Source organism: Thermobia domestica, chromosome 15, assembly GCF_964235325.1.
Source record: "Thermobia domestica chromosome 15, izTheDome1.hap1.1, whole genome shotgun sequence".
NCBI classification, from domain to species: domain Eukaryota; kingdom Metazoa; phylum Arthropoda; class Insecta; order Zygentoma; family Lepismatidae; genus Thermobia; species Thermobia domestica.
Window position 1 is genome coordinate 90834931 of NC_137468.1, and position 119438 is coordinate 90954368.

Consider the following 119438-nt stretch of genomic DNA (forward strand, 5'->3'; position numbering starts at 1 on the left):
CATAGGTTCAAACAGAAACATTCTTCACGGTTGGAGGACGCAAGGCTACTGTACCATACGCGTACAACCCTTATGGGACTAGGTAGTGAGCTGCGCAGTTTGAGTAGCACACACGAATAAACCACGCTTACATTTATTATATATAATTAATAAAATCTCATAATAGGACTTACTCTGCACGTCAAACTTTTAACATATGTGACTTTTTAGATTCTGTTCTTCTTCTGCTTTATTATTATTATTATTATTATTATTATTATTATTATTATTATTATTATTATTATTATTATTATTATTGTTATTATTATATGAAGCAATTATCTCGGCAAACTTGGTTAATACACACCATTCAGCAACCGGTAGTTGTAGAAATCTGGCTTTTCCAACAGTAGTTGTTAGCTCAATCGGTAGAGCGCTGAGCCATGGATTCAACGGTTGCGAGTTCGAATCTAGTCTAAGTCAAAAGATTTTTTCCTGATATAATTCTTGAAATGGAAATGTTTCTCTCTTCACCTTTATCTCGTAATCTATATATATAAAAGAGAACGTACAAATCCTTTGTCCGCTCATCACGCTAATACGGCTGAACCAATTTCTTTTATTTTTGGGGGGTTATTAGGATTTGGACCCTAGATGGTTTTTATCATATCACTTTAATTTTCAATTACCAGTGTCTTGAGATAATTGACCATTCAGGTGTCCATTACGTACAAATCCTTTGTTAGTTCATCATAGGTATAAAAATAAACGTATGTATATGCAACCCGCATGACCGTGTCACTCGGCGGGTTAACATAAATGACAGGCGTTATAATGGTTTTTATCATATCACTTGAAAGCGAAAAAGTAAAAATTATCTAAGTAACAAAGTTTATTGCGTTCGGGGGTGACCGCAGCGAAGCGGGGCGGGTTAACATAAATGACAGGCGATATAATGTTAACATTTACTGCAATCTTCTATGGTTTTTATCATATCACTTGAAAGCGAAAAAGTAAAAATTATCTAAGTAACAAAGTTTATTGCGTTCCGGGGTGACCGCAGCGAAGCGGGGTGAACGCTGCTACTCTTATATATAAAAGAGAACGTACAAATCCTTTGTTCCCTCATCACGCTAATACGGCTGAACCAATTTCTTTCATTTTTGGGGGGTTATTAGGATTTGGACCCTAGATGGTTTTTATCATATCACTTTAATTTTTAATTACCAGTGTCTTGAGATAATTGACCATTCAAGTGTCCATAACGTACAAATCCTTTGTTAGTTCATCATAGGTAAAAATAAACGTATTTATATGCAACCCGCATGACCGTGTCACTCGGCGGGTTAACATAAATGACAGGCGATATAATGTTAACATTTACTGCAATCTACTATGGTTTTTATCATATCACTTGAAAGCGAAAAAGTAAAAATTATCTAAGTAACAAAGTTTATTGCGTTCCGGGGTGACCGCAGCGAAGCGGGGCGGGTTAACATAAATGACAGGCGATATAATGTTAACATTTACTGCAATCTTCTATGGTTTTTATCATATCACTTGAAAGCGAAAAAGTAAAAATTATCTAAGTAACAAAGTTTATTGCGTTCCGGGGTGACCGCAGCGAAGCGGGGTGAACGCTGCTAGTTCTGAATAGAGATGTTTGGATGTGAAAGAAAAAGTATACTAGAACATAAGAAAAGAGAGGTAATTTACATGATACCTTTTGCAATTTTTAACTATATTTTCACCTATCTAGGACGTTTCTAAAAAGTTCACTTCTAGAGCTCCTTTTCGCTCTCTTATGTGTCCTTTAACTAATTTCTACAGTTACTTAGTGAATCACATATACATATATTACAGGTGTCGTTTCTCTTTCTCTTCTCTCTACATCATGTCTGGAGATGAATGTTTTGACAATAGGTTACAAACACGATTTTAAAAAATAATACGATCTGCGATATCAGTGATACATATTGTGGTGTTTAACTTAACATATAAAACAATAAATAGAAAAACTGAGAATACGAATCTTTTCGTGCACTGATGCTTCAATAACAGTGAACTGATGCTTCAAATCTGTGTCTTTACTCCCTTCACCTATGTTAATTCCCTAGTCAAAATAAAAACTCTTCAAAATTAATCACAAATTCTCATACAACCATCCCTTCCTTGGAGTACTGCGCGGTCACATACCCGTCACTGCGATGTAAAGGCACTTATGGCGACGAGGATACAATGCTTACTTTGACAGCACCTTGCAATTGTTTTTCTAGTTGGCACTCAAGAACAACTTTTGTGGTCAGGCTACCCGGTCGACCCCTTAGTGGATCTTCAAAGTCAAAGATCGAGAATATGAGGTACCATTGCTCCGTCTTCTCGGATCACCAAGACTTCTTCGAAAGAGGGGGAGAACACGCCTCATTAAAATCACAGATTGTTCTCACTCTTTCTCTCTCCACCTCATTCACTACGCCAGTCTTAGGAAGTAACGTTACGGAAGTAACGCGTTACTTGAAACGCGTTACTTTTGAAGTAATATTTCCTAGTCACGCGTTACATTTTTTCCAAAGTAACTGTAACGGTAGCGCGTTACAAATTTTTAAGTAATGTACCTAGTTTGCGTTACTTTTTTCGCGTTACATTTCTGATGAGTAACTACAATATATGTATATTTTTCGGAAACGAATATTTCTTTCCTGTGAGTGAATTTCTCAGAATGGATTAATGAAGCATGAACTACGTATGTCAGTGACCGACAGTCACCGACACACAGAGAAACAGATAAGATCGTAATGCAACTTGCTGTTTTTGGAAGCTGAGAACAGCCTTAGGAAAATTACATGTACTAATTGCAGACACCTGGAAGATTTTGTCATAGATTTTGACAGCTCCAAATCAATACATTCAGTGAGTGAACTACGAGTTAAATGGTACTGGTAGTCTATTTCACTTTGATTGGTATTGTTTTCATAAAAATGGAGAACGAAAATATTTTACCATTCGAACATTCGAAAGAAGACTTTTTCTTAAAAGCTGAGGGTGATGGTGGACAGAATTTAAAAGTAAATTGCCTGAAGTGCCCCGGTGGGAAATATTTATCAACAACTAGAGTGCCATAATTAACGATATATAGTAAGAGATTAATATGAATAAACTGTGACTGATGAGTAGTCCTATTTTATTACTGAAAAATAGTTTGTTGATGGGATGTAATATTGGAATTCTTTCATATCAGTTTGCGTATCATAGAGTTTCGTTGATTATAGAGTTTGGAACAACTAGCTTTAAAAAGCATGTATCGATTTTAGAGTTACTGGCAAATTTTGATTCACCCCTCAGTTCATGTATTCTCATTTTATTAGTTGTAGTATAATTCTTCTCTATATTCTGTATTTTTAATTTTACGTTACAATATTGTTATTATAATATAATTAGTTTAGCAGAATAATAATAAGCAGCCATTATTTCTAATGCATAGGGATGGGCACGTCTCGAGCTAAAACTCGACTCGACGTGATTTTCTCGAGTCGAGTCACTGTTTCTGACATCGAGTTTCGAGTCGAGTCAGTTTGATAAATGGCTCGCTCGTTCAGCTCGTTTAATTCGTTTTGAAATCATGGCCTGATTGAGTGATTAGACTGGAAACCGAAAGCTATGAGAAATGTAAGCAGTAATATGGAATACTTTCAGTGTTGCTCACGAGAGGGGACACTGCTCGCATCTCGTCTCGTCTCGATAAACGAGACTACAAGAGATTTTTATAACGAGCTCAGTTCAGCTCGGCTCAATTTAGCCAATGGGTCGAGCTGGTTCGTTTGGGGTGAACCATCGGCTTGAACCAGCTTCATTGGGATGAGCCATCTGCTCGGTTCGGCTCAACTGAGCGAGGGCTCTTGCCGGCTTGGTTGGTGAGCTGTTGGCTCGTCTCATTTCTCGGTTCGGCTCGATAGTGAATGAACTGTGAGCCGAGCTGTTTGAGTCTTTGACAATTTTAAACCCTGGCCGGGCAGTTTTGAACATATTTGGCCAGCTCCTTTTAACTTTTAACGATGTTTGCCTAGAGCCTGAATACTCTAGACCCCTGAACCTAGACCCTCAACCCAAATTGAGAAGTTCGTGAACGATGTCCTTGACTGCTAGACTGCACGACTACCGAGGTTGGTAATCAAGTAGTTCTTTAGTATTCAGATACAAACCGCCTATCTTTCATGTTTATAAACAGTGTTGTTATAATAAATAATAAATAAATCAATTAATTAATTTAATAATAATAATAATAATAATAATAATAATAATAATAATAATAATAATAATAATAATAATAATAATAATAATAGTGGTAGTACTAGTAGTACGAAAAATTGAAGTAAGATTTTTTCACATATTTCGGACCTAAAAGTAAAGCGTTACTTTCAAAATAGGGTATCAGTTACTTTTGGGGGAAGTAACGCGTTAGGCAAAGTAAAGTAACTTGTAACGCGTTACATTTCTACAAGTAACTTACACAACACTGCTCTACGTTGCTTATATCAAATCCCTACAAACACGTGTATCGGGTTGAGTCCTCTGCACAATTAAAAATAAATATTTGTCTTTAGCGGGTGGTTCCCTTTATAAATGGAAAAAAGGCTCTTTTGTGTGTGTATCTTTCTCATCCTTTGGGGGAGCAATGGAGAAACATGCAAAATGTAACACCTTTGAAAACAAAAGGAGGAAGTTCGCTGGCTTTAGTATGCTGCAGGCCGAGAAACTCAAGTTCCCTGGCTCGTCCTTCTTTCTTTCTTGAAGAAAAGAAAGATGTAACGGTTATGGGTTTAATCCCATACATCCCTGTGAAGATCAAGACGTTTATGAGAGTACCGGAGTTTGAATCCATGATTCGGTTTCGAGCGTAGTTCTGGAAAACTCAATTTGTTGTTTAGAACGTGACAAGCTTAGAATGATTTAATGAGTACTACATGTAGTCTCATATGTGAACTCTAAGCGGATATTTAAGCTTTATCTCAGTAGCCCCACTTCTAAGATATATCGTAGTTTTTACTACGAAATGATAGTGTCTTCAAAATTCGATTAAAAGAGAACTAAGAAAGCTATTAATTCCGTTTTTTTTTTTTTTTTTTTAAATATTTTACAAGAGAGGAGGCATTGAAGAAAGTCCTGGAAGGTTCTATACGCTTCCGAGCATCGGAACATAGGGGTGTATGACGTCATCACTTTACAAATTTCTTTTTCTTTTCTTTTTTTTTTAAAGTGAGGTCTAACTTCAATATTTTTTGGTGAACTTCTCTTTAACCCTAGATTTCTGAAGTTTTACAAAAACAATCAGTGGACCCTTTAGTTTTTATCTGAATTTTTCGGATCTCTTCGTCAACACAGAAATAGGGTTCAGAGGGGCTAAAGGGTAAAAAAATGGATATTTCTTGACCAAAAATCCCACTTTCGCGATTATTGGCCCGCTCCGGTACATGATAGAGACATCTGAAAGCCTACTCAATTCTAAACAAAACGACGTATGAATCATCATTCTACGATAATTAGGGACGTGCCAGGGAATTTTTTAAGTTTCTATAGGATCTTTCGCAAATTCTGGGGGTAGACGCTATTCGCAGAAGACGGAAATAAATTTTCCCGCCCTTAGTGTTGAAGATAGGAGATTGGTACTTGTCACAAGTAATTAGTACCACAAATACTACTTTTGCAAGTCATTTTCAGACCTGTATGTTTACTCAGGGCCACGCCAAGGGCCTCAAAATGGGAAAAAGGGATTTTTTTTACAAAAGATCCCCATTTTCCTCAACTTTGCCCTCCTTAGGGACGTCCGAGGGACATGTGATTGGAACTGTCTGAAAGCCTACTATATTTTGAAGAGAACGGCGTATGAATCGTATTCCTATAATAATTAGGGACGTATCAAGAAATTTTAAAATTTTGTAGGGTGTATTTTAGGGAAATTTTGGGCGTTTTTTGATACTCTCCCAACATGGGTAAAATTTTTTCCCGCCCTTACTATTGAAGACAGGAAATTCTAATTTGTCACAAGTAATTAGTACACTACGTAGTATTTTTCAAGATTTTTAAAGATTTGTGTGCAGACCAGGGGGGGGGGGCTCAGAGGCCCTACACTTTGAACAAGTTTTTTTTGTCAAAAAAGCCGATTTCCCGTCAAAAAATCCCCGCAGGTACATGATAGGGACATTGAGTGATACTGTCTGAAAACCTACTCTATTCTGAACAAAAGACATATGAACCATAATGAAGACATTGAATATTTTGTACTTCAAAATATTGGGGACATGCGTCCCCCTACCCCCTTCCGCCAGAGACACCCGTAGTAGTAGTGGCCCCCGTATGCGCGAATGACTCATCCTCACTCTCTTTTATGACCGGGGTGAAAGGTCAATGACCTGGCCCGGGGTCAATGACCTAGGGGTACCTAGGACCACCCCCTCTAAATTTTGGCAGGGGTACCATGGCCCACCCCCTAAATTTTGGCAGGGGTACATAGGACCACCCCCCTTAAATTTTGGAAATTGCCAAATCTAAAAATTTGGTATGGTAGCCTAGGACCATAGTATGTACCTCTATTAGTATTGGGTGTCTATGTCGTTCCCTTTTATGAGTAAAAAATTGCCAAAAAGTCAAATTTTGGGGGTTTTTGACCTAATTTATCCCCTTTGATGAGGTATTATTACCATATATAGTTATATGGGCGTATACAGGGGTTCATTCCCTTTCATAAGACATGGGTATATTGGTGCACCCCTTGAAAAATTTGGGAGGGGTACCTTGGCCCACCCCTTAAATTTTGGAAATTGCCCAATTTCAACATTGGGTATTATAGTACAGGACCCTAATATCTATTATGATAAATTTCGGTGGTCCACCTCGTTCCCTTTTAGGGGTACAAAATTGCCAAAAAATATAAACGTAAGCAATACGTTATACCACGTGTTTGGTTTTTGGTCGATTTTATCCCCTTTGATGAGGTGTTATTACCCTATATGGTTATATGGGCGTATACAGGGGTCCATTACCTTTCATAAGACATGGGTATATTGGTGCACCCCTTGAAAAATTTGGGAGGGGTACCTTGGCCCACCACTTAAATTTTGGAAATTGACCAATTTAAACATTGGGTATTATAGTACAGGACCCTAATATGTATCGTGATAAATTTGGGTGGTCCACCTCATTCCCTTCTAGGGGTACAAAATTGCCAAAAATTCAAATTTTGGGGGGTTTTGACCTAATTTATCCCCTTGGATGAGGTGTTATTACCCTATATAGTTATATGGGCGTATAGAGGGGTCCATTACCTTTCATAAGACATGGGTATATTTGTGCACCCCTTGAAAAATTTGGGAGGGGTACCATGGCCCCCCCTTAAATTTTGGAAATTGACCAATTTAAACATTTGGTATTATAGTACAGGACCCTAATATGTATCGTGATAAATTTGGGCGGTCCACCTCGTTTCCTTCTAGGGGTACAAAATTGCCAAAATATAAACGTAATCAATACGTTATACCACGTGTTTGGTTTTTGATCGATTTTATCCCCTTTGATGAGGTGTTATTATCCTATATAGTTATATGGTCATGTATAGGGGTCCATTACCTTTCGTAAGATATGGGTATATTTGTGCACTCCTTTAAAAATTTGGGAGGGGTACTTTGGCCCACCCCTTAAATTTTGGAAATTGCTCATTTTATATATTTGGTATTATAGTACTGGACCCTAACATGTATTATGATAAATTTGGATGGTCCACCTCGTTTCCTTCTAGGGGTACAAATTGTCAAAATATAAACGTAAGCAATACGTTGTACCACGTGTTTGGTCTTTTGGCCCAATTTAACCTCTTGGATGAGGTTCTATTACCTTATATGGTTATATGGTTATGTATAGGGGTCTATTCCCTATCATAAGACATAGGTACATTTGTGCACTCCTTTAAAAATTTGGGAGGGGTACTTTGGCCCACCCCTTAAATTTTAGAAATTGCTCATTTTATATATTTGGTATTATAGTACTGGACCCTAACATGTATTATGATAAATTTGGATGGTCCACCTCGTTCCCTTTTAGGGGTACAAATTGTCAAAATATAAACGTAAGCAATACGTTGTACCACGTGTTTGGTCTTTTGGCCCAATTTAACCTCTTGGATGAGGTTCTATTACCTTATATGGTTATATGGTTATGTATAGGGGTCTATTCCCTATCATAAGACATAGGTACATTTGTGCACTCCTTTAAAAATTTGGGAGGGGTACTTTGGCCCACCCCTTAAATTTTAGAAATTGCTCATTTTATATATTTGGTATTATAGTACTGGACCCTAACATGTATTATGATAAATTTGGGTGGTCCACCTCGTTCCCTTTTAGGGGTACAAATTGCCAAAATATAAACGTAAGCAATACGTTGTACCACGTGTTTGGTTTGACCTAAGTTATCCCCTTGGATGAGGTTCTATTACCTTATATGGTTATATGGTTATGTATAGGGGTCTATTCCCTATCATAAGACATAGGTACATTTGTGCACTCCTTTAAAAATTTGGGAGGGGTACTTTGGCCCACCCTTTCAAAATTCGGTAAACGTTTTCTAGGACCCATTGGTGTTCCTCTTATGGCCAAATATTCAAAATTTAAATGTTATTGACCGGTTTTATTATTGAATAAGTACAGGATTTATTACTTTTTTTCATAAGACACAGGTGTATTTGTGTACCAATCTTAAATTTTGGGAGGGGTACATTTCTTATTGTCGTATCAATAATTGGTAATTGTTCTTTGGGTAAATCATTGTCAAATATGAGTATGATCACGTGATCAGTTATTAACCTATGATGGGATTAGGAGTCCAGGACATTGGTACATTAAAACTTTGTAGTATAATTTAAGAATTGTCAAATGAAATTACGTCATTGGTTTTGATTATTCACGCCAAATATAAACGTAAGCAAGACGTTGTACCACGTGATTGTCCTTGATGAGGTAGTGTACAGGGATTCATTTCCTTTGTTGTGGTACTTCTTAAGTTTGAGTACACACACTTCTAGAAAACAGTTGGTTCTACTCAGGTAAACAATTGACGGACATTATTGACCTTATTGAACATATAATAATATGATTAACTCTAAGACTTAGGTATATCAGGAGAAGTATTCTTTAAATTTGGGAATGGTGATAAGCAGAATTTTAACATAAGGCGCGAAATTAGAAACAATACATTGAACTTTAGTCACAGCTCATAGTCTAAGATCATTGGTGGTGATTGATTTGAAATCTGATAGCTATCCTTATTGAATCTTATGACTCATAGACGAAAGGCAATACATGCTACAACACTGGCAAAGTTATTGTTAATGCAATTTGATTGGTTGATCACTATCTTTCCTGCAATCTGATTGGTTGATCACTATCTTTCATGTAATCTGATTGGCTGATGATTTTCAAATCTTTGCTGTATTCAGTTTTAAGTTTTGTTTAACATTTAAAAATCTTGGTTTCGTTCAACATTTTGCACTCACTGATAAATATGATCAAAACCGTTTAATTGTTAATCGAATAGTTAAAAACCGGATAAAGTTTGACGGTTAACCGTGAAACGTAAATTTTTTTAGTTTGAAATTTTTTTGCTTGAAATTTTTTTGTTTGAAAATTTTTTCGTTTCCAAATTTTTTTTGTTTCAAAATTTTGTTTGAGATTTTTTCGTATGAAATTTTTTGTTTGAAAATTTTTTCGTTTGAAATTTTTTGTTTGAAAATTTTTGTTCGAAAATTTTGTTTAAAATTTTTTGTTTAAAATTTTTCGTTTCCAAATTTTTTGTTTGAAATTTTTTGTTTCAAAATTTTGTTTGGAAAATTTTGTTTGAAATTTTTTGTTTGAATTTTTTTTCGTTTCAAAATTTTGTTTCAAAGATTTTTGTTTGAAATTTTTGTTTCAAAGTTTGAGTTGACATTTTTAAAAGTTTGTGCACTTATTAGTAACGAACCGGAACTGTTTAGAACAAAAACCTTTGACAACATTGTGGTGCAATAGTACACGTCAGAACCTGGGGTTGTACTTGAAATGAAAAAACACAATTCATTGAAATGGATCATTTTATTACACTCCACATACATCCATACCAGATAGTGGTTCTGGATATTGTCGATACAATGTATTTTGAACTTCTTGCACTAGTTTGTCTTTAGCATATAATTTTAAGTCCAATTGAAGTCTTTTAAGGTCTAATGCAATATCAATTGGTGGAAACTCAATGTCCATTTGATCACAAATAAACTGTTTATCAATACAGGTATGCACCCACGAACGCTGTTGACAACCATCACAATATCTAGATACATGTTGTACAATATGCATAACACATTTTTCAAAATAGTACTTTTTCAGGAATATACTTGTTTTGTTGCACACTTCCACTGCATGTTTCACACACTGAAATACGTTGATGAATTTGTTCCATTCCGTTTGTGTTAGATACACCATATTGCGAGGGACATGGAATGTACTCTTTTTACGTAACAACACCATCTTCTCTTCGAGGACTGTACGCAGCACCACTTCATGATTTGAGCCTAATGATTTGACTATGGTCACATTTAGCTCATCATGAAAATAATCGTTCATTTGGTCGATTCGTGAACATAATATTTGCCATTCTTCACAGGTCAGTTGTACACCAAATTGTTCTGCTTTGCCCAATCGAATCACAGGTTCAAATGTTCTAGCACTGATACCAATCATCACATGTTTTGTTTGAAATATATTGATTGGATAATAGCTTGCGAAGATGAACTCTTTATCGTTAGAAGTACACATCTTTCCTCCTGAAAAGCACTTGCTCAAATGATTTCATGGGATGACACTGTATTGGCTGGTTTATAGTTATTGCTGACGTCATTGGTAAGGAATGTGCTGATTCATGATTTCATCACAGTTGCTGACGTCATGCCGACCAACCACATTCATACAACTACAGCTGACGTCATTGGAAAGAAATGTGCTGATTCATGATTTTGCTGACGAATCCGGCTGTGTACTAAATTCAAGTTGATGACTTCGACCCAAGAATCCTTTGTAACATAAAGATACAGATCCAGTATTTAAGAAACGCAGCAGTTCTTCTTGTTTTGACGGTTCCATGGGTAAATATCTTGCTGGTAAAATTATATTCTTATCATTTTCAAGCTTCACTACGATTCTTAATCCAAACTTTGTAGGGATCATTTGGCTAGCTAAGATTCTATAAGGTACATTCTGTTGTAAATCAGTAATCTTGGTAAATGATTTCATCACATCACGTGTGTTTAGAAACTGCAGACAAGTAGCCATGATGACGTTATCATGAATACTAACTCGAACGATACTTATATATGATGCAAAACTGATGACGTTGCATTATCATGTTCTGACGTGTACAATTGCACCATGATAAACAACGTTGCCAGATGTTTTTGTTCTAAACAGTTCCGGCTAGTGCATACCTGTATTGATAAACAGTTTATTTGTGATCAAATGGACATTGAGTTTCCACCAATTGATATTGCATTAGACCTTAAAAGACTTCAATTGGAATTAAAATTATATGCTAAAGACAAACTAGTGCAAGAAGTTCAAAATACATTGTATCGACAATATCCAGAACCACTATCTGGTATGGATGTATGTGGAGTGTAATAAAATGATCCATTTCAATGAATTGTGTTTTTTCATTTCAAGTACAACCCCAGGTTCTGACGTGTACTATTGCACCACAATGTTGTCAAAGGTTTTTGTTCTAAACAGTTCCGGTTCGTTACTAATAAGTGCACAAACTTTTAAAAATGTCAACTCAAACTTTGAAACAAAAATTTCAAACAAAAATCTTTGAAACAAAATTTTGAAACGAAAAAAATTTGGAAACGAAAAAATTTTCAAACAAAAAAATTTCAAGCAAAAAAATTTCAAACTAAAAAAATTTACGTTTCACGGTTAACCGTCAAACTTTATCCGGTTTTTAACTATTCGATTAACAATTAAACGGTTTTGATCATATTTATCAGTGAGTGCAAAATGTTGAACGAAACCAAGATTTTTAAATGTTAAACAAAACTTAAAACTGAATACAGCAAAGATTTGAAAATCATCAGCCAATCAGATTACATGAAAGATAGTGATCAACCAATCAGATTGCAGGAAAGATAGTGATCAACCAATCAAATTGCATTAACAATAACTTTGCCAGTGTTGTAGCATGTATTGCCTTTCGTCTATGAGTCATAAGATTCAATAAGGATAGCTATCAGATTTCAAATCAATCACCACCAATGATCTTAGACTATGAGCTGTGACTAAAGTTCAATGTATTGTTTCTAATTTCGCGCCTTATGTTAAAATTCTGCTTATCACCATTCCCAAATTACGACAATAAGAAATGTACCCCTCCCAAAATTTAAGATTGGTACACAAATACACCTGTGTCTTATGAAAAAAAGTAATAAATCCTGTACTTATTCAATAATAAAACCGGTCAATAACATTTAAATTTTGAATATTTGGCCATAAGAGGAACACCAATGGGTCCTAGAAAACGTTTACCGAATTTTGAAAGGGGTGGGCCAAAGTACCCCTCCCAAATTTTTAAAGGAGTGCACAAATGTACCTATGTCTTATGATAGGGAATAGACCCCTATACATAACCATATAACCATATAAGGTAATAGAACCTCATCCAAGGGGATAACTTAGGTCAAACCAAACACGTGGTACAACGTATTGCTTACGTTTATATTTTGGCAATTTGTACCCCTAAAAGGGAACGAGGTGGACCACCCAAATTTATCATAATACATGTTAGGGTCCAGTACTATAATACCAAATATATAAAATGAGCAATTTCTAAAATTTAAGGGGTGGGCCAAAGTACCCCTCCCAAATTTTTAAAGGAGTGCACAAATGTACCTATGTCTTATGATAGGGAATAGACCCCTATACATAACCATATAACCATATAAGGTAATAGAACCTCATCCAAGAGGTTAAATTGGGCCAAAAGACCAAACACGTGGTACAACGTATTGCTTACGTTTATATTTTGACAATTTGTACCCCTAAAAGGGAACGAGGTGGACCATCCAAATTTATCATAATACATGTTAGGGTCCAGTACTATAATACCAAATATATAAAATGAGCAATTTCTAAAATTTAAGGGGTGGGCCAAAGTACCCCTCCCAAATTTTTAAAGGAGTGCACAAATGTACCTATGTCTTATGATAGGGAATAGACCCCTATACATAACCATATAACCATATAAGGTAATAGAACCTCATCCAAGAGGTTAAATTGGGCCAAAAGACCAAACACGTGGTACAACGTATTGCTTACGTTTATATTTTGACAATTTGTACCCCTAGAAGGAAACGAGGTGGACCATCCAAATTTATCATAATACATGTTAGGGTCCAGTACTATAATACCAAATATATAAAATGAGCAATTTCCAAAATTTAAGGGGTGGGCCAAAGTACCCCTCCCAAATTTTTAAAGGAGTGCACAAATATACCCATATCTTACGAAAGGTAATGGACCCCTATACATGACCATATAACTATATAGGATAATAACACCTCATCAAAGGGGATAAAATCGATCAAAAACCAAACACGTGGTATAACGTATTGATTACGTTTATATTTTGGCAATTTTGTACCCCTAGAAGGAAACGAGGTGGACCGCCCAAATTTATCACGATACATATTAGGGTCCTGTACTATAATACCAAATGTTTAAATTGGTCAATTTCCAAAATTTAAGGGGGGGCCATGGTACCCCTCCCAAATTTTTCAAGGGGTGCACAAATATACCCATGTCTTATGAAAGGTAATGGACCCCTCTATACGCCCATATAACTATATAGGGTAATAACACCTCATCCAAGGGGATAAATTAGGTCAAAACCCCCCAAAATTTGAATTTTTGGCAATTTTGTACCCCTAGAAGGGAATGAGGTGGACCACCCAAATTTATCACGATACATATTAGGGTCCTGTACTATAATACCCAATGTTTAAATTGGCCAATTTCCAAAATTTAAGTGGTGGGCCAAGGTACCCCTCCCAAATTTTTCAAGGGGTGCACCAATATACCCATGTCTTATGAAAGGTAATGGACCCCTGTATACGCCCATATAACCATATAGGGTAATAACACCTCATCAAAGGGGATAAAATCGACCAAAAACCAAACACGTGGTATAACGTATTGCTTACGTTTATATTTTTTGGCAATTTTGTACCCCTAAAAGGGAACGAGGTGGACCACCGAAATTTATCATAATAGATATTAGGGTCCTGTACTATAATACCCAATGTTGAAATTGGGCAATTTCCAAAATTTAAGGGGTGGGCCAAGGTACCCCTCCCAAATTTTTCAAGGGGTGCACCAATATACCCATGTCTTATGAAAGGGAATGAACCCCTGTATACGCCCATATAACTATATATGGTAATAATACCTCATCAAAGGGGATAAATTAGGTCAAAAACCCCCAAAATTTGACTTTTTGGCAATTTTTTACTCATAAAAGGGAACGACATAGACACCCAATACTAATAGAGGTACATACTATGGTCCTAGGCTACCATACCAAATTTTTAGATTTGGCAATTTCCAAAATTTAAGGGGGGTGGTCCTATGTACCCCTGCCAAAATTTAGGGGGTGGGCCATGGTACCCCTGCCAAAATTTAGAGGGGGTGGTCCTAGGTACCCCTAGGTCATTGACCCCGGGCCAGGTCATTGACCTTTCACCCCGGTCATAAAAGAGAGTGAGGATGAGTCATTCGCGCATACGGGGGCCACTACTACTCCCGTGTACCTAGTTATCCTCCTATCTGCTGTTCCGCGATGTTGCAAAATTTAGGCCATAATTTAAACAGCTTTTAAATTGAAGAAAATTAATTTTTAATTAGAGCGCTCTAATATTACCCTAACAAGAAAAAAGTACAACTGAACATGCAATATTAATACTAACAAAAATTTGGACGAATTTGGAAATGTATAAAATAAATAGTTTTCATAATATTTTGGAAAGAAATATGCCATGTTATTATATAGAGATTATTATTATATATTATATAGGGATTATTATTATTATATATCATAATTTCATTTGCTGTTGTTATTGTAATAATTGAAAGGTTGGAGCAGGGACCTACTCAATGTACATGGATCTCTTTACAGTTTGTGTCAACGCACCTGCGTTCAGAGCCACACTTACGCTTCTTTCACATTATCCGGCGATTTGCCGGATCCGTTTCCGACAGTTTGCCGGATGAGAAGTGTACCCTTTTATATTATCCGGCGTTTTGCCGTGGATGAAAAATATCCGAGCAGAGTTGCTGTGCAACTGAAAAAACAAAACCTTGTGACTCTTGTCGTATTGTGGTGGTTGCAATTGACAGATGCAAAAAGTGTCTTCTACTCGCCTTGTTAAGATAGACAGAAAAAAAAAAAATGTCAGACACACATATGGATTCACCCTTTTTTTTTTTTTAGCGAAGTGGTAACTTGAAGGAGATTTTTCTATACTGTTTCCACAATCGATAGACTTGAGCAAAATAGCGACCAGGTTCTAGATGTTTAAAATACGATCCCGGTACTCACCTGTTGAGACTGGGTAAACCAGGATTAGTCCTTTCAGGATAGTCGGTGGTTGAGATCTATCCCAGAATTCAGTGGCCGATCTAGAAGGTAAAAACTGGGAAGCTGCAAGACTATGAGAAGTATATCATGAGTTTACTATAAAGTTTCAAAAATATATAAATAATAGCTTAAATAATTTTTATCGCCCTGAAAACGGGGGGGCCTAGTCCCCCGGCCCCGGGCTAGATCCGCCACTGCCAGAATCCCAAGTCAACACAACCACTGAGCCTAAGGCCAATCTGTAGGCATTCTTCTTCTTCTTCTTCTTCTTCTTGTTATTATTATTATTATTATTATTATTATTATTATTATTATTATTATTATTATTATTATTATTATAGTATATCGAGTTTATTCTTTTATTTTAAGCGTTCCGACTATTAACTCAAGTCTCTTTAAAGCACTGCTCTAGTCCCTGTATTCAAAGGACTATTCAAGAAATTACAACCATAGAAGTGTTAAAGATAATTATAAAATATGTAAGGTATGGTATATTTATCAAATATCACATCATGAATTCTCTCTTGCTTTGCGAAAGTACATAAAGGTATTATTAGTAAATATATAATATTGCTGAAATATTTGATAATGTATATTTCAATTTTGGGGCACCAGAAATTTATAGAATTACAAGCTCATTTGTCCAGTGCTACCCGGACATTTATTTCTCCCAATGTTCTATTACATAGAAAAAAATAATTTATATTGATTTGGACTCTTTAATCAACGACCTATGGATCCGTCACTCCGGTAATGTCGGTCGTATTCGATTATTTTCACATGTCATCTTTTTCCATATATTGTATGTAACAAGTTTGGTTAAAATTACTCCAGATGTACTGGGCTAGAACATAAACACATACACAAACACCCCCCCACACACACAGATACTGTACATACGTAAAACACACGCATCCATATTATCGCAGCTACTCTCTATTCTTTGCTGGCAACACTTGCTTCCTCCCCCAACACCCATTCTGCAGTTTGCCGCATATATGTGAAGAACTGCATTGCTTGTAATGTCCCGCTTGGCTATATACGCCGATCTCCTGCCCTGGATCTGCTGTTTTTTGCTCGCCGCACATATGTGAGAGCCTCATTGCTTGCAAAGTCTTACTACCTTGTCCGGCAATTCGCCGGAAACGGATCCGGCAAATCACCGGATAATGTGAAAGGACGGTTACAGATCGTATTCTGTATAAGGTTATCTAATAATTCTAGAGACTATCGCAATGCAAAACATGCAAAAATTATTTATAACTGCTATGTTTCTTATCACAAACTGAAATTCTGGTTCTGTGAGCGTGCTCGCAAACCGTTGCGGAATGATACCCAAGGATGACATATAATTCAATGTCAAATTTCAAGTTTATCAATTGTTCTTTTTTCACAGGTATAGTTACACTAGTTATATCAAAAGAATGTTTTACATTTGTACTAACATATTTAATTATATGTGAGATAAGGTATATTTAGAGTGTGCCTTTACTTATGGTATGCGTCAGAGACATGCAGAAAATGCTTTTAATTTGCGATATTCAATAACGCTAAACAATTTTCAATAACGCTAAACAATTCAACACGCTAAACAATTTACGTTTTGCAAAATGTTGCGATGACTGGTAAGGAATGACCCCACAGATTGGTTTGTGTAAAACTTATTGAGCAAGACACTCGTTGACCAGAATAAAATCTTATCCCAATTGGTGGAGTGAATGTCGTAACCACAGTGCTTAGCAGGATAATATGAATGAGCGTTGTGTGAAGAGGTCAGTTAAATTGTCTACATTAAATGTTACATGTTATTTTGGTTATTGAAATTCTGTAAAATAGTTATTACAATATATGTAATGATGTCATAAGGAGGCTATTCTAAAATTTAATTTTATATCAGTGCATAATAATTATCATAGCTGTTGGATCATGGAATTTTTTAAATGTCAATATTGGTGCTGAATGTGTGCAGCATATTGTTAGCATAATTGTTTAACGTCGCGGTTTATGGCATATAAATTTCAGTAAGGATCATTTTATTTTTTTGCTATTAATGTGTAACATCCAAATAGTAATGACTTTTAAAAAAATGAAGTTGGATGTCATGTTCAAAAAGAGTGTAGAAAGTTTGGTAAATGTTTAGCAAGCAGAAGAGGTCCAGAAGTACGTAAAAAATACAAAATTTACGGGAGAAACGGAAAGTACTTAGACCTAATATAACCTAACCAAATCTAAACTAACTTAAAAGGAACCTGAACTAACCTAATATTACTAGAAATAAGCGAAATTCTCTTATTTTTTTTCCGAAAATTATGCTGGATACCTACATGAATATAACCTAACCTAGCCTAAACTATGACAGGCTTGTGTATAGCCCGCTCCCCCCAGTTCATTGTCACCGGAACTGGAAGAGTCAGTACTACTACTACTTATATCGAGAACAGAACCCAACCAACCCCTGCGGGGCTTCTAACCCGTTCCTACTACTATTGCTACTAACTACCACTACTACTATTGCTACTAACTACTACTACTACTGCTACTATTACTACTACCGCTACTAAAGCTACTACTACTACTTATACTAAAGCTTCCTTACCGCAAGATTTACATCTTAAATCTTTATAACATGCGATTCCGATTGATTATGAACTAGTATGAATCGTTAGAATCACTATGATTCGCTAAAAATCACTGGGGGGAGCAGGCTATACTCGATCCCTATGACAAATTAATCTAATATGAACAGAAACTAATATGAAATTGTAACATTTTTTTAGAGAAAAATAGCTGGACCCATTCTGTTAAACATTGTCCGAAAGGTTTTCAAAGGTCAATTTTATAACTATCTAAGAGAGCGTAGTAGTGTAAATAAAGTGCACGGTACAAAATTATTGCAAAATTTACAGATAGAATTCAATACTCCGTGCAGTTTTACTATACGAATCCATAGTATAAGTAGTAGTAGTAGAAATGGGTTAGAAGCCCCGCAGAGGTTAGTTGGGTTCTGTTCTCGGCAAATTTTTACTTTGACTCCAACTGTGATTTCAACCGATTCATGTGATCCGGTTCCCGCAGCAGTTTAGGAATCATTCCTAAACTGCTCCCGGAACCGGATCACATGAATCGATTACAATTACTAACACAGTGAAAGTAATGTACGATGTTAAGAATTATACTATAAGTACAAGGGCCACAATGTTACTATACGATGTTAAGAATTATACTATAAGTACAAGGGCCACAATGTTACTATACGAAGTTAATTACACTATAAGTACAAGGGCCACAATGTTACTAAACATCAATTCAGGTGAAGCGGTGACTATGAATTTTGAGATCTAATGGGGGCTACCGCCCCCCAACCCCCCCGCTCAAGTACCATAAAAACATCCAAAATAATAATAAATAATCACACCACTACTATAAAGCTAAGATAAGAAGGGAAAAATTTAAAAAAAAAACACTCGTCTCTAATCATAAATCAGTGCATGACAAAGAAAAAAAAATTACATCTCAACAAGACAATAGGACAAGCAGCAGCAAACCAAATAATTTGCCTAATACTCAAATGCAAAACAAATCAAGAATAAAAATAATATGAATTAAAAAAAGAAAACACTCACCATTTCGCCATAGGAGAAATCTCATGAATAATGAACTCATAACTGCTGATTCCACACACGAAAAAATAAGATACCAAGAACACATGCACAGTACTCAACATTACTGAAAAATGTTCCTTTCCGCACACACGTCGTTTTATTAAACCGAGCACACTTGCTATTATTACAAACAAGAAACCAATAAACGTCCACTTTTAGAATACGTCGAAAATATCTTCAGTTTAGACCACAACTATGATAGGTTTTCTCTAACTCAATTCAACCAATTCAATTACGCGCTTCTCGCATGCCACAAACAACAGAACACACATACATGTGACTACTAACCAACTACCATATGACTACACAGACACCTAGTGGGAAAAATATGAACTAAGACGTCACACCACAGGCACGAACAGTTCTAACAAGTGACTCACGCACAAACAGTTCCAGGAAGTAACTGAACCTATAAGAACCGATTAAAGTCACAGTTGGAGTCAAAGTAAAGACTTACCCTGTTCTCTACATGTAATGGGCAAATTAAAGATTTACCCAATTTTTTCTGTACGTTTGACAGTCTATGGATCCGTAGAGTAAAACTGCACCAAATACTCTGCATGAGAAGACGTGTTTATAAAGAACAAGTTTCTTCAGGCTGCAGACTTAAATATTAAGTAATGCAGCAATATTTAAGGTTTACAAGTGTATCGTTATTATTATGAAACCATTACAAATGCTAGTTAAAAACCATCATTGCAAAACCCGCGTTTTTTCACTGTCCCGCTTACATACACTCGCGCTAACGCTCTGGGCCCCAGCTTCACCCTTCCCTGACTCGGTTAGATTGCATTTGTTCTTTTTAGTGGCCACAGCACAGGTTTGTTTTTGTTATTCTCTAATTGTGAAAGAATTTTTATTTTAACAATTGAAGGGTAAGGGGAAAAAACAAGGAATGTCACAAAACTGCATTTTCGAGAAAACAGCGTTGTAATACTGAAAACCGCGTACAAAGAATAGGGTTATGAAATGTTTTGCCACTTTTTACATGAACATTTCTACATCTACGCATGCATTTCATAGACAGTCAAATAGTGCCAAGATTCACCAACAGATAGAACAAAGCACCCGAAAAACCACATATATGGACATTCCTTGTTTTTCCCCGTACCCTTCAATTAATTCTGGTGGACCCCTTGAATTTAATATATGCTAAGTGGGAGTGGGATAATGTCATGTTGCCGGGAAGGTTCTAGAACACAGATCCCCGTTAAAAACCTAATATAATATATTTTACGTACCTTGTTTTGGTTTCTTTTCGTTCCTTATTCTTTTTTTGTGTTCCTTATTCAAAGTGTCACCTTGCATTTTGAGTTACCTAGTTCTGCTGAAAAGTAGTAGCAAGATTTACCGTAACTTCGCACATTGAATGTTATGATCGACGAAATAAAAAGGTAATGCTAAATTTATCATTATTAATTTATTAACAGTGTGTGTTAATTTGTCTCATTGAACAACCTTTTCGTGGTAAACAAGCCTGACAAATATCGCTGAGCCTCTCTTCATAATTAGCTTAAAATGACTTAAAGGGGAAAAAAAGTTAGTGTTCCTAATAAAAACCAGCAGCTTAGCTGTACTGGATTACTGCTTCTTTTTGAGATCAGCAAAGTTAAGCAGTGACGGATCTGTTTCAGAGGAAATATGGGTGACCATTCGTACTCATCAAATGGTGTTGGCATTGCGCGGTATACATAGTATCGCCGAGAATAACTGCGGAGCTACTTGAAAGAAGCAGCCAAGTCCAGCCGAGAAAACCAACTTTTAACGTTGGGAGGCAGACTTTGTGTTGAGCATACCTAAAGTCGACTGTGAGACCCGGCATGCTACGTGCTGTTGTACCATAAGCTTTTTAGTTTCTAGTGAAAAGTGCAATGCTGCCAATCGTAGAGAAGTGCAGGGATTCTAGATTGTAAGTTTTATTTGTCTTGTTTTCATAACTTTCATTTATTTAATTTAAATATCGTTGAGTGGACAGCTTTTATTTTGTGTTCCATTATGTTATTCTCCTGTATTACGAGGCGTATAATATAGTGAACTAATATTTTTCATTTCAGGTGTGAAGAATGACAGCGATGGCGTGTTCAAAGGTAATTTTATTTTAAAAATCCATTCTCGGTTATATATGAATAAAATTTTGTGTTGGTTATTTATACATTTTTCAGAGAGGAAAAGGTTAGTCATGTCAGATCGACATTATCTACCTGTGTTCTAATTTTTCTTTCAGCATTGCTTTGTCCACTTTATTCCATGTAGACTTTTAAGCGTAGGGTTGTAAGTAAATTGAAGACTGACTTTATCAGAAACATTTTTGTAAAACAAAGATTGACAGTCAGAGAAATTCTGTTTTTGCTAGGTTTGTTAACTTTGACGTACGTTCATTAGTTTACTCAGAACTCGATGTTACCAGGGGCCTATTTCTTAAAATTAGTAGTGTAATACAGAAGTTTGTGCCATTTCTGTTTTTCAAAAGTTTTACAAAAACGTGTGAACAGGACAGAGTTTTCACTACAAATCTACGAGTTAGCTTACAAATACGTAGAAAACCAAGTATTATATTTGGTCTAGGAATTAATTCGTGCGGTTGGTACGCACACATTGAAGCTGTAGTACAAACACAAAATACATAAATACCTTAAGAAAAATATTGTCCATCGCTAGCCACCACTTTCGCCCATCTGTCAGGCAATGTACGGATTCCGTGGCGAAAGAAGTCCTCATCCTTGGAAGCGATCCAGTCAGAGACCCATGTTTCGATATCTTCTGAAGAAGTAAACCGCTGTCCAATCAAATCGTTGTTCATGCAATCGAACAAGTAGTAGTCCGAAGGAGCAACGTCTGGTGAATACGGCGGGTGGGGTAAAACTTCCCATCCGACATTTTCTAAATAGGTTTTGACCGGTTTTGCGACATGTGGGCGAGCGTTATCATGTTGAACAATAAGTTTATCATGTCTGTTCTCCCATTCTGGTCGTGTTCTGGCCAGAGCTTGCTTCAAACGCATTAATTGTCGTCGATAACGTTCTCCATTCATAGTTTCACCCGGTTGCAGCAGCTCATAGTACACCACACCTTTCATATCCCACCATATGCACAGCATAACCTTTGCACAGTGAATATCTCGTTTTGGTTGTGATGGACCTGGTTCACCTGGTTTCACCCAGGCCTTTTTTCGTTTAGGGTTCTCGTAATTGATCCACTTCTCATCACCCGTAATAATTCGATGCAGAAACCCCTTTCTGCTCTGTCGTTGAAGCAGCAATTCGCAAATGGTTTTTCGTCTTTCAACGTCTCTGTCTTTCAATTCATGTGGAACCCAATGTGACATCTTTTGAATCATTCCCATGGCTTTCAAGCGTTTGGAGACTGTTGTTTGATCAACGCCTAATGCTGCTGCAAGTTGTTCCTGCGTTTGACACGAATCCTGCTCGAGCAATGCTGTCAATTCTTCGTCTTGAAATTTTTTTGGCTGTCCAGCTCGCTCTTGGTCTGCCAAGCCGAAATCACCACTTCTAAACCGTGCAAACCACTTCTGACACGTTCGCTCAGCTAGAGCATGGTCACCATACACTTCCACCAAAATACGATGACTTTCAGTCGCACTTTTCTGCATGTTAAAGTAATGCAGCAGGACACCCCGCAAAAACACTTTATCAGGCACAAATTGCGCCATGTTCACTTAACTACAAACTGGTGTTGTTGACGCTTTAATCCACTGCCCTATACTACGAACGATACGCGATGACAGGGGTTTGCAACACATGTGTGGATACACGGAACTGTGGGACGCTCCGTTCGTTGCGCCATCTCTTGTCCACCCGCACGAATTAATTCCTAGACCAAATATGAAATTCTGTCGGTTTGGCTATTTTCTATAGTACTAATTAATTCATTCGAAAATAACAGAATTGAAATGCAATATTTTGAATGCGATAAGATTAAAAAGATATTTAATTTGGTACTATTTGAAACAGAAAGATAAAGTGACTGAATGGAATATTGGTGTGCTAGCCTCATGGACTCATTGGAACTCAAAAATTATCGGAACAGATAATAGCCTAACATAAATAAACCTACATTAAGAAAGAATAATACTATTATTTGATACCCATTATGTACAGTAATTTATTATAGCATACAAATAAGGAATATATAGCAATTTAACTGATCTTCTAAGATTGAGTTTCATTTACTTCGCCACGTCAAAGAGCATGTACAAAACTCACTCAAACACACGTAGGCGCAATGGAAAGAAGTTCAAATGCAAATTAAAAGTTCAAAAATTAAAATACTGGATTGCTTGAGCGCTTTTTTTTTTTTTTTTGATCAACTTCTTTTTTTCCTTCATTGATAGTATTAGATAAATCAATAAACTTTTTTCTCTGTACAGTCATTTGGCCACAGTTTTCACTTGGTTTCGGGCTTTTTTTCTCAATTATTTTAAAAGGAGAACACCGAGCTATTTATACTTGAGATATTACACAAACGCACAAGTCTTATGTCTTGTGGATATTTACTAATAAATTATAAGCTAACTGCGCCACACTAATGTTGTGTGAAACAAAATCACTGATAAAGAAAGTCAAGTACTCGTGTAACGTTAGTCCACAGACTTGTAGCTAGTATTTTACTCTTGTAGATTCGACACACACACTCGTATATTTACACTAGTATCACAGATGTATGAACAAGTATCATTAGTCTAGTAGCTTTGAGAAATAGGCCCCTGGTCTGGCCATTTTACTAATCATATTTTGTGTATCAACTAGTTTCTGAAAAGGAGATGGACCTCGGTAAATATTTTCTGATACACAAAATATAGTAATACATAAGTATTGTAAGTGAACTGCTGATTATCAAAGATAGACAAAAGGTGCCGTGTGATTCGAAAGGCTTCAGTAGTTTACTTTACTAAAATTGATTATACAAAGGAAGAATATTAATGTAATTCACGAAGTATTTATATTGAAATTGTTGTTGTTATATAGAAAGATCTATATAGTCTTTATTTATTCTACATAGCAAGGACAAAAACTGCGAAAGGACAGGGGTTTAAGAACTTGTCAGATTAAATTGGGATCTTGTCGTCTTTTTTAAAATTCATCTGCATTTACAATATGATTTGGAAGCATCCATATTTGGAAATAATCATGTTTATAAGTTTTTTTTTTTTTTTTTTCGTAAAAGGTGTTATCATTTAAGTGCTGGTCTTCCATGTATTTCTGTTGTGCAATGAGTGTGCGTAATATCTTTCTAAAAACATCATTGGTCCATTCTTGGTTCCCACAAATCTTGGTAGTAGTTTCGCCTTCGACCTTTAGCTGCTTCCTTAGTATGAGGAGGTTATTTGAAGAATCCAGATAAGAATGTGCATTCGGTTTTCGTGTTTGTGTAAAATATTGGAATTTGTGAAGCGTATTCAGGGTGTCTATCGGTCACGAAAGTCATGAGAAAGTCACGAAATCAGAAAACGGTCATGAAAGTCAAGAAATTTAGCTTTTGGGTCACGATTTTTTTAAATCTGTATAAATATAAGTATAGACTGGAAAATTTTGTTCTATGAAACGTCAAAATTCACCACCAAAAATGTCTATGGTCGGCTTGAGACGCTACTAAATCGCAAGCAAAGCATGCTTCTATCGCATGAATGAAAATTCGGCCCAATTCGCTCTTGAGAATGTTACCAAGTTGTATGGCTTAGGAAAGAAAAAGTCACGAAATTTCATTTTGGTAGACACCCTGGTATTGATTAAGGAATAAGGAATTAACGTGTTATCTTTGTCCTTATGTGAAGAAGAAATGGGAAATGCTGTAAAGTACCGTTGATAACAGTTTCACCTATAAAATATTGAAATGATGCTTATTAAACACTCACTAATATACTCATCCGTCGTTTTAACGGACTGAAAGGGGGCAGTAGTGGTTGTCGGTTGTCCGTTGGATGTTGCCGGTTGTCCGTAATTTACTATACTTGTAAATCTGAGTCTGAGTGGCTAATACCCGCAATTACATTACGAAAGAAAAAAGAAAAATACGGTACTGTACTTTTAATCAAGCACACTATTCAATCTGCCAGTGTAAAATACCTGATACACTGTAAATATACATTGTAACATAGCAGATTAACATGCTTAGTTAAAATGAAGTCTTCTAGACTGAATTTAGTGCAGTATATTTTATTAATTACTCCCGAAGTCAGTTAAATCAAGGTGCGTAAAAACGAGGTATGAGTGTAGTTTCATTACCTATATATTTTTTTTACGCCAATAACAGCTGATTTAATGTACAATTTTCAACTCAGAGCATCCGATGTAATGTAAGGAAAGCAACGCTCTACGTCCTACGACTATATCCTTTGGAACAAAGGTCTTAAAAATACATTTGAACTTTATTATAGCGGCATCGGTTTCTGTGACACTTCGTCTATTGCGTCAAATATCCTACGGGACCACCTAATTCCTCATGTCTTGTCCGACTTTCATAAATGCGCCTAACTTGTATATAACGTCATTGCCACAAGTGAGTGCTGGTGGTGTTTTTAACAGCAAACTCCACGCTTGCTTAGCATTTAGCGAATTAGAAGTCAGTACACGTCTGTATGGTTGTTGAAGAGGAATGTTATCCTGTTGAACTATATTTCTCCTGAATTGTTATTCTTAAATTCGAAAGGATCTGTCTGGTACTGCAGTGGATGCCATGGGAAGTTCGAGTATCCGTCTATCCCCTAACTTTCCATAAACCATACTGAACTAATGGTATGTTTGCTACCTTACAATGCGTAGTTATTGTTTTCTGACCACACCTAGAGTAATAATTGTAAGAAAATTTGACCAAAGTTAGTGTGATTCGAGAAATAGAAAATGGGAGTTGATGTATGCCTCGAATTTTGTTTGATGAACTTATATATATCAGTAATGTTGAAATAAAATGCGGCAAATTAAGTGACAGTATAAAAAGGAGTAATATCCGTAATATAGGCTTGATTGAGTGGTCAAGTACGTAGTCATTTTAAATTAACAAATAATTGGCTAATTACCAATGAATCCCCTCTTAGGAAGCCTAAGTATTTTTCAGACGTTTCGAAACGCTCAGCTGGTTCCGTCTTCAGTGGCAATGTAACAAGGTTAAAAGTGGATAGGAAATACCAGTAAAAGGTGTAAAACCAGTAAGTAAGTATAATGTAAAGGATGAATCCTGAAATGTCACGAGCAGAGCAAAGCGAAAAAAGAGTGAACTGATTCAAAGGGAGCGCGATATCTATGTTACGTCACTATTGCCAGATTCAAAGTATGAATCAAAAGTAGGTAACCAAATTCTATCAATGTTGCCTGTGTCAAGGTTTAAAACAGGTTTAATTTCCCGTTTTTCTTTGTTTTTGCTGAGCATATTACATTAACCTGTTTTATATTGTGTGTATGTTGTGAATCACCAATCCCGACATGCCCTCTTGTAACTTTTTTGATTTTCTGACATGTTCTTTAATTCGCCTATTAATATTGCGTTTCGTTTGGCCTATATATGAGGAGTCACATTCGCATTGAACGCGGTAAATGCCAGAAATCCAGTTAAATGTTTTTGTACTTTTAGGGGGATACTAGAAGCAGATATGTTATGCTTTGCAAGAATACGTTGAATTCTTGTCGATAATTGTGGAAAATATGGAATTCCTATGCAAGTTTTTGCCTCTTTGGGCATAACTGTTTTAGTGCTTCCACCGATCTGTGTGTTTGATTTAAACCACCTTCGCAAAATACACAACTTGTAGTCATTTTTTTAAAGTTTAAAGTGATATTTTCATATCATTTTTCTTTGTGGCAATCGGACACAAATCATCACATTTCTCCCCAAAACACACATTTCAAATCGGATTATTGGAGAGGACAGTCCCCCAGTTCCAAGACTGGAGGAGGCATGTCCCCCTCTTCCCTCCGGGATTTGCGCCAGTGGTCACATGGACAGTGCTAAAGCAAATGTTCAAACATCCCAGCATGAATTGCTTGTTCAAATACAAGAACTCAATTCTCGAACAGTAGCGAACACCTGCTCCATTTAGTTAGTTTTCAGTATTGATATGAAAATTAGTCTTGTTTTTGTCACAAACAAGTTTCTTATTATTGAAGGTGGAAACAAGTTTATTATTAATTTTTTAATTTTTAAAAGATGTAGTAGGAAAACAAGAAATAAAGATAAAAGAGCAAGTTACAGTGAAATTGCAAACTGATTTATTGAGATTGAAGCTCGATATTAAATTCTTTAAAAAGGATTACCATCTTCCCTCTGCAGGTATGTTTGCTTTATCTTTCACTAACATAATAGCTTATCATTATAGGAAAACAGACACAACGAGATTATATTTTTAGTGTTTAGACCTTTCTGAGTGAGAGTGCCTTTCCCTCCCTTTCGTTGTTCATGATGGGTAGCTTACTTAAAATAATGGCTTTTAAGATTTGTTCTTTATAGAGAAAGAAGGCGGCAAATGATCCCATTGCACGGAGCGGCAAATTGCCTAGGGCTGGTCCTGGTCCCGACGAATTCATAACAATTCTTTCCGATTTGAGTTTAAACGAGTCTCCTGAATACACTACCTTTTGTTTGGATTGCACCCATAATGCATTTCTTTGTCGTGTGACCCTTACCTGCAACCAACACTACGAGTTCCTGTATAGGAGCAAAGGGTGAACTTCTTTGTAGACACCTCATTTTAAAAACAAAAGGTTGGTGTTGGCAACTTAGAAATTATTTCTACATAAGAAATAAAATCTTTGTCGTGCAAACCTATTTGTCAATTACTTGCATAAAAATGGGTTTATTAAAGGTGTGAGTATATTAGCATCCACTTTCCAGTGAGGGTATGTTTCGGTCACCGAAAAATCAGAGAGAGTACGTCTTCATCGCTAAAAAACCAGAGGTGGTATGGCATACCACCGCATACCGTCTCACTTCGACCACTGGGTATGGTGGAAGGAAATAGAGGGAGGGGGTGAAGAGACTGTAGTTGAAGGAAGGTATTAAAACAGTACATTGCTACGTCAAGACGAAGAGACTAGCTGATGACCACCGTATATCGAAGCTTCTCAGTTGCAGCAAGGATGATACAAAGCAGTGTATGAATGTGACAGTACATTTGTATGTCTAAAAGGAATTTAGGGTCAGAACCAGGAAACACATCAGAGATGTTAAAGGAGAATCAATGGCCACATTATCGTCTAAACATGCTCATCTCTATAACCAATTCTTGGCTCTAAGATAATTTTTACCACGAGTGTACATGATACTTTAGTGAACATTTTTGAGTATAATTTCTCTTCATTATATAAAGACTAAAACACAAGAAGGTTAAAAAAACTGAATTTTCTGTTTTTACAAACTGCACGGTTTTTCTTTAGGAACGATGCAGGTGTTCCGTAGATTTACAGATGCCAGCCGAACTTGATAAGAGAACAATAACGCTTTGCTATATATATTGTAAGGATCTCCACGTTGCCGTACCAGGTAATAACCACGTGTGAACTACATGTATTGATAATAAACACAAACAAACAGACGACGTTCCCGAAGAGGAGTCGATCACCATCGCCAACAGTCAGAAGGACGAGTACCCACGATGGAAGTCGACAAGACAGAATAAAAAGGACCTGCACACCTCGACCAACATTAATCTTCACGGATTGATCACAACACCTAAAACCCCTCTCACGACGCTTGGTCACCGAGAGGTACCTATCCTTATACCCACGACGCTTGGTCACCGGGTTCCTTTCCTCTTTCTCACGACGCACGGTCACCGAGAGAGAGAGATACCTAATCTACACCCCTCTCACGACGCTTGGTCACCGAGAGTACCTCACCTCAAAGCCCACGACGCTTGGTCACCGGGCTCCCATCTAATCTTACCTGATATTAGTGGAATTTCTTATTATTTGTGTACATAAAACTTTTGTAATAAAAAGGTGAAGGGAAAAGTCCAAATCCCGAGTACATTTATTGCTCTACCCGAGAAATCTTTACATGGTAGATGCGTCGGCGTCTATTTGCAGACACTAAAAGGACTTTCCTACGGGGCGCTCTTTTTATTAACGAAAGCACGGACTTAAAGACTTTTAACATACAGTGTAAGTGTTACTAAAAGCAGGATCATATAAAAGATAGTATCCGTATTCTCATAAATACTCTCATTACTCTTAACGGTAGATTGATTCGTTACAGGCTGGCAGGTATTTATGCCGACAACTAGATCTGGGAAAAATACATATAAAGAAGGCGATAACAATATGGCAGAATCAGGCTCCCGCATACCTCTTAATATTCCTCACTTAACTAGATATTCTGGTCACAGTACTGACGATCCCGATCGATTTTTCATGCTGTTTGATCATTTGGCTTTACTTCAGGCTTGGACCCCCGAAAAGAAGAAAGAAATTCTTTCTATGTATCTACAGGACGTAGCTCTTGACTTTGTCTTACAATTGCAAAATCTGAATCAATACGACACACTAAATTACGAACAGCTGAAAACCAAATTAGTTTCTCTGTCCCGCCCAAATATACCAGCGTATAAGGCGGAATTAGAAATTTTTCAAATTCAACAAAACGAAAATGAATCAGTCGATTCATATTTCTTAAGGAAATTGAGGGCTATCAGACAGCTGATGCCAGAGGCTTCAGAGGAACAGAAAATTCATTTTCTTTCGTTAGGACTACAACGAAATTTGCTGCAAAAGATAGCGTTAGAATCCTTTCCAACAATCCAGCGGCTGCAGGAACGACTCCACGAACTGGAAAAAGCTCAAGATCTCATGCAGAAGAGGAATTATGTAGAATTGTCACAGGCAATTCATTCTTTGATCGGCCAACCTAACCGCCCCTCACCACTCCCTTTGTACGACCATTATAGCCAAACGAATTCTTATTCATACATGCCAACCTATGCACAACAGCCAACTTCTACTGTGCATCACACCCAACCTGCTCCTAGTTATTCGCAATCGTTACCTTCTGCACCTCCATCGCAGAATATCTTCCCTCCTCAGTCAACTTCCTCTGCACCTGAGGTTTCGAATCCGCATCCCCACCAAAGTCAAAACCCGCCCTCACAACCTCCTCACACGGACCTTACCAAATTAGCAAATCAAATGGCCGAGTTATCGTTAATGGTAGCACAGAACGCCATGAAGTCTAATTATAGGCGTAACAATGGACGAAAAGCGGATGCGAAGAATAGCAATAAAGGAAATAACGGTGGTAGAAGAAAGAACAATTTTGTAAAGGGCGACAAAATATCAGTCTGCTCAGTTTGTTACAAGAAGAACCACGGAGCATCCACGTGTTGGAATAATCCAAAAAATTCCAACCAGGGAAACGCGTAGATGGGCTCGCAGGCCAAAGTCAAGCCTCGCGGGCCATTTCCGAAAAGTCGGCGCGGGCCACACAGACACCACCACAATTAAAATGTGTTGGCACTCAAGAAGAGCAGGCAACAGCGGAAACTCTTAAGGACACGGACGCCAATTTTTTCACCCAGACGACCAATAATGAACATCGTGAACATGTTAAATTGGGAATAAACTGTTACTCAATATTAATATAAATACAAACAGTCTACCAGCTATAATAGACACTGGTTCTAGTCTTAGTCTATGGTCAAGACGGGACGTACCCCCAAAATGTACGCTAATACCATTTCAAACTCGTATCAAGGGCATTGCCAACAAAGTTCTAACTTTAAAAGAAATAGCTTTAATTAAATTTAAAATTGGCAACACTACTTTCTCACATTACTTCCGCATCATAGATGCTGACTTTAATCCAATTTTTGGAAATGATATTCTCACAAGGCTTTTCTCTCAAATAGACTTGGAGAATAAATCAATATCATTATACAGAAAACCTAGGAAACCTACGTTTCCAATGGAAAAGCAAGAATCGGAAGAAATGTCACGAGACACTACGCACTCTTTGCACTTGCAAAGGAATGCAAACGTCATCACAGCAAGTAAAGTTACGATTCCAGCGAAATCACATTTCTACTTCCCTGTATCGATTCAAAAAGAAACAATTCATGACGCTGCATTTTACATTACTCCATTGCAATCATTATTAGACCGATACGGCTTACAGGCAATGACCATGAGAGTACCGAGTAACGACCTTACATTACTCATTTCCAATCCCACGTCACGAATAATGACATTAAATAAAGGTACACCAGTGGCGTATACAGAGGAGGGCGTGGAAGAATTTTCATTTACAATAGAAGAAGACGAAAAGAAAGCGCATCAATTTCGTACTCAAGAAGAGATAAAGGAAAGATTAAGGCAAACTGCTAAATCTTTTAACATTAACCTTTTTGATATAAATCCGGATTTACCAGAATACCAGCGAATAGCTGTAGCCAATTTATTGTATAAATACAGGGATGTGTTTTCATACAGCCCAGAGGATATAGGCTATTTTAGAGGATATGAACACAAAATTCGTATAGATAAAAGTGCGTCATTCCATCACCGTTCCCCACCGATTCCATTAGGGATAAGAGATCAAATTGATAAGCAGATACAACAGCTGTTAGATGCAAAAATCATAACGGAGACGCAGACTAGTAATTTCTCCTCACCTTTAATTGCAATCAAAAAGCCAAACAGTTCAGATTTCAGGCTTGTGTTGAACCTCCAGGCATGTAATGGTTATACGAAATACCTAAGCATACGATTTCAAAATACAGAGGACGTTTTACAGGTTTTAAAAGGGAAAAACCTGATTTCAAGTTTGGACATCTCGCAGTCGTATTTTCAAGTAAAATTGCATCCAAAAAGCACTAAATATATGACTTTCGAGGTAAATCATACACGCAAAAGTTACAAATTTCTTAGATGCGTAATGGGTCATTGTTCCTCTTCCCAATGTTTGACTATAGTAATTAAAATGCTACTAGACGGCTTACCTAAACGCATTACCAATTTCGCAGATGACATCGTCATCGGTTCTTATACGTGGGAACAACTACTTTCAGATTTGGAGCTTTTATTTCAAAAATTAAGGAAAAACGACTTCAGAGCCAACCCCAAGAAGACGCACCTGTTATATACAGAACTCCCAGTACTAGGATTCCTTGTATCCGGAGAGAAGATAAGCATCTCACCAAAAATCGCAAAAAAGATCAAGAATTTTGAAAAGCCAACGACCAAACGCATACTTAAGAGCTTTATTGGCCTATGCTCTTATTTACGAAGTCATATCAAGGACTTCACGACCAAGATAGAACCTTTCCAGCAACTTCTTACTAAAAATGCCAAATTTAAATGGACAGAAAAAAATGACGAATTATTTGAAAAGTTGAAAGAAGACATTTTGAATGCCCCTTCTCTCTATCATTTCGACGAAAAGCTAGAGATAAGGCTGTACACGGATGCATCCTCTCACCAGATCGGAGGGCTATTAGCTTGTTTTGATCCCAAAACTAACGAAGAAAGAATCGTTTCCTATTGTAGCAGACGTCTCACAAAAACTGAGATCAAGAGCTCAGTATGGCAAAAAGAACTGTACGCTATTATATATGCTTTACGCAAATTTAGATATTTCTTACTCAATCGTAAATTTAAATTGTTTACAGGCGCAAAATGTCTAACCTCTTTACTTAGTCACCCGGACAGAGTAGGAAAATACACTCGCTATAGACTTTTCTTAGCTGACTATAATTTCGATATCTGTCACATCGAAGGAAAGAAACATCCGGCTGATATCATCAGCTGCTTAGAGTAGAATAGCAGTGATATTTCAGAACCCTTGGACCCACATCAGGCAATCGAAGATCTACATGCATACAGATCCAATTCTCTAGAGGAACCCATTCTCCAAATAGAATACTCAGGATCTTTGAAGAACTTACGAGAAGAACAACGTAAGGATGACGCATACGCTGATATTATAACAGTTTTAGAAGGGGGAGAACCGGCAAAAAGTTCCACCACGAGGGCAGCCAAATATTTTCGATTAAAAGACAACATATTGTATCGTACACAAAAACATCCAGAACTTGGGCTACTTCATCTTTTGTGCATCCCGAAAAGTTTGGCAGGACATTGGTTCGAGTCTATTCATAAAGACCCGTCAGCTCCCCATTTTGGGTTTTCTAAGACATATAAGACTGTCCTTAACAAATATTACATGCCAAACATGAAATCATACTTGGCATTCAAAATCAAGAACTGTAGGGAGTGCCAACTCCTGAAAAAACTACCCAAAAAACAACAAGGTGAACTTCTGCATCACCCGATAGGCCATATAGGAGAACGATGGATGTTTGACGGCTTAGGTCCCTATCCGCACGAAGAAGGGAAACCAAAATATGTTTTAGTCGCCATCGAAACAAGTACACGCTATATAGTGACAAAGGCTGTTAATGGGATTACAGCAGATACAATTGAACAATTCTTATTGGAAGAAATAATTCTGAAATTCGGCGCCTTTCGTTTCCTTCATCTGGACAGACATCCTGTGCACAGAGCGAAGAAACTTCAAAAACTAGCAGAGATATATAACTTTGAATTTAAATTTTGCCCTGCTTTCAACCATCAAGACATAGGATTAGTCGAAGTTATGAACAAAACACTGCAGAATTCCTTAAAATTTTTCGTCCAACAAAATCACGAAACATGCCCAAAATTATTGCCTCATATTACTTTTGGTTTAAATAGTTTCGCTCAATTAGGAACGAAGAAATCCAGCTTCTTTCTCATGTTTGGATATGAACCCAGGACCATCAGCGATTGCAAACTTCAGATTACCCCTCAGCTACAGCTTGAACGAGACCAACTCGTAAAACTTCGAGAAAAGACACGGCATAACTTACTGAAGGCTCACGAACAACAAAAGAAGTACTTTGATAGAAGACATAAACAACAAATTTTTCACACTGAAGATAAAGTACTCATTTTCTTTCCCTTTCGAAGAATTGGAGAGTCATCACAATGGACCGATAGATACTGCGGACCGGCTACAATAATCTCAAAACTAAACAATAATCTCTGTCGAGTTCGCATGCCCCATAATTTCAGGGAGAGAGAACAGAATATTTCCATTGACAGGATTAAGCCATTTGACGCCGCCGAAGAATACATATACAATGATAATGATGACGTACGCACCAGCAAGGAAGAAGAAAAGAGAAAATAAGAAGAGAGAAAACCACGATTATTATCCTCTCAGCAGATATCAACGAGCGAAATGCGAAACGCACTCTTCATGATTTAGCGGCAAAGAAAAAAAAAAGCGAGACAAGAAATAAAACATGGAATAGAAGAAAACAAGATACAGCATATGATACAGCTAACTATTTGAAGTGACCAAATCTAGTACCCACCTTAGTATTCGAATCGCAAGCGATCCCTTGTCTTTTTTTTCTCACTCTTAATTCCTAACCAACCTGCATTCTGTCATAAATAAGCATACATACAATTTCCTTCAGTGAACAAAATTGCAAGCCAGCATTTTCTTTCAACTTCGAGCGAACGAACTTCACAAGGCCAGCTATAACATTTTTATATTCGCTTCTCTGCTGCGTATCATATAACTGTCACTAACACATTAACCTACATATACAGAGCGTTCAGAAAATCAGGACTTTTGATTGGCAACCTTTTATCAATTATCAATGTAATGACTTTAGCCATTCTCTAAGTATGTTCTGTCATCTATTCACTAGTACTAGCCGGAACTAGACCAATATTCGAAACTTTTGTATAACAGCACCATATGACGTGCGAACTTCATCACATATACTGCGGACATTACCATCAGTGACGTAGTTATAACTATTAACTGTAATCACCAGAGCTTCGACAGCCTCTCCTTTGAGGGAAATGACGTGACATACGGATCCTGCTTAGATTAAGAGGACAAACTGTCAGTGCTCAACTTCAACTTTAAAACTTATGTGATAATATCTCAAACAGTGATATCAGTGACCAGTGCTTTTTAACTTTGATTTTGTGTTTCAGTGTTACAGTGTTTTCCAGTGTATACTGTGCCCAATGCAGACTCCAGATGCTGGCACAAACACGAAAAATAATCCAGTGGCTTATATTTTTCTACGCCCCGGGGGTGTAAGGATCCCCACGTTGCCGTACCAGGTAATAACCACGTGTGAACTACATGTATTGATAATAAACACAAACAAACAGACGACGTTCCCGAAGAGGAGTCGATCACCATCGCCAACAGTCGGAAGGACGAGTACCCACGATGGAAGCCGACAAGACAGAATAAAAAGGACCTGCACACCTCGACCAACATAATCTTCACGGATTGATCACAACACCTAAAACCCCTCTCACGACGCTTGGTCACCGAGAGGTACCTATCCTTATACCCACGACGCTTGGTCACCGGGTTCCTTTCCTCTTTCTCACGACGCACGGTCACCGAGAGAGAGATACCTAATCTACACCCCTCTCACGACGCTTGGTCACCGGGCTCCCATCTAATCTTACCTGATATTAGTGGAATTTCTTATTATTTGTGTACATAAAACTTTTGTAATAAAAAGGTGAAGGGAAAAGTCCAAATCCCGAGTACATTTATTGCTCTACCCGAGAAATCTTTACAATATATAAAATATGTGTGTATGTGTGTGAGACAGAGAAAACATTAGACAACTAACCATTTTTTCAGAACTGAAAAATGTGTTTTATTTACGGACTCTTTTCTTATATGAATATATGGACCTACAATACTTTTATTACATTTTATAGTGGGGGCCGCGGTGGCTCAGTGGTAGAGCGTTCACCTCTGGTGCATGGGGTCCTGGGTTCAAACCCTGCTCCCGCCAAGTGAACCTTGTGGTGGACAAACACCGTGTGCGTGGGTTTTCTCGGGGTTCTCCCGTTTCCTCCCACTTTCTTCATTCCACTATTTCATTCATTACTCATCATCACCGTCTCCTTTAGCCTAGCCGGCATAACCGTGGGACTTAAAACTCAAAAATTTCATTTCATTTTACATTTTATAGTAAACTTGGTTGAAAGCTTATTTTAGACTGTTCGAATGCGCTGTTCCAAGTTATCCCAAGAAAGGCTGGGTAATTGTTTCAATTGATATTGCAGGACTGGATAAGTTAATCCACGAGTGCAATTATCTTATGTTAATGTACATGAATATTCGTCTACTTAAAGTAACATTTCATAAATTGTCTACCCTTGAACGACCCTGGGAATTCCCTTTTTGCCAGCCAAGCAGAACCAACGCTGAGAACATTTTTTAGTTCTTGTGCATATTTGTAGACTAGTCGGTTGAAATAACTGCTTGTGGATACTCGCGCTCGAGGATACGGAGTTTTTATGTTTAGCATATCATTTGAACAGTTAGTTTGGATTCAATGTTCGATTATAAAATATGAAAGTGCTAAAGCAAAATCACGCATAAGACACCAATTAAGTATTTTTACGTCACAATCTCTGCATGGAGCAAGATCCTAGTATAATCATTCCTTCTAGTGGAATATCTTTTGCTGGAGCAACATACCATACGGATCTCTTATTTTTCCTCTACTTCCCGCGAAGTGATTAATAAAGTATTGTATATTTTAACACTGAAGTGTGACAAAGCCATATATCAATAAGAGCATAATAATAGTGTGTTTTTATAGTGGATATTAGTGTTGTCGAAATCGATTTTTGAAAAAACCGGTTGAAAAAAAGTGAAATTTCATAAAACCGAAATGTCGGTTTTGAAAACCGCATTTGGCGGTTTCGGTTTCGAAAACTGCATTTAGCGATTTCGGTTTTCAGAAAACCGGTTTTCTCAAACCGAAAACCGCAAATGTCACAAAAATTCGACAGTACTAATATCAAGTAACGACGAGAAAACAGCAAAGAATCTTTCCCCACTTCGGCTCACAGTTGCCAGATGGAGAGAAATTTCCCTCGGCGTAGAGTAAAAATGCTCAAAATTTGCAGAGGGGAGAGAAGGTATTTTTTCGTAAAATGTCTTAAAGTGTAGAAAAATTCTTGGTGAGTATACTTTTACAATTGGCAGAATAAAAAAAAAAATAAGTTGCAATTTCTCATAAAGAGCCGAACTTGAAGATACAGAATAAAACATGATCGGTGTTTCCTTCACGTATAAACTATTGCAGGTGTCCGGGACTTGCGATAAGAAACCAGTCAACACATACAAAACTAAAACATTCACATTTATCGGAGTGGCAACAAATCAACAATAAAATTGTGTAATAGATTTTCTTTCTTTTCTTTTCTTTTTTTAAAAAGAAAGGGAGGTGATGCTTTTTTGTTAACAAAAGAAAGAGTGGCAGTAATAATAGTTTTAAAAACAAGGGGAAAGGCTAATAATATAAAAGATCTCAGTCTAAGTGGAAGAGATTTCAAATTGAATTTCATGAGTTGCATGTGTTGTGATCTTAAATAGGGATATACCTTATTTTCTATTTAGCTTAGTGTTGCCATATTACCCGATTTTAGCGGGTACAATCCGATGTTCAGGTTCTATATTCGTCCCCCCGCTTAAACATATCTTAATCACGAAAAACCACCAGCTTTTTGGGATTGGAGAAAAATCTAAGACGACGTAGTTGATGAAGTGTTGGTATATTCAACGTAAACCGCTACACCTCTGACAATCTCTATCACGATTGAGTTAAATTTGGACTCGCACTCAGGCCTATCTGAGCAGTGCGCGTGTGCAGAGCCATTTGCTAATAAGAGATCTGCTCTAATGCACAATAGTTTTCTTTGTGTAGTTCATGTGTTTTCAATGTAATGTATTGGAGGTTCTATACAAATGAATATTCGTTTGTAGATGATGTGACAAACATACTTGAATTATTCATGCTTTCATAAGCTACAAGAATTCCGAACGACAATTTCAAGCTTAACTTTAAAGACTCTTATAGAAGCAAATTTACGTATGTTAGCCAGGGCAGAACTCAGTTTGAAGCAAAATGTACACTCTGTAAAACTCAGTTTCCTTTGAAAAGTAGGCTGCAGGGAAGCAAACTGGACCCCACCTGATTTTTATATATTTTGTAAATTAGACCACGAGAAACACGAATCTGAAGGAATTTTGAGATTCCGAATTTCGGAACTCGAGATATTCGGAACTTAAAGTTTAATATAGACGCTATGTATCTATATGAATAAACACAATATTCTCTATACGAAACATATTATGTCCTGTGAGATATATAAAAGTAACCAAGGAAGTTCTGTCGCTTTTTGTGGAGGTCTGTGTTCAACTGGTCCTCACACCGTGAGTTGAATGTGAATGGAGAAAAGGCGAAGATCAGTTGTTGCTGTGGGTATATCCAACATTCTACCTGCTTGTGGCAGTTCAGTTACAACGTGAACTTGTGTAAGGACAGAGTGAATATGGAACCTCCACAGAGCGTCATAAGGGCGTGTATGCTGTACGAGTTCAAACTTGGGTCAAACGCCAGTGCAGCGGAGCGGAAGATATCTCAGGCCTTTCGTGAGGGTGTCGTGATTACGCAGACAGTGCAAGGGTGGTTAAGAAGTTTAAAGACGGTGACAAAACACGAAAGACGCACCACGTGCCGGAAGACCAACACATTGCAAAATGAAGATCTTCAGGTAGCAATTAAGGCGAACAGTGGACAGACATGTGAGGAACTGGGGCTAACATTCAATGTGAGTGGAGAAACCATTTGGCAGCACCTCCATCAACTTGGGAAGCACTACAAGTTGGGTCTATGGGTCCCACATGATTTCACTCCGGGCCAGAAGGCAACGCGAGCGAACACATGCGTTTCTTTGCTGTCTCGTCTGAGGAAGGAGCCATTTCTGGACAGGATGTTGACATGTGATGAGAAGTGGGTCCTGTACGAAGCTCCACGGCGTCGTCATCATTGGATAAAATCCCATGAACCGGTTCCAAAACAACTGAAACCAGTAATACAGTAGAAAGTCCTCTTGTGTGTTTGGTGGACTGCTCGCGGCATCGCGCATCGGGAACTGTTAGCGACTGGTCAGAGCAGAACATCAGTTCAACTGTCTACTGTCATCAGTTGAGCTGTGTTTAAGAAAAACTCAAAACCCTGGGGCCAGCACTTCTCAATCGCTAAGGGGTTCTCCCGTTACGGGACAACACTAAGCCCCACATGGCTAGAATGAGCCCGAACACCATCCTACGCCTTGGATGGGAAACACTATTACATCTGCCATACTTCCCGGACATTGCACCGTCCGATTATTACTTATTCCATTCCTTGGACACTCACCTTAGACTCCAGTTCAACTTCGTAGTAGAGGTGCAAAATGCACTTGATACCTTCTTCGCTTCACGGCAAACCAAGTTCTACCGTGAAGGAATCCATGCCCATCCTGAACGTTGGCAGAAGGTCGTTGATACGGATGGTACTATTTTTGATCTTCCAGGTACGTCTTAGGTGACATATTGATGCTCTAAGGGGATAGGTCAAAAAGCGACAGAACTTTCTTCGTTACTTTTATACATACTATTTAAAACTACTGTACAAGTTCTGTATCTCGAGTTCGGCAAGTCGGAATGTCAAAATTCCTTCAGATTATTGCTCATTCTGGTCTAGTTTACGAAATATATAAAAATCAAATGGGGTCCCTTTTTGCTTCCGTGGTCACTTTATGTTCGTGTTCCTCATGGTCTACTTTACAAAATATATGAAAATCAGGTGGGGTCCAGTTTGGTTCCCTGCAGCCGAAAAGTACATTGAAAGTGTCATCAAAGAAATAGGGGGGGGGGAAGTGCGAAGGATTCCAGGTCAGTATTTGTAACACAAGTTCACATCAGTACTTACGGTTTAGAGCCCCCCACTTCTCTGATTTTAAAATATGGCAACCCTAATTTAGTTGTGACTTGTACAACCATCAAACTATCCCTTTCGCACAGTGCTGCAGATCTTACCATAATAGTCTTGGAGCAAATAAAAAAAAAAGTTAAAACACACATATAAATTAATACAATTGTCTCGATTGATAGATGCTTTCACAATTGTTAAAAGGTGTAATTAAAAACAGCAAAAATTGTTTCTGCTTTGAAAAGGACAAACATGGCTTCGCTTATAAAACTGCAAACACTGTTTCAGGCGGCTTTCGCTTTCGAAAATAGCTTTTGTGCTTTCCGTTTGGAAATCCGCTTTTGCGGTTTCGGTTTTGGAAACAGCTTTTGCGGTTTTCGGTTTTTAGAAAACCGGTTTTCTCAAAAACCTAAAACCGCAAATGTCACAAAAATTCGACAGCACTAGTGCATATATCGCATATGGAATACGAAGTTTTTTTTGTGTGTTTACATATTTATTTCTTTTTGTAGAAACTATCCAATAAATACAGAGTGTAATTCTGTTTTCTGATGTATGGATGTTGATACTCAACAGTTTATCACGTGGTATATGACCTATTCAGTGGAGAAAAGTTTAGTTTTAGCCGCCACTTTTCGATATTTTTTACATAATTGTCGTGCATGTGTCATAGCACCAAAAAGTATTTCACTTCTGAACACTCAGGGCATATGTTAACTATTTGTTGCTGTAATAGCGAAGGTCCCCGAACAGAAAATATCCTGAACCAATTTAGAATCGTCTCTGTTGCTTGAAGGCTACTCAGTATTTATATCAGTTTCGTTTTGCGGCCACATTATTTTACCGTATGTTGACAACATGTTTTGTCCTTTATAGCAACAGGTGGGTACATACTAATTTCTGCTACGGATATTGATTTGGCTACATCGCTCGCAGACGGTTACATTTCTTAACATCCAGTCAAGAATGCGAAACTTTTACACAAAACCTCTTCACCATTTTTGAATCGTATACCAGTGCCAAAGATTCAACATTACATTTGAATAGGAGGTTGGGCAAAAATGAGTTCACAAATAAAAATAGTATTTAAAAATTCTCATTGTACTCAGTATTGTGTATATACATACAGAATTCTATTATCTTTGATAACTAAGTACTAAAATTACATACACATACGTGTAATAAAGCAGTTGTAAAGGCACGAAAAATTTGTATCTATCCAGGACTGATGAGATATGTTAATGTCGAAACTATTTCTAGTAAAATTCCAGTACAGTAACATCATCTCGCATTGGTAAGTGCAAATTTACATTGTAACCTAGCAATTACAACGAAACGTTGGAAGTTATGTTACAGCAAAATATTACAAGTAAGATTAATAAAAGGAAAAAATAAATTATATACATAGATTGTAGATTAAAGTGTTCTTTATTTTTTCAGGTTGGATTACTTCGGTCCGGTCGAAGGTTTATAATCTATCAAACGAGTCTTCGAAACTTCAGTCAGACTTTGCGAGCGTTTTATGCTTCACGAGACAATGAAAGTTCGATTGACGTCCCTTACGTTGAAGGTAAGAAATTACTTTGTATTTCGTTACTCGCCGAATGCTTCCTCTTAAGTTTTTGTGAATTAACATCTGACATATATATCGAGGGAAACACGTTCATTTTCGGGCAGGAGCAATTTGCAAAGTTTCGTAATACTGTTTCTTATTTATTTTTTCATTGCTAATCGTTAAAATTTATTTTCTTGTCAAGTTTGAGAAAAAAAAAGAAGACTTGAAAAAAAAAAAAAAAAACAGTATGTACCATTAAAGAAAATTAAAATGTAATTATTCTTATTGATTCCTTAGTAACCAATGAGCCAGCTTATTTATCACTAGTTAATACTTTTTAGGTGCACCCAACTATTTAAAACACTTATATGCAGTGAAAACATTATTTATATACACAATTCATTAATTAATGTACTGTACTTTGAAGTTCCATTGAACTAGCTCCAGTACTAAAATTGTACACCCACGATGGACATAGATTAGATCATTTGCCATATGCAAATCAGTATTTAAAAATCAAACGGCGGATTGTGTAATCGCTAATGCACCCAGTAATAACTGAAGAACATATCCATCGATTTTATCGAAATTCACCAGAAGCAAGGCGATGTGCTGATCACATACTCACCACCTTAAATTGTCCCTTCTCCGCCTGTAGGCCTACGGGTCTTCGCATCGAGATGTGTCGCAGGATGAAGACTTCAGTTTCAGGATATTTTAAAGTAAGATTATTTTCTAGTTCTTATTCATGTCAGTGCGTTACGATATTAAGAGCATATATATTAATATTTTTCAGAATAAAAGAACGGAATGGGAACCTGTGTTTTATTTTCAGTAGGTGTGACCGTTTTCAGATTTTTTTTATTTATTCATTTTTATTTTACCGTCTCCTTTAGCCTAGCCGGCATAATCGTGGGACGTGAAACTTAAAGATTTCATTTCATTTTGGTTAAGTATTCAGTGTACATATTCTGAGTAATTCAACCTCACAGTCATTACCATTTTTATCTTCATCAAATAATAAGACATTATTGAAAAATAAGCAGTAAGTATGAAATCATTATATAATGTTCTTACTTAATGTACACATTAAATTGGATAATGTTGATGTATTTTTGTTATCAGAATGCGAATTACGAGGGTGTGAGGGACATTTGCCCCGCAATCATAATTTGACCCCTCCCCGATGAAACTTCCTGAAGGATCCCTGCCAGGGATGTTTTTCTTTCCTGTAAACCATATTTAGTAATAACAAGTTTCCGTTCAGTTGATTTTGAGTTTAACGTCCCGTTCAGCAGCGAGGCTATATAAGACGTGGACCTACTGATTATCGTGGAATCCGAACCACTTAAGCTTCCACCAGGAATCGAACCCGGGTCTCCCCCGCCAATGGTGCGTACGCTAACTGCTTAGCCACGAAGGAGATCAATAAAAAGTTTGAATATCTCGTCAAATAACACTGACTTTTAGTCTTTCATGTAATTTTAATTTGCTAGCTATATTCCTAAATAAAAGTTATTAACAGTTAACTTTTGACTTCTAATTTTGTAGTCACAGCCACGTTAATGTACATGTTCTTTTCCTTTGTTTTCACCGTCGCCACCTTTAACTATTTTATTGTCCTTTAATTGCCACATGCAATCGTATCCTTATACCCTTCAGTTCCTCGTCGGAGGTGAATTTGGACGATAACGTTATATTAACTGCGTATAACAAAGTAATGTATGGATATAAAAAAAGAAAAACATCTTATTTTGTACTTATACAATGTAAGATGCTTCCCGTCTCATCCTCAAATACATCCATGAAAGTTAGGTGCGACTATTTTTAAGAAATACGTATATAGTTAATTTGGGAGACACCGTAGTCTAGTGGTTAGAGCGTTGGATTCATGCCCTCGTGGTCCCGGGTTCGATTCCCGGCCTGTGCTTCCCCGATTTTCGGCGTCCACCCAGCGTCACGTGAATAAAGGACGTCACGGCCACTAGGTCTAGAAAGCTCCTGATATTCCGGTTAGTGATGGGGGACTACATGTTCGTCGCTAGGATGGACGTAGTTCCGCCAGTCGCTACAGATGGTGTAGAGCTGCTCAGGCCCACATCAGGACGTTACGCCAGGTGGTACTTAGTAATACTAAATTTATTGATTTTAATATGACCAATAATCATATTTGTGTGTGTGTGGGGGGGGGGTCATAGTCTCATTTTGAATTATTGCATCTTCAAACCTCTGTGTGCTGTTGGGCCTCATTCTGCCTCCACCCGCCAGTATCAGTAATTCGCACACTATTATTATTGTTATTACTTACCTTTAGTTTGGTTTCCAACGTTCTTGTTGTATTAAAAGTATGCTTGTGTAATTTGCAGATAATACTACTTCAAATACGAATTGGGAACTATTAGCACCAGAAGGATATCGATTTTGTCTTCCCGGGAAAGTGGGACTTGCGAATCTCGAAAATCAGAGGAATACCATGCCTGTAGTGAAAACTCGGGCGACTGCACTAGCAGCTGCTGCAAATTATAGCTTGATAAACCAGGTTAGTTTAATGTGTCGTGTAATTTGTTATGGACTGTATATTTTAATGAAGAACGAAAAAAAAATCACTTGTAGCGTGTAAACATAATGCATGTTACAACTTTAGTTGAGAGGTTTGTTGCAGGGATACAAACTGGTCAGTAAAAGTCAGTATTTTTGACGAAGTCAATATTTTTAAATAAGTCAGTAAAGTCAACATTTTAGGCTCTTTGGAAGGTTAAACAAAATTTTTAAATTTTAAAAGCAATTTAAATGTTTTGTGTATGCCCCCAATGATAAATGAAACCGGGCAGTTGAAGAAGAATTGAAAAAAAAAATCTTTCAATTGAGAAAAAAACAATTGAAGAAAAAGAATGTACTTTAGAACATCTAAGGGATGGAGAAGAAGAGAAGAGAAGGTTACTGAAGGAAGCAAATGAAAGGTTGAGAGATACCCTTAAGAACAAGGATCTTGAAGCCGATGTAGCACGAGTAATGCTTGATAGTGCCACAAAGATGAAGAAAGAAGCTGATGAAAAGAAACAAAAGGCTGATAAAATTCAGAAAAGTGTAGAAAAATGAATGTCTTCATTAATTAGTACCTTTTTCAAGAAAAAACCCAAAAAGGAGTGAACATAATAATAAGGTTCTTAATTTTGTATGTGTAAAAGGAGGCAAAGGAAATTGGTCTGAGGAGCTGTAATTATTTTTTCAACTTATGAAAATGAATTTACTGCAGTTCAGTTTTCTGTGTACTTGGTTTTGCTTAGACAGTTTTACAAAGACATTCTTGGTATTTTTTCATCTCTTGAATTTAATATACTTATTATCATATTATATTGCAAGATTTGTTAATAACTGAGTTAACATATGCTTACAGCAACTAATATATATAGTTAGTATTTTCAGTATTTGGTCACTATTTTTAGATTTGAAGTCAATAAAGTCAGTAATTTTGACCTCAAAAGTAGTTCGCATCCCTGTTTGTTGTTTTCATTCTATTTTATTTATTTGTCTAAGCATGTACGTTTTATAAATTTAAGGTACACTGAACTACACTGTACAGTGATATGGAAATAAACGTAATTGAAAGTACTTAAATGAAGGGACAAGGTTGAAATCGTAACTTTCATACAAGTGTATTTATTCAAAATAATGTTTATTTTAAATTGCTAGGACCGGTAACATGATCCCGTAGTAGTTTTCTTGACAGGAGATAGGATAGTGAGAAATGGTCTATACTGTGAGGAGTGATTCTACATGATTGGGTGCGGACTCCCCATCTGTAGTGGATTCCAACCGTGGTCATGATTCAAAGCCCACGTTAATACAGTAGTAGGTTCAGCCTTTCATAACTCCGGTGTTGCGTAAGGACTTAAAATATATACACTCACTCACTCATAAATTAATTAACTTTGAATATTCATCGGCGTTATGTATTTTTCTTTCACCCTGCATTTCATGACTAGCATTTCATTTCTCATCATCCCCTTTAACCGAAAGAACGCGATCGTGAGTCTTCTGTAAAACTCAAAACTAAATGGGTTATACAAAAGCCACATTTCGACCGAAGCAGCTAGATTAATGGAATTTATGGAGTACATATTTCAAAAATAAGTGAGTTCTTCTCTTTAGAGAATTTCTCCGTATTCGCTGTAAAATACATTCTTTGCGCGTGGTTAATTTTCAGAAGACTGCTTAACATTTAAACTTTTTTTGTGAAATTTTAACTTGTAAAGACTTGTCCAAATCGCCAAACTAAAATTTTCAGTTTAGCATGCTTTTTACTGTCACAATCATTTATTTAAATAGTATTTTCGCCACAACCTTTGAATAGTGCCGTGAATATACATAGTGTGCAATTAGGAAATGAGACATTTTCTCTCTCTCTGTGAAGTTAGTTTTGACATAAAATCTTTTCATGGTGGTGAATCTTTCATGTGTTCTTAGGAATACATCTAGAAATTTCCAGCTCGGCCAATTTCCATTGTAGCGCGTGACGCGGCTAAATATAGACTGCTGTTGATACTTCACCACCGTCTCAACAATAAACAAAGAATGAATATCAAACTCTGTACACACTTAGGAGAAACTCCAACGGAAACATTTAAGATGTTGGAAAGGGTTTATAGAGACTGGTACCTTTCTCGTTGCTATACAGGCCCTATTGTCGAATAGCACAAGAGTTTAAGAACTGAGTCCAAGCAGGTCTGTCAGAACAACTGAAACGAATGGCAGAATTCGGGATATCATTTTGAATGACCGAAATGCAAGTCTTAGGGTAGTATCAGATTTCGTATGGGTTCGCAAAATAATAACCTAGGATTTAAAGATACAGAAGTTGTATAGACATTTCTTGCCTCGTTCCTTAACGGAGTAGTACACAAGGCAGCGATTGATTATTTTTTTCGTCAAAAAAGGTGATGATATTTCCATCTAAAGAGCATTCACGAGCATCTTAAACACCATTACAATCCATGAATTCAGAAGTTATTCTATTGACTTAATTATATCGTGCAAAGCTGTGCATGAACAATGGAAGTTCCTACTTTGAATAAACCGATTTCACTTATTATTCATTTATTTTTTACAGACCCAGTTTCCTTTCCTGTTTGCCCCACTGTGTATATACATTAAAATATATCATGGAAAATTTACCATTCCTGAAATATGCTATCCAGGACATGTGCCGATTCATAATCTATTTATTTACAAACATAATTCCAGATACAGCTGAACACCAGTTTACACTGGAATATCTAATAAATCTTAAGAGATGATAACATAAGGTAATAATAATATAACAAGAAAGGTTGGGGCGGACAAGAATTTATCGATTAAAATGACGTCGTACAGAGTTATATATCAGCTTCAGAATTAGGTAAATCTACGGGTGTAAGTGACATTTCATCGTATAACTTAATAAGCCTGTAGAACAGAGAGCGTTTGAACTATTTAGGCCCTACTGTATGAAAAAGATGTGTGTTACGTGTTTATCTGCATGGAATTAGGAAATACAAATTTGAGAGTAGCGTTTCGGATCTGAGTTAACCATGTTCGAGTTTGTACAGATATTTGAGATAACTGATTTTATGACGAATCTCAGGTAGTTGAATATTTACTGCTCGTAACAGTTCGTGTTTTGTCATCGCACGTGTGCGAGGTACTCTGAAACATACTATTGCTAGGAAGAAGTTTAGAATTGAATTTAGCCGGGATAGGTTTGTAGGAGTTGACGTTGTTTAGATAGGTGAACAATATTCCATTTTAGAAGAAATGGTTGCCTTATAGAACGTTGCTAGTTCCGTATTTCGGTTAATCTGTACAGGAGTCCTAGAAGATGCATTGACTGCTTAGTGATAGTGTTTATATGTTCTGTAAACGTTAGTTTTGTGTCAAAAGTGCTCTGAGATCTTTGACTATTGACTCTCGTGATGGGTGAACCATTTATATTGTATGAGGTGTGTACAATATTTTATTTTTCGGAAAATGTTATGGTTTTATTCTTATCGAGATTTCACTTTTAGAGTCCACGTGTTACACCAAGAGGAAAATTATCTGTTGTTTTGAAGTAGGTCGGAGTTTTCTGTACTATTCACTTCCTTGAAGATTTTACAGCCGTCTGTAAATAGATTGCAACTTCACTCTTTGTATTCCACAATCTAGCTTAATATTTGTACTGATACAGTTCAATAAATGTTTTTAGCAGATCACACAATTTTGAGTATTAATATATTTTATGTATTAATTATGTATTAATATATTTTCCATTGCTGCAAGCATAATGACGGTCAGTATTCATTTGATATACAGTATGTAAATACAACATCTAATAGAAACACTTTTTCCTATTTTTTAAGGTAGAAACTCCATTTCCTAGTTCATCTGAGAACGCACTTCCTGAAGTGGAAGAGAAAACACTGGAATGTGTTGCTCAGGATTGTCCACGGGTTTTGTTCAATGGTACGTTTTTAAATATACCAGTTTCGTTTATTATAAAATTGTATGTAAGTAATGGAAGTTATAACTTGCTAGGTTTACACAGAATCCATTCATGTATTAGTTGAATTCCATTGCAGTATATCTGTGTGGCTTATAACAATTATTGTATAGTAAGTGAGACTTCTAACAGCTGCAGGTTTCGTAAAATAGCCTGAGATTGATAGTACATAATTATTATATCCCGGGGCAAATCTGAAAGAAGTTAGGGAAAATAACTGGTAAAGGGACCTTTAAAAACAATAGTAGTTCTACGAAGTGACAAAACAAGTTCATAACTTGAAAAAAGATTGGAGTTCATAACAACTGTTTTGATGACGTCATGCCACACCCCTCCGTACTGCAAGTTTGGGCTCAACCGGTCGTGACAGGAGTGTAGCATCAACGAGTGAGCACGTGCAATTGTGTTTGCCCGAAAATATCTAGTATGAAAGTTGAACAAAGAATCAACATCAAATTTCTTGTGAAACTTAAGAAATCGGCCACAGAAACTTCCAAATGTTAACTGAGGCTTATGAGGATAATACTTTGTCTAGAACACGTGTGCTTGAATCGCATAAACAGTTTTCAGAGGGAAGGAACAGTGTGGAAGATAATATATCGTCAGGGCGCCCAAGGTCTGTGATTACTGATCGAAACATTGCCAAAGTTCGTGAAGTGATCGGGATGACCGAAAATTGAATGTTCGTGCAGTGGGTGAGTTGGTTGACTTGGATAGGGAAGTTGTTCGGCGCATTTTAACTGAGGAATTGAACACAAGGAAAATTTGTGCGAAGGTTGTTCCAAAAGTTCTGTCCAATGGCCAAAAACAGTGCCGTTAAGATGCGTGTATGGACACGCTAGAACACATCAGAAATGAGCCAAATTTCTTGGAGTCTGTTGTTACTTGTGATGAAACGTGGACTTTTACCTACGACCCTGAAAATAAGCGCCAGTCGATTCACTGCAAGTGTCCAGAATCTTAAGTAAAAAAGTCAAGGTCAAAATTCAAGACAATGTTGCTTGTCTTTTATGATATTAGTGGATTTATAATGGTGAAGTGGGTTCCCAGTAGTCAAACTGTTAATCAGCACTATTACATTTAGGTACTGAGAAGACTGTGAAAAAATTGAAGAAAATAAGCCACAGTTGTTGAGTGATGTATGGCTATTGCTCCAGAACAATGCACCTGCTCACAAGGTCCTATCTGTGAAGCAGTTTCTGGTCAACATTACTATGATGGAGCATCCGCCTTACTCATCTAATTTGGCTCTCTGTGACTTTTTTATTTCCTAAAGTTAATTCTTGTATTAAGGGAACCCATTTTTTCTCAGTGAAAGATGCTCAAATGAAAACGGAGATACTCATGAAGAGGCCTTCCGAAAACTGAGTTCCAAAAATATTACAAGCAGTGGCAGCATCAAGTACACTGATTTGTGGAACAATCCTCTCTCTCTCGCTCTCTCTCTCTCTGTGTGTGTGTGTGTGTGTGTGTCAGTCACAGCCTGTTTAAATATAGGAACATTACTGTGGACATATTGCGATAGGTAACCATAATGATAGGTAGGATATAGATTTCAAAGTTAGTTAGTTGTTATTCTCTAATTTGGTTAAACTATGACCCACCGTCAGCATTTAAAATTCATGCTGGGAAGTTACATCTTCCGCAGAGTCGAACATAACAAATTAGTAATTTTGAATTCTGAAAATGGGATCTATGCGATCTGTTTCAAATTTCAGGATACAGGTTACTTATTACTAGAGATGCAAGAAAGCCGGCTTTTTTGAATCGATGGTTTTTTCACATAAAAAGCCGGAAAAAACGGAAATTTTGGCTTTATTATTATTATTATTATTATTATTATTATTATTATTTCATCATTTTTCTATCTAAATAGCTTTCTTACAATATACTCTATAGTTAAATAAGATTTCATGACCTAAATGCCATATTTCGCTCTGGAATTCACTAGCATAATGGATGGAGCCCATGTTTTATGAATTAAACATAAAGTACGTAGTATTTGAAGGCAATTTTAGAGGCTATTTAACTTTATTTTAACTTCTGAATTATCGACATTTTTTCTTTTCTGGATCATTTCATTTTTAGTCATCCATGTTTCATTTCTTAGAGCTCAGTACTCTAACTTCTGGAACGTAAGTTAAACTGTTTTTCAGTATGTTTCCGTTAGAGTGTACTTCCACATTTCTGTTTTACTGTGCAATGATCTAGCAATAATCTTCCAGATACAATCTTGAATACCATTTTATACAAATAACCAGTAGCAAATTTAGAAAAGTATTTTGGGAGGTGTTTCTCTGACTAATGTTTGGTTTCTCTAAAAATTCCTAATTTTTGTTTGGGAGGAGCTTGAAGTTTATGAGTAAAGGCATAACTAATATTTCGTTCGTTTTAGAAAGCCATAATATCGGGAAACAGGCTTGAATCCGAAAGACACCCCCTTCGTTCCATCCTAAACTCTTCTCAGATCCGTCACTGCTGATAATTAAATTAGTAATAACAGCGATTTGAAAACAATGAGAAAGGATGTCAGCTAGGACTCACAGTACACTATCTATATCTACATTCACAAATGAAATTAAGAAAAGCCTGTTACCTTATGCTCGGCATAACGTAACATGGCCCGGTGCTTTTGAGCACCTTGTATATTGGAAGGGAAATTTTAATATTATTTAGAATGTTAGAAAAACTGTTTTATTTTATAGTAGGAAAACCGTAGGTCGCAAATTTTGTGTAATTTCAGTAAAGTAAATCGTTTCAACGAATATTACATGAAGATTACATGATTAGTAATTATATTTTGTATATTTTACGTATTTATCCAAGAATATAACATTATTTTAGAAAATAAGTGTATATTCCAGCTTTTTCAATGATTTTCAGTTTATTTTTATACATATTTCGGCATAGGGAATCTTCACAAGAAAACTAAAATTTTAATTTCGTAAATTTTCTTCAAAATTCCAAATTAAGAAAGTCAGCCATAATTTCTTCTTGGTGCATCTCTTTGTTTTCGAAGTAAATTATTTGATTGGATAATCCACAATCACAGCTGCGGCTGAGATTTCGGTTTTCTTTGATCTTCGCACAGAAGCCTATCATCCGATAGTTACGTCACGATTATCTTCCAATTAGGGATCATCTTCATGTAATTCTTTGTCTTACATCGTCAGCCATTTCAGGAGACAGGCGTATAGTGTTCGTCGTCTGTAGAAATTGTGGAATAATTCGTCTTTATTTTAAAACTGTGATAAATTCTTCGTTTTGGCTAGTATCAGAAGTTGTCAGCAGAGATAAACGTGCTGTGTTTGGTGTTTTAACAAAATTATTAAACAAGTAATATTCTAAACTGTGAAGTGATTTTCGTCTTGTATAAGGGATACTAGTATGGAATGTGCTTATTGTTACGGAATGAGCTCATTGGCAAATTTTACATTCTCGGTCAGCGAGAGAACGTAGGAGAAGCTGGAGGAGACGGTGACAGAGAGTAAATATTGAGTCGGTGTGCAAGCATCGGAGAAGAAGAAGTTGAGTGACGCTCAATGGCTTTTTAGATCGGTGCTACAGTTGTTAGTATCTGAAAACTTTTTTGGAACCACAAGTTAAGAATCTCCAAGGAGATTCTAGTGGCATAATTCATCAGAAAACCTTTTTTTTTATATATATCCGCTTAGTCGCTGTCAAAGGAATGGACTCACGTAAGTAGGAACCAGTGGAAGTGAAATTCAATCCAGGTATTGGCATCTTCAAAATTCCTTGTCTCGATAGAACAAATATGTGTAATTATATTTTCTGGTGCATGTGTGAAATTCATAACATGATGTGTTAAGTGCATAAAGTTTCCCTCAACGCCGCACACATGCAGATTTGGTCAATGTGACATCGTGTTTTCATTCAATGGGGGGGAAAAGAAAGCTAGATTATCTCAGCACTGAGCGATTGTCGTAACCACAAGAAAATGTGTGTACCACACACACATTTTCCCCCAGTGAAGAAAAGATGTTTAGATTCCCTGAAATCTTGAAATTATTCATTTCCGGTAACACTGCTCGAAATTAAATCTTATTTTATTTTGGTATGTTTTCTTTGGTTTTAAACAAAATGATTCTAAACGTTGATTTTTGGAAGTAAGTGTCAGATTCACGGCTACAGTTAAGTGCAAGGGTACATGAAGTTTGCGTACCGGTAACAGAAAACCTTCGTTAATAGGCTAAACCTGCGTAATATGCTATTCTGATACCCATCAAGTTTTAGAAATTTCAGTTTTTTTTTTAATAATTACTAGTAGATACTTTATTCCTTCTTTATTAAGAAACTTAGAATTTCAGAGCGACACTAATGCAAGTAACCACTGCGTCTTTGGTCTGAATGTGGTAGCGAAACAAATATAAATGTAAAATAAGGATGGTGCTTCGTGAAATATATGTGTGACTTTTTTTTTTTCATTTTGTTTAGGTTAAGTTAGTGTAGTTAGAATAGGGATTTAGGTTTAAGTTATGGCAATATGTTGTGTGAGTGTTTACCTGTGCTAGATTGTCCAGTGGGTCCGAGCTGTAAGAGAGGTAGCGAAGAGCGTAAATCCTCTATGCCGGCCACAATCTTAATGCACAGCGGATCCTAAGCACCAAAGAATAGATAAAGAAAAGTGAAAGTAGCTAACCACAACCTTGTGCAGTGACGTATTATTTTCAATAGTGTAATGTATTAATATTGTGTCTTTTCATTTGTTTTGTGTGTCGATTCAATGTGAATGTTTTGAAAGTCAAGAATATTACAGGAAGAATATTAAATGAATATGAATATTTTAGGAATATCTGTGAAAAGTAAATAATGTTTTGGCTCTGAAAGTTATAGAAATCGATCATATTAGTTTTCTTAGATGGGTATGTCAGTCAAGTGTAAAGATTTTCTGTTATCAAATATTTTGTCCAACACTACTTTCATGAATATTTTCGAATAAAATTTACTAGCCGTGAAAACATCTTTCTTTTCGAATACAGAATATAATTATCTTGTAGTTTTAAGAAGTAGAAGAAATATGTAGTTTATGTTTTGGTATGTATGCGAAGCATGATCAAAGCAAAGAGCAGTACGTACGTAAATACGTTTACTGGGGAAATGAAATAGCTGTGAATCAAGGGAAGAGACGTTCCTTAGTGTGACCGGGGTTGAAAACAACCGAATCTGTAGAAATTTTCTCATTTTATCAGTTTCAATCAAAATCTCAGTTTGGATTTTTTTTTGTTGCAAAATTCTGTTTCAAGATTTTTTTTTAAATTCAGATAGGGCTTTTACAGACAACATTAAGATTTTCATTGTGCTCATTGCCAGCTCCACTCGTAGGTCGATGTCCTGTGTCTGTAGTCGTGGTTCACAACCTATTTTCGGATGGGATGTGGATGATGAACTGCAGGCTTGGATACCGGACTGTGAGTCGAGATGGAAGAGAGTTTGGAATCTTTATATTTCGGGCCAGATTTGAGTTCTATTTTCCGTAGATGATTGGCTTGGTGAGTGTATCAGTGACTGTTGATGACGAGCCCATACGGGCCCAGTAGGTTCGGTGTCACTAGTCAGTGATACATTCGACATAGCCTGTAATCTCAAGGAAAGGGAACATCATACAAAAACACAATATCAACTTTATTTATTATTTTTAAGTAAAAATGGCGACCCTTAGCCAGGATTTCTGTTGTTTCAATCCTACGCGAGCGCTAAGGAAAACAAACAATCACAGCAAAGTATTTGTAATGGGGATCATTATGACAATCGCCGCATTGAATGAATCATGGTCACTTCTGGATCTGTATGTGCGTGATGTTGTGGGAAACAAACTTAATGAAAGTAAAAATGTCTGTGGGTAGCAGATCGAGTAACGAATCTCGTCATCCGAACGAATATATATGCTGTAGTGACGAAATTGCAGGGTTCAGTGTATATTGTGACAGTTGCTTCAGATGGGTACATGCCCAATGTTATGGTTTGTCTGAGGAACAAGTTCAGGAATTAGACAAGAGTAGTGAGCCGTGGCTATGTAAGCCTTGCCTGGCGAAACAGGTGACAGTGTTGCCACTTCCGAAGTCATCGGAAACCGATAGTGAGGAAGGTGAACGTGTAACGCGGGGTAGCCCGAACGAATCTGACAAGGAGGAAGGAAGTCGAGGAAACGTAGCTTCCGGTTCAAATGTGCAATTAACTGACTTTGCAGCCATGATGGAACGATTTAGTCAAACTTTAACTTTAACGTTAAACGAAAAGTTTGAAAAAGTAGACAATAAATTCCAGGATATTAGTAATAATTTTCGGAATATGAATGAAACATTCGAAAAGGTAGACAGTAAATTCCAGGATATTAATAGTAACTTTCAGGCAATGAATCAGAAATTTGACAATGTCAAATTTGAATTGTTGCAAATGATTAATGAGAAGGTAACCCATGTAAACGAAGACGTAGAGGCTGTTAGGTCGGAAGTTCGCGATTTATATACCTCTGTTGGGAACTATCAGACTAAAATAGACGCGCGGGTAGATGCCGTTGAGGAAGGTCTCCGGTTATCGGTTGAGGCGCAGAATCGACGATATGATGACTTGACTAAGGAGTTTTCACATCTCGAACTAAGTGCCCAAAGGTCGTGTCAGGCACTTGAAGCCAAGATTCAGACGTTGGAAGAGAAACAAAACCAAAGAAAAGACAAACGGTGTGGACGTAAACGATCGCGAGACTTTGTTGTCGGTGATGGAATCGAGTCTGACGGGACCGAGTCAGACATCAAAGTGGATGTACCAGTCTCTTCAGTTGGGGAGACTCGTACTATTCCCACGGTGACTGTCTCTGTCTGTCAGCCGACCAGCATTCACGGCACGAACGTCTTTCCATTTGAATTATCCTCACATACGTTGAACTTAACCAAGTCGAATACATCCTGTGTTGAGACAATAGGTTGTCAGGCGTTGTCCGGGAGGTCGAATCCATTGTTAGTTTCACCTCAGGGGTTAGGACCTTCAGATACTAGGTGTCGGTGGAACCATGTGGTGTGCTCTAGTAATGTAGCAGACATGACTCCTTCGTGTGCTGGAGTTCAGGAGGGAATGTGTGGTCACGCGGTGGTATCGATGCCAGACAACTTAACTTCTGGACAAAATTACCAACACTATTCTATTTTCGGTCCAAATCACTCGGGTGCAAAGAGCCCCGTCGTTGGCCACAATTCTCCCGTGAACCCCAGTAGAAGCGAGGAAGGCTTTGGTAAGCGAACTCTAAATTTAAGACTTTCTGAATTAAATCATTTACCTACATTCTCTGGTGAATACGGTTTGGCTAGATCATTCTTAGAAAATTTAGAACAAACGTTTAAGGTGATTTCGGCATCAGAACAGGAACGTCTAACCTTGGTACCCTGTTGCTTAACAGCTGGGGCCAAGACGTGGTTTCAAACTGTGTGTCAAGACATCAATAGTTATGCAGACTTTGTGCGTCTATTTCGGGAACACTATTTTTCGGCAAGGATGGAAAGATTGCAAAAGAAGTTCATTCAAGGAATGAAGTATGATCGAGCGAAGTACAACCGATTGACGGATTTTGCATGGAAAATTGTAGCGGAATATTATGCGGTGGCACAGCACCCGGATGAAACCGAACTCATTGAGATCGTCTTGGACTGTTTACCAGCTGGTGATGCCAAGTTGTTGAGGGCTGTTGAGCCGAAAAATATTCAACACCTTATGGTTAAAATAGCCGAGATTGAGGGACATCCGGAGCCGAGCGAACCGGTCACTGACAAGAAGTTTAGACGCTTTCAGGTGCGTCAGGCAAAAGTCGTCAAAAAGGCCGAAAAGTCGGGAAAACAAACCACCAAGGATACTTCGTCTCAGACGGAGGAAGACGAAGGCAAGAGGAAGGAAGGAAATTCCAATGGCAAAGGAGGAGATGACCGATTTTCTGGAAACAGGGGTCGAAGAAGGAACTTTCAGTCTCGAAGACTTGGCCCAATCAAGGAAGACCGAATTGGGTAAGAGATAATCATGGAAATCGGAATGCTCCGTATGGGTACAACCAACGCTACCACCCAGCAGCGATGAGTTACGGGTATCCGCGGGGTACATCTCAGACATGCGCGCCAAACGCGATGAACTCAGCAGGAGCGCAAGCCTATCCGGGATACGCGCCGAATTTACTTCCTGGAGGGGGAGTGGCGGTTCCCACGTCCACTCCTTCCCCAGGAGTGAACATGGCGATGTCCACTGGATGGCCTCCGCAATATTCGACATTCGTACCTACGATGGCTCAGCCACCGGAAACGAACGGGAATAGTTTGGGAAATGCATACCGCAGCCCTCATTAGGGGAGAGTGTGGACTGCGATGTGGATTCCTCAACTCCCCAGAAAGAACAAGATCGGTTAGCGAGCAGTCAAAATTCCAATTTGGTAACAACCTCATTCGATTTTGATACAAACCCTCCAAATTCAAAATTTAATGTTTTGGCAGAGTCCGAAAATCGGGAAACAAAATTGGGCACGCTTCTGTTCTCGATTCGTTTCGTGATCGACGAGAAGGAGTGTGACTCCAGTGCGGAGAAAGGTATTCTTTTAACTTATCCTTCACCCACGTTAAGTTGTTCAGTTGGGAGTTTGACTTTAGTCTGTATCCTGGATTCTGGAGCGGATACGAATTTGTTGTCTGGAGACGTTTGGAGGAGGATCAAGGAAATTTATCCGTCAGCTAAACTTCGTCCAAAATCCAACATTTCATTACGAGGTTTCGCAGGAGACGAATCTTTTCAGGTCAAGGGTTTCCAGATTCTAAATTTTACGATTCAAGGTTACGTTTTCGAGGTTCCAGTATATGTGATTCAGAAATTAAAAACAGATTGTATTCTAGGTTTCCCCTTTTTCATTCGGTATCACGTTCTTCTAAATTGCAAATCGAAAGAAGTCTCTCTTGAGACTGATTCTGGACAGACCATCTCCATCAACATGGAACAGCAGCATTGTTGTCGAGTCACAGTTGCGGAAGTATCATCGGATAAAGAGGAAGACTTTATACCAACCAGCTATTACGAAAGAAGAAATTCAAAATTTTGTTTCTCGAAGAACTGATTTGGATTCAGATTCTAGGAATCGTTTATTTTCCTTGTTAATCAGGTTTCGTTGTCTTTTCACAGAGAATCCCAGAGTCGTGAAGGTTGAGCCGTATAGAATACAACTTTCAGACGACGTTCCCGTGGTAGGAAGGTTGTATCCTGTACCTGTTCACCTCCAGAAGGAATTTGAGCAAGTGCTGGACAAGTGGTTGAAACTTGGAATCATCATAGAAGGTCCTTCACCTTACAGATGCCCTGTACATATTGTGCGTAAGGCGTCTGGAGAGCTAAGGCCTGTGATTGATTTGCGTGGTATCAATGAGCGTGTGATTGCACCAAAGATTCAGGTCGAGCCGATCTCCGATCTAATCGCGCGAGTCAGTGGTGCAACCATTTTCACCTCGTTGGACTGTACGCAATCATATCACAGTGTCCCGATCCATCCAGACTCTTACAAATATGTCAGTTTCATTTACAAAGGTCGTCAATATCAAATGACACGTCTAACCATGGGTTTGAAATCATCTCCAGCAGTTTTCCAATCAATCATGCATACTTTTTTCGGCTTAGAACCTTTCAAAAATTTTCTCATTGTGTATCTTGATGACGTCCTTTGTTTTTCATCATCTATTGACGAACATTTTCGACATCTGGAAAAGGTCTTTGAAACTCTTCGTTCGGCAAATCTTTCGCTCAATTTTCAAAAGTGTAATTTTCTTCAATTACAAATTCCTTTTCTTGGACACATTATTTCAGGATCATCAGTCAAAGTTAATCCAAAGAGTAACGAGGCCATCCGTCACTTTCCTCTGCCGCGGACTAAGAAAGCTTTACGAAGATTTCTTGGTCTCGTGGGATGGCGAAAGCGACATTTTCCTGACTTTGCGGGGTTAACAGCTCCATTTTACGATCTTCTGAAAAAGGATCGAAAGATTGAATACTCTCCGGAGTTACTGGAAAAATTTGATCAGTTGAGAGAACTTTTAAGTAGTCCTCCCGCACTTGCGCAACCGGATTTCAATCTTGACTTTCATTTGTTCAGCGATGCCTCTGCGGAGTCATTGGCCGGCTATGTGGCACAATATCCCCCGGGACAGGATGATCCGGAGGTTATTGCGTATGCGAGTCGGCGAATAAAACCGCACGAGGCCTCGTTGTCAGTGTTCCAGTTGGAATTAGCTGCAGTTCTTTTCCTCTGTGAAAAATTTTCATACTTCATATTAGGTCGACGGACTACGGTCCACTGTGACAATGCAGCAGTCACATATGCTTTCAGTTTGAAAAACCTAGATGCTCGAACTACTCGTCTTCTGCTCAAACTGCAACGTTTTGATCTTCAGTTCATTCACATCAAAGGCTCGGACAATGAAATCGCTGACCTATTGAGTCGCTATCCTCCAGAAATTCCTCAGGCAGAAGAGGATCATTTTGTAAATTTCTTGACCGCGGAGGACACCGACTTCTTGAATGTCACGGAACTGAGGCGAGAACAGCGGAAAGATCCGTATTGTAGAAAATTACATACCATTTGGCAGGGTTGTCAAAGCAATATTAGGGTACGTGTGGAGAATAATTTGGTTTACGTCAGAAATTCTCAAAATTCTGTTTGGTTGCTGGTCATTCCTTCCAGCTCAGTGAAAAATATTGTCTCGGCAATCCACAACAAAGGCCATTTTGGAGTGAAGCGATGTTTGTCGTTCGCTAAGGCCATGTTCCACTGGAGAGGTATGCGTGAGACTTTTACAAAGTATATTCAAGAGTGCCTTCTTTGTGCACGAACCAAGTACTCCTACAGGGTGATTAGAAAGGAGCCCTGTCATGTTGAGGCGTCTTCTTCCTTTGAGAAGCAATGCCTCGACCTGGTCGGGCCTCTTCCTAAGAGCCAGGGATATAAATATATCTTGTCCATCCTGGACGTCTACAGTCGTTTTGTGTGTTTCTTCCCTCTTCGGACGGCACACACAAGAGAGATTGTGGCGGTCCTTGAAAAGAGATATTATTATCAGCTACCATACCCGAAGTATTTGGTGAGTGACCAAGGTCCGCAGTTCTTATCGGGCGTCTGGAAAGAGTTTTGTCAAAAACACCGGATAAAACATATACTTACCACGCCATACCATCCGGCTTTACATGGCATTATCGAACGCAGACATCGTGACCTTCATCGCATTCTCCGCCTATATTGCAGTGACAACCAGTCCAAATGGAGTAATTTTCTAAAAGCCGCCCAAGATTTGTGCAATCACTCTTGGTGTGATGCTCTCAGATGTACTTCAGCAGAGCGTTTCTTATCGTATTCAGCATCCAAGAGCTTCAAAGAAAACTTCATTTGGCCCAAAGAGACGTTGCAAGTAAAGGAAGGAAAGAAAGCTGCGGAATCAACAAGACATCGTCACAGAAGGTTCTTTGGTGATGGTGAAAACTCACCATGTGTCGTCGATACCAAAAAAGGTATTCGCTAAATTTATGCATACCTACGTTGGACCTTACAAAGTGGTATCTTTAACTCGAAATTCAGCGAGATTGCAAACTCTGAAGGGAGAAAACATAGGAGTTCAGAGTTTTGACAATCTGAAATTGTTTCGTTGTTCCGAAGAGAAAAGAAAGGAATTATTAGAAGGATAAAAAAAAGAAGAAAAAAAACTTAGTTTATAGGTTGTTAGGTTAGGATATTATATTATATAGGGTGTAAGTATAATTGTGACTAGAATCGAGAATTTAAAAAAAAAAATGTTTTGTCTTGTATAATCTCCAAAATTTTTTGTAGTAACAGAAAAAAAAAACAACTTAAGAAGAACTCATAAGTTCAGATTTTTTTTTTTTTCTCCGAAGCTCCCGGAGGATGTTACCTTATGCTCGGCATAACGTAACATGGCCCGGTGCTTTTGAGCACCTTGTATATTGGAAGGGAAATTTTAATATTATTTAGAATGTTAGAAAAACTGTTTTATTTTATAGTAGGAAAACCGTAGGTCGCAAATTTTGTGTAATTTCAGTAAAGTAAATCGTTTCAACGAATATTACATGAAGATTACATGATTAGTAATTATATTTTGTATATTTTACGTATTTATCCAAGAATATAACATTATTTTAGAAAATAAGTGTATATTCCAGCTTTTTCAATGATTTTCAGTTTATTTTTATACATATTTCGGCATAGGGAATCTTCACAAGAAAACTAAAATTTTAATTTCGTAAATTTTCTTCAAAATTCCAAATTAAGAAAGTCAGCCATAATTTCTTCTTGGTGCATCTCATTGTTTTCGAAGTAAATTATTTGATTGGATAATCCACAATCACAGCTGCGGCTGAGATTTCGGTTTTCTTTGATCTTCGCACAGAAGCCTATCATCCGATAGTTACGTCACGATTATCTTCCAATTAGGGATCATCTTCATGTAATTCTTTGTCTTACATCGTCAGCCATTTCAGGAGACAGGCGTATAGTGTTCGTCGTCTGTAGAAATTGTGGAATAATTCGTCTTTATTTTAAAACTGTGATAAATTCTTCGTTTTGGCTAGTATCAGAAGTTGTCAGCAGAGATAAACGTGCTGTGTTTGGTGTTTTAACAAAATTATTAAACAAGTAATATTCTAAACTGTGAAGTGATTTTCGTCTTGTATAAGGGATACTAGTATGGAATGTGCTTATTGTTACGGAATGAGCTCATTGGCAAATTTTACGTTCTCGGTCAGCGAGAGAACGTAGGAGAAGCTGGAGGAGACGGTGACAGAGAGTAAATATTGAGTCGGTGTGCAAGCATCGGAGAAGAAGAAGTTGAGTGACGCTCAATGGCTTTTTAGATCGGTGCTACAGTTGTTAGTATCTGAAAACTTTTTTGAAACCACAAGTTAAGAATCTCCAAGGAGATTCTAGTGGCATAATTCATCAGAAAACCTTTTTTTTTATATATATCCGCTTAGTCGCTGTCAAAGGAATGGACTCACGTAAGTAGGAACCAGTGGAAGTGAAATTCAATCCAGGTATTGGAATCTTCAAAATTCCTTGTCTCGATAGAACAAATATGTGTGATTATATTTTCTGGTGCATGTGTGAAATTCATAACATGATGTGTTAAGTGCATAAAGTTTCCCTCAACGCCGCACACATGCAGATTTGGTCAATGTGACATCGTGTTTTCATTCAATGGGGGGGAAAAGAAAGCTAGATTATCTCAGCACTGAGCGATTGTCGTAACCACAAGAAAATGTGTGTACCACACACACATTTTCCCCCAGTGAAGAAAAGATGTTTAGATTCCCTGAAATCTTGAAATTATTCATTTCCGGTAACACTGCTCGAAATTAAATCTTATTTTATTTTGGTATGTTTTCTTTGGTTTTAAACAAAATGATTCTAAACGTTGATTTTTGGAAGTAAGTGTCAGATTCACGGCTACAGTTAAGTGCAAGGGTACATGAAGTTTGCGTACCGGTAACAGAAAACCTTCGTTAATAGGCTAAACCTGCGTAATATGCTATTCTGATACCCATCAAGTTTTAGAAATTTCAGTTTTTTTTTTAATAATTACTAGTAGATACTTTATTCCTTCTTTATTAAGAAACTTAGAATTTCAGAGCGACACTAATGCAAGTAACCACTGCGTCTTTGGTCTGAATGTGGTAGCGAAACAAATATAAATGTAAAATAAGGATGGTGCTTCGTGAAATATATGTGTGACTTTTTTTTCATTTTGTTTAGGTTAAGTTAGTGTAGTTAGAATAGGGATTTAGGTTTAAGTTATGGCAATATGTTGTGTGAGTGTTTACCTGTGCTAGATTGTCCAGTGGGTCCGAGCTGTAAGAGAGGTAGCGAAGAGCGTAAATCCTCTATGCCGGCCACAATCTTAATGCACAGCGGATCCTAAGCACCAAAGAATAGATAAAGAAAAGTGAAAGTAGCTAACCACAACCTTGTGCAGTGACGTATTATTTTCAATAGTGTAATGTATTTATATTGTGTCTTTTCATTTGTTTTGTGTGTCGATTCAATGTGAATGTTTTGAAAGTCAAGAATATTACAGGAAGAATATTAAATGAATATGAATATTTTAGGAATATCTGTGAAAAGTAAATAATGTTTTGGCTCTGAAAGTTATAGAAATCGATCATATTAGTTTTCTTAGATGGGTATGTCAGTCAAGTGTAAAGATTTTCTGTTATCAAATATTTTGTCCAACACTACTTTCATGAATATTTTCGAATAAAATTTACTAGCCGTGAAAACATCTTTCTTTTCGAATACAGAATATAATTATCTTGTAGTTTTAAGAAGTAGAAGAAATATGTAGTTTATGTTTTGGTATGTATGCGAAGCATGATCAAAGCAAAGAGCAGTACGTACGTAAATACGTTTACTGGGGAAATGAAATAGCTGTGAATCAAGGGAAGAGACGTTCCTTAGTGTGACCGGGGTTGAAAACAACCGAATCTGTAGAAATTTTCTCATTTTATCAGTTTCAATCAAAATCTCAGTTTGGATTTTTTTTTGTTGCAAAATTCTGTTTCAAGATTTTTTTTTAAATTCAGATAGGGCTTTTACAGACAACATTAAGATCTTCATTGTGCTCATTGCCAGCTCCACTCGTAGGTCGATGTCCTGTGTCTGTAGTCGTGGTTCACAACCTATTTTCGGATGGGATGTGGATGATGAACTGCAGGCTTGGATACCGGACTGTGAGTCGAGATGGAAGAGAGTTTGGAATCTTTATATTTCGGGCCAGATTTGAGTTCTATTTTCCGTAGATGATTGGCTTGGTGAGTGTATCAGTGACTGTTGATGACGAGCCCATACGGGCCCAGTAGGTTTGGTGTCACTAGTCAGTGATACATTCGACATAGCCTGTAATCTCAAGGAAAGGGAACATCATACAAAAACACAATATCAACTTTATTTATTATTTATTATTTTTAAGTAAAAAGCCTTTATCAGAATGGTAAATGTGGGATTGAATCCCGAACTTTTCGATAGAAGCATAAAAGCTAAACACCCACTAATGTTTGTTGTGCAGTTGTGCTTGAATTAAATGTATTCTGTAGTGTTTTTTAAAGGGAGAATTCCTCTTGTTAAAATTCAGAAATCTTCAAGACTGGGTAAACTGTGATGGTGGTTTTATATTCTAGAGCCCTAGAAACCACACACTAGATGAACAGTCTATTACTCATATGATCTGTGAACAGAAAATTTGGGATTTTACTAATTTTGCAGGTCCGAAACACCTGATAGGTGCTAACAGATTATTACGTGTGTGATAAATGAATGGAAAATTCAGGAAAGTACCGATTTTTAGCAATCCCGAAGCAATGTAAGTTGACTTTCTAGCAGTCATTTGTCAATCCTGTTAACCCAGATGACACGTTGTGCATCAGAAGCTTATATACATTGATTGATCCTTTAACATTCATAGTGTAAATATGTTAAGAATTAAAAATGTTTCAAATATCTTTTCGAAATTCATGGTTTATTTTCGATGTTGTATGTTATTATCTGCTTCAACTACTAATTAAATGAGTTTTTGTGTTGTCAAACGAAACAAAGTCTGTTTTATCAATTTAAAGCAAAATTTTGAAAGAAAAAAAAAATACCAAGCAAAAACGCGAAACAGAATTTTTTTTTTCAAAAAAGACTGTGTTTTTCCGAGTCCTTGCATCTCTACTTACTACAACTTTTCATAGTACTCTCTATAATTTGTCCGAAAAACATTTTTTAAACTGCCTACCACATCTGTACGAAAGGGAAAAAATTCCGTGTAATTTGCTGTGTATTTCCGATTACTAGAAAAAATTTGTTTTTGATATTTTCTTTATCTGTAGGAATAGAGAGAGATTACAGCAAAATATAAACTGTACATTAGATAGAAGAGAGATCTGAATTCAATATTTTTCTTTCTGAATGTATGAGTGTCGGCATATTGGTTTTGTAAATTTTCGAAGATGCGAAGCTAAAGTACACTAATCATGTTTTTTTCTAACGTTTTAGTGTTTGATAAAACATGTTTCGTTTTTTTAGTTTTCCATTTCGTAAGAAAGTCTGAATTTGTAGGCTCAGTTTCAAATCGCTCATTTATGGTACGAAGAGTCCAAGATGTAATGGTCAACATCGTGTCGGTGAGTTCTCTTGCTTCCTGAACACCCATTTTGCAAGTTCTTTTATAGTCATTCACTTTCATTACCCATCAGTCTCCTTAAGCCTAAAGAGCCTAATCACCATATGCAGGGAAAATCGTACTCAATGAATGAGTTAAGCATGACGTATTTCTACTACTTCTTACGGCATCATTTGTTTACAATGGATTCCAAAGCCATGAGCTACATATATATGGAACTAACTGGTTATATTTTGTGTTGACCGATTAATATTATAATGAAAAAGAGAATTGAACATTTTTTTAAATTTCTGAAAGAAAGTGATTTAAAAAACAGACGGATCAAAGATGTAGAAGGTAAGGAACCATACATACAGGGAAATAAAGTGAAACACACACTGGCTTCTGCTTTGTTTACCTGGCAGACATTTTGTTTGAAAATGTGACCTTTGGAACAGCACTTAGGTTGATAGCAGATGTGGCACATAATAATAATAATAATAATAATAATAATAATAATAATAATAATAATAATAGAGAAAGTTAGTAGTATTAGGCGTAGTGGTTACAAATAAGAAGTAAGTCAACGTGGAAATAAATAAATAACTGTGAGAAATATATCGCGTCTTTAGAGCGCAAAGGTTCTAAGTTAATTTTTTTTCGAAATTGAGTTTTTTATACTTAAAGATGGCCCATGATGTGCTCTTTCATATGGCAGCAAAAAAGCGTACGAAATCGTTATTATTTACAAAAAATAATGAATGAAATATTGTCCTATGCCATATGCCCTCCTATGTCCATTATTTTTGCTGTCCTGTAAAATTTCTAAAATTGGACATAGAACGTTTGCGCTCTAAGGACGCGATATGTTTCTACTTCGTATATTTTATCGTTGTGACTGATATGGAAGTCATTGAAAGCAAGAGTGATTAGGAGTCCGCCAGATAGTATGAATGTGAATTTGGGTCACTGATGCCGAGAGGAGAACTGGTACTGAAGCTTCTCACAGACAGAGTTTTAAGCAAGACATTTGATGCAAAAACAAATTAACAGTGTATAAATGGATAAAGTTAAACAAGTAGCATTTGGGAAGCCGGTGGGAAGAGATCTCTGGATAAATCAAGAAGATAGGAGGATAGTATAAAGCATGGTTGTTAGGAGGTGGTTATAATCCAAACCAAATTGCTCGGGACAGAATAAATCAAATAGAGACGTGTTGCTTCTCAGATTAGGTTAGTTATGGTAGTTACGGTTATATTAATATTTTGTTATTTAACAGTATACTTCGGTATAAGTGCATCGTGTTTAAGGCCAAAAAGTTGTAAGTTGGGTAGGAGAAAAGTGAATCAATATTCTTTTTCCTTTGTTTAGACATCCAGCTAGTTTTCCCTGACTTGACTTTGGTCAGGGAGCATCTGACAGTGGTGACGTTGACCCAGAAAACTGAAAATGATATGACGAGCTGGAGTGAAGAAGTCGAAGCTGAAAGGGAAAAGTTAACTGATTACGTAAGTGTCTTATAGCTAATCATTAGAGGGAAGCTTCGAGACAGACGGTACGATGTCATTTGAAATTACGAAAATTTACTTCTGTTTCTTTGGTTACTCTGATTGCCTTTTATTTTATTACTCCGTGCCAATTATTTTAGCATTTGTGATTTGTAAGTCAAAGTTGAATGGAACTTTAGTATTTGTTACTGCAGTGCTGTTGGATTTTCAATGTTACAATTGAAAATAGCCTTAATTCTGTATTTTAAACATACACAAATTCCGTTAGTTATCTAAACCGTGTTTGCTTCTATTTATAACCATATATCATATATTAATAGAAATGCAGAAAACCTGTTCTAGTAAAACAGACCAGGGCGTGATTTATGTCCTTAATTTACCATTTAATAGTGAATATAATAGTGGCTAAAATTGGAGATCTTAGAAGGCGGATGAATTATCGAAAGAACTAGAAGAACCAACAAATATAATTATAAAGAAATCCTGAGAGAAACGTGCGGAAGAACTTGTAAGAAACAGAGCACGTCGTGAATGAGTGTACCAATCTCGACAAAGCTGTATTTAATAATAATTAAAAACACGATAATTCATTCTCCTGAAAAATTAAATCAATTTTCAGTGCGGATTAATCTGTTCACATTATAAACACAATGTGAGTAACGCAGAAATTCTGTACAGCGAGCAGAAAAAAAAGATGATAGGATTTCCATATAATATCCGGTGTTGAGTTGTTCTCGGTAATGAAATTGTTTTGCATCCATAAAGATTTAAAATAGGAGATAAAGAAACATCAGTATTATTTGTTTTTTTAAAAAAAAGCAAAAGAGTAAGAAATAAGGCAAAATAATATAATAATAAAGTGAAGTCATGGAAGAAAAGTACAAAGAAAATGCACAGAAAACGTATTTTGCTGAAAAAGAGATGTTAAAACATCAAATCAATCAATCTCGCAGAAAATTATTTTTGAAATACGTAACTTCATCACAGTTATGATCTTTAGGCTAAGATACACCGATAAATACATTATTACCTTTCCTCACTGGCAGATTAGTGTAGAAACTTCCATATATTATGATTTTCCGCTACCTCTTAATTTTGACATAAATAAATACTAACATGTATTTTTAAAATTTTTTTCCGTTATGTTTTTTTACAGTTTTTGTCACGTTCCTAATAAGCACAAACCAGTGAAAATTAAGTACGAGTAATTGATGGAATAATAAAGTGGGTTAAAATGACGGAACATCTGGGGGGGGGGGGAATGTATCTTGTTTATAATCACTCACATTGTTCGAAAGACCATTGATACTAGATTGGATTAATTACAGAAGTTAACCTCTCTTTGATCTAGTACTGAAAGTGAGATCCGAACCGCTATTGGGGGTTATCTAAGGTTTGTGCCCTCACGAGGATCAAACCCGGGACTACGCACGTTAGTCACTTCACAATGAAGGGACTCTTAACAAAATTCGTAAATAGCGTTGTTCTTCGGCCACAAGGTCTAGTTGAAATTATGATAATGCTTTTAGTGTCTGTAATAAGCTGCTTTTGAAACAAAAAGTTGAAGAAAATATGATTTCATTGCAGTTTGTGCTTGCTGCCCAGGAAATCTGTGGAAAATTGAAGAATGAAGGTTATTGGGCAGATTTTATTGATCCTTCTTCCGGAAGACCTTTTTACAGCGGTTACACTAATACAACACTACAAGAAACTGATGAAGGTTTTCGATATTTAGGATTCCAGATTATGGATTTAGGATGCTGTAAGGTCATCAGTCATCGCTTATGGGGATCCCATGCATTTGTAGGTGAGTATCGTACTGGCATTGTAACAGAATGAACACATTTTTCATGGATATTTATCACTTCTGACCATAATTGCTATACAATAAATTAGTCTAATATATTTTTTGTAGTTGCTGCAGATTGCCAAATCAGAAAATTGTTGTTATGCAAAAGTATTGTTTTTCCCCGGATATTTTCCCTTAGATGAAAAAAAGGTTGGGGGGGAATACGAGACGAGTGCGTAGAAACATATTGTTTTCTCTGATACTGTGTATTACATTGCATTGAAAGTTAGACCATTTCTTATCGATACTACCAATCGGAATAAGGGTACCAGATTGCGGGAAAAAATAAATAAATGCCTAATTTCCCCAGACATTCTCTATCTTTCCTGGCCAGTATGCTGTTTCGTGTTGAGATATTTATATAATTTGAAAGCCTATTTGATTACGAAGAGAACAAGATATAAATTCTCTTAATTGATTTACAACACGTGGAACTTTCTATTGTAAAAGTGACATAAAAGTAGCTTTACGGAGCAGAAAAGGTGGGTATAATTATAAATTATCTTCGTATAGAGGGAGATAGTTTCAGATAAATAAATAAAAAACTTGTACACTAAATTACTTCTATAATTTCATAGTTATCATGGTTTGAGTTATTTTATTGAATCAACTACTTGTCTGAAACTTTTATAATTTCACAGAACAGTAGTTATTCTTACACAAAACGTTGTGAATATAAATTGAGAGGGTGGTGAAGGGGTTAAGAATAACAAGAATAACGAAGTATTCTCAAATAAAGGAAGAAAATGTTAGAAACTATAGAATGTTATTCTAGAATAGTTCAGTGATTCGTGATAAAATAGTTGAGGATCTCAAATGATAAGACTTGTTAAGAAGTTATTGCTGAGGCACGTTACTTACTAGAAGGTTGTATGAAGATCTTGATCAAGAGATAAATGAAACTTCATCGTGAAATTATACCTGTAGCAATTCTCTAGCCTATTTACCATTCTCGAAAGAGCAAAAAGCGCTTTAAAATATGATATAATGAACGAGTGTTTTTAAACTGTTCTTAATCATTGCAAGGTACCATTAAGAATGCTTATGAGTTCAGTCCTCACTTTCCATTTTTCAAAATATTGCGAAAACAAAGACTAATTTTAAAATCCTCTGCGTATTTATTTAGTCATTAAGGCATAGTATTTAGTGAAACAGTTTGTATGTTTCTTATATGAATGAATAATTTTCAGATTTATTGTGATAACATAAGGCTTGTTAAAGTCAAATCCTGTTGTTATCGAGCTGAAGTTTTCATATTTCTTGCAACAATTCTATCGTTTTGTGGAAAAGATTAATTGTCAAAGTACAGCAGGAAAGGTTACATGTTATCTATATAAGTTTGAGTCACATGGAAAATTTCAAAATTCACGTTATTTCCTTAGTAATGTTTAAATATTGAGGTAGTTAGGGATCTCTCGCCTGTCAGATATCAATTAACAGATTAATAATTTCCTATTTCAACAAATAAGACTTTATTTTACATGAATTAAAGATTAAAAATACAACTTCAGATTATGCTCTCTCGCAGGAGACCATTCGTCCAGCTTGGAGCCTTATATAAATGACAGCGAGTTATTACAAATACAACTTACGTTATGAATGCTGAGAGATCCTCTTGGACCTCTCCCTTACCTTTTTATATTGTATAAATTTCGTCAGCCAGAGCCTGAGGTTCTCCATAACAGCCTTGTTTGTTCTCTTAATTACTTCTTGCGCTACGTGACTGCCGGAGAACCTCATTAGTCCACGATGACTGTTTATTCAAAATTCTTTTGTAATTTAACTTAAAAACACATACATTTTTTAATCACTAGAAAACAATGTTAAAAATTTTTTTTGATATATTTCTTTTTGAAAACTGTTGAGCTAACTTTTTTTTTTCACTCATGTCATAGTTTCATTACAGTAAGATTGTTAAACATGGCCTCCCACTACCAATTAATGTGCGTTTGATCTAGTGAGAATAAAACACTTGGAAGATAATGTTCACATATGAAAAACTATTATGGTGCGTGGGCATATCGCACTGTTCTCCGTAGAATCCTTGTACAACGATAATCCGAGTGTAGAGCAATAGTGGAAGAGCAGGAGCATCATATAGATGACAGCAGGTGATGTGTACTTGGATCTTTTCCGGCCAGAATGATTGAAAAATAACTTATTATACGGAACAGTCTTCCATATTTCGGAGCACCGAGACACTTCGATTCATTGAAAGAAGTTATAGATATATGTCGACAGGAATTTCCATTCTGAAGATCAGTTGAGACATAATCTCGACAATAATACTTTGTATGTTATTGCTTACTTATACTTGTTTAATATGAATGTATGTAGGCATGCATGTATATGTAGTTTTGAGAAGCTTTTACATTTTTTTTCTAGAGAATTTTGAACTGTCAACCAGACAGCATACTTCCGCCGTAATATTCCGTGTCATAATTAGGAACGTACAATTTGATTACAGTATTTGGCAGAGGATAGAAAATTCATAATCGCTGAAATATTCTACTAAGGAAGAAAACTGTACAGTGGTCAATTCTTTCAGACCTTATAAAGGAAAGTACACATTTTACACAGCGGTTGAATCAACGTACGATTTCTGAATAGTAACAGAACAACCCATACCACTGAAAGAATTAATAGTATTAAGTTGGTGAGATCAAAATCTGTGATTTTATGTCTGGTGGGCAACTACCCTCTGTAACCCAATCAATGGATGCTTGGGATATCACATATGACGTCACAAACTTCGTACATGTTTAAAAAAAATAGACAGGGTGCTCAGTTAGTCAGGAGGTAGTGTGTTTAATAGGATCGTGTGAAAGTGCGCCATGGAGAATACAACTGCAAGTTTTTTTTCTTTCTTCAATCTGGTAGATTCTACACATTAGCCACGAAAAATATTAGCAGTCCATTTATGCCTATGGACGCACCGTATGCCATTAGTTTGTGAAATTGGGCACTTCATCAATAAAGAAGGAAAATTTGGATATATTTAGAAATAACACATTTTTTTCTCCTAACGTTAGAAATTGAATTTTTCCGGAACACTGAACACGTATTTTATTATTTTTATGTAGGAGTTTATATACCGAATTTCATATCTCCAAATTAAGCGAGTCCCTAAATTTCATACTTCGTTAATAAAAGGAAAATTTAAATAATACAAAAATTGTTCCAGTTTCCCCATAGGGGCGGAATTCCAGAAAACGCTAAAACATGTATTCTCTCTCTCTATTTATTTATTTATTTATTTAAGAGTTCATGCATTGAGTTTCACATCTCCAACTAAAGCGAATCCTACATATAAGTAAAAGGCACTTTGTGTATATAAGTAAATGGAAATTTTAACCCCTATTTTCCCCTTAGGACCGGACCGGAACTTTCATTATTTTTAATTAAAAGAGTATATACCGAATTTCAGATCTCCAACTTAATGAGTCCTTATATTCGGTCCTCTTTGATTTAAAAAAGGACATTTGGGTACTGTAGAAATGTGTGTGTTTCTCCTTTCAGGAGCAGGATTTTCAAGAATGTTGAAACACGTATTTGCTTATTTTTAATGAAGAGTTTATATTCCGAGTTTCGTCTTTGTACTTTCAGGGAGTCATGAGATATATCTCCTTACTTTTCCCGTGCTTTCATGATAAAAGGAATATTCTGTCTAAATTACACGTTTCTACGTATAATATGGCCTGAGCAATGATGAATCACTTACTTCTACTTTTTTATATAATAGTATATACAGGGTGTTTCAGATAAAACGTCCAGTTCTTATAAATCCGAAACGGCTGAGAATAAAAAGATGAAACAAAAACTGAGATAGGAAAATGTCATAGGGCGCATCACATGGTGTTGTTGTGGTGACCCCCAGGGTACTCCTTCAAGGGGTCCCAGGGGCCAACTTCAAATTTTCAAATAGGAACATGTATTGAATCATACCTCATTCAATAGTACTTGAAAAACGAAACAACTTTTGTAGGAAACAATTTTCAATTTGGGCCACCGTTTTTAAATGGCCTATTTCGAATTCCAGAAACTGTGGATGTCGGTTCTTATTAGCGTAAAGGAAGCCACGCATACACAATCCAAAAGTACATATTTCATCAATTGTCAATAGTTGCAGAGGGTATTCCCTACAGGATGTAATTCTCAAATATGCTCTCAATAGTTTTCAGATATACCCTGATTTGAAGCAGGGTCCAAAGTAGGCAGGAAGTAAGCCTTGACAAAAACGGACATCCAATGCTTCGAAAGTAAGGTGGAAGTGTTAGGAACTGGCAGCTGCATGTTTTTTGTGTGTGTGTGTTTGTGTTCGGTATAACGTTTGATAATGTTTTTTTTTTTTTTTTTTTTTTTTTTTTTTTTTTTTTTTTTTTTTTTTTTTTTTTTTTTTTGGCGGTATATGTCACATTTTCTTCATTTATAAGCGTGAAAGAAAACATCGCAGCATGCGTTTTCCCGAGTGCAAGAGACCGTGCTGCTGACGATCCTTAACACTTCCGACGTCGCGCCAAAGGATTTCGTGTTCACTGCTACCAAGGCTTATCGTTTGCCTACTTTGGACCAATCAAAGTCAGAGTATATATCTCAAAATTCGGTTGATAGCATGTCTGGGAATTTTACCTTGCATGGAATACTCTGTACACCCTTTGAACATTAATGAAATATGCATTTTTGGATTGCGTATGCGTGACTTCCTTTAAAGACCACCTTCCACAGTCTCTCGAATTCAAAATAAGGCCTCTTGACATTTGGCTTTTTGCGATTTTGGACAGCCCTAGCTCTGAAACTATGCACTTTTCGCCATAGGTCCACATGAACTTTTTGTCTTATTTTGATATGAGGAATCACCTCTTACAGTTTGTCGGTATAGTTCATTAACACCTTGTATATATATCATCAAACGTTATTTCGCGCGCGCGCGCACACACACACACACACACACACACACAGAGAGAGAGAGAGAGAGAGACGGAGCTGCCAGTTTCTAACACTTCCCTCTTCCCTCCAAAGCATTGGATGTCCATTGTTGTCAAGGCTTACCACCTGCCTACTTTGGACCCTCCTTGAAATCAGGGTATATCTGAAAACTGTTTAGAGCATATCTGAGAATTACCCTCCTGTAGGGAATACCCTCTACAACTATTGACAATTGATGAAATATGCACTTTTGGATTGTGTATGCGTGGCTTCCTTTACGCTAAGAACCACCATCCAGTTTCTGGAATTGGAAATAGGGCCTATTGAAATTTAGCATTTTCGTGATTTTGGACAGCCCTAGCTCTGAAACTGCACTTTTTGGCATAGGTCCATATGAACTTTTTCTCTTATTTTGATGTGAAGAATCACCTCTTACAGTTTGTCGGTATAGTTCATTAACACCCTATATATAACGTGAGTTTTTAACATTATAGAAATAATTTTAATTATATATTACTATGAAATACGAACTAATGAACAGGTACGTTAGGAATAAGTATCTATAGTAGTTTTTGCTTTAAAATATACTTATTTCCTGTAAAATAATTTATCAATGAAACATGGTAGTCAATATAAGCAGGTTTCGTTGTATGTACCTTTTCCTTGTCAACATTGAAGTGTTTGTAATAATAGCAGTAAGAAAAAATATTTAAAAGGTGGAAATCGAAATAGCTAACGTAGTATGGTAAACTATTTGAAATATCTCTTATATGCTTTCCTTCGTTGAGAACTAGTGAAGATAACCATCTTCTTTCCATCTGTATTTGTTAGTCTGGATTCTTGCAATGAACATTTCAAATCCATAGGATTGCTATTGTTTTAAACTTCATTTAGGGCACAACCAGAAAACTTCACTTTGAACCCTTACGAATATAAGACTCGGAATGGAGAAAGCAGGACTGATTATTTTCGAAGGTGCAAAGAAACATACTGGGCTTATTCGCTATGAATACTTCGTGTGTTATACCATATTATGATGTATAAAAGGGACCGCAGTGGTTCAGTGGTAGAATGTTCACCTCTGGTGCATGGGATCCCGGGTTCAAACCATGCTCCCATCAAGTTAACTTTGTGATGGACAAACTGAGGTGGTTTCGTCGGGCTTCTCCCGTTTCCTCCCACTTTCTTCATTTCCACCATTTCATTCATTTGTCATCATCACCGTCTTCTTTAGCCTAGCCGGCATAACGTGGGACGTAAAACTCAAAGATGATGTATGATAAATAAATTTTAAAGTATTCATAAAACTATGACAACATAACGTAATTGACGCTCTAATATTATTTCTTTCTGCAGGTACTTTGTTTACGAATGCTCCATCTACTGATGAGACATTGCGTGAAATTCTCAACCGACATGAACTGAAGTGATGTATCTGAAGTTTAGCAAAACGATATTAAGTATTGAATATTTTGTGTGATAGAGCACCTTAAGATAAAGTTCTTTAGAACTTTTCTCGTGCTGGAGGTTTCTTGGTTTCTGTGTGTTGTGAGGTAATAGACCAAAAATTGTAAATTATTTCGTCGTACTGTTCAATTGAAACTTATTTTCCGTTGTGTAATATACGTCTGCAGTATATAAAGAAAATAAAGATTATTTTTACAACAATTGTCTTTTGATGTAACCAATATTGAAAATTACTTTGTAAGATACGAAACTTTCCCGGCAATAATGTACAAAGTTGCAGCGACTCTTAGCATCTCTGTCTTGGTGTCAGCGCCTGAATGTGACTACCAGTAGCGAGATGAATATGATACATTGTAACGAGTGTCTGTCATTTGGACACTGCCAGATACTTTTCATACAGTTTCCTCCAGTTCGTTTTTCGTTCAACAATGTGACGCGGAAACGTAGTGTATCTGTGGACGCACTTTAGCCGGAACAACTTACAAATGGCTGTGTTTACAATTGAAAGTGTTCGGTGGGACAGCGGATATTTCTACCATACTAATTGCCGAAGCTTCTGCATCACTACGGGTGTCTTTCTTTGGAGCTGCCTTTCTTCGTTCTTGTTGCGGGCGACTTTCGCCACGAGCCACAATAGCTTTTGCAGTAGTCACCCCTACATAGAAACCCATTCTCTTGACACTGTTTCACTATGTATAGATAGGAAAAACGAGCTTAGAAAAGAGCCATGACATACCCTTCCCAGTAAGGCTTTAATTTTGTCGCCATTTAATATTAGCCCACCTACAACTCAAGACACACTACTGCTCATGACAGGATACGCGTCGTTTTAGCGTTATTTTCCAGATAATTCAGTCCGTATCAACCGAACAACTTCCTGTAGTCAGGAGGAGGCCTAGGGAAAAAGGAACTTAAAGTGCTCGTGTAATTATATGAATTTGTTACGAACAATTTAGGTTCTGTTCCAATTTCAATACTTACGACTGAATCATTTCATAAATTTTATTCAATGAACACATGGCTTCTTGTAATGTTCCACGAGCAATCTACTTTATTTATTTTATTGTATAATCTTGCTAATTATTGTAGTATTACCCTACAAATTTTTAATTAACTGCTATTTATCATGAGTATTAAGGTAAAAATTATATGCAAAACGGCATACAAATAAGTAACTTATTTTTCTTTTAGATACACACTTTGAAGTCTTGTTAAAAATATAGAATATATAAAACTTGTTCAGTGCTTACAAATACTGATATGTTCTTTCTTCGAACGAAATATAAGGTTGCAAGGCTATAGTTATCTTTTATTTGATGATTTGTGTCTAATAATACGTAGTAAATGTATAATATTCTGTCTTAGTCTATGTTTAGTAGTACAATCATGACACATTAATCACTAAGCAGGGTGTCTACTATACTGGAAATACTAGAAATTTGTATCTACAATGGAAATACAGAAAACTATTGTATGATACCGGAGAAAAGTAAAAATTCCCTTTGAGACCCTTTAATATGGTAACCTCATCATCTGGATGTAAGTGGTGATTGGGCTAACTGGCCAACCACTGAAAAACATGCAGCTGATGAGATTAGAAAAATTGGAACTGAAACGCAAAGCTGTGTTTCAGCATTCAAAAGAGGAAGCATTGCAGAAACAAATGGAACGCTTGAGAAAAATAACCAGAAAATGCTATCTTTTAACTTATTTTGCATGCAATTTGTATTCATTTAATATTTGTGAAATGTTAAGACGTAGCATATCTAAATGTGTAATCATGAACATCAAACATGTTATTCTTTGATATTTGTAATTAATTGGTCTTCTAGTGTTTTCTGTACCAAATGTAATACGACTGTAAAATAGTCTAAATACATGTAATACGGTCAATCAGGCGAGGAAAGGTTTGGCTGTGAGGGATAAATGGAGGCTCAAACAATCGAAAATACATATTATATATGTATGCATGCGCAAGGAGAGCATTCACGTTACTAATTTATTATTTTTAAAAAAATTGTTGAACCTTTGAGCTTAGAAAAGGGAATTTTGATGTTCTGAAGGGATTTTATGCTGCTTCATGTTGGCAACACTGATCGCAGATGAGTAAGATGCTGTCGCCTGAGGAGAAACAGTAGAACTGGTGTTGCAAAATTTCATGACCTCCAGGAATAATACGACCCTTAATAAAGGATACATTTTCATTACATCCCCATGGATGGCACTGGTATTTTGCAACGGTGTATTTTATGACATTTACATTGGAACGCAAGAGGTTAAGTAGCAGATCATATCGACTGTTATTTTCTTCTACCAGTGACGCATAGTATTTGTAAATTCTGAGAGATACAGAAGAAACGACACCGTAAAAAATATTATTTATATTTTTCTTTAAAAATACAGAGAACATCAAGAGTTATTACCATGAAAAATCATATGAAAAACTCTTGCTACACAATACTTTGTAACATTGGAAAACATCATCTTATTACATGTCTTTTATATATAGGAAAAGAAGAAAAAATAATTACAATACATAGCAGCGCTTTTCTCGAGCATAATACATTATCACAAGTACGTACATGTGTACAGTTGGCTACAAAACTTCCCCTTCTACAAACCTGATCTCACAGCTATCCCATGCAGAGCTGATAATTCATTCAATTTCAGTATCCTTGATTAATGTGTTTCAACACTACAAACATCCTAAAATGACTTAAAGTTTTCATAAACAGAAGAATTTTTGTAGCCAACTGTACAGTCGGCCCCAAAAGTTGATTTCTTCCTACAAGAATCACAGTACTCTTGGTTACATCTTTCGGGTGTCATTTGGCCGTACAAAATATATGAAAATTAATTCTGCCAAGCCTTAAACGTCCTCAAAAATAAGGTACTCAACTTTTGGCACTGACCGCACAATTATCCCAAGTTATCTAGCCCAATAACTTTATACATATTTATATATAACAATAGATACTCTTCTATCGCTAGCAAACAGCTGAGAGATAGTCCTTTTTAACATATAGACAAGACGGGAATGATCCTTTAATCTTGTGTATATATACATATAACTTATAAACATGTATGTATATTATAAAGCACCCTTTTTCAACGTTTCCCTATTAACAGTTCTTTGAAAACTACATTAATAGATATTTGCATTCTTTTGCGCGTATGTTAGTATATATATATAAAAAGTAAAGCAATTAGAACATTTTATAAATGTTTTTGTTACCAAAAAAAAAAAAAAAAAAGTAGGAAGGCGAAAGCTTTACATAAATCAATGGAAGTATGAAATTCAATATGTTAAGTCAATGATAAATAACCGAAATACTTAGCTACAGAAAGCGTTTGAATTTATACAATTACGATACATAGACGGAACATAAATTCTAGAAACGTATCATAATATAATGCCCTTCCCATTTTTTTATTTAGCATCAATAATAATTAGTTATGTCAGAGTACGTATCTTCCATTAATACAAAAACAAAATGTAACAAATATTACACATTCTCAGTTATGGGGGATAGAAGGTGCTCAGACTTTTCGTGATAATCAAAAAATTGACGAAAACGCTATCCTCAATGAGTTCCACTGGAGCTAACAATTTCTCTTTGTAAGTTATATAATGGAAAACTTAATTCATATACTGAACCGAATAACTGTTGCGAAAAGTAAAAGAACAGGGTAATGGCAACAATGTTATATTAAAGCGGAATATTTTACGAAGTTACCTAGAAAAGTACACTGAAGCTTTCTAACAGTTCGGAATTTAATTATAGATTTGTTTACTTGGTAATTATAAGTTATATAATAGATATGCAAATCACGAATTTAATACTTGTTAGCAACGGTCCATTAAGAGCACGTAGGAAAGAAAGAAGTCTTGGTGGTAAAATTTAACATCTTTTCCCCATTTTGCAGCATATTTAATCAAAAAAAAAAAAGTGTGGAAAACATACTTAAAATTTTGTGTGCAGCTTTTTCCTAGCTTTAAAGAAACTGAATAAACTTTCAATTAATCTAGTTGAAAAAAAAAAAAACTATTTTTTCCCAATATGATTTGATATTGCTAATAATTACTTCAAAATTTCTAAAATTTGAGTAATAATTTGTATTAATAGTTTGGCCTCGAAACCAATACAATAACATACTAAGTAATATTAACACAGTACCTTCAAAGTATAATGGTATGATTACTATTGAAAATACAATACTCGATTCGAAGCTAAATATTTCACGCTTTTCTACACAATTCATTTCAATTCTGCTCTCTCTCTCTCTTTCAGATATGTGTGAATCTGTACATTAATAGAGAAACTTTACATACATTAATACAAGCATTCAACAGGCTCCAAAAGTACGTAACTCCTTGATATTTTCCTCACTCTGTAAAATACTTGTCGAAACAATAAGCCATTTATTTATTTTTTAAAGGGAAGAAACACACCTTAACTGATCAACTTATTCAGAATACGGCAAATTCAAGATAAACCATATTGTTCATCGGCCTTCAAAAAGACCAATTCGAACGCAATGGTGAAGGGCAAATAATGGAAAGGACAGTGACAGAGAAATGAAGGATGGTAATTCTGATCAATTTTTCACAAATACGGTGTAGCGGATATTTAACCATCTAATGTTGTTAGCCAGGACATCGATGGGGTTATTTTTGAAAACCAATGCATTCATAAACTACGTTAATGTTATTTGTAAATCTTACGATAAAAGTTTACTTCACAATACTGAGAATAAATAAACTGCTGAAGTAGCATTTACCTTCTGAGTTTCTTGCGGGTTATCTTCGATTTTTTTTTTTTTTTTTAATTCGCACTTTTTTCTCTCAACTGAATCAAGAACTACTACTTTTGGAGCAAGTATACGAAGTTAATATGAATAACGTGTGCAATATTACGTAGCTAACAAAGCACTGAAATTGAACTTAGCATCTGCGAGATACTGAATCACTGATTACCTAACTGAAATCCTTGGAGTATTTTAACTGCATGAAAGAACTATCTATATAGCATCAATACCCAGGTTTCCTGGACACTTTCACAGTATTGAATATGACAAAAACATCTTTCCTTTTTTTAAGTATTTCATATTGAAAATTATCCATCTTGGATACTTACAACTCTGTAGTCATATGACATGTTAAAGCTTGAACTCGAGAGGCATTACAACTCTTGCATAACACATGATCATCTAAGGGAAAGCAACCTCGCCCTTCAGCTTCGGACGACAGCACTAGTCCACAATCCTGCGTTAGTAGATGCAAAAAACATATATATGAACACACGCACAAAACACATGCAACAAATACACACGAAAGAATCCTTAATAGTAAGAAGAAATGAAGAAATCACATTTAAAGACTCGAATAACAGACAGAGAAGATCATTAATTTGTTATCTAAGAACAACTTTGAAAGTATGTTATCAGCAACATTGTAAGTTATTAACACTCAACTGATTTATTTGTACTTATTAATTCATATTAATAGTTTTCAACATTACCCACCAGGGAGTCTACTAAAATTCCAAAATGAAATTGCGAGACTTTTTCGTGACTTTTTTCTTCTTTCCCAAACCATAAAATTTAATAACATTTTCAAGAGCGAATTTGGGTGCGAATTGGGTCAAATTTTCATGCATGCGATAGAAGCGTGCTTTGCTTGCGATTAGGTAGCGTCTGAAGCCGACCATAGACATTTTGGTGATGAATTTTCACGTTTTATAGAACAAAATTTTCCAACCTATACTTATATTTGTACAGATAAAAAAAATCGTGACCCAAAAGCTACATTTCGTGACTTTTTCTTGACTTTCATGACCGTTTTCTAATTTCGTGACTTTCGTGACCGATAGACACCCTGCCCACCCATTTTTGCACGTTCCGAATGACACTGCAAAATTCATAGAACAACCTTGCTATATTTGTACGTAATTTTCCTAGTTCTTCCTTTAGAATTTTACTTAGTGAAAGTTAGTATTTGCGAGATTCTAGTTACTGCTCAGCAGTTTGCCTCAAAATTATACAATGTAATAACTAATTTGAACTGTAATTTTTGACCCACATAACAAGGCTATTTCTTCAAACAAAATTACTAGAAAATTGCGCATAGAAGTAGTATTACTATTCTTTGGATTTTGCAAATTTGTTAACACGTAAAATTATTCGTGTACGGGGGAAGGCAACGTCCTAGCCACACTGGAATATCACTTTTCCTGAGATCAGGAAAGTCAAGCGGTGCCAACTCTCTTCAGAGGAAAAGTAAGTGATTGCTCGTACTCTCCAGATGATGCTGACTTTGTAGCGTCCACTCAGCCTCATGAAGACAATTAGGGAGCTATTTGGAAGAAAGAAGTCTAGAAAGCTAGCATTAACGGCAAGGGTAGCCGATGTGCTGACTACACATCATACCAAAGGCATGAGTACCACAAGCTGGCTGGTAAGGAAGCCTTGCTTCTCGCAAGAGGTGTTGCGTCAAGTGGAGGGAAAGATAATGAAGAGTTACAGTACGCATGAGATTTTCAAACACTAAGAAATTACGCTTTTAAGTGTCCTCTTTGACTTTGTCAGCTTAATTTTCGGTACATGTGTTGTTACCTTATCTAATTCTTCTTTTGTCCTAAACTATTAATTAACTAAGTCTTTAAACTCAACCCTACCGTCACTTGGTAAAAAGCAGCGGCTCGAAACATAAAATGTCAGACAATACGTAACTTCACAGATATGATTTCTTGAAACTAATGAACATTCTCAATATAGAACGACAATTTCAATCTTACAATTCGTAGCTTAAATATGAAGTTATAGAACAGGCAAACCATCACAATTCAATTATGCATTATGATTGGAATACCATATTCCATTGGAAAGAACAAAATGAAAACAATTTAAAATTTCTGTTTGCAAGTTCCTCCAAATATTGATTGTACTTGTAAAGATCTTGTAAATTGCTGTAACACCTTATAAAATATCGTATTTAAAAATATTAGATAGTCAAATTCTTTGTTAGTTTGTAGAGAGCATTCTTATCTAAAAGATCCAACAAAGAAAGTTGAAACTTTTTGAAACGATAGCGGTTTAACAGTGTTATTTTGTAAAAAAGACAAAATATTTATTTCTGATTTCGAATTGAATCTTTTCAATCTTGAACATAAGTTCAAATGCGTGTAATGATATATATCGTGCATTAGATATTTAAGGTCCAAATTATACATTAGCAACATTTTTTAAAAAAATAAACGTAAATGTTGATTTCCATTTAACGGATATCAAGTTTTCTTCACATAAAAATATTCTGGCTGTAGATTTGGCCATAAATACGATCAAATAATGTATAGTATGTAACGTAATATTTTGGACATAATTAATAAATTAATCTCCAGTTCTTTTGTCTGAATGCTAAATTATACCTACAAACCGATACACTCACCGATACTTTACGATATTTATTAACTTTAAAATAGACACGGTAATACTGCAAATGATCTTCCCGATTTCAAAGTTCGTTTGATAACTCAAGTTTATTTATTCACAATGAAATGTGATCTATGTTAAAGAAAAGAAAAAACTTAAAAGTTTATACATATATGTTATGTTACAGATCATAGATGCTCAATGCGAGTACCTTTTGTAATTCGAGACGCATCAACACGATAGTCTAATTCTTGCTACACTCTTTCCAACATCTCAGAGTCAATAGATGCAACTGTTTCTTGGAAGCATACTCAAAGTTCAGGCAAATTGTTAGGTAGGGATGGCTGACAAACAGCAGCGTGCTGTAAAGTGGACTGGCCAAGTCCCCTGACATTTTACTTAAAGTATTTTGTGATAAATATATATGGAATAAAATAAAACAGTGTTTATATTTCTCTTTTTTTTTTTTTTTTTTTCCTAAAATGACACTGTTTTACTTGTTATCACACAACTTTAGTAGCGCCCGTCCGCTGGCTTCGACAGTTGAGTAGAGATCGAAAACACTCGGATTTTAATCGGCGGCTTTTCTCGGGGAAAGGAACAGACTTCAGTCAGTCAGTCAGTCCGCGTATCATGTTGTACAGGCTCTAAGCTCGGGAGTTCAGTCATAAGTAGGGTTGCCAGACGTCCCGGTTTTCAATGAAAGAATTAACTGTCCCGAAAAAGGCTTTCGGGATGCCTGTTTGTCCCGGTTTTCGTTCTTCAAATTGAAAAAAATTCAACTTGCAGGAACTGGTATGTCTCGGCTAAAAACGTAAGGTTTTCAGAAGATTTATGTAGCCAATTAATTTTACTAAGCAACAGCAAGGAATTTGAAAATCACATTTATTATTTCGTCTTATGGGTTATTTAGCTTCCAGAGGATATTAAAAAAAATATATATATATATATATTCAGGGGGGAGGGGCGCTTATGTTTTGGCAATAATTTCTTAAATATCATTTTCAATAGAGAAGAAAGTCTTTTTCCGGTGATAGGCTTTAACTGTTAGTTATTTTATACTTCAATCGGCAGCGCAGAACTGCTTTACAGTATTGTTTGAAATTTAATCAACAGTGGCGATACTGATCTCAGTCGCTGCATCTTAACAGCATTTAAACTATTTCGCCCTATATCTTCTGAGGAAAAAATTTACCATCAAAGCATTTTATGCAGTGTATACATACCTTTGCAGGTGAGGTGAAGTGAATTTAATTTCTTTCTTGGTGTAGTGTGAAATCAAATTTTCAGTTTAAAATTTCGTAACAACTCATTCTAGCACAAGTAGTAGTAGTTACACACATAAAGGTACATGTCTTGTTTAATTCTGGTCCTGGACTTTTTCTGCCAAACTTTTAGAGAACCTGCGTAAATCTTTAAAGATATTTACTTTTTGTTTATCGTTCTGAATTTAGCGGTTTTTTTTTTTTTTTTTTGGGCTAAATTTGTATTTCTTTTAGAATAGGTTTCAGACTCAGACGATGACGCAACAAAGGAAAAAGTGTCTTTTCAATCATAAATGGGAGGGTGTCGTAAATTCGCGCAATATATGGGATCTGTTAAACACAATAAATTAGAATTCGGAATAAAGACCACCATGCAGCTCTTTATAGGTTATATTTTCTCATTCTTTATACATCCCTTATCAAGCTTCATTTGTATTAACTGTATATAGAATGAACTGGAAAACTGTGAATAGTAACCTGGAAAAGACAGGTACCGGTAATTAATTGATTCTGACCAAATGAATAGGAACCCTGACCTTATATATAGCCTGAGATTGGTGTCCCGGTTTTTCGTTTACTAAATCTGGTAACCCTAGTCGTAAGTAAATTTAATGTTCATTTGCTTTTTATAAGTAACAGTTTAAACCAATTAAACTTAAATTATCAGTTTTGACACTATAAGAGATGTAGTGAAGTGTAAAATGTGGAAGGGGACTCGGTTATGAAACCTAGTCCCTTGCAGCAGAGCAGTGGTATTACTTGAATTGGTACAGGGGAGTGAGGATTGGGCCTTTTTCGGTGCTGTGTTCTGGACCAATTATTTATGGTATCATTTGGAAGCCTGAGTTTTCAAGAAAAACAACAAATAATAACCAATGGTGGGCCAACTCCAAGCATCTCCATTCAGACAAAATTAAAGAACAGACTATTCTGCTTTTTAAAAATAGTTTTAACTGCATGCAAATCAAGAAACAAACTGTACTGCATGTCTTGTGTTCTGTTCTACACAAAAGGACAAGTAGAATAATGATGGATTTTGTGACATCAGGTATTTTCACAAAACCAAGATGCGCCACGAAAAGTGTTATTCACACACACAGACAAGAATGAACAGACGAGCAGCCCCTATATGCGCTATTGAAATTAGTTTGTATCGTCTGCACGGCGAAAAAGACAATCAACGTTTGGTAGAGAACAATGTTTCGTCGTGAGTGAGTTGGCGCTGCCATTAGTTTTCGAGCGTGACGTCATGGGTTGTCCTTGTAACCAGCGTATTCTTTCAGTCAGCTTCGCATGTGAATGTGAGGTGCAGTGCAAGATCACATTACCAATCACCCGTATTAAATTACTATCATATTTTTGGGGTACCTTTTACAAAAGCATTTTCTGGTATTGTGCCTGGATTGCTTTATTGACGTTTTCGTACATCTTTATCGATTATGTTAAAAGCACACGGTGCCAATGCACACCTGTGCACACCACGCTTTCACCCACCATATGCCATTAGAGACGGTTATTTGCGAACTTTCCACGCTGCTGACAACAGATCGACTGGTTAGTTCTGTCGTCGCATGTTGGAGGCGCTATGGTTCGCCTTGTTTCCAATTTTTCACGGAGTTTACGGTCCGTATATTCTCGTCTAAATGTGTTCACACCTGTCTGCAATAAGTAAACTGAAAATTTTCTGGATAACCAGAAGTGATTGTCAATTTAGTGAGCAAGTTAGATGTTTTCAAGCCTAATGGAGCGGTTGATTCAACCGAAACCTAATGAAGTGATTAATTGATATCTGCTATTTTTGGCTAATAAGAGCTACCATTTAGAAGTCATAACAAACGGAAAGATTCTGTCAATCAGGAAAACTATGTTGAAGTAATTCAGTTACGTTCTAAGTACGACAGTAAATTGAGTTTTCATCTTCACAGGACGGTAGTGTATAAAGAAACATCAAACAGGATTCAAAATTATATTGAATGTGTTGGTGACGTAATTCTAGATAAAATCTAGTCAGAAATAAACAATACATTTTTTCAGCAATAATGATGAACAATGCTAGGAACACTGCAAAATTCTCTCAACTGTCAACCGTCATTCCGTACGTGGAAGACGGCAAAATTCATTAAAGACTCATTGATTTTACAGATGTTAGTAGTGATCGCATTGCCACTGCTGTAAGGGAACATGCTTTTCAAGATCTCTTTCACTTCAACTGTGAACAGAAGCTTATAGCACAAGGCTATGATCGAGTTGCCATGCTTCCAATCTCATGTGAAAACAATCTCAGTGCACATTTCATACACTGCTATACTTACATGCTCAATCTCGTTCTTTCACACAGCCTGTTATTCACATCAAGGAATGTAAAATATTTTTTTTTAAAACATTGAGTGGCATTCCAAATTTCTTTTCGTATTCATCGAAACACGTTAATGCGCCTGCTGAACCACAAGTAACTAAACGATTTCCAACGGTTGCCAAAACAAGATCGAATTACAATTCCAGAATTGTAAAGGCAGTGAATTAAATACTTATTATTATTATTATTATTATTATTATTATTTAAATAAGGACATTGCAAAAGACCCAGATAATTGGGACACCGAAGCTTTCATGACTGCAAGAGGCTATGTGTCATCATTGAAGGATTTCGACTTTGTATTTCTATTAGAAATTTTCAGCCATTTTTGTTTTTCACTCACGGATACACCATTCAACATTCTTCAAAGTAAAATCTTGGATGTAAAATAATGCATTGAAAAAGTAAAAGAGACTGTCACCTTGGAGATGCAAGAAACTATTTTCAACGTGGAACCTTCTAAGAAAAGACGTACAGAAAATAACCCAACATATCTAAAAATTAAATATGTATGTGTCTACAATGAAATTGACACTGTGATTGGACAAATGGAGACAAGATTTCAAGATCATAGTACGTTGCAATTTCTTTACTACTAGATTTAAAGAAATTTCAGCTTATTTTTGATTATTAAATCAAGTTTTTTTTTTTTTTTTTTTTTTTTTTTTTTTTTTTTTTTTTTTTTTTTTTTTTTTTTTTTTGCAATTTGCAATTTGCAGAGTGAATCTCAGACTTTTAAACAAAACTGTGACTGAAACGATGATTCCTTGAAAGAAATAGACTTGGTAGAAGAAATTTTTCCAGGTGCTGTTTAGTGTCAACAATACCAGTCAGCACTTCCACCATAGAGCGCACATTCTCTTGTTTGAAACGTATCAAGACGTCTATTCATAATACGCAGAGCGAGAATAGGCCATCTATTTTTCCCTGTTGTCCATTGAAAGAGGCTTGCTAGATGAACTGCTAAGACAAAGACATTCTACGACACAGTAATGGAGTAATTCCTTCAGATGGATTTAGGATTTAGATTTCTGCGCTTTCGGCATCTATATCGATTTAGCCCGTAACGTATGAGGGATGACGTCCATCGGCGAGCACACTATCCGGGGAAAGGGAAGGAAGAAAGAACTGCGGAAGGAAGGAAGCGGCCTGCGACCTATAAGTTAGGTACCACTCCGGCATTTGCCTTGTGTGAATGAGGAAAACCTCATTCAGGATATCTGGCCTGAAAAAAGCTTTTTACACTTTCGACCGAATGCCCCCACCAGAAACGAACCCGGAACTGCTCGCATTGAAGGCGATCCTTCAGATGGATGACAAGAGAATTTCACTAATATACAAATAAAGGTACGTTTGATCTTTTAATTATTTTATTTGATTGTTTCACTTTTTATTTGATGAATTTATTAACGTATTTCTTTATACGTTAAGTTTATGTTTATTCGATTTCTAATTTATTTATTTATTTTTTACGCCTAAGATAGAGGTGTCTTCGAACTTAGTCCCTATGAGAAAAGTCACCGCACGCCACTTCTCATGAACTTGGATTTTAACATACCCCACCCCCCCAACAACAAAAAAAAAAAAAAAAAAACGCATAAGGTGATATCTAGCGACCGGGAAGGTAGAGGAAGGGGACATGGAAGAGAAGTTGATGCCCACTACTAACTCGTCCTATCCATTGATTTGGTAACCTGCTGAGATCCCTCCTGACATTCCACTGCCAATGTGGAAGTACCCCGTCCTGCTGGAGAATAATATTTTCCATATTCTCTTCCAGCTGCAGGAAAAGACGTCTGTAGCATGTGAAGGTAGGAAATTCCGTTTACAGTGCCCCGATCGAAATACACAGGACCTTATACTTTTTACAGGTGACTGTCCACAGAACAAGTTCACCTTGGGGAATTACAGATATGTTCTTTGCAGTGGTGTATTTAGGGGGGTGGCTATCGGGCTCAAGCCCCCCCTCTGAAATAAATATTCTATGCAAAACTTCATTAAAATCTGTCAGCACCCAAGAGGAAAAATGTAAGTGCTTATTTATGTGTTTAGAATACCCCCACCCCCTCGAAACAAAATCCTAAATACGCCTCTGGTTCTTCGTAACCATGGGGAATTTCCAAAGCCCAGATTCTCACATTTTGTTTGTTTACTTTCCCGAAAGGTGGAAGGTAGCCTCATCACTAAACACAACTGACTTAATGAAACTATCTCTTTCCATAAGGTTCTGCATTGCAACGCAGACCTCAAGTCTTATCTTGATCAGTAGGTTTAAGCGCTGAGGATAAGAAAATAAATCTTTAGTGTAACCTAGCTCGATATCAGCACAATGCTTGGTGTTGGATGGATTTCCGGTCATGATCAATCTTTTTCTTATAAAATCCGTTGAGAAGCTATCATATGATTCTTTTGTAACGGCGAAATTTTTAAAAGTATGTATTTGGTTAAAATATTGACAACTAATGACACTGTTCTGAGCAATATAAAGAAACGGAACCAAAGAATTAGTTATTGAATTTATGTAGCGAGAGATCATAGGCATTTTTATTGAAAGTAAATGTTATTTCGTGAAGATAGAAGTTAATTAAAAGAATTGTCCATTTTGTTTATTAATGTGTGCCTTGGAAATCTAAGTTCTAAATGTTGTTAGTAAGAATATAACGACCATTTTTGCATTGCGTGAGATTTTCCATCATATAATTGAATATATCTTGGATTAGTCCTAAATGAACTTATTTATTGCTATGCAAGTCTAAGCAAGTCTAAACAATTAAAAATTATGGATATGCTTCTAGTTACGTATTTGTTATACGGACCAAAACTCTCAGTCGAAACGCCGCCTCCTAAAATCTTGCACAGCCGAAACCTCACCGGACAAAATCTTACAATAAGAATTTATTCAGTGCAGAATGTTCAAAAATATATAAAGGAAAAAAATTAACAATGAGTTTCTGAAGTCAAAATAATAATAATAATAACCCTAAAAGAAACTTTTAAAAACAATAATCTGACACAATTCTAAATACGACTCACTTCCTAATCATCAAGTATTGAAGATGGACATGCATTTTCCTAAAAAAAAAAAGTTTAGAAGTTCAATCCAAAGACGGAATGAACTTATCGTTCCAAATTCAATTTTCATTGTAAGAACTAATTACTCTAATGCGAAGTTGAAAACAGCATATTTCCCTGACTTTCGGCATATTTAAGCATTTTTCTGACTTTGTAAGTCAATATAAACCAAGACTTTTCCTGAACTAACATGCAATTATGAAATGAAATATAATAAATAAAATAAAATTTATTATGTTCAAAATTACATTTAAACTATTGAAAACTCAATAAGTCTGGTTTAAAGTAAACGATTTATTTTCAAGTCATTACTGAAATTGTTCAAATATAAATTCTATATAGCTAATTGAATTTGATTGTGAATGACGACAGATTTGTAACAAAGAACTTTCTCTCTTTTCAATTTTAAAATATGAAATTTTAGTTGATAAATTTATCTGTTGCATTAGAAACATAGCATACTGAGTAACAGAAAAAGCAATTACTCAAAATACAAGGGAGGATCAAAAAGTAATGCCTCCCTCATTATATTTTTTTTTTTCTATTACAGCTACTGACTTATCTACGCATGACATTATAGAGGTAGCCTTCCTCCAATAATGTAGTCTTTCTTTTTCAGATTGAGTTATTAGAACCATGGATCTGACGCTGAAAGAAAGAGTCGTCATCGAATTTTTGGCGAAAGAAGGTTGTTCACCTAAGGAAATCCATATGCGCTTGAAGAATATGGGGATGCGGTAATGGACATTAGCAATGTACGGTGTTGGGTGAAGAAGTTTAGCAACGGAGAAACAGAAATCGCTAATAAACCAAGAAGCGGTTGGCCGACAACATCGATCACAGATGAAAATCGAGAACGTGCTGAGGAATTGATTCGAGGAGACAGGCGCATTACAGTTCAGAGTGTTGCTGATGCTTTGAACATCCCGTCTAGCTCTGCCCAAGGAATAATTGCTGACTTGGGATATCACAAAGTGTGTGCTAAGTGGGTACCTAAGCAACTGACTGTTGATAAATGGGAGGCGGCGAGTGGACATCTGTCAAGAGCTCCTGAACGCATTTGCAGTTGAAAATCAAGACTTCTTCAAAAATGTGGTCACTGGAGATGAGACGTGGGCATACCTGTATGACCCTGAGAGCAAAATGCAATCCAAGGAATGGCGCCACAGTGATTCTCCCCGTCCCAAGAAATTCAAGTCTTCCAGATCAACCCAGAAGATTATGGCAACAGTTTTTTGGGATACACAGCGTGTTATTTTTGTTGATTTCCTGCAAGATCGTGCCACAATTGACAGCGAAACCTACGTAAACACACTTCGGAAACTTAAGGAAGCGCTACGAAAGAAGAGACCACTGAAAGATATTCATTCCATCAAATTCCGTCACGATAATGCACGCCCACACACCTCATTTTTCACAACTCAGGCGATTGCGAAAATGGGTTGGTCAGTTGTCAGTTGATTTGGCCCCTTCTGACTTTTATCTGTTTGGCCCTTTAAAAGAACATCTACGTGGTTGCCGATTCAATGATTTGGATGAAGTTAAAACAGCTGTAAAATCATGGGTCAAAAAGCAACCTCCTGAATTTTTCCACAAAGGTTTTGACGCTTGGGTTCAAAGATGGCGTAAATGTGTTCAATTTCATGGAGAATATGTTAAAGGGTAGGATTCTGTACAGGATAGTTCAGACTATGCTCTGCAATAGCTTGTCTTGTTCTATGTTCATTAATTTTTTTTTTTTTTTTTTTTTGTGACACAGGAGGCATTACTTTTTGATCTACCTATATATATTTTTTAAACACAATATAAGATTTTGAAATAAACGATAAGCAAAAAATCAACAACAGAATACTGATAATTTAATTTGCTGTAATCATTGTTGATTTGTTAAGCATTTTGAAAACAGCGTTATTAGGTTAGTAGTTAGAATTTGAATCAAGTGACTGCTATTTGAAATGCTATAGTATCTGCACTACGAAATTGATTTACTAAAAATCACTCCTGTCGTTAGTCGCATACAATGTGCGTCATCAAGTTACGTATTTTTAAATATAGGATTCTTTTTGAATTGTTTTACTACATTGTGATAGAATGACCATTATAATTTGTACACAATTTCTCAACATTTTTTTTTCAATGCTCACAGTTATTCTTAAAAGATATTCTAGAACACATTCCACGAATTATAACTTCGAAATAACGAGTATGTCGACTTATGATTTATTAGAATCTTCTTTCATTTGACATAACGTAAAGACCTTCCGAAGTTTAGTGATTATCAACGTGTTGTATACGATTCGTATATGCAATAGACCCGTAATTTATAACTCAGGAGAACACGATTTAAGCATGCACGTAATGTTCATGCTCAAGCACAATGCAATACTTTTCATTTATTTCTGTCACTTACCGACGTCCTGAAAAAACAAAATATTTTAACTTCTTCAAAGCTCAATAAAACCAGACAAGTCTGTCGAAAGTAATACTTTACATACGAAGATATTCACCACGTCTATACGAAAAAAAAGACCAGTTTTAAACACACTACTTCAAGCATTTAAGTATAAGATCTACATATTTATTGCTAATGATATTGCCATTCGACTTTCAGATTAAAAGAGGTAACAATTTATGTTCACCAAATATCGATATCATCATACAATTTAGTAATTGTAGTCAGCTTCACAAGTGAATAAATCAATATAAAATTTCAAACAAATTAGCATAAAAGGCAATAACTATATCATAAACCATGCAATTGAACTGATTTTTATTTTAAAGCAAGAAAAATCCACTGAATTCCATGCACTTTAATTATACGTGTACAATATAAAAACTTTTCTTTTTTAACAATTAAAACTTATTGAAGTTTATCCAAGGAATAATGTTTTGCAAAATGATTTTCAAAATAAATTCTACCTTTTGTACAGGGTGTCAAAAATATCAGGACAGGTCAGTAATAATGAGACGCGTAGGCGAAGGAAATCAAATATTGCAAGTGGATATTGGTACGAAAACTGCATCGAAAGGAGGTGTAACCATAATGACAGCCATCTTGAGTTCCGCTACATTGAATATTAAACTTTTTTTTTTTTTTTTTTTTTAACTGAAAGAGGTATGTCAGACATTAATTTAGGGTAGAATCGTTCCACAAATGAGAATCTGAACGCATTTTTGATCTACTGCCATTCGTTTAATCCCGGTAACGACCGAGATATGGATGGTGTGCTGCGTTTGACATTAGAAAATAAGAACTGTATGAAAATCTTTCAGTTTAATGTCCCATGATTATGTCCTTTGCGCTAAGGGAGACGAATAATATGGAGTAACTGCTGGAATGAGAATGCGGGAGGAAAGGGAGTATCCCAAGAAAAAAAGCACGGACATAATGTTGTTTGCCGCAAACTTACTTCGTCGGGGATAGAATCAGAGACCCCACGCTAGAGGTCTGCATGGGCTTAAGCCTGACCCGGCCCGCGGGCCGGACTCGAACCTACAAAGCATATGTCACTTCGTGTTCGTAAATTTGTAACTGTATTTCTCGGGCCTAACTTTGTAAATATACTATACAACAATATTTATTGGACTATTTTTTTTTTTCAGAACTTCTAAAGTACAACTGCAAAATTAAATCTCTCATTGCTCTACATAAAAATATAATTTTGCGTTAATTATTAAGTTTCTGCAATTTGGGCTTCTTTCGGGTTCATTTGATTATCACACGAGCTCGGGATTAATTGGTAAAACATGTTTCGGACTCGGGCCGAGCCCGGGTAAAAGTTTCCGGCCCGTGCAGACCTCTACCCCACGCACCAGTGGTAAGCGCTCTACTTCTAGGCCCCGTGCTCCCGGAGAATTATTTGAAAGACGTGTTTACTCTGTTTCTATGAGTAACTGTGTATTGCAAATTTGAGAGAGTATGAACAAGAAAACAGGACATTAACTTACGGAATGAGTCAAATCAAGTACTTAAACCGCCTCTCTTCGAGTATCTGAAAATAGGCCAACCGATCGAAAGTGCATGTTGTAGCATATTCCAAGAAAATCCTCTTGTTTCGTCCACAAAGCGATGCAGTAAGTCATTCAGGATTTGTGGTTTTGTGTGATACACGTTGTCCGTAATGTAATTCCACAGACAATATCTCAGAGATGATAGATGGGGAGATCTTGCAGGCAGATTCGATCACACTTCTTCTTTCAATCTATCGTTTTGGAAATGTTTCAAGTAAGTATTGTCGGACATGCCGTTCTTAGTGCAGCGACGCTCCGTTCTGTTAGAACCAAACGCAATTAAAATCCTGTGTAGGCATTTGGACGGCAAGGACAACCTGTACCAAATACTTCTCATCTTTCAGAATGCCATCAGTGAAAAAAGAGGACAAACACTTATGTCTCCCATCACTTCTACCCAAACATCAGTTTCTATGTATACTGGCTATGACATTCTATCATCCAAAGTGGGTATTCATCGCTCAAACAGTGACAATTATGTCGGTTCACCTAAGCGTTTAACATTGGTAATGCTAGATCTCAATGTATGCAGATTTTCCACAAAAGATAGTAACACATCCACAAAAACTGTCTCTCTGCTACATGATTTCGGCCTTTCAGTTCCTGCGAAACGTGAATATTTCTTTTTATGTTGACTTCTAAATTTGGTTACGTTCGGGGAATGTAGCATTAAATAACTGTTGCATCACAGTATACGATCACTTACGATCTCCATAGCCACGGATCATTAATAACATAATACGTCCTCGTTCACTGACTTCCATTGCAATCACTAACACGCACACAATTATCATTTCTTTAGCACAATACTCATCACTACTAGCGGCTACATGCAGAACGTCTGCAAGTAAGATAACAAAGTGTAATTGACCTTCGGCCCTTTATCAGATGGCACGTGTGTTTTAAGATAGATTCAGGGGGAAAATTGGTCTCATTAGTCTGCTCAATTCATACTGATTACCGACCAGTGGGGCTGACGATAAATTTCTCGCGTCATATCTTGAAATTGACGCAACAGACAAGAGGCTCATACCTTTGGTACAGACATGCGATATGATAGAACTGTCACGAGACAAATTTATCGTGTCGGCTCGTCTCATAATAGGCATCATTCACGATTAGACACAAATGTCAAACATTGCACATCCTACCTCTTAAACGAATGGCAATAGGTCGAAAATGCGTTGAACTTCTCATTTATGGGAAGATTCTAGCTTAAACTAATGTGTTACACATATTCCTTTCCATTTTAAAAATACTGTGATAACCAATATGACGGAACTCAACATGGGTGCCATGATGGTCATACCTCCTTTAAATAGTTTTCACACAAATACAAACTTGTAATATCTGCTTTCCCTCCGTCATTATTGGCCTTTCTCGATACTTTTGCTTAACCCTGTATAATCTTAACCTGCGCCAAGCTTTCGACCTGAATTTCGAAATAAATCGAGAAGCTAACAAATACTTATAATAGCATATTTTCATGTATTGTTTTGCCTTCTACCTAGCACTTAAGTTAGTTTATTTATATGGATTGAACACTACAGGACACTTATAATCTAAGTGGTAGATGGCTCATCTCTGGTGCAAGGTCACTGGTTCGATCCCAGGTTATGTGAGTTTGTGGTAGACAACATCCAGTCCATGGGTTTTCTCAAGGTTCTCTCCCTTTCCTCCAACATTCTCGTTCCACCAATTGTTTCACAATCCTTCACTTTTATTAATAACCTCTCCCTCTTAACTTAAAAGACATAACGTAGAACGTTAACATGAAGTTATATATATATATATATATATATATATATATAACAATTACAATAATGGTACGCACCACAACATAGCTTCCACGGAAGCTGTGAAAACGCGACTTCCTTTGAAATTTTGAGGATAATATACCAAAGCTGAATTTTAATAGCAGAAACACTGCATATAAGACATGAAATGGAATTTGTGCTTCTCGTTTATAGCATATTAGTTGAGTATTGATCTATCTCAAAATAAATGAACTACCCTTTCCAATGCTACGCGTCATGACAAGAATAGTTTTATATGAGTTGGCTGTCTAGATTTGTCAGTAACAAGTTTGCTCTCGAAACAGGACAGCGAAATTATATAAATACTGAATATACCTGGGTCGTACAGAACAATATGTCACCAAAGTCTTCGTAAGACGCATAGAGAATCTGCGAAGCCTTACAGAACAATGGGACAGCAAAAAAAGTCTTCAATGAGGGATGAGAAAGTGTAACACACATGCCTTGGCAGGGTTGTTGTAGTGTTAGTGAAGAGAAAGTGCAGACTGTTGGTGCGTTGCTACGGACGGATCGACGCCAGACGGATCGTGAGTTAGTCCGAAAGATAGGATTATCTCATATGACTACACTTCATATTCTGAGGGAACGCCTGGCATCTAAGGAATGAGAAAAATGGCATCGCGATGGGTTCTGCATTTGGGAAATGCAGAAATGGCTATGATATATCGTTACTCAAACCCACTTGAAGTGCCATGAGCGCGAAAGAAAAGTTCTCTTAAGCTCGATTGGACACAGGCCAAATGGAGTGAGCCAAAACTAAAACGTCAGTCGAATAAGTGGCGCTATTACGGGTCACTACGAATATCAAAATTTGTCAAAGCCCAGGCAATGTAAGGATAAACTGATTTTCGTGTACGACTGTTATGGCATTATCCTACAGGGTGTCTACTAAAATTCCAAAATGAAATTTCGTGACCTTTTCTTTACCAAATCATAAATTTTCCTAACATTTTCAAGAGCGAATTTGGGTGCGAATTAGGCCAAATTTTCATCCATGCTATAGAAACGTATTTTGCTTGCGATTTGGTAGCGTCTAAAGCCGACCATAGACATTTTTGGTGGTGAATTTTGACATTTTATAGAACAAAACTTTCCAATCTGTACCTACATTTGTAGTTAAAAAAATCGTGACCCAAAAGCTAAATTTCGTGACTTTTTCGTGACTTTTATTACTGTTTTCTGATTTCGTGACTTTCATGACCGTTTTCTGATTACGTGACACTTTCGTGACCGATAGACACCCTGTCCTAACACTAATTGCACTTCAAGGACTGACTGAATGCATATTGCTCATTTTGGAACAGAACCTGGGATTTGTGTTGCGAAAGAAATGGCAAAACTTTTTATAGAATCCTCCGATTATTTTGAAAGAGAATGCTCGGACGCATATAGTGCAACTTGTAGTACAGACAATAGACTTGAAATCATTTTTTCATTACTCTTAATATTTTTTACAAACAGAAACCTCAATTCTGTGGACCTTTTGTCAAATCCTCTGATTTTCAGAGATTAAAATATGTTGGGCTTCCTAACAGCATGTATATCCTATAACATCGGGAAAGTTTAATGAATAATTTGCAGGAAAAATGTGATGTAATGGTGTAACACCTAGAAAATTAAAAATATCTGTTAATCTATCAGTGACAGACAGGCTTTAATTTATTGCACTGTTAACTGTAAAAAGGTGACTCTTTTAAGGTGCATAATATCTTAAGACGATATCACTGGATTTCGCTACCAAAATTCAGAGCCTACATTTAGTCTAAAAAGAAGAAAGTAGCTAATATTGTATTTAAGCGTATTCAGTTTTCCAATGTAAAACAGAACACATTCTGCGATTAATTTTACAAATAGCTGTAAGTACACAAAATAATTCTTTACTCATATATCTCAAATGACACAACACTAAGCAAATAAATAACACGAGATAATCCAATAATTGTTCTGAGTAATACACAGCTAAGATATCGCTGCTTTTACAACACAGATAACATAATTAAAATAAAGCATTTTACATAAAAGCCATTCCAAACCTAGATTTACAAACTACAATGCAATATTTAGTGTGATTTTTATTATGTATCATCTTGATATTTCAGCAGTAATCACCATGCTTCTATTGATTTTCAGTATGTGATATATACTGGACTAGTGGGAATATCGTATAATAATTAATTTATTTTTACAGCGATTACGTACCTCACATTTGTAACAATTGACGTGGAAACTTCTATCCAGTGCAACTACTCGCACAGTTTCATCCTGTCCAGGCTCTGGCATGATAGGTAATTTACAAACACAGCACCGGGGAGCAAATTTTCTGAAATACACCAAGCATTATTCGAATAATGTACGTTAAATTAGTTGAATTAAATTCGTAGGTACACAAAACTAAGTTACACTAGCATGACTAAACGTAGGTACGCAAAAACTTGTCTCCTCCCTATCCAAAATTGCTCAAGTTTATTGCCCATAAAACAAAATTGACACGGTCAATCGTCCTGGGGTTTCGAAATTTAGTTCAGTGTAACAAAATACATCGAATCAATACTCTGGGTCCGTTGCCGCTAAAAGTATTTCACCCACTGAAAAAAATCATTCTGTGGTTTCGAAATTTGGATTCTGTATTTGGGAAATTTGGACAAAACACAGAACTTATATTTATTTTTTGTGGCTGTGATAATTATCAATATATAACTCAATAAGACATCGAATAACATAGAGCTGTATCGCGTTACTGTAAAGTTATTAATAATTATTGCAAACTAAAGTGAGTTTTAAGTGATTGAAACTAGTTTGTAATTTTTAAATAATCTTCGTGTAAGTAGCAAGTAATTTTATATGGATTATACTACGAAATTCTAATAATTCGAACTGTGGAGTTATAGGCTAAGCGGTTAGCATATGCGTTTTTGGCGTGGGAGAGCCACGTTTCGATTCCCGGCGGAAGTTCATGTGGTTCGGATCCCACGTTAAGTTGTAGGTCTACACGTCTCATATTGCCTCGCTGTTGAAAGGGATGTTGAACTCAAAATTGAATCAAGTCAATTAATTTTAGAAGTTATTTCACACGAGTTATAGGATTTCCCAGAATGAAAAATTCCCATTAACATGTCATGCATTTAGTAGCGCAGCTGAAACAGTACCGAAGAAGAGCTGAGCGATATCTTAAAGCTGCATTTGTCACAATTCATTATAAGGATGTAAGGTAAGATGTTTTTATTTTTTAAATATTACCATATGCATCCTATAGCATCCACGAATATTCTGACTGATACTTGAAATGACTAAATACGAGGGTCAGTCAAAAAGTTAGTTGCTCTGCTTCAGAAAATAAAACAGGATAGAAATTTTACACTAACTTTATTTGTATCGTAAAGTTCAATTCACAATCTACTTTCCAACGTAATTATCTCCGTTATTTAAACATTTGTTGAGGCGTGGTATAAGTTTTTCTATGCCTTCTGCAAAGAAATCCCTCCCAATGCCCGATAACCATTCTTGGGCTCCAGCTTTCACGTCATCCGAGTGGTATCATCGCTTTAGAAGTTCGTCTTTCATGGAAGTCACACGGAAGAATGCATTCATCCACGCGAGCACCGACTTCCGGATTTGTCGCAATTAATGGTCTTCCCTTGCGCTCAGCATCGTCAATATATATACGTCTGTTCGCAATTTCGCGATAGCCTGACGTGACATTGCATTTTCACCATACACTTCATTGCAACTGCCGATAAATTTCAGTGCAGTTACACCTTTTCACCAGAAAGAAACGAATCACTGCACGCATTTCCAATTTGGACGCCACTTGCAGCTGTCGAGTCATGTTTACAACTGATTATCAGAACACTTCCACTTGCCTCGTGAAAGTCGCTACGTCACACGATATGGCTACATGTCTGCAGTGTTACCACACAGTTTCATCAAAACAGCATTTGATCAAAAATATTTACGAAGAAGTGCAATTAACTTTCTGACTGACCCACATAATAAATTAATTAAATACACAATGGGCCTTTTACATCCTCAAAATAACATCCACAAATTCTTTGTTGAATTTTCGCTCTAGTTTTGATTTACTCAGAAGGTACATTTTTCCAAGGTTTCTAGGGATTGTTACTAGCTCTTTACCATACACATGTAATTATGAACAGTAATATATATTAACTTCAAAAAATTATCTTTATTTCTAAATATTATGTATATAACTACTTACTTGTGGAAGTCATCGATACAATGGATTTGGTTTGTAGCGTCTACAGTGAACGGAATACCATCAAGGATCTTCCCACAGACAACGCAACAAAAACACTGCGGATGGTACGGTTTTCCAGTTGCCCTCAGAATACGGTCAAGAATTGGCTTCATGCATACAGAGCACTTTTCTAATGTATTCTAAAATGAAAGGAAATAATTATCAACTACACTAGAAAGGAAGTCAATTTCACTATAATAATAATATAACTTTAAAACTATATCATCTTTCTTTAAAAAAAAAAAAAATAGATAATACAATACCATATTTGAATCAACATAATGAACAACTATGAAAACTCCTCCCCTCTTCCTTTTTTTTTTTCTGCATACACATGCAGTATTAATGCAGTAACAGTTTTCTACGTATTTGTCACCACAGTAAGTGTTTACGTGAGAAGGAATTCCTACTCGTAATCCTACAAAACTTCTTGTACTTCGACCTCTTGCTACGTCGTTCTTCAAAAATACTTATCGGCGGGAGCTCATGTGGTTCGGATTCCACGTTAATCAGTAGGTCCACGTCTCATATAGCCTCGCTGCTGAACGGGACGTAAAACTCAAAAACCAAAACCAAAAATACTTATTTTTAGCTAAAGGCGAGGGGAGAAAAAGCAGCCACGGAAATATACATCAAGTACTGCAGAAAGACGATTTTGAGGTAAACAGCACCTAAAATAAACTCAATGGTATTAAAAATATTTGCAACCTTTATTGTCAATACTATAATGTCGTAAAAACGATATTCAAATGTACCAACAATGTGTATAATGTAGCCTCAAAAAGTTATGGGACTTTACACATGGAATAATACGATACCTTCATGAAACCATGTATGCTTTTACTAGGCTACTGTGTATAGGGGAACAATCCTGAAGTATTTCATTTGGTAATACTGTATGTTAAAGTTCACATTGTAATTACTATGTAAAGGCGGCATTTGCCATTGAAACAAGTCATTAAAATATTACTCAAATGTGGGATGCATCAGGTAGCCTTTTCACAGTAATCCATTTGATGTTAATCCATGCAGCAACAACTATACTACGAGGGTCACTACGAAAGTTTTGAGATACGCACTGTTGTGGCACAGTATTAGAATTCCAACAATTGCGTTCGGTAGTGGTATCCAGAGCGAAGAAGCGAAGCAAGTTTCAACTCGCCTCGCTTATCGGCGTGGCCGCATCGCCTTCACTTGTTTGTTGATGTGAGCAGTATTCGGCTGTCTAGAATGGAGCTCGAAAGGGAACATTTTCGGGCAATGATCCTTTACGATTTCAAAAGTGGTTTGAACGATCGTTTGCAAGGGGCATTTGGGGACCTTGCTCCTTCCCGTGCTACAATTTTTCGGTGGTTTGTTAAATTCAGAAGAGGCCGGACATCGCTTAAAGATGAAGAGAGAGCTGGACGTCCCGCAACAGCTGTGTCAGATGAAAACATTGCTGCTGTGGAACAAATGATTCGAGAAAATCCTCGAGCAACTTTCGAATCTACAGTGAACATTGGATCGCCAGCAGTAACAAAAATTCTTCATGATCATCTTCGGCTCAGGAAGGTTTCATCTCGTTGGGTGCCTCACACTTTCATTGAACAGCAGAAGCGCATGCGTGTGGAATGGTGTGAAGAAATGCTTGCAAGATTTGATGGAGGCAATTCTCGACGCGTCTCTGTCATTGTTACTGGTGATGAGACTTGGATCTATCAATTTGACCCTGCAAATAAACGCCAGTCTACAGTTTGGATCTTTCCAGACGAAAATCCACCCACGAAAGTGAAGCGACCGCGAAGTGTGGGGGAAGATGGTCGCAACTTTCTTCTCCAAATCTGGCCATGTTGTAACTGTTCCACTTGAAGAATAAAGGACTGTTACTGCTCAGTGGTACACCACTGTTTGCCTAACAAAAGTGTTCCAGAAGCTTCGGGAACGGTGTCCAAGAACTGGATTGCGTGGGATCCTGCTTCATCATGACAACGCGTCCGCACACACGGCCAACATCACAATTCAGTTTTTAGAATCTACGGAGGTCAAACTTATGACTCATCCGCCGTATAGCCCTTACCACACCCCGTGTGATTTTTTTCTGTTCCCCAGGATCAAAGATCACATGCGTGAGAAGAGATTTTGCAGCCCTGAAGAAGCTGTAGTGGCTTACAAGAATGAACTTTCAACACTTGAAGAAAAAGACTGGCAACACTGCTTCCAAAAGTGGTTTTCGAAAATGTAAGTGTTAAATTGATTTTAAGTATGTAAGTTAATTCACATCTCAAAACTTTCGTAGTGACCCTCGTAACAGTGACTACTAAGAAAATAATTTCTTGAACCTAAACTGTTCTTAACTACACTGCCACTTTCGCAAACTCTTCTTTATGACGATGAGCTTATTATTTAAAGTAATGAGTTGTCAAATCTGTTTCTGTTAGACACAATGACAAGAAATTAGTTCATACATAATTAGTATTACTGGTACTTCCTCTTATCCTATTTTCAAGAACCTCAAGTTTGTACGTTTTGTCTTGAAAGTTCCCCTAGTGAAATGAACAAAAATTCTTTTAGCTGAGTATTCGCGAAGTTACGTATAGAACTGACGTTTATTTAGTGCATAATATTGTCGATTAATTCTCTGTTATTAAGTTCATTGTTCATGTTAGTTTAATATTCTTTACAGCGCTTGTTTTCCAATCTATAGTGTCGATTTTCACAAGCGATGATAGCGCCATCTAGTACAAGTAAATATCATCACCGGTCGTAAACACATATTGGACCCTAGTTTATTCCTGCCAACGACGATCAATCTCTATGAGGAAGATCACATAATGGAGCCTTCTAATGCAAAATATTGTTATAGTGCATTAATTAAGATAAGCAGGGAATGTGGATTCACCGTGCAAAGAATGGCACAGCACGTGTGTTAAAAACGGTCAGGAAAGTGAGGTGATTCCTGCACTGCAGAAACAAGTAAACTCCCCGTCCATCTACATCCACTATATCCGCTATTACCCAGAAAGAGTATTTTGTTGCAAGAAAAAACCTAGATACAGAGACAGATTATAAACTGTGATGAAAACATCTCTCAAGACAATTCACACCACAATTTATCCTGATCTGAAATTGGAGAAGCGTTGAAAGGGACAAGATCACGTGTTTTTTTTTTGGGGGGGGGAGGGGGGGGCAATGCACAACTTTGTACCGAATGTCGACGACTTAACGAGCACCAGACAGCGAGCGATAGTGGAAATACGTTGTCAGACTTCAAAGATACAATTTTGGTAACGGATTCATGATTGTTGCTAGTTTCTGTTGCAATGGGAAATAAAAGATAGCCGTTCTGTTAAAAATGCAAAACTGTATTCCTATTATTATCAGACTAATGTTTTGCACCAATTTATCGCTAAGATATTCCTCGTCTGTATGAGAGGGAGACAAATTGGACATAAACAAACAAATTCAATAACACACACTTCGCACCTACAGAGGGTCTGGTGTGTAAAACATTCGGTTGTTTCCTTCCTTCATTAATATATATAATATTACAACCATGAACAAGGTGTTCTCAACATATGGACATTGGATTGCCCAAGCACAGCAACTACTCTGCAGTATAAGCCATATGGTCTGAGTGGAGAGCACCGACTTCAGGAGTGAGATAGTGTGTGGTTGTTCTGGGAAGCGGACTGGGTAGAATAGTGGTTAACGCATCGGTACGGTATGCCGAAAATCCGGGTTCGAGTCCTAGTTCAGTCATTCACTTTTTGAGTGCACTGAGTTTCATCTCCATAAATTAAGAGGATTCTAAGATATTCTATGCTTGGCATAAATTTTAAACCATCTTCTCCCCTGTGAATCCCGTCCCCCTTAGGATAAGCATAATAAAGAATCTAAATAACCTACTGTCTCTTTTAAGTTACGGTTTCTCCGAAATCTCTCTTTAAGATTTAAGAAATGACACTTGGTATTTGGACTTCTCATTTAAAATAATTAGATATATGTTTCAGTGTTTTTTCATATTTGATATAGAAAAGAAGAAACGAGATTGAAAAGAATAACTCATAACTCGGAATCTCTAGGTTAGAAACATAAAATTTGGTGTTTGAACTTCATTTAAAATAATAAGAAACGCCTTTAAGCGTCTTTTGATATTTGACCTAGAAGGAAAGAAAATGGGATGAGATGAATAATACATGTTTCATCCTTTATGATATTTGGAGCCGAACTCCGAAGAGTGAAATTTGTCTATGGCCGAGCTTGGCCACAAATCACAGATTAATATCTCAGATGACGAGCTAGTTGCCCACCAAATTTCATCTAGATGCGACCAGTAGTTACCGAGAAATAAAGTACGGCATGTAAGTTGGGCCGAACCTACCCTAGCTAAGGTCGGTCACCAAATATAGCGAGTTTTATTCCTTAGACGATGGGCTGCTTTTCAACCAACTTTGATTCAGATCCAGCCAATACTTACCGAGGAATAAAGTACCACATACACATCAAGCCAAGCCGAGCTTGTCCATGGCTAAGTTCAGCCACCAGATACAGTGAACTATATTCCTTAGACGACGGGCTACTTGTCCACCAAATTTCGTTCCCATCCGGCCAATAATTATTGAGAAATAAAGTACCACATAAAAGTAGTCTATCACTGGCCGACCTCGGCCACCAAATATAGTAAGCTTCATTTCTTAGACAATAGGTCACTTGCCCAGATAGATATATATACACCTGAAGTGAAACTCTAAGCTTCCGTATGCTTATGCCGGGAAAGAGATTAGAAAAAAAGAGGTGGGGGTTGCAATTATTATATTAAGATGTCCATATTTCGAAATCCCTTGTGGTTAGACATGAAAATTGGTGGACTATTCATTTAAAATAATTAACACGTGTTTCAACGTTTTTAGATGTCCATCCTAGAATGGAAGAAGAAAGACTAGGGTGCTTCAAGTGGCACCTATTTCGGTATAACTTTGGGAGGGGAGGGAGGACATTCAGGTATGTGTTTCGTTGTTAAATATCGAAGTAAATATACCCAGATCCTAGGGTGTCCAAGGAAACTTCGGGGGGGGGGGGGTACGTGACCCTCTCGGCGGAAATGAATACTTCTCCAAGATGCTCATACGAGACATTCGAACTTAAAACGAGACTTCGAGTTCAGACTAATTCCATATGAAAGGTGTCCAAGAAAGGAAACAAAATATTACCCTCAATAACACTGGGAGCATTTGCTAGCAAAACATGTCATCAAAATTTGCACCTAAACACAAGCAGTTAATATAATATCGGGCTATACTATGAAAATAATAAGTTATTATGATTTTTTGTTTCTACCTACCAAATAATCTTCCTCACAGTAAGGTTTCCCATCGAGAGCGTAGAAGGGCTTTCCTTGTAACTGGATCTGGCACACACAACAAGTGAAGCAACTAATATGATACACTTGATCCATTGCAGTGCAGCCTGAACCTTCCCCTACTACCTTTTCACCACACTTCGTGCAAATTCCTGAAACACAACAATTAGTTATGTTACAAAGGAAACAAACAATTCGTTTTAGTACTATTAACCTTGAGCTACTAGAAAATAAAAAGCAACTACCACGAAGTTGGAGGTTCTTACGGTGAATAAAAATAATGAAGGTAGGTGTTGCCTACTTCCAGCAATCCATCACGAACCTAATCTATCGGAAAGACATCCTTCGTTTGTGTGGACCAACAATAACCAAGTGCAGATCTACATAAACAAAGCCTCTACCTATCCCCTCCTGTTTTATCATGACAGGAATCAGAAATCTGTGTTACTCCCTTTCATGGCATACCTGTCAAAATCCTCAACACTAGCCTAATTCATTTTTGCATATCTAGATTGTTAAAGCGATGTCTACAACAGCGTCCTCACTTCCTATGGTAAACATGCAGGGAGTAATGGGATAGAATTTCTATACCTGTACCCCAACATGGTTCGTTGTATTGGAAATTGCAATGTCGGATGATAGTTCATGCAACTACCACCACTGCTTTTCATAGGGTAAGCGCACTCTGGAAATTGGTCGGATATAATCGAATCAGACATCTATACAAAGAGAACTATATACAAAAAAGAAACAACGACGGATTATCTTTTATTATGTATAGTTTCTTTTTCTCTTGCTTACTATAGTTTTGACGATTCAGTTTTGCAGTAACTTTTGAATTTGTTTCTAGATATTACAGCAGTAGATGGCACACACACACACACACACACAAAAAAAAGTACTGATACATAAGTCACCGGGAATTGCAGTGGAATAACGCACATACAGCAAAGTTTCATCATTACGCATTTTTTTAAACTTTTTTTGACCTGTAACTTATTTATTTATAACTTATAGTAGTGGTTTTCAACGGAAGAGATCATCTGAACACTGAATCGATTGAAAGAAAACTTTTTCAATATCTATTACCCTTTTTGCTCTACGGAAATTTATATTGAAACTGGAAGAACTAGTACATTTCAACTATTTCCGATTTTGGTAGTATTGTGAGTGGTAACGGTATGTTGTATTGAGACGCTAAATCGATTCCAAAAAGCACTTGTTGTTATCTATAATTATTTTTGTTCTAGATCGATCAATCTTGAAATCAGAAATTGTTGATTTCTAGCATATTTTGGTTAACGGAAACGATGGAATCTTTTCTCGGGACACAGTTTTGGATGCAATACACCGCTACTCGATACTTTTTATCATTATTGTTCTATGAAAATTAGTATTGAAACCGGAATACTAGTAAACTGGAAATGGTTGATTTCCACCACTTCTGGATTGAATAGAAAGCTAATCAAGGAGAAGGAACTTATTGCTGGGTCGCCGGATTGATTTGCAGAAGACCGCTTGACGATATCTCTTATCGTTTTTGCTCTGATATATGTTGACAAACAGACGGAGGGACATAGCAGTTCTATAAGAGTTTCGAAATTTATGTATATAGTTTGAAGTCTAAAAATCAAACAAGATGTCATAATGTCGTACACATAGTCAAAAAGAAATTGGGAACTACTAACTTATAGTATCAGTAAATAATGAGACACTTTTGATCGTACTAGAATAATTCATATAAACCTAATCGTCCTGCTTTGGAAAGCACACGCACAATACACTGAAAGAAGTAAAAGAACCTTACCATAGAAGTCGGAATCAGACGAACCATCCATTGACTGAACTAGAAGATCTGTGAGTGCATCAACTTCTGCTTCTTTTCCGTATCTTTCAGCTGTTCTTCCGGATTCACTAGCAGGATTCGAGCTATGTGGTGCGTATAAAGAATAATTGGAACGAGATGATAATTGACTTGGTGGTCTCGGGTTAATTGGCTCATATATTGACTCATATGTGGAACTCTAGGAAAGAAAGGCAAAATGTATGAAAGCATTGTATTATTTTCTTGCATAAGAGACGCTTGACGTCAATTATTTCCACATCAGAGACAATTATTTCACTTTAAACATAATAAATAATACTTTCGTTGATGAATATTTTATTCGTTAGTACTACAATACCATCAAAATACCAGATACTTATCTTATACGCCGCATAAGAATGATTAACTGGTTCCACGAAACAACCACACCATGCAAAACTGCGTTGTTTCTGATGTATTTACAACAGGTATAAATTGAACTTGTTTATGATAACAACTTAGAACAATAAACAAATTTAAAAATGAAAAAATAAATAAATAAAACTATACGCTAAATAATATAGAAAATCTTGTAAATATACAAAAGGTGTAAAAAAATAATAATAATAATATTTTTCAATTGTAAAAGAAAACTTCCAGTTTATGTTTTAGGTTATGTCCTGCAGATTAAAAGAGACGGATGATTGAATGATTTAGTCCTGGACCCACCATATAGTTCCACAAAACAATATATGAGCAGATAATTTTACTTACGGAATGTGTTTTAGGGACAAACAAGATATTTTTTTTGGGTAAACACTTTAGTTTTGAGACGTTTTTCCAGTAGACGCCATATTTTCAAAATGACGAACATGGAAAATGAAATTTTAAAAATTGGCTTAGAATTATCATCTTGGTGTCAACATATATGTTTTCGAGGGTGGAGAATACGAAGAAAATACTATTTTGGCAGTCAGAGAAGTACCTTTTAAAATACCCAAAACTAGAAAAATTAAAAAAAAAAAAAAAATACTTATTACACTGATCGCAGTCTCTAATTATACATTTAGCAGATGCCATTTGAAAAAATGGCGTCTACTGGAAAAACGTCCCAAAGCGGAAATGTCTACGCAAGAAAAAACTAATCTAGTATGTCCCTAAAACACATCTCATAAATAAAATTCTCTACACATGTATTGGTTTGAGGGACTATATGGTGGGTCCTGGACTAATTATGGCTGAACGAGACTGAATGCTTACCAAAGGAAATGGAGTAAGAATGTGTAAGGAAATGGTAGAATCTTGAGAATATTCAAGGGCATGATATTGTTTACCACAAACTCATATGGCCAAGGACTTTTTGCACCAGAAGTCAATTGTTGCCAATCTCGTCACACCACAAGCCAACACTCGATCTGACTTTCCATATCTATATATGCACATCAGGCTTTCTTAACCTACTTCATATCACGAACCTTCTTTTATCACATCATCTACCAGCGATCCCCATCACCAACCTTCTGTTTATAAGAAGCTTTTTGGTTATTGCTGGTTACCACTCACAGTTATATATATGTGTAAGCCTTATATCGGAAATAATAATAGTAGTGACAGCAATAATAGTGACAGAAGACATGCAAATCAAATGCTTATCAAAATAATCTTTAAAATATATAGATCCTATTTTAGCTCATTCCCTTAACTACTGCGCAATGAAACGTTACATATTATAAATATTATACTCTAAGATAGAGTTATGTTTCAGCTACAACACACGACACTGATTCATTTGTTGTGTCTTCTGATATCGAAAAAGGTAACAAATAAAAGAAAATATTTGATTCGTTTTACAATGAGCACACAAGATGGCACATGCTGTTAGACCTTACTAGAAGTGCTCCGTTTTATGAAATGTGTATTTGTGTGTGTAAAGTATTTTAAAGTAACAATCTTATCACGAAATAGATATATTGGTTGACTGTTTTTCGTGTTATGTTTCATATAATTTACATTTAAGGAAACAGATTTTGAGAAGAAACTTGCGCAGAACGCCATAATGCGTTGTTGCCAAATTTGTACGTTTAATTCCTGGATTCTAGCGTTGCAGTTCGAGAAGCGGAACTTAGCTGTGAATTGCGGTAAGCGTCGAAAACTAATTTATCCAGTAAGTATCAAAGTAGAATTCCATGATTACTTCTTTTATTATCTGGCACCAGTAAGCACTCGACAACGCCGCGTTACCTGGCAACGCCGCACTATTCAAGCGGCGTTTAGCATAGCACCGAGAACACCAAGTGATCCACCCTCAAGTAAATTGTATAAACTGTTTAACTAGTTTGCAATTAAAAAAGTTATCATTAATTGTCCACTTTAATATTCCGTTTTCTCATTTCTTCGACAAAGATCTGATTATTATTATTATTTCAAATGAGCCATACCAATAACTTGTAATGTACAGGTATGAATTTACTCTTAAAACCTGTTTTGCACTGCCATTCAAGGAACGACAAATGGAAGAGAATGAACCAGAATGCGAGTAGTTACTAATGATGATTAACAATAAAGTCTATCATTAAAAGAGTTGGTTAAACTTCTAGATGATACAACACGGAAACAAAACTGCTTCAATTCTGGATGATAGAAAAAAAGTTATCAGAACATAAACAGAAATATAGGGATTATGTAAATATATAAAAACTAGTCTCTGTCACGGTCTGGAAATGAACCTCCTGGATTTCCGAAAGTCACCGGCCACATATTGGCAGGATACTGATTATTTTAACTGAAAGAAAAAGATCAATGATGATGAGTGTGTTTGCTGCTAGTGTGTGTGTGTGTATTTTTTTGGTCTTAATTGTTAAAATTGAATACCTATAGAATTATGTATTACGGAAACGATTCTTGTCAAGGCCTGTAAATGGGCTTCCTGGAATTCCGGAGGCGTACTGGCCGAAAAGTGACAGGTTTCCATTTTAAATTGTATATCTAGAACATCTATACTTGTACCTATACATCCCCTATCTAATTCATTGACGTTTTCAATACTATTTCACCTTAACAAACATAAAAAGTACGACTTCCCTCCGTGGTCCTGGAGTTACAGTTTTACTATGACTTCTCCCAGTGTTTAGCAATTGTGCAAAAATAAGGAGTGACATGTTCCTCATTGTATTGTGTAGTTAATAAGTAAAATTAAAATATTGAATACAAATGACCTATCTGTGTAATTTCCATCTGATTACATGGTAATGTTCGTCATCTAGTTCAGTGAAGAGCAACATAATGTTTTAACTATTACAGAAAAGTAGAACGAATTTTTACACGTTATTTATAAACTGTTAAAAAGAATCGAGTGTATGTTTTTTGCTTCGCTAGAAGGTAGATAATAATAATAATGTCACACAGAAAATAAGCATTACCGTCTACTCACCTGTGAGGATGGCCCATAAGTGCCATATTGTTGCCCGTATTCTGGTACATATGGAGTATTAGTGTAAGCTGCCGTCGCTCGCCTTAGTTCAGAATAACTGGAACTGACAGGAGAGGGTGGCGGAGGGAAGTCGTCTGGAGGTGGAGGAGGAGGGAAGTTGGCAGCTGCACATTGCATATAATCTCCTGCCTCTGGCGGTTGAGGAGGTGGTGGTGGTAGATCATCATCATCTCCAGAATCAGCAATAACTAGAAACAACAAATAACATTTCCATATTATGAAACATACTTTATATCTTATTTGTTTGAAATACAAATTCTCCCTCCAATATCAAGTATAGTGGGGCAATCTGTTTTCCCACCGGGAATCTCCTGCACCGATGGCAAGCAAGAACCAGCCATTTAACCATACAAAAGCTGTTATATCTATACAATTATGACAGAAAAAGTATCGCGCATCTATAGCAGACTGGGAGTTTATTCAATTGCTAAGGTGGGGCCGGGGAAATCTAGTCCCACAACCTGCCAACAGGCAGAATACTTAATAATAAAATTAATAATAGCCGTAAGTGGATCATTAGCGCAAAACAATGACTCAGAATTACTTTTCAGAAGTGACATATTACAACTAAAATATAAAAGAGCCCAATCATGATGATGCTTACAACTACAATAATTATGATAATCATTGTTATAAAGAAGAAAAATACTTCAGTGTTTGTAAGAATCAATATTATTGAGACTAAAGGATAATTAGGAAAAACGAAATGCAATATCTAGTTTTACGTCTCACGTTTGTGTCATGTAGGTTAGAGGAGACGGATGGTTAATAATAGTAGTGGTGTTGTTTTTTGAAGTTTTAGCATTCCTTTTCGCGAAGCAAAGTGACGTGCTCAAATTTAAATGGTCTCCCACTAGGTATCGAACCCGGGACGCCATGCACGTAAAGTGCGTGCGCTAGTCACTAGACCAGCGGGAGGCAACAACGAAAGAGTTTTGAATCTGCAAGTATATGAAAAAAAAGAAGTCTTCTGAATTAGCAAGAATATATCACTTTATTCCAGAATTATCGTTGCTAATGGATATCTCAACTGAAGTATCGATAGCAATAAAATGTTAAAATACTTTTAGTAGTACCAATCTCAACTACTTTCCATAGCTGGGCATAAATACAACTCTATAGCAGGTAAGAGATACATAAATAATAAATAAAATGATTCAAATATATAAAGTATCATATTCGTTGACACTCGATTTGGTTTCATCATGTTTCGAAAATTGCATAATTTGAAAGAATTATAGCCGTTCTATTTCGAATCAACACTGATTTTCTACAAACAGAACATCGAACTCTGAAATACGCGAAACAAAAAAACAGTACGAAATTTCAGTTACCCAGCCATTTACATTCCGATACTTTGACAACCGTATGCACAATGTAAAATATATATAGTTAACAATACTAACAACGTCACCAATTGAAATACTAAATAGATATTTAGATGCAGTAAAAATATTTAGAATAAAATTTCAAAAATGCAGAGCGCTTTGTACCTCGTTTCGGATTCTTCCTCTCGACCTCATTCAAAGGAGTGATGTTGCTGTAAGTTGGTGTCATATCCAAGTTCCTATTAGACGGTATATTACTGTACACATTTTTGGAGCTAATTTGTGAATCGCCGTTTTGACCATTAATATTACTCTGCAATAACGTAGAATATGATGGCTCAGAGGGATTATTTAAGCTATAACTCTTTGGGACGACAGGGACCTGAAAAAAAACAAAAATGATTAAATTATTCATAAAAATGTAGTATATATGTTCTTCACTGAATAAAATCACAAAATACTCTACTCAAATGGTATTACTCATTCCAAGCTACTGTAACACAAAACCAATGTAATGCTAATTTGGAATTCATCTTTCAAGTTATGTGTCTACACTACAAATTGTGTATTATTTTACAATAACTTTTCGAAAGCAATACCTGTGACTGTGATTTTTTCGGTTTAGGTGGCACTATAGGTCCAACTTTTCGTGCCCCTAGATCAGGAGAATCTCCATTTGCTGAACCGAGTTGCAATTTGTTCAACTGATGCTCTAGATTCGTTGTCATATTTAATTCTGTGTAGATCTACCGATGATCTGTAACAGTACATGAAAATATTAGTTTTTTTTCAATAGATCTTTTAATGGGTGTAATCAGCTATATAAACAATATCATTACACCATCGATTAATACAAAGTTACTTTAAGAAATCTGTCTTTGCACCAAGAAAAAAAAATAAATAAATAAATTTCAAAAATATTGACGAACGACCTTTACTTCGTGCATTACAAACTGTAATATTGTATATTATCTAAACACTGATAAACTATCTAACATGTCGATAACATGAGACAAAATTAAATGGTCAAAGCATTATTCTCCGCAAGCGAAAGCAGTCGATATATATAGCTTAAAATTTACTGTATAAACTATAACAGGGTGTCTACTGAGTTTCATTTTCAAAATTCCAGTACCTAATACAATGATTTTTTTTAAAGTTTTTTTAAGGAATAATCACTCTTGATGATTTCAGGTTTGTAATTGTTTTACCATCAAAAGAATATTTTATTTTTAATAAATTTAGTTAAACTTGATTTTTTTGAAATATAATGATTTTTTAACATTTTTTAAAGGGCCTCCCAACTCCCCTTACAGCCCTCCACTCCACCCATTGCTTTAAATGTATAATTACAAAATTTATACAACTCTTGCTTTGGAAAAATTTACGATCTCAATGGATACAAAATTGTTTCTAAGACTATAAAACAATTACAAAGAGGTATTGTTGACAAATTACCAGCTTCATGATTTTTCCAGTATGTGGATCAAAATTCCAGTCTATTTCCAGTATCAGTAGACACCCTGAAGCTCATACAGCAAGAAAAGCTCATACAATCAAGTTTAAATTGTTGAACATTGTGATTCTTTCGGTGCTGATTTACTGTATGGATCCGCATGCTTATATAGTTTATTGAACAAATTTGTAATAACATTTTTACAGACTAGTGCGTAAATAATCGAAATAGATTGTGCTCTTACCATAGGCGGAGCTAGGAATTGTTTGCTGGGGGGCGGGGGCGGGGGGGTAGACCTTTTAATCAGTCTCGGAGGTCTTGGTAGGTAGCATTTTTTTTTCTGTCAAAAAGTTTGGGGGCAATGGTCCCCCATAACTCCACCCATGGTTCATACCTCTGAGATAAGTATCTACGTGCAAATACATTAATGAAAGTCTAACCTGTTAAACACGGATTCGCCGTAAGGTATCCATTAACCACAGAATACAAAATTAAGTGAACCGAAGTATCTGAAGTCAGAGTGTAGTATCATGACGCGCAACTAGAACAGAATTGTCCGTAAGTTACAGGATCCACATGTTTGTGAAATTTACGTAAGTAATGTGTTACGTTATTGTGGAACACAAATGTGTAAGCAATGATAACATACCCGCATAGTACCTACAACAACCGTAGTAACGTGGAATTCAACATGTAAGTGATTTTTATGACACATAGTGTTTTGCGATATCATCGTTTATGTATATAACCACCGCTGCTTATGCGCCTGCACCACCGTGCAGGTGCCACTGATGTGCTCCTGCCCTGGCTCGTTTAGATAGCATTCGTGCGTTATATGCTCAATCTAGTTATAGTTGGTGTTCTTTGCATAAGACCTCCTAAAGTATATCTGCACGAAGGAATGCAAGTGCACATCCCAAACCTGTTGTTTAAGGTACATTCGATTGAGTGACAAAACAGTGAAAATTAAGAATAGTCCGTCAAATTAAAAAAGCGTTCTTATTAAACTCTTTTCTTGCCTTAAAAAGATTCCCTGAAACATTCTGGACTATAAATCTGGCGCATACCGAAGTAACTCTGTACAGATTGATTATATGCTTGCAAACTGATATGCCCTGGAAATAACTAAGTGCTATCCTATTATATGCAATTATTGCATCACGGAAGTCACTCGCACTGCCTTAAGATAGAAGTTACATTTATCAGGGGTGCAGATTCATTTTACGAGGACTTCCCCTTACTGGTATAAATACGCGTCCGGACGAATGCCACAAAAACAACTGTGTAAAACCCACAACTACCAACTTATGCTAGGTGCCCACTAACAGGATACTACCTAACTGACTCAGAGCAGGAGCACAGTAGGGGGGCATGCCCGGCAACGACGGAGATATGCGCATAAATGAGGACAGCGAAAAAGGAAACTGATACCACACAAAAGCACTAAGATTAGAGCACATGAAACTATACTTGTAAACATATAATATAATATTCCCACATCGTGCAGAAAGGCTAGAGTGCAGTTTATGCCGAACAAGTGATTTTGTCACTGAAAGTGGCATTGGAGGAACAGAACCTGTCACCGGAACAGGTACGGCATATGTGTTTTTTGTTTCTCCTTATGAGAATGTTGTTTTGGTGTTTAGCGGTTGATGACAGTGATGTCTCCTGTGCTGTAGTTGATTGGTTGTGTTGAAGTCGCTGATTGGTTATGTATTCCTGACTGATGATGCTCTAATTTATTTATTTACTTATTTAACAATCACCAGATACAGCTCAGAGGCCATTTTACACTGGATATCTAACAACAATAATAACAATGGAAAGGATTTGGGAAGGTATCGGCCAGGTCCTGTTTTAGTAGGTACCAACTCGGTATTTGCCTGGTAGGACTGGGGGAAACCCTGGAAAACCTCAGTCAGGATGGTCGGCAGCAGGATTCGTACCCACGACCTCCCGAATGCGAAGCTAACGTTCTACCACTTGAGCTACTTCGCTCACTTTGAACATGTCTCGCTTCGATGTCGTTTCATTGTTCTGATATTGTGAAGTGAGTTTCGGTGTTCGGATATTAATTATTATTACTTTTATTTGTTTGTTTATTTGTTCTAATAGGTTTGTGGTGCTGAAGTGAATTCCTATCAGTTTGCGATATTGTGTCAACTGATTAATATTGAGAATCGTAAGACCTCCTTTCCCAACCTTTTTCAACTTGCGGCACACTACGGGTGTTACTTGAATTCTTACGGTACACTTATAGATATTATTATTTGTAAATATAAAACACAGAGGTATTTTGTCTGTGATTATTGATCTCCTTCTCACATAGAATAAATATCTATCACTGGTTTTCCCCCATGGTAAATCATTATGCTTATTTTTCATTCTAATTTAAAAATAGAAAACAACTGCAAAGAAATACTGGACCCAGGTTTTTAAAAATACCCTTTCTTTTTAAAACCTGTATCCAACCTTTTACGAAGAAGGAAGATCACTAAATAACGAACGAACAAAGAAATCTCTTTTACTTTTGAAACACAAATATAGGTAACTTGTCGAAAGGGTTGAACGATATTTTAAATTTTCAAGTTACGAAATAGTCTGCAACAATAAAGAAGCAATAATAGTCATTACAATGATAACAAATACTTTCTTGAACATTAGAAATATATAGAACAGTAACACGGTATGAAACTTTAAATTGTAGATTCATAGTAGGGGTTCATACTAATGTGAAATACAAATCTACATTTTTTTCCCTACGTTTTGCAACTTGATTGCTATAAAATTAATAATTTTGTTTCGATTGCTCGTGGCACAGCAGCGGATTATTCACGGCACACCGGTTGGGAAACGCTGGTCTAGGTGGACAAGAGTTTGTTCGGTAGACGCAAATTTAATGTCGGTTGAATGCGCCGTAGTCAAAAGTGGTGGTACGCAGTCTATCGAGAATGCGTGGTTAAGTTTAAAGAGGAATTTAAATTTAAACTTATCGTTGTGATAATTTGAAGCTTCATTTCGCTTATTTAAGAAAGATATGGTTTGCTGCTGGTTGTTCCATTGTCTTGGTGAGATGTAATTTATTTTTCTTCGTCATGTTGCACTTGTTTATAATTTGTGGTGTGTGTGTGATTTTTTTTCTTTTTCCTTCTTACGTTAGCTTTATAGTAGTGGTTTGATTATTTACTGTTGTTTTGGTTGTTTTTATGGTACTTGAGCGGGGGTTTGGGGGGCGGTAGCCCCCCCACTTATATTTCAAAATTGATAGTCACCGTTTCACCTGAATTGATTTCTCGGAAGACTTTAGCGTCAGTTCTCAAGGATATTACCCTTGTACGTAGCAATTGAAGAGTAAATTATTGGTGAGTGTGGATCTATTATCAGTCATGATATATCTTAGTTTGCTGGTGGGAAGCTAGGTTACGATTGCTTATTAGGTGGTCTGCAAAACTTGTCCAGAATTTACTTTTCGATTGCTTCGATTCATGGGATTATTTTTGGGAACTGATCTCTGAACTGTTTCGAGGTATCGGTTCAGATTAATCGGTTCCAATGAATGTTCGGAATAAAGTGCACTCTTACTTGCTGAAATACTCCACTGGTGGAAATATGTATGGTACACAGTTGTCTTTGATCTGTACTCATTCATTTTAATTTTAATACAGTCCTTGTAATTTTTTCCTATTTGTAAACATGAAATACTAAATTCCTACATTGTGAAAAATTCCTCCGACAGTGGAATTTAAATTCATGCATGCTTACTTTGGCTTAAGTTTAGAGTTGCCCCTCCAGTCTGAAGTTGCCCTTGGACTTTGCAACATACAAAAAACAGTGCTTAAAGTATTAAACATTGTTACATTTCACTTAATTTCAGTCCTCCGTGTGTTTCACAAAAATTTAAAAGGTTTTCTTCATTATATTTGCGCATCCGTTACACCTGTTCGCCATATTCGCCATATTTACAACTACCATGCTGCTGAAACCTTCCGCAATGCTTCCGCATCCGGAAAATAGTACTAACTTCCACATATCTTTTCTCGTATTAAACATAACTCTCCTGGCGAACTTACATTCCTAAACATCAAATAAAAACTTCATATTATTATTTCTTACCTCATTTCTCCTGTAAATTTTCCTGATTTTTATAAAAAGCGGAGGGGTAACTCTAAACTTAACCCCTTACTTTTGGCACACCACTCAAAATAATTGTTGAAAAATTATAAGGATAGCATTTAGTATCTCCCCCCCCCCCTCACTCGTTTCAAGGCTCCGAAACCGAGTATCTTGTTTTTGTCTAAATTGAGATAAAGGTAAAATACAGTGAGCCCTACGGGGCTTCTATCCACCCTTCGCTCGCTCAGCTATATTTTGTGAAGTAAGTAACACTGATTTATGTGTGCAGCATTGGGGAAGGAACTAGAAGATACCTGATTATAATTCTTCTACTAATTTCTTTCTTATTGTCTTGTAAATGATCTGCGTTGGGCGACATGAAAATATCTCACTTAGCATAGATAAAATACAAGGGAGCCACCAGAAGTAATTTTTCAAAAAATTACAATTCTTTTATGATTTGCGAATAAATCTGGCGTACGGACATGTGGCATAAAAACTACAGTGTAAAAACCACGAACCACCATATGCTAGATTACCATTAAAAAGCACGAATGTTATCTAACCGAGGTGACAGGGTGAAGCTGGGAATCACAAGGGGTGCGTCCGAAGGAAGCAGGCACGTCAGCGACAGGGGTATACGCATAACGTGGGTAGTGAAAATAGTGAGTTTCGTTAATGATACGAGTTTCAATAGCATCTGTGCAGAAATACACCATCTATGGAAAATAGTATCTAATAAGCATCTCTCTCATGTACTCACTTATTTTATCCGTCGAAAAGCATTTGTAATACTTTAACACTAGTAACCCTGTATTTGTGGACCTAAGTTACGGCTGAATTACTTCGCTTTTAATTCTATCGCATGCAAAAATTTATTCTTTAAAAATATGTACATTCATACAAAGTAAAGAACTTTACCTTTCAAAATGTGTTGTGACAAAAGTAAACCAGCACCTTCAAATATTCCTCATTATTCTCTTTCTTATGCACTCACTCATTTTAATCGTAAAATCACAATTTTTATAGAGTGCTATTCATAATCAGTACCAAAAGAAGTATATATTCCAAAAATTTGGTTATGGATCCGTACAATAAATCTGCATCATTCTTTTTAGCTACATTTATGATAAATTCAGTATTTTTACCAGTTTTAATGAACTGCAGGAAAGCGTAGAAACTGGTTTCGTTAATTTTTTCCTTAAATTTACTATTAAAATATACTCGTAAAAATTACTCAGACTTACAAAATTAATTTCTACATAAAGAAGTAGATTTGTCTTTAAAATGTCAATTTTCTTATGCTGCACACCGAATTCAAGCAAAAGAAATTAGGAACACGCCCTTAGATTACTCTGACCTTTATTATCAAAACATTTGTTTACTGTTCAACACTTCCATCTTTTGGTTATGTTACTTAAAACTTTTATTCAAATATATTATACCTAAATGCATCAAAACACCATAAATTAAATTTGACAGTTAAAAATATCTATAAACAAGGCAGACCTTCCGATGATCACTTCTGCTTTCGCAACACTTCGCATTTAGCACTTTAAGTGTTTAGTTTTTCTGCAGTGCTCTTTAACAATTGTGGGACTCCATTCCCTAACGACAACGCTACGCAAAATTTGCATTTTAGTTTCCGAAGGTAGTTAAGCTAAGACTTTTTGCATTTTTAAGTTGCGTTCTTATACGCTAAATTTTGCATGGCTTGCTACGGATCATTGATTTTACGTACACCAAGACACTATAAGAATTTATTAAATTTGCGTTGGAGCTATGGACCGGAATAAGTAATAACAGAAATAAAAGGGGAACAATGGATTGATAATCAAGTGAAAATCACCACCACTGAAAATTTTACATAACTAATATCAAATTAGGCTTCAACGATAACTTATCAATTGCACTGGATTGTGCCGTTAAATATTTCATTGTGCTATAACAGAATACATAATAAACTAATAAGTCGCGATACTGGCTTGACAGTAAAGTGAAAATCACCACAGCTCAAATTATTGTATACTAATTTAAAATTAAGCTTAAAAGATTTGTTAATCGCCTGTGCTGGATTTTGCCATTTTTTTTTTTTTAATTTGTGATATTAACCGTGCTAATATGACAAACGAAATAAAGTTACAATACTGGATTGGTGGTCAAATGAAAATCGCTACCATTTAAAATAATTCACAACCGATTACAAATTGCACTAATCGGTTGTGTTACGTTTGCGTTTGCGAAATTGATGTTTCATATTTTCCTTGCAGGTAAGAACCTAATTAATGGTAATAAGAAATTAGATTGCGATGCTGGCTTAACGTCAAGTGAAAATAGTCATTATTTAAAATATATTTCAAAACGTTAAAAATGATTTAGAAACGATTGTGCTTGATTCTGCTGTTCAAAATTTCGTATGGTATGAAATAGAATAAATAATAATGGTAATATTGTGGCGACGATGACTTGATAGTCAAGTGAAAATCAACACCAATCCAAATATTTTCGTAGTAATTTCAAATTTAACTTTAATAGTTATGCTGGATTGTTCAATTGAAACTTCCATATGTGCTTTTAAACGGATAACCGAGAAAAATAGCAGTGATAACTTGAAAGTCAAGCGAAAATCGAAGCTACTCAAAATATTTCAAAACCACCTTGTGAAATAGGTTTTTTTAAAAAGTAATAAAAATTACGTACCACCGCTATTCTCTCTCGTGTCTACTTATTAAATTAAATGCTGCAGTTGATAGTAAAACATTTATCTTTTAAGTATGAACAAAAATATGAAAACTTCAAAGAAAACTTATGTCTCAAACAGTGGCGTAACTAGTTTTACTGCGCTCTGGATCGATCGATCATCGATTTAATAATACCCCCGCCCCATACATTTCTTCTGCTGCGTTATATATATTTCTCACACTGAGTTGAGGAGGAGAGCGTACGAAAAAATATTTTATATGGTTCGTAAAAAATGTAAATTATATTTAATAATTATGAGTGATTTCTTTAGTACATTGTTTTATTTTTTATTTTAATCAAGGTGGTTGAAACGGAAAGAGCAAAAGTTTTTTTTTTTTCTGCTACGTTTATATCTTAAAGGTAGAATAATATCATTTCTCATAATTCTTAATATAAGCAAGGAGTACAGGATAGTTTTATAAGTGTCAACTAGGTTTCAAACAGGCCCAACTTTCATTTTATTCCCGAGTGGGGGTAGAATCCGGGAGGGGGCGCGGCGCGTTGATTGCAATGGCTCATTATGTAAAACTTTCACTAGGCAGCTAGCTAGACAAACAATGCAGCAACGATTGTCCTGATATCGCCCAGTGGGGTTCCAAAAAGGGGGCGCGGGGCTCGTGCGCCCCTCCATGAGTAGTAAAGTATATAAATTAGTCCCTAATGAAAAAATGTCTCAAGTGTATTTTTCAGGCCTGCTCCCCACTCAAAAATTCCTGGATCCGCCTCCAGTATCAGCTGTTGCTAATTAACTGCTAATAGTTATAGTACCTTTTGAAATATTTTCAAAAGTTCTTTGCATAAGGAACTGTTTTCCGTATTCTTTTTT

At 36.4% G+C, this 119438-nt stretch overlaps 2 protein-coding genes across 3 annotated transcripts; one reads left to right on the top strand and one right to left on the bottom strand.

Annotated features, from left to right (window-relative positions):
• Positions 1–17328: 17328 nt before the first annotated feature.
• LOC145671141 (cobalamin trafficking protein CblD) lies at positions 17329–74332 on the top strand. Of its 2 annotated transcripts, none has more exons than XM_081739957.1 (8): positions 17329–17450; positions 21395–21427; positions 41581–41710; positions 44062–44234; positions 48073–48175; positions 65753–65889; positions 67477–67696; positions 74021–74332. In XM_081739957.1, exons 2-8 carry the CDS (start codon positions 21404–21406, stop codon positions 74092–74094), a joined length of 861 nt encoding a protein of 286 aa, XP_081596083.1. In that variant the 5' UTR covers positions 17329–17450; positions 21395–21403; the 3' UTR covers positions 74095–74332. The 2 variants fall into 2 exon arrangements, with proteins under 2 accessions (XP_081596083.1, XP_081596084.1); XM_081739958.1 differs by lacking the exon at positions 17329–17450 and adding an exon at positions 17474–17699.
• A 2165-nt stretch (positions 74333–76497) lies between these two features.
• On the bottom strand, positions 76498–117531 carry Zyx (lipoma-preferred partner zyxin). Its single transcript, XM_081739956.1, is given in 10 exon segments — positions 76498–79304; positions 79307–79397; positions 96283–96403; positions 98300–98478; positions 103662–103831; positions 105487–105703; positions 108914–109161; positions 110467–110683; positions 110901–111058; positions 117380–117531. Coding segments are annotated over 9 exon segments (1428 nt in total). The 5' UTR covers positions 111030–111058; positions 117380–117531; the 3' UTR covers positions 76498–79248.
• Positions 117532–119438: the final 1907 nt, after the last annotated feature.

What these genes read in the sequence shown, in the direction of transcription:
- LOC145671141 (XM_081739957.1), top strand. Translation starts at nt 21,404, where the DNA reads ATGACAGCGATGGCGTGTTCAAAG. An exon ending in TGACGTCCCTTACGTTGAAG is followed by an intron (nt 41,711 to 44,061) that starts GTAAGAAATTAC and finishes TGTAATTTGCAG; the next exon opens with ATAATACTACTTCAAATACG. An exon ending in ATTATAGCTTGATAAACCAG is followed by an intron (nt 44,235 to 48,072) that starts GTTAGTTTAATG and finishes CTATTTTTTAAG; the next exon opens with GTAGAAACTCCATTTCCTAG.